General features: G+C 36.8%; 1 protein-coding gene across 2 annotated transcripts; it reads right to left on the reverse strand.

Annotated features, from left to right (window-relative positions):
• Positions 1-6,546: 6,546 nt before the first annotated feature.
• On the reverse strand, positions 6,547-120,128 carry LOC149791627 (electrogenic aspartate/glutamate antiporter SLC25A13, mitochondrial-like). 2 transcript variants are annotated; one of them, XM_089970183.1, is made up of 19 exons: positions 120,087-120,128; positions 119,903-119,971; positions 107,508-107,561; positions 105,711-105,853; positions 101,886-102,001; positions 95,819-95,958; positions 93,694-93,840; positions 90,325-90,466; positions 88,954-89,047; positions 79,071-79,103; positions 67,527-67,611; positions 65,733-65,826; positions 57,320-57,525; positions 54,677-54,757; positions 52,758-52,898; positions 44,434-44,572; positions 40,629-40,787; positions 30,903-30,993; positions 6,547-14,785 (listed from the first exon to the last, which is right to left on the reverse strand). In XM_089970183.1, exons 1-19 carry the CDS (start codon positions 120,102-120,104, stop codon positions 14,623-14,625), a joined length of 2,115 nt encoding a protein of 704 aa, XP_089826309.1. In that variant the 5' UTR covers positions 120,105-120,128; the 3' UTR covers positions 6,547-14,622. The 2 variants fall into 2 exon arrangements, with proteins under 2 accessions (XP_089826309.1, XP_089826310.1); XM_089970184.1 differs by lacking the exon at positions 79,071-79,103.
• Positions 120,129-144,179: the final 24,051 nt, after the last annotated feature.

Below are 144,179 nucleotides of genomic sequence, written 5' to 3' on the forward strand. Positions count from 1 at the left end.
GGCTGGCTGTAAGCATTATATCAACTTCACCAGTGCGTGCGAGGCGGGGGGGGGGGGGGGGGAGGACAAAGTGTAAGGAACAATAATTCTAATGGTTTCACATTGTAAATAATATTCTAGTTTTTGACTGATGATGTTAGATCGTTTTGACCACAAATAGCACATCATTCATTGTTATCTAGAGCGAGACGGACCCGCGGTGCATCCTTTTTTTTTTTTTTTTTTACAATTCATATTATACCGATAGACCCTATTAGGAACTGGGAATCTGCATAGATGTGCCAGATTTGGGAAAGGGACTGGATCGGTATCCCCACTTTCCTATAATCTCTTTTAAATTCCTTCGGATATGAGGACATCCATTTCCGGAAAATAAGCTGTCCTTCCTATTTAAGCTGCAAATGGCATCAAGTCCTTGTCGGCATGGCAGGGATGATGTTTCAGGTTATGGCCTGACATTATCTTATGTGGAGACAAAAAATAAGAAGGGGGGGGGGTAGGCTTCTACTCTCAAATACTATAGGAACGTTGAGAAGTGATCTAATCCTACTGATGCGTATGCTGCTATGGTCAGTTCCCTTGCTCCACATGAGGAGTTATGGGGTGTGCCCCCCCCCTCCGATTATGGAGACACTGAGTTGGAAAGCTGTGCATCCCGGAAGCAAGAGTTGGATGAAGACGTACTGCCAGTTTTTTTAGTGGACTCGAATAAGATCGCTAAAGAATGCAATGAAACGTCGCCTCCTACTCCTTTCAGGCCCCATGTCTCCTTCCATATGTCGACTCAGATGGTGGAGGATCATGAGAATTGTTCTTTTGTTAAGGAGGTGAACGAAGATTACTTTCTACCCTGGGATCTGTATCGCAAGCCCCCAGGCTGAGCAGAAAAACTCCTCGTCACATTGAAAAGGCCAATAGGGCTGCTGTATGCCCAGATCTCGTTTTTCTTCCACACATGTCTATGGTCAGGAAGCTTTCTAAAAGGTTTTGTAAGGATCAAGAGATTGATACATAGTATAAGGGGTGGTTAGTCACCCATCCACCATACTGAGAACACCAGTCTATTTTTTCTAGTTACAAGGCAAAATGCCCTGCCTGTCCCAATAAGCCTTTTCCCGTTTGATGCTGCGGCGTCACAGGTGGACGTCTCTATAGGGACCTCTGCCTGCCTTCCAGTTTAAGCACCGACGTGTTGAAATTTAAGGATTGGTAGCTCGTCATCAAAGCATTACATACAGAGTTTTTCTTGGCAGCCTCCTCCTCTCTTCGAGCTGTTGAGATCTGTATCATGCTCACTAATGTCTAAATGGAATCTCTCGTGTTTTGTCAAAGTCGCATCTTTGCTATGAATGATGAAGACGGGCTTCTTTGCCAAGTTAGAGCTTTAACGTTGTCTGGTTGCTTCTGACAGGAGAAGAATGGGTTGGATGTGGTTCCCCCTACCTATAAAGGGCTCAACTTGTATTCTTGTCTCCATCATCTCCAGATGGACAGATTATTGGTCTATCACAGATAGACCTTTCCGTCATGAGAACTAAGGCTCATTAATTGAGGGCTATTGCTTCTTCCTGAGATTAATTCCCTTCATTGGAGAAAGTTAAAAGAGCTACCTTCCGGTGGTTTCACACTAGCTTTCCTTCTTTTTATCTTAGATCTCTAGTGCACCAGATGCCATGTTTTTGATCCAGTTTTGATTAAGCTATGAATATAGGTTTATATTCTGGCAGTAGCTTACAGGCCAACTCGCGATTTTGTGAAGCCTCATGCGCGTCGCGGTGGAGATGATTAAGAAAATAGACCTTCCTCCATCTCTCCACGTGTCCTTACGGAGTTGTCGCGGAGGCTCGGGCATAATTCCTCTGCACACCACGCTTTCTCGCAAATTCGTCGCGGATGACCATCGTTGAGTGGACGTGGTGGGTATCAAAAGGGCGTGGTTACTGTGCATGACCCCTGCAAGCATACGAGAGAGAGAGAGAGAGAGAGAGAGAGAGAGAGAGAGAGAGAGCTAGCTAGCTAGCTAACATCTTTATCAGCTAATACTAAACTTTTCCTTGCTCTTATGAAGATAATGTAATAGACATAACGCCAGATCAAATTTAGACAATTTTAGCATAATGGCAATACATCGCAAACAGTACTAATACTACTGTAGATTTATTCAGTTAGAAAAGGTTGATCGACATCTTTTGCAATAAGTTAACGCCTTTACTTTATTCAAATACTTCTGAAAAAACTGCTGAACTTCTCTTTAACAAAGTAAATTTCTCCTACTGTTAAAATGAAAATGAATCCTCTGAGGTATAGCCAACTAAATTACAGACCCGGGTGGTTCAACATTTTGACTGAACTCAACAGCAATTTTGTGATGAGCAATCAAGTTGCCTACCCAACCAGGCGAATCTTCACACACTAAAAGGTATTATTCAGACTGTCATGGCTGGGATCATATCAGAATCAAATACCCACTGACCCATACAATTAATTCTTTGAAGAACTAGTTGCCAATGTCTTGGGATTTTCAGGCAGTGAATTTCACAAGTCAGACATAAGTAACGTCTAATCTTCCAGCGTTATAAAAATCAGTACCTCGCTACAAGTTATTGTGGGTGGCGAGTCCTACACAATTGGTCTCTAATGGAAAAATATCTGCTAAAGATTATTTGAAAGTAGCATCCATGAGATTTCGATACGTATTTTAGATAAAATGACAACAGCCAGTCAGTATGCTGGAATGCGCTGTCACTCTTAAGCACTAAAAGACGTTCCACTATCAATGAACGTGTTCCTGGTTTCCTTGCTGGGACCAATGCAAATGCAGGACCATTGCTTCCATTCAGTGGTCACATTTCCCACAGGTCTCAAAGTGGGTGGCGACCGATCCCATGACACATTAAAGGCAGACCTTGTTAAGCATGTGACATGGGGCAATGTAAAGATCTTTTCGAGTTGGGCAGCTGTTACTCCTCTACTGTTTCCAATGGAAATTCGGGGATTTAATCCAAAACTTTAAAAGCTATCATCACCCCAAAAGATGGATTCCACCTTATCAACCTCAGTGGTGGTTATACATGGGCAATGCTTTAAGTTTTTGTAACTGATGTCATTCAGTTTTGCCTCATTGCTGGAGAAGCCACCTTGTGTTAGGGCTTAAGAGCAATGCATACCCAATGGGACTGTAAGCCACTACGACCGTCTGGTCAGATCTTTGCCAGCGGCAAGTAAATAGAATACATGTAACTTAAAACATGCTTAACACTAAGCGATGGGGAAGCATGATGGAGCAGAAACTAAAATGAACAGTACCTGATGGTCCTCTCGCCATAGGTGAAATTTTAGTGGGTAAAATTCTGACAAAAAGTGCACGACACTGACAAAGAATAAGAAATGGAGGATGATTATATGAATGGGGTCGTTAATACTAACCAGTTAACATCAGAGTGGGATGAGGATGCAAACTGACATTGTCCACTGTAGCTACCTAAAGCAACCACTAACCTGTGAATTGGGGTGGGGTGGGGGTGTGTGATTGTAAATGAGTTGGCAGAAGAAAGAAAAAAACTCAAAATTGTTGCCACCCTCCTCTAGGTGGTTCAGGCTTGATATTTACTACATGTCACAACATGGTATCTGGCAAAACATTCTCAGTAGTAACCTTTCCTCAAGTATGTAGGATCCTCCATCATTTGATTGGTCAGAATAACAAGAAACCCTCTATTGGCAGAAAAGACTTTTCAGGAATTCAAGATAATTCTAGATTTTTGCCTTTTAACTGCAGAGTAGTGAAATCATTTTTATTTAGAACAAGCAATGCATCAAAAGTGGAAACCGCATGTTGATATAGCCTTCCATTCTGGAGAAGCGACATATAACAAGATTTTCAAAATGGATGTCATAATGGCCATATTCAGTATCAGACTGGCATCATTTCTATTTAGTATCATGGGGCCATCCATTTAGTACATATGCAAAAATCTGGCAAAGCTTGACCCCTCTACCAGTACACATGCATACTTTTTTTTACACACACCCCCCCCCACCTGTGTATGTACGCTTGAGGACCCTCCCATTCTGTAGAACTGCCTATATTTAAATCCACAGAGAATTGATCAGTGATTAATAATATTAACGTGTTTAATAAAATAGATGGTCCACCAATGTTGAATGTCTGGCTGCATAAAAGAAATAGCTGCATAACTTTCACAAGTTTGTCAAGTGTCCACTAAAATTCAAACGTCGACTGAACCGAGTCGAACAGGTTCCGTATTAGACTAATTATTATTGGTTTTATCCCCCCTCTCCTATGCATACGTACGTTATCAGTAGACCCCCCCCCCCATACGCAAGCATATGCATCTGGGTTAACCCCCCTCCCCCTCCATGCATACATATTAAATGGATGGTCCCCAACTAGACAGCATAAAAAGTAGTCTTTTGTTAAAACCACAATGTTAACATGACCAATAATCTTGATATAAGCTGCAATAGGATTTTCAAAATGCCCAATTTTGGCATTCATTTTAGCAATCAGTCTGGCACCATTTTCATTTAAGAACAACTTGACACATTTCAGTAAAACAAAACAACAACATTGACCATTCATTCATTAAGGAATAGTGATAATATGAATTTCAAGATGGCCACTGTGGCAGGCATACTGAATATCTGAATTGCACAATTAAGACCAACTAGACATCATATCATGATGATACAATCATCCATTAAAGAAGAGTGTTGATAATAATTTTCCAAGATGGACATCGGATTGGGACCATTTTCAATTAGCACCGACAAAACATCATAAGAAGTCTTTTGGTGAGATCTCCATGGCAAAATTACATTGAGAAGGAGTTGCAAGAATAAAATCTTCATTTGCAAACAACTCAAAATCATAAGATGTCTTTCCACTAAAACCTCATCTTGATTTGACTATTCGTCCAGGATAACAATAGTTTTAAGATGGACATCAGATCAACACCATTTTCTTTTAGGCTCAATTAGATATCTCAAGTATTTTGGTGAAAAACCCCATGCTGATATCACCATCCATTCAGGTGAAACAGCAATAAAAACATGTTCAGTATTGGAAGTCCTAGTGGCACCATTTTCATTTATGACAAACATACCAAGATAATGTTCCAGGCAGTTTAGAAGTAGCATTTACAAACTTGTGACAATAACGGATGGACATGAACAGCAGAACTATAAAAAAAACATATCATCAGCTGATATAAAACACACAGTTACTAAAACTGAAGAGCAGGCACACTGATTGGGACTCTTGGCAAGCATACTGAACACCATTACTGGGACTGAAGATATTAAGGAAACTGACATCGTCTTTAACATCACAACTATCTTATCAGTACACCATGGCAATTATCTAAAGATGCATGTCCATAGAGAAGCCAACGAAAGGAACAATGGCTTAAACTGCCACACATTATCATTTAACACATGATTTGCCCATGTTGAAGTAGAAAATAAAGATCAGATCAAAATTATCGACACCATAGATGTCAACATCTGCATTTGTATGGCAGTTTGCCAAAATGTGGGATCAATGGAATGCACAAGGCATTAATACTTTTGACTTACTAAAAAAGGTTAAAATTAATGTAATGCAAAATAAATATAGTAATATGCCATTAAAGGTTAAACAACAATTCCACAGACTATGGTGTTTCACCTGCCCTGCCCCCATGGCATACCACAAAATTTCCAAATAGAGGAAACAAGTAGGTTACTCTGATCTGATTTTGCTTGTGGCAGGCAGTATCCCTCAATATATATGCACTCATCAAGTTTCATCTTTGTACATACAACAGTAAGAAACTTAATGTAAAAAATTAATTAAGTCAGTGGAGTGTGAAAAATAGGTATTATGATCTTCTGTCTGCAATGTGCAGTACCCTTCCTGCTGAATCCACTCATCAAGTTTTATTATCATAAAGAAATTCCAACTGCAAACTGCACAGACCCAGATTTTCCATTTCTTAATGCACCTGAAGGTCTGGATCTGTGCAGTTTGTTAGGAGTAATCAGTAGAACAAACAGCATAGACCCTGATAAGCTGGCACATTATGCTATGCCGCATCAGGATCTTTGTTGCTTTCAGTTTTACTTGATTTATAAGTGAGTATATACGGTACATCATTGGCAACAAAGACAATGCTGTCAGGAAAGTAATATATATGTCTTGAATATGCTTTGTAGGTGATACAATTACTAGGTCACAGTTTAAGATATTCTACATGGGAAGAACATAAAAATATTCATTATTTTCTCAAGACCAATAATCAATGTTTATTCAGATTTATGTCTCAAATATTCTTTTTAAAAAAAACTTTGACATAGTTGTGGGTGCAAGGATAGGAGAAAAACATTGTTCCAAGTGTAACAAAAACATTCATTATTTTCTCAAGACCAATAATCAATGTTTATTCAGATTTATGTCTCAAATATTCTTTTTAAAAAACACTTTGACATAGATGTGGGTGCAAGGAGAGGAGAAAAACATTGTTCCAAGTGTAACAAAAACATTCATTATTTTCTCAAGACCAATAATCAATGTTTATTCAGATTTATGTCTCAAATATTCTTTTTAAAAAACACTTTGACATAGTTGTGGGTGCAAGGAGAGGAGAAAAACATTGTTCCAAGTGTAACAAAAACATAATCTGAATCACATATTGTCAAAAACAGGAATAATTCATTTATAATAAAGATATACAGGTCATGTATGTGTTCAGTACCCACTATTTTAGTAACATGTGTCATTTTAAGAATTTGATACCTTTCAATAGCGATTATTTGCATGATTTGGATCAACATACAATCTATGTTCCTTTAGAAGGTCATTATTTACAACCCCCAACAAACACATACAGCAAAACTCAATGTTACAGCATGTGAACAGTTTTGAAAGAAGTCAACCTAAAGGTGTGATCCAGTATAAACTGCATTGATTGCTGTACACTGTGATGTCACAATGAAAACTGCACATGTTGAAAAAACTGTACAGCCCTGTCTTGTGATAAGACACGACATGCTCTTTCCTTGACCTAGTTTAGTGCCTGGCCACCATTGTGAAAGTATATAGCGATCAATAATTTTCACCTTAAGGTTTCTTAATGGCAGCTAAGGTAGAGAGCATTCAAAAATAAGGTATGAATAGACTGGTTAGACTATGTTAGCATTAAATTTTAGAACAATAATTAATATTAAGATGAGTAAATGTGCATATGTGACCACATCAACATACACTTTAGTCTTGTACACTGTAAGCCATATTATCCTGTTTTCACAACAGGAGTTAATGATTAGTTTTGTATTTTAACCCTCATTTATTTATAAAGCACCCAGAGGGTTTCTATGACTTATCTGTCCTCACATTTCCTTTTCATATATGTATTTAAACTGAAGGAAATGTGTTGACAAAGCATTTTATATACCATAAAAATGTGAAATTGGGTCAGCTGTTTTGGCCATAATGGATATCAAATCAGAATGCTTTGATTTAAGGCTTACTATGTACCATAAGATGTGTTCCATTCAAAGCCCCATCCTGATGTGATTTGACAATCATGAGAGGAGTAGCGATAACATGGTTTTCAAGATGGTGGCTGTGGTGGCCGTACTGGATGTCCAGGTGCACCATTTTCATTTAGGATCAACTAGACAACATATAGTCTTCTAATGAAAATCGCATGCTGATATTACCACCTATTCAAGAGTGTAGCAGTAACAAGATTTCCCAGATGGCAGCCATGCTGAATGTTTGATCAGCACCATTGTCATTGAGAACCAACTGGACATCATAAGACATCTTGTAGTAAAAAGCCCATGTTGATATAAAAATCCATTCAGGACAAATAGCGATGACAAGAAATTTCAAGATGGCTGCTGTTGTGTGACCAAACTGACTGAATATCACCCTTTCCCTTAAGGACCAACAAGGCCTTGGGATGAACGTGTCGTATGTTTTATGGCAATCCTCCAAGTAGCTAAGAGGAGCAATAACAAACATGTGCTAAGAGACGGATAAACAAAAGACGATGGATGGCCATGAGCCATCCTAAAAGCTATTCTGGTCTATGACCAGTAGTGCTAATAAAAACAAAATGACCACAGTATGTGACAGCACTAAATTTTACCTGTTCCATATCCAGATAAAAAACAAGCAAGATACATCTTATTATAATCAAAGATTGCAGACAGATTTTTAATGACAACGTAAACCGAGCTCAGGCTATATGGATACTTTTTCCTGGTGAATAAGATAAACATTTAACAGATCCTTAATCTGAATAGTGTAATAAAATGAAGATATAATTTGAACAAAGAGGAGATTATTCTTAAGCTTGCTGCCAATAGTTGGTACGAACAACAAATATATAACAAGGATCATCATCTACTGCATTGATAGAAACGGTGTATAATTTCCTATAATATTCAAACAAAACATAAATGCATATTTCAAGTAACAAAATACATGTATACCAGAATCTCCAAAAAGCAAAACAAAAACAAAATTTGAAAAACAGAAAATGTAGTATTGAGAAGGACTGTTAATATATAAACATATACCATCACCCAAAAATAACAGTACATGAATCCAGATACTATCGCTTCTACAAGAATTCAAAAATAATCTTTTGTAATAACAATTTCTCACAATATTGCATTAAGAATTAATAGTACACTTCTGATTAATAGGAACCAAAAAAGTTTAATGTTTGATTTTTTTATGGCTGGGTTTATATCTTACCAAAAAATGAGGATTTTGTGGTTTTCTTCAAAATCACACATTTAAATACTCAATGACTATAAACTTTCTGTAGAAACCATAGGACCCTTCTCCAATCGATGAATTCAAGTACAACATCTTTTCACAAAATGATGAAAATTTATATTCATGAATAAGATCTATTTATTCTTGCGAAAGCGTATAAAATGCAAAACAAAATACTACATAACTCATTATACTCCGAGTGCAAGCAACACCTATACAGCTGGATCTATGCAGTTTTTAGGAGTAACCTGGAGAACAACCATTGATCCTAAACTGCCAGCATTTTATTTGCCAGAAGATCAAGGTCTATGTTGTTTGCAGCTGGACTTGACTTGCAGGTGAGTAAAGATGGTATCCCTGAAAGTTCTACATTAAGTTGGAGCCTCTAATCTTGCATGAGCAGTTCCACATACTGAGGAATGGGGACTGACAGCAGAACATCAGTGGTGAAATTAGCAAAAATATTTCCACTCCAGTAGCCAGACCCAACAAAATCACAATTATTCATTGCAATGAAATCATTTGGACTATTTTTTACATTAGTGAACAAATCCTGTCTCAAAAATTATAAACAGCTTCATCACTGTCTTTAGTTCTAATTCAACCAAGTTCAGTCTTGTATATTCAAAATCCTGATTATTCCCATGCTTAGTGATTTGTAACACCTTGTCCCAAACATATATAATTTATATACATATTCCATTACGCAAACTCTTTCATCTGAACCACTTGTGTCCAACGACAAGTTCAGAAACCATTCTCATATCCCACCCAAAATTTCAGAGAACCATTCTCATGTTCCAAAAGAATTAAAAGAACATCTCTCGTTTCTGATGAGAACCATTCTCATGTCTCACTCAAGAGACGAGTTCAGAGGATCATCCTCTATTGCAATCCATGATAATGTACATCTCAAAATCACTTCTAACAATGATTTTCATGTCCCAAAACAAATTCTGAAAATCAAGACTTCAATGTAAATTATGCATGATTTTCTACATGATGACATACTTGTCAGTACCATTTACTGGGAAATGTCCTCACTGTTTAATTTGTACAATATCTGAAACCTGCTAATAAATTGCAAACATCTTATAAAAGCATAACATAATCATTATCTTCAGAGACAGTTTTGTCTCAAGTGAATAAATTGCAAAAGTAACCTCAGAGTTATAATAACTTTAAAAAACACAACTTTGGAGACAGTTTTGTATCTAATGCCATATGCTGTCAAACTGTAGAGTGTACCTATACATAAGCTCTCATTTCTTTTCTAAAACTGTTACAATCTGCATTATGTCATTTGACATGAAATATACAAGAGGTTAAATTAAAAAATGTGGAAGTTACTATGGTTAGAAACAAGCAATATTTTTAAGCAGTAAAAGGTGAGATGGCATGCCACTGGCTTGGTGGTGGGACAATTTCCTGCCAGACAAAGCAAAAGAAAAAGCCAAAAGAGAAGTACCATCACCAATAATTTGTCATGCAAAGTAATCTTTCATCTTTATTACATACAAGGCAGGAAAGTCTTAAAAAAAACAAACAGAATATGCCAACAACTTAGTAGGATTCTTTCAATTTGGGCTTCAATTAAATGTGCATTTTGAGGGCACTGTCATGAATTGCTTTTCTTGCCACAACATTCTCAGAAATTATTGAAAAATATAAAGTGAATGCGTCTTTATATTCAACTGGTGATTTACTTAATTTCTCACATAATCATATCAAAGTACAGAAATTCATATTTTACAACAATAGTAACATTTTCCTGTTTGAATTTGCTGCATAACTTTCTCACAACATTTGACTGTAGCCTTGAAAATAAATAAATAATCCAAAAATGGGGCAACTTATTCCCATTACATGCATGGATTTTGCTTCCTTTCACCTGTATTTAATCCACACAAATCTATACAGCTTCGAAAAACAACAAACTTCACACTTATTTTTAATGATTTAACAGGAGTCTCATACAGGTATCACATACACAAAAACTGAAATAATTATACAAGCTAATGAATCAGCAAAAAAGAGATTACAAAGCATTTAGCAACAGCTACTGAGTAACAACTTTATAAAACACTCTTGAATACATCACCCTAAACTGAAATTAGTAAAAGTGTTGATATTTTATTAGGAGTGAATGCTGTTGTTGCTGGTGGTACAGTGACACTACCTTAATCAAGGTTAGGCCTACTATGACGGGGCTAGATTACAAACTTCAGGCCAAGTATTTCACCTTATCCACCATTATGAACCCTTCCATCATAGCCAATGACTAAAATTTTATAACATTACGTTATTGTTTCTTTCTTCCATAATGAGGCTGTAATCATCAAAATCAACATATCATTTAACATTATTGTAATATAATGTACAACCACATAAATTTTCATCACTTAATTAGTCTTAAAGTTATCGAGCTGAAGGGAAAGTGTTATGGAAATTTAAAAATAAAACAATGACCTTGACTTTCAAGCTATGACCCCTACAACCATTCCAATAAATAGAACACCTCATGGTTTTTCAATAAAATTCTATCTCAGAAATACTTGACTGGAGTGATACAGCATAAAAGTGGGGAAGATGGATGAAAACTCAGTCCCAAGCTAAAAGTACGCTAGGCAAAATAAAACCTTGTTAGATGCATCTTGATACCTTTAAGAATTCCTTCTGCACCAGTTTTCTTGCAAGTGCAGTGGTGGATGCTGTAGTACTTTCTATAATTTCACTATCACTTGCAGAAAAGTTTGTCTGCATTTCAATTCAGAAAACAACACTTCCTAAAGATGAGCTTTAAATGTATAAAATTTTCTTTCTTTATCGCCAATGGCTTGAAACCTACAGAATGCAAGTGTGTACAGACAGAAACAAAACTATTCTATGTCCACCACTTGTTTGCAAAAAAGCCAGGGACAAATAATTTGCAGTATAATTTTTCTATCCCATTGCTGGAATCTTTGGCTCCCATATGCATACCTACCTACTATAACATTGAAACCAATTATTTCTTCAACACTACCCTAGTCCTTTAAATATGTCAAAAGTATCATGATTTTAACTTCCATACAAAGAAACATAAACAGATAATGTTATGAAATTAAATATCATTCTCTGAAATCACATTTATTTTGTAGAATACCAATCTTCATAGATTTTGAGGCTACTACAAAGCATAAATACCCAAAAACTACTCCTTTTAATTTACCCCCCCCAGATATATACATATATATATATAAATCTGAATGAAAATGTAGCTTTTACTAAACCCCAAAAATTGCCGCCCCCCCCCCCCCAAACTGATGGATCATGAAAATGCCTCTGTAATAATTAGAGGTTACTGCAATAATGTTTTAAAAAATCTACCTCTAGGACTAATTAATAGCACCAGGAGAAAATGAATTTTCATCAGGGGCATATGAAAACTATGAAGCAAAATATTCCCAGGTGAAAAATATGAACTGAAGTATATCTACGCATGCAATAAAAGTATTTATCAGCAACCTGGAAACAATTTACATGCTAATTTAAATTTGAACTTCTTTTCATGATTGTTAACATTGCATGCAATGAACATGGCCTTATCTGTAATACATTAGAATGTTTAAAAAAAATTAGGAATAGTTCAATTTGTTTTCTTTAGACAAACACCTTGCAAATTTAATACAGGTTGTACTGCATGATCCAATAAATACTTTCTCAATCCCTGAAGATATCAGTTTGCTGAATCTGGACCATTATATGTTGAATTCAGGAAGCCCAGCCATTACTGCAATGATGAATCTGGGATACCATAAACTCATTAAGTCCAGGGACTACCACAGTGCTGCATCATGTCTATCATATGCTGAATTCAGAAACCACATGAGCTACCACTAGACTGAATGTGGGCTACCATATGTTTAATGCTGGAAGCTCAGGAGATAGAATACATTAATTCAGTTAAATCCAATGGTCTAGGTTATGACAATATTATTTCTTTTAAAAATAAAATTATCAAGAAAGCATTTTTTTCCCTCCGATAAAGCTTAATAGCTATGAATGATTCAAAACATGATGGATGTAAAATTTTACTGCCAATGGTTTCATATTAAAGAGCATTCTCTGCACAACAGAATTTATGCAGGGTAAAAAGACTCCTTTCCAGGTGACCTAACAACCATCTGATTTTAGAACTTGTAAGATCCTGCCGGTCTTTTTCTGAAGTTGTAGAAAATATTTATGGTACACAAAGACAAATAACAAGCAATGTCAAGAATTTTTCTTCAAACACTGCTAGACTTGCTGTTGCTTCATATTTTGTAAAATGCTCTCAAGACAAGCACAAAATCACTCTGGGAAGAAAAACAAAAGAAAATGGCAGCAAACAGACAAAACAAATTTTTGGAGTACTTCTGAATATTATCATAATTGGTAATTATTATGCTTGCTCAAGCAGACCCAAGATGAAATTACTCTACTGTTGTTTTTGTTTAAAAATATTTTTTAAAAAAAATAAAAAACAATTCCCATTTAGAAATGAATTATCAGACATTATTTACATTATTTCCCAAAATAATTGTTAGTATAAGTATCCATAAATTATAATTTCATCTGCAGTGTATGAAGAGTTTCCATGGATTATGGCACAAAAATGCCAGCCAGTTTGGAGAGAAATTTCTGAGTGCAGGGGTTTGTCCCAATAGGTAGTAAAAGCAAGAACACTACAAAGCACAAGTTGCAACCAGAATACCCCCATTTCTCACAATCAAAACATGGTGTAGTCCATCATATTTATCATGGAAAAATGCCAGTAACAGATTATTATCTATCAACTTTAGCTGGCCCTGATAAGATGATTTATATTCACTGTTATGATTATAATACTTGTTTATATAAAATACATGCATAGCCCTCATCTGCTTTGTTGCAAATGTGAGACTGGTAGTAGAATGGATACAACACCATGTGTATTTGCTTCTAAGTCAAGTCCAACTGCAAACTACACAGACCAGATCTGTTGCTGAATAATGTACAGGCTAATCTGGGAGTATTTTAGAAGAATAAACAACACAGACCCTGATGTGTCAGCACAATATGCAATGGTATATCAGGATACACGTTGTCTGCTGTTGGACTTGACTTACAAGTGAGAATATACAGTACACCAACTGAAGCTCTCTCCATTGGCAGATGCAAGTCACATTCCTCTTCATAAAGTTCAAGGTCAATTTGGGTAACAAAACAATATGCTAAATGGGTTTTTAATTCATGAAAAAATTATTTAAGAACAAAAAAAATCTAACAGTGCATGTTTAATTTACAGGAGACATACATTTTTATATGACATATATACTATCCACATTATTTCTGCATGCAGTTGTCAAAATTCCTTCTGAAAAGAGACTATTACCCTGAATGACCTCTGACCTTTGGAGATCTTCAATACATTAAAAGCAACATTGGTAAGCAAAGATTGATTCAAGTACTGACTCTTATCTGCCAGTATATGCTGTGATGGAAGATCTTGGTTTATGCTGTCTGCAGTTGGTAAATATGGATATCAAGATTTCACTTTCCCCAAACTTGGCCATATTTATAACTGCATATTGGAAGTAACCCTCAACATTTAGTGAATAACAGAAAAACACTCTTACAAAATTTATATCAAACTCTCCTTTTATAGTTTTCTACATAAACATCGTATAACAAAAGAATCAACAAAATCGCTGTTTTCCGGCAACAACGATGGCATCTTTTAAAAAATTTAGATCTCTTCAAAATGGGGGATTCTCAAAAATAAATAAAACTGAATTAAAAAAATTCTCAAGCTAAATTCCCTACTTTTAAGATTTAAGTGGATTTCCAAATTTCGGTAAACAAAGTCCAAATTTGGATTCGATGCCATCAAAAGTGGCTAGTGCCAGTCTGTAGCCACCAATATGGTCAGGATTGCGTGACAATTGTTCTTCTAAGTGCACAGACTTGGCCTCAGATCCTTCTGGTCGTCTGAAAATGAAATTTAAAAAAATAAAAATGTTATCAATAAATTAAAATAAACACAGGAAAACCAGCAGCAGCAGTATGACTTGATCACAAATTATAAATACTGTGGAACACTTTGTGGGTTTCATATTTCATGATTTGGGTAAAAAAATAAATATTCCTGGGTACCTTATCTTGTGGACCTATCATTTATACTCACCCCCAACAACAATGCATTTTTGTCAGTAAAAAATTAAACCAGGATTAATTTCCACACATTTGCAAGCAAACAGATGTTATGTAAATATAATTTGCATTGTTTGTTGGCTTTTCTCCACGATTATATGTTATGCATATCTGAATTTTGTAACTGACCTTAGTCCAAAACCAAATTAAGGGTATATCTGACCAGTGACATTTATTTTGTAAACAACATAATACATAGCAAATATTTTGTAAATGACCTTAATTTAGATCTCTTCAAAATGGGGGATTCTCAATAATAAATAAAACTGAATAAGAAAAATTCCTCAAGCTAAATTTACTACTTTTCAAGTCCAAATTTGGATAACATAATACATAGCTAATATTTTGTAACTGACCTTAGTCCAAACCAAGTTAATGGCCTATCTAACCAGTGACATTTATTTTGTAAACAACATAATACTTAACTAATATTTCTCTATAATTAAAGATTATATATTCAGATTATTAATGGATGTAAAAATGTTTATTTCGAACTGAATGCATAACCAGTCTTTGGTACAACTCGGCTGGGGTTGAAACCCATGGTCTCCTGCATCCAATGCAGATGCTCTAACCACTAGGCTACTGGAGCAGCCATTAGAATGGACACTGACTTACATCCTGGCTGTATTATGGTGTCTTCAATGTTGTTTACTTGAAAAATTACTCATTCCCACCTTTAGATCTGAGTGGAATCAGTTTTATTGTTGTGTTCAGATTTTAATTTGGCCGGATTTATTATCATTGGAATTACAAAGTGCTCATTAAACTAAATCAGTCAAGGACATTTTGGATTGTATTACTGTGGCACACCAAGACATTCACTATTGGAATTTACTTGGAATACCACTGGAATTCAATTTGGAACCCTATACATTTGTACTTGATAGAACGTTTAGGATTATTTGGGAATTAATTCACAATACTCTAAGTTCTTTTTAAATTTTCACTTTGTATTCTAGAGAAATCAATTTGTTGAATTTTATAAAACTTTCTTATTTTAGCTCTTTTCTGTTACTTAGTTTAAGACCATAGTCAAAACACAGGTTTAATACCTACTGCAGTAATTAAGTTGAGAATGCTAACATCTGGTGTAAATATGTATATCTTAAAAGAAAATATGACTTCTTTTTCCACATCTGTGTTAACACATTTAATACCACTAATGTGCAAACCCCAAGTGGCAGAGTTGTCTATAGTACTCACCATCTCATTTCTGAGAGTGTTTGAGTCTCGGGCTCGGCAAATGTAGATATATGAGAAAGCTTGCTAGCAGCTTCTTGTGGGTCAGTGTTTTTTTCTGGGGTTTTCCTGGGTTCTTCCTCCACCATTTATACTGGCTGCCATGTATAGCCTTGTGCTGAAAAATGGTGTTAAACCCTACAACCACTATTGTGATCTTAAGTAATTGGGAATGCATATGTTCTTAAAGATTGCTATTAAAACATAAAGCTTTCAACAATTAGGGTTTTGATAGTTGAACAAAGCAATCGCTGCCATATTTAACAGTTCTGTTGCAAGTGAATTTCAGCCAAAAATTAAAATCAAAATGTCACTGACACCGACAGATTAATGTATTAAACTCAAGAAAGCTGTGCAGCTGACAAGACAAGCTTGGCAGAATCAGCTGGTGGGAACCCCTTATATATGATTACTGTGACTTTCCATGCTCCACATTTGGGTCCAAAAACTTTGGGAGAAAGACGGTGCTATTTATGCACACATTGTTATTGCTGGTGTTGAACCAAAAGATTTGAGGATATCAAGTTAATTTTTTTAAGAAATTGCTGACTGATAAAAGACAATCATGCACCAGACTTGATTATATTTTGGATCAAATTGGGTGTCAGCTTGTGCCAGGCAGTGATTGGACAATGGAATCAAAGGAATATGAGTGGGTGACCATTTATGGCTTAGACAATAACAATAAAAGACAAACAACACTTTTTCTTTGCTATCACCAAATTCAGACATGCAGATTACTCTGCTGTTGTTTATTTTGCAGATGATGAAATGTGCTAAAATGTACTTATGTGAGATATGTGCTTTGGGAAATAAAGATGGATACAAACAGTAAGTAAATCTACATTTACAACTACACATCAAGTATAGTCTCATTATATATACCCGTTTGTTTGTACCCCTACCGATTTCAATAATGAAAACATTTAATGTGATAAAAAGTCCACAGAACTAAGTCAACTGAATCACCGATTTATAATTTTTAACCTGACTGTGACCAGAATGGCACTAATACTGGCATCCTCTTCACCTTTCATGCTTAACGGACTTTCCATGCTAACACAGCGTCATATTGCATACATTATGGGTTAGTTTATTTCCATCTGACAACATAATTACGTAGTTCATCCTATTCGGTAACTGCCATATAATTCTGTAAATTACCAGAACGTTGAGAGTTTGGAATTATATCCCTTGGCCTTTGCATACATGAACATAAAAATTAACTCGCTTGTTAAATCCACGTGAAAGGCAAATTTGTTGTTGTCATTCTATTCAACATTGTAAATATCGGAAGCAGACGACATATGTATGTGTCATGCATACACCCCTTTGCTGAAAATAAACTTGTCCAGGAACTGGAAATGGATCTCGAGCATGTCTGTCTATTATATTGAAAACTTCCGTTAAGCATGAAACGCACAGATGATGATGGTGTTAGGGCTACTCTACTCAGTCAGGTTAGAAATTATAAATCAATGAATGAATTGACTAAGTTACTTCCATTTTTTATCATATTAAAGTTTTTCATTATTGAAATCAGTAGTGGGGTACAAACAAACGGGGATGTACAGTCAGACTATAGAGTTATTAGAATCTTACAAGAGTTTTCATCTTTGCATTCAAGTTAAACTGTAATGAACCTGTTTCTGTGTTCCTCATCATGCATGTACTTATTCTAATGTAAATTTCACATTCTCAGCACTGTAGATAACCGTGGTATTAAAACAAAGAAAGAAATACATGATGTCTGTTGGCTTGTTTGATATTATCTTGGGACTTCATATTTAGCGGTTTAGCTCACCCATGAAAATTGTAACCCCACAAATTTGAAGTGTTTCACAGCATTTATCAAAGTGACCTAATTTTCACTAATGGCATATAAATACTCATCAAACATGTACAAGGTTTGTGATTCTAAAAGCAATAGTTACTTTGGGCTATTCCATTTAAACATACCACTACACCATGGACGGCAAAAAAAAAAACTTCCATGCATGGTCATCAATAAAAAATAATCACTTCTGTGCCATGTCATATCAAAAGAAAAATGCTTCCATCGGTGGTGCCTGTTTTTTTTTAACCCTTTACCTCATGCAAGCGCATTTGGATGCCTCTACTCCATTTGCATGGAAGTGCCTTTTGACACCTGCTGTAAACATGAGCCATTTTAAGCGTTCTTTTTTTTTTTGCGCCACCTTTGGAGGAAAACCCCTATTAGATACTACATTCATTTCTGTGAATGACCCTTACGTCAGATCACGTGGTCACTGTTTATGCTCTGGTCGAAATCTGCTATTTAAAGCAACTGGGTTGTATTCTCCAATCTCCAAAATGAAGGTCGCGGATTTCGTTCAGTACTTACCAAGTTTTCATGATTAGAATCACAACTATGAAAGCTTCAATAACTTAGGTAGAGGCACTGATTTTGATGTAGGCAGCAATTTGTTTTTATACATTATCAAATTCAGATGACTTAGTGATGTAGACGCAGACAAAAAAGTTGTAAATTTTGATTGGTCGCACGGCTGCACTGACTTGACGGTGAATGAGTTCTCTCAAGATTTTAAAGCACATAAAAAATTCTTCCATGAAAAATAATTACACAGCTATAATGATTGGACTTTACTCTTAAATTTTTCCATACATAATAGATGTGTACCAAAAATGTAAAATGGTTAAAATTGCTGTTAAACATAACATACACTACATTGCTAAACAGTTAACAGACAGGCCTATGTGTATGGAGTCAAATAGGGAACAGGTGTTCTATTTATAAGTGCACTGCACTGGGTAACTTTGCAACATGTGTACTGAAGGCCTAAAAAGCCATATACTCTATGAGGTAAAGGGTTAATAATATGTTTCTGTCATGCCACTGTTGTGTTTTTCTCTTCTGTCCCCCTCCTTTTAACAAAAATAACATCATTCCAGATTGCTCATCGTAATTCGCATAATTTCAGGTAAAAGAAATACAAAATTGGCAATTTCCGATGAATTGTAACAGAAATATGAAAACAATCGGAACGTGGATCTCCGAAAGTTTTCGGATGTAGCCATATACGGTATGGATGCTGCAGCTGAATATTTAGAACATGACTAAAAATGGTGAAAGAAAGACAATGCAACATGTGGTCCGTCGAAGATATGGGGATATGGCTGACTTCGGTCGGCCTGGAGTCAGCTGTGGCTAATTAAAGAGGTGAGAACTCGACCACAGACAGATACAAGGTTGAGACATTCTTCAGCCTCAGAATTAAGTTTGAAAATCGTAGATTTGAAACTCTGCAAACTTAAAACAGTCCCCTTCTCTTAGCTTCCATTTGATTGGTTAGAACTATTTTTATAACAAGCACGTGCTTCTGAAGGAGAAAAAAAAACATGACCTTGAAATAAACCGGATTACACACTTTCTCAAGCAACTTCACATAACCTTTTATGCTAAACTGCGCGTAGCATAATAAATTTTGTACTGATGTTTAGCTCAGGCATTCAACTTTGTATGCATACTAAAATTATGACATAATATTATACATTTATGAAATACCAGGCCATTTTCCCACGCTACAGCTCGATGTGGCCATGATCGTGCCCACTTAATATGCAAGTGCAACACACAGAATGGAATACTGTCTTCTCATTGGTTGACTGAAAATGAGGTACTGAACCCAGGGATAAACTGATGTTAAGATGACTATAACGGGGACAGTATTCCATTTTTTGCGTTGCACTAGCATATTAAATGGGCGCGATCATGGTCATGTCAAGCGACAGAGTGGGCAATTGGTCTGGCATTCCATAAATTTATAAATACTACGCAAAAGTTTATGCGTATGAAGTCGAATGCCTGAGCTAAACATCGGTACCAAATTTATTACACTATGCGCAGTTTAGCTAAAAATATCAGCGTCGATTCTTCAATAGTTAGCGTGAGAAGTCAGAAAATTGTCCTCCCTTGCAGTATTTTATACTGCATGTATGACTGATAATTAAAATGTAAGCAACTATGCACACCCCTTGACTCTTCGTAGAATGCACGCGATTCGGTCATACCAATTGTAACTACTCAACTATCTCCGTATCAACTAGGGAAAAGTGGCGAAGTGATCCGAATAGTTGCATTATACGACTTACGGAAGTTAGGCTTGTGTACATTTTTCACTTGTGGGTTTAATATTTACGACTGTGTGCCTGTTTTATCTGTTGATTGGTACTGTCTACAGACTCCCAATTTTTTTATTTAGTCACTTTATTACAAGCTTTGATTTGTACATATATAAAGTTTCTGTCCATTAGTACAGAATGAGAAAACTTCATGTGCATATAAATGAAATCTTGCTGTTTTTGTATATGCAGTTTTCTTTGCCCAAAGACCAGGGATAAAATGGGAGGGATATAAAATTAACTGGCTCATGACCCTAGGTGTTACTATGCCCAAACTTTTCTGTTGAGTTACTTTATCAAAAAACCTCATTTGTTGAGTTACTTTATAAAAAACCTCACCTTGTCACCATGGGAATGGGTTGAAAGAAAAATGTTTCAACTGATCTTCAGTAAATCGATCGATCAATCGATGTATCTATGTATGTATTTATCTATCTGAATGAAGTATTTACTTTCATCTTGAGATAAAATTGGAGGGACATCATCATATAGTTCTTGGTGATGAAAAGGTAAACGAAACTGAAAAGATTGATTTTTGCTCAACAAGTATATTTTTAAAGTGGTTGTCCAAGTTTCTAAAAAAAGTAAATATTAAGGCATTGTTAAAATCGTTGTATACTTGGTTCTTATTAAGCATATTGGCGTGCTCATTTTATCTCACCATTTGAACTCATAGTCAATATATTTCTGTGTAGATATGTTAGGATATTCACTCTGATCGACATGGAACAAACATTTTATTCAGAGTTTAACTAAAAGCAAAATTACAAAGCTCAAGATAATGTTATTTTGGAAACACTCCATTGAGCGTTTCCAAATATTAACCCTTATCCTATGGTATTTAGGTCTACACTAGGGGCAGAAGTCTTTGTACTCGCTTACAGCAGGTAAGGGTTAAATAAAGAATTGACAAGAGAGTTTATCGATACACCTGCTGCTATTTAAGCTAATTTTCACCTATTCATGGTGAAATTAACTGTAACAAAGGACTTGTCAATTTCAATGTACATTAACACAATTATGTCAGATGTACTCTTGTGTAGTGTTATGTGAACTGTGTAAATTTTTACCTTGAGTGTGGCCATGCAGAGTTAATCTCCTAGTTTATCTTCAAATTGATGGAAAGAAATGCAATATATCATTTAACAACATTGGTTTTCATATTATGGGATATATTCCCTCAGGATTTTACATTCTGGTAAAAAAAAAATTATGCCTAAAGTCACTCCAACTCCTGAGTTTGGAAATTGTATATGTAAATCTACAGGATTCAGTATTGGTGCTGGACATTCCTCCAACTGCACCCACCTGATATTTTGTATGTATGTATATATATATATTCAAACATATTTTTTTAAAAAAGAGATACGGATATATGTATATGCAAGGTTGTTTTCTTATTATTATTGGTGTACTTGTCTTAACACATTAACCCCTGGAGGTTTTTGTCATTTTCTCCTGAAATTCGAGTAGGAAACACATTTTGAAAGCTATTTCTGAACAGATCCGAAAAGCAAATTTTTAGTAAATTGTGTTTCTCCGAGAATACTTACCCGATCACATTAACGTTAGGGATATAAGCCTGCTACCTCTAGAATCCAGCCCTACTAAAAGACGAAAATTCATCTTTTCGGTCTATCTCATATAGACCAAAGGGTAATAACTCTTGCCCCTTACCTCCCCTTGCCACTGCCAGGTGTCACTAGTTTTTTAAGCTGAGCAATATATATTATACGAGGATGCTCGCATAGCGGGGTGGTTGGGAGGGTTTTTAAGTAATGTAATCGGGTAAGTATTCTCAGAGAAACACAATTTACTAAAAATTTGCTTTCTCCTTCAAATACGTTCCCCGATCACATTAATGTTAGGAGAATAAGTAATAGGAGGAGGGAATGCTGAGCATCCTACCTCCACCCCTGGTACCTTCTAGGGAATGATGGTTGGATTCCCCATTTGAATGATAACCCGTTCTCCTAATTTCATCAGCAACACAGCCTAGGGTCACGTGATATGTGACCCCTATATATGGTTAAAAAGATAGTTATTGAAATCTTCTTACCTACGAAATTTCACTGGCGAATCCAGCGAAGCTGATAGCTGTGCTGATAGTTTTAAATGGGTCTGGTGGTCATCTGGGCTGCCGACACCAGACCTACCAGATTCAAGGTTTGCCTCTGCGAAGCCAAATCTCTGAGATAAAAACTGGAGAAGGTTGACTCTGCATGCCAGCCTACAGCTTCTATTATATCTCGGATTGAAACATTGCGTTCGAATGCCAGGCTCGCCAAGATTGCTCTAATCTCATGAGCTGTAATCTTCATGAGGCGACTCTGATCTTGTGAAACCTCAGAGTACGCTGAGCGTATAACCCACTTCAGCCATGAAGCAAGGGCTTGAGGGGTGATATTCCGTTTACCACCTTTGACCAGAAGAAAGAGGCGCTTACGTGTGTCCCGACACGCCTCTGTGCGTTTTAAATAGTGCTTGAGTGCACGAACAGGATCTTGCATGGCTGCTGCTCTTGACTTATCTATGGAAGAGAGTGAGCGAATGATGATTCTTTGATTGCCAATGGATGGTAACTTATTTTTGGCTACAAAGCCTGGTTGCATCAGGAGGACCACTGAACCATCTGATCTGAACTGAAGAAAGTTCGGGTCACTGGAAAGGGCATGTTGCTCGCTCACCCTGCATGCTGAAGCTAAGGCTATCAAGAAACATGTTTTGTATGATAGTAGCTTTAACGAAGTGTGGGCTAAAGGTTCAAATTTGTCTGAACTGAACCATGTTAAAACCCAGGACAGATTCCATTTTGGAAACAGGGTGAGGGATTTTGGTCGATTGAAATCAAAATTGGCTAAAAGATCTGATAGATCTTTGTTATGCCCAATATCACATCACATCTACCATGATGGCGGAATGTGTCTGATATCATGGAGCGGTAGCCTTTGATAGTAATTGGGGCCAACTGTTTCTCCTCGAAAAGCCAGAGAAAAAAAAGTCGGCCAGTTGATGGATTGAGACACTCAAAGAGACGATGTTATTCATAATGCACCAGTCCCTGAAAACACGCCACTTTCCCTCGTAAGCCTTCAGAGTGGAGGGCCTTCTTGCTCTTGAGATTCTCTCCACAATCGAAGGTTTAAATTGTTTGCCTCGCAAGGCTGCCCGGACAAGAGCCAAGCGTAAAGAAGAAGACGGTCTGGGCAGGGGTGGAACATCTGTGACCGCGGTTGTTTGAGAAGATTTGGGCTGGTTGGAATCTTCCTGGATAGATCTATCGCTAGATCGAGTAGATCGGTGACCCACGACTTGTTCCATCTGAGAGGGGCAATCAGAATCATCCGACAGTTCTGACCCCTTAACCTCTGGATTATTTTCGGTAATAAAACTGTGGAAGGGTAGGCGAATGCCCACAACCCTCCCAGCTGATTGACAGAGCGTCCACGGCCCAAGCCTCTGGGTCTGGAACCGGAGAGACGAAGGTGGGCAACTTGCGATTCCACCTTGTCGCAAAAAGATCGATCATTGGATGCCCTCAAAGTGTGCAAATCCGAAGAAAGACTGATTGATGGAGTAACCATTCTATGTGAATGACTTGACCTTTCCTTGATAGAGTGTCGGCCAAGACATTGAGTCTGCCGGGAATGTGTCTGATTTGTACGTTGATGTGGAGGTTGTCGCACCAACTTAGAAACTGCCAGATCAGAATGCACAGGTCTGGTGATTTGGTGCCCCCTTGTTTGAGGAGGTAAGTCACCACCACAGAGTTGTCTGACATAATGAGGACAGTTTTTCCTGAGAGCTGTTCCTTCCAGAAATGAAAGGCATTGATGACAGCCCTCATTTCTAAAAGGTTGATGTGGAGAGGCCTCTCCCCTGGCTCCCACGTGCCGCTGACTGTAGTGAAGTCCGGCAACAGGTGGTCACCCCAACCATAGGTACTGGCGTCGGTACATACCGTTATCTCCGCTTGGGGAATCTCCAGAGGAATCCCCGTGGACAGCCGACCGGGGTTGTGCCACTGACGCAGGAACGATCGTATCTCGGGCGTGATCATTATTGTTTGATTGAGGGGACTTGAAAAGGGGCGCCATTGTGCCAGTAATGTCATTTGTAAGGGATGCATAAAAAGACGGCCAAGCGGGATCAAGTCCGCCACCACATTGAATAATCCGAGGAGTTGCAAGAATTCTCTCGCTGAAATCCATGTCCTGTTGGAAACGGACACGACGAGTTTGATGATCCAGATTACGCGAGTGCTAGGAAGCCGTACCAGATTCAGATCGGTGAGAAACTCCATACCCAGATGGACAAAATGCTGGGATGGACGGAGATCGGACTTTTTCCAGTTCACGAGAAAGCCTAGATGATCTAAAAGCGTTAAAAGATCGTTTCTGCCTTTGAGCAGAATAGAACTTACCATATGTTTCTGGAGGATGTCGTCCAAGTACACTGCCATCCCTGTAGACAAAGTCGAGCGGAACAGGGTGACGACGCAATCCATAACCTTGGTAAAAGCCCAAGGGCTGATGTTGAGGCCAAAGGGTAGGACCTGGAACTGATAAACCGCGTCGCGGTAAGCGAATCGGAGAAATTTCAGTGACGTGGGGTGGATAGGGACGTGAAAATATGCGTCGGTCATATCTAGACTGACGGCATACTCGTCCCGCCGGATGGAAAGACGGATTGATCTCACCGTTTCCATCTTGAATTTTGGTGGTAAAATGTATTGGTTGAGGCGACACAGGTCGATGATCGGCCTCAACTTGCTGTTTGCCTTCTGGATAAGAAACAGCCTGGAATAAAACCCCAGCGATTGCAGTTTTTTCACAATCTCCATCGCCCGTTTTTCTATGAGCGACCGTATCTCCTGTTGTAGAAAGGTATCCTTCTCCCGATCAGACGGTACGTCCGTGAAGAGAGGAGAGGAGGACAGGGGAGGGGGTTGGATAAATGAAATCCGAAGTCCTTCCGAAATGTCCTGGATCACCCAATTGTTCTGAGGAAAAAAGGTGGTCCAGTGGTCCTGAAATTGCAGGAGGTGGCCGCCCACAGGTAGGCTGTCCGCGGGTGGTGGAGAGGGTATGTCAATTTTTAGAGTTAGGAGGCTTGAAGACGGAGAAACTTTGTTTCTTACCGCCTCTGTATTGTTGCCTCCTAGCTTGGTTAGACTGTTGTCTCCTGGCATTGGGTTGGGATCTATACTGCACATTTGATTGTAAGGATCCCTTGTCCCTGGTCCGCCAATCATCCCTCCGCTGTGGCAGGGACTGATTTTTTTCTAAACCCCTGTGAGGGTTGGGCGGTGAGTTGGAGGGGCAGTTCCTGAGCTGCCTGCTTCCGAACTACTTCAATTTTTCCACCAAAGAGTAAAGGCGACCCAAACAGAGTCATCCATAAAGCCAGAGTATGATGGGGCTTGAGTGACGTGGACTGTAGACATGCGTCACGTCGTATCAGGTCTAAGTTGGCAGAAGCAGTCAACGCATTAGCCATGGAATGGTGAGCTGCCCTGTTAATAACTCTAGCAATCCGGGCCGTCGCTTCCCAAGCGTGGTCATTGTTGGATTTTTCTGTGAGTCGGAAAATGGCTAATGAAGCCAAGTCTAACATTGAAGACGTAGCGACTACGTTCCGGACTAGCTTTGACATGGCATGGAACACATTTTTGTCCACTTTGTAAAACAGTGGAGCGGACATGTGAACTGCTGCCATATTTTTGTCCAGGGCCGGAAGATCCGTACTGAAGGCATCTGAACGAGTTTTGTACCAGCGATACGAGAACGTCACTGGTACTTGGCTTTCTGAAAAGAACGCCTTAGCATTCCCTGGATCACCTATTCGTCCTGATAGACGATCAATGATCTCCTTAATTTTTGCCGACTGGGGAAGGAGCCAGAAGTATGGCGTCTCTTCCTCCCCATCAAGATCTACAGACGCCTTAACTTTGTAGTCTTGAGTGGGGGTAGGAGGTGGAGGGCATTCTGAAGTTGCCAACACCCTATAAATTTCTTCCACTGCCGCCTTGAAGCCAAACTCAGTCCGTTCCATGGTTGGATCTGTGTACGGCTGATTTGCAGGAGTTTCGTCACCCTCACTGTGTGCCGAGTCGAGTTCTGTAATAGCTTGCATTTCTGGATAGAGCATACCAAGTGGCATAGATGACGCGATTCCATCATCCTTAACACTGTCACTAACTCTCCCTTGTGGATAAGCCAATGAACATATGGACGGCTGGCCCTGCCGGCTGGTTTGTCTGGCTTGTGGTCGGTCTGAATGTTGGCGACGATCTGCTATCACCGGTACCGGCTGCTCCAATGGCCTGGCTGGATGGACAGATTTCTCACCAAAATCTCCGCCATAGTATTGGTATGTTGCCGGCGGTACAGCTTGATGGATGGATTTATCACTAAAATCCCCGTAAGTCATGTTTGGTCAGACCATTTTAGCAATAGGGTCCCCATGCTGGGACAGCTGGACGGCCAGTGACGTGAGGTTGTATAAAGAAATGGATCCGATGGATCTGGTAAAAACCCCATGCGTCCTGACTTACAGCCCAAAGGCCACGCTTGGACATGTGGGGGGGACTTATGCCCACTGGGCAGCCTAAAATTGGGGGAACATTCCCCCATAGACTCAGAAAAAGCTGTGGAAGCGAGCGAGGGAAATAAGGGTAATATCTGGCCTGATGTCAATAGCTGCGTCGTCGTTTCCGGGACCAAACGACGCATCTGTTCAAAGTTGGACTGTTGTACCCTGTCAACATTATTTTCCTCCATTGCCGCTGTTGTTACTGTGGCTGACGGTTGCAAAGGATAAACTTCAGGTGGAGGGGGGACCCCAACGTCCCCCACAAGGCTCGCCATGGAGGCTGTCTTCTGATGTATACTGAGGACATCAATGCTATCTTTCTTCGACTTCTTCCGTCTATCTCTCCCTTTTGCTGCCTTCTGGACTACATCCGCCCACATTTGCTCTGTCCAAGTATTACACACGCTGCATGGTACAGATGATGTACACTTGGTACATACAATACAAGAGTCATGGTTGTCTTCTTTTGCTTTGAACTTTTTGCATTTCATGCATTTGGTTGACATTTCTAATGAAACAACACAAGAAAGAAAACAAAGCACAAATTATCAATTCAGCATGTTATTAATTCGCTAATACCACAACCATTACTAACGGAGTAAGCGAAATTAGTCAGTGTCGCGTTAACTCTTAATTGACAACACGAGTTCCGCGATAGCGTGTGTAACATGGTCTTCAGTAAATGAAATCCGTAAGGGTGACAAGGTCACTCAATTTTGAAAATAAATGTTAAAATAATGTATACAACCTGTAGAAGAATGATTGTCCAACGCAATAAATGCAAATTTAACTTCGGATGGTCCAATTTAACGCTAAGATGGCTTGGATTGTTTGGAGGTATAATGTACGTGTTATCCGTACAAGCGAAGCTTAAAAACTAGTGACACCTGGCGGTGGCAAGGGGAGGTAAGGGGCAAGAGTTATTGCCCTTTAGTCTATATGAGATAGACCGAAAAGACGAATTTTTGTCTTTTAGTAGGGCTGGATTCGAGAGATAGCAGGCTTATATCCCTAACGTTAATGTGATCGGGGAACGTATTTGAAGGAGAAACACAAAATCCCAGGTGATCTTTCAATAACATACTGCCTAGTTGTGTTAGAAACATCACTTATCATTGGCTAAAAGCAAAAGGGTAAAAGTTGGAGTTCTTGTTTTTGGTGCTAAACGGTGCCATTATTTTTGTATCGAGACCACTCTTTATTCCAAATACCCATCTTATCCTACTTTTTGCAAGGGTTCATCTGTCTGTTTGCAGTTCATACCGGTCTGCCTTACATCTGAGACCAAAAGATCTAAAATCAGGACACAAAATCCAATTCCGATCATGGGCAAAATTTGGGTAGAAAAAAAAAATCGGGTCCAAAAAATGAGGTTTTTCTTTCTGCATTTTGTAGTGAAACTAGAAATTCCAGATTATTTGGTATCATTGTAGAGCTACATCTGTCTACCTTTCTATAATACCATACATTTTAGTGTATCATGCATGACCAAGACGCTACAGAGCTCGGCAGTAGGCTCCTACCTCCTGCCATGTTAACTCATAGCTAGAGGTTAATGTGTTAATTGTTCAACTATTAGGCCTGTCAGATTTCAACAATTTTCAGCCATAATGGTCTTGTTTGATCCACAGATGCATTTAGTTTAATAAACCAAAAACAATTCCATGGAACAGTTTTCATGTGGGAAAAAGAAACATCTTGAAAACAGTCTTTTTTCATTGCTTTTCACAAGGTCAACATATTTTATAGAAAAGAAAAAAAAACAAACACGAGTTTCACAGTGACTTGTAAATAATTGCCAAATTTTACCAACTAATAATTCGACATCTGAACTTTAAATGAAAAGGAACATTTATTTTAGACACCATTTACTGTCAGAATTTCAAGATATTATCATTTTAGAGGAACTATTTCAAAACTTGCACTTTTCTATGTGAGCCGGAAATGGACTGGTTCCCAGCATGTTGTTCTCATCTTATTACTCACTGTGGGTTTGCCATTGGCTGGCCAAATACAGTTTGGTACTCTCCATAAATAAATCACTGTCACTTGAATCTGCAGTGTGTTGTACGATAAAAGACCAATTCCAGCCAGTTAATGTAAACATTCATAGAAAAGTCATGAGTTTTGAAATATTTCCTCTAAAACAATGATATCTCTGCATTCTCACTGATTTGAAGACAGCAAATGGTGTCTAAATGTTTTACATGAGCTAAAGTTTAGATCTGAAATGATAAATTATTGAAAATTGGACAAATTATTCATAACTCACTGTGAAAAAAATGGTTTTTATGGTTTTATATGTCAACCTCATGAGAAACTACCATATTTCAAAATAGTATTCTTTGTCATGGGAAAACTGTTTTGTGGAATTGTTTTTGGTTTCAAACTACATACATCTGCGGATCCAACGAGTTCTGTGTGGTTGAAAATTGCAGACATTTTACAGGTGTAATAGTTGATAAACTAAGACAAGATACAACAATAATTAATGTTTTCTCTCTTTGACAACATGGAGCAATAAGGTTAAAAATATATTAAAAAAACACAAAGAGCTTAACTTTCTCTTTCTCATATATCAGGCCATATTTTGTTTTGATCATGAGGTGCAAGAAGAAAAATGTGATAGAATATATATGCATCCTTCTCTCTGTATCCCCCCCCCCCCCGCAAACCCCATGAAAAAACATTTTAGTAACAATGAAGCAATTTCCCTATTGCTGGTAATCTGAAATAGTATACATTTAATGTTCATGAAAATGGAAGTTTAATTCCATACAGCATCTTGAGTTTTATCCTATCTGTAACTGAATAATGTTCGGGTCAGCATCACCATATGTAGTCAAAAGTACATAATACATTTAAAAGACTTCATGTGAAACAAATAATTAGGTACTTTCAATTGCATTTAATGATCCTGACTGCAAAGGTTACAGATAAGATAAAATTCGAGATGCTGTGTGGAACGAAGGCAAAAACACAATCAGAGGTATTGATCTGGCCTTGTCTTATACTCAGCATCAACTTATACATGGATAAAGGATGGAAAATTTGCCAAATTTGCTGATTTGACTTATACTATGTATTGACTTACAGGCTGGCAAATACAGTAGGCAATTGCTGTACTTGTGACGTTCACTCCAATGTAAAAAGGTTGAGTGACCATCTGCATAATAAATAATCTTAGCATCATAATGACTCATTCTAAGTATGAACAAAGTCCTTCATGGGCCAAGACCTTAACAGATTTTCTAAGACTGTGGCCCTGACCTAAGTTCAATGGGTGAGCAAAGCTGTTGCAGAATAAGTTGTCATACTTTTCTAATGACCCAATAATGAACAAAATTCCTCCAGATGTTTAGGAAATATAAGCACAAGAGAAACAAAAACCTAAACCTCAAAAACAAATTTTTTGTGACCTTGACTATCAGAGAATGGATTATTTTAGCTCCATAATGGGGGCCCTGAGTGGCCGAGTGGTCTAAAGCGCTCTCCGATACGGATCACTGCCATCTCACCTCTGTCTGCGTGTGTTCGAGTCCAGGATTCGGCCAATGTGGGTATGTGAGAAAGCTTACAAGTAGCTTCTCGTGGGTCAGTGGTTCTTCCCAGGTTCTTCCTCCACCATTAATACTGGCCGCCATGTATAGCCTAACTTGTGCTGAAAAATGGCGTTAAACCCCACAACAACAACAACAATAAGCTCCACAATGATTCATTCCATGTATAAACAAAAGTCCATCATGGGGTTAAGAAACATAGGCAGATAAACAAATTTAATCAAAAACCTAAACAAACCATGATCCCTGCAGCAAGAAAGAAGTCGCTGCAATGTCATGCTTTCCCAACAATATGGGCCTGATAAAAATCCTATATCCATATTATATGAACTTACCTGCCACCAAAATCAACACGGAACAATCTCTGAAGTAATTCATAAGTGAGCAGTGTCACTCCAAACTGGGGAGAAGATCGAAAGACTCGAGCTGAAAAAAACAAACAAACAAACATTCAACTGATAATAATGTACTTGGACATGCAAAAACGAGTATTGTCTATCTTCTGGGAAAGTCTATCATCAAAATTTGACTGCACACAGGCTGATTTGTGCATCATTTACCATAGATCTTGGGATATACAAAGATCTCAATCTACATCATCTCAATTCACTTATCTGCAATAAATCTAAAATTTTCAGTGAAGAATAGTGATCTTGACAGTTTTCTGACAATTGTACACAAAGGTCTGCAATAATACTGTTTGCTGTCAGTAAACTGCATTAAGATGCCTACACATGCCAAATAGGGAACAATTTTTTACAGTCAGACATATTTCTTCAATATTACTTACCCAATCATAATACATTAGGAGTATAACCATTATTTAGCAAATCCAGCCCAGCCCAAGCTGTTTTTAGTGATAAAAGTGTTAAAAATTATTAGCCCACCTAGATGCAAGTCAGACAAGACTGAGCTCCTTTAAAAGGGACTGTTATTAAATACTGTCCATACTTCAGGTACAATTAAAACAGATGTGCACTGTGCATGGTTTTAAAATGCAACTGCGTATAATTTGGTAAACATCAATAAACATATTTTCCTCCAAAAATTGTTTTTTCTTCTTTAAATTAGTTACCAAATCAGAGTTCATTAGAATAGGTAAGAAATGGAGGGAGTTAACTCATCTTGTCCTGGAGAACGCCCAGTTTCTGATCTTGTATGTGCATGAAGCTTCAAACCTTGTAAGAAATGTGGGTCAGAGCCAGCAACTCATTATATTAAAGAATTGCCCCCATCCATTGTTAAGTGGCTGCAAAAATGTGAAAGCTGCTTGTTCAGCAAATTAGCCTGATCTGTGCTATGCTACAGGTCACACAAAGTCCAACTAATCCCTTTGGGATGAAAAATCTTTATGATACAATCTCTGCCTACCATTGTACAACCAGGATAAGATCAAAGAACAGTCAAGTTCGAATGCTATGCTTGTGGCAACTGCCCAAACCTCATGAGCCGATAAATGTAAGAAATTTAGTTGATTGTGGGTTAGCTCTTTCTAATCAAAACAAATAACCAGCCATATCCAGCTGTTATATAGTCCTTTCCTTCTCTCAATAGTAGGAGCCTTAATGGTTCAGTGGTTAGCATGCCAGTCTCACAACGAAAAAGTGTCAGTTCAATCCTACCTTCAGACCAGCCTGGGTCAGCTACTGTGGTGTGTCCTTGGGCAAGGCACTTTACTCCTACTGCCTCAGTACTAAATAACCTACTTGTGTTGATGTGCCATAAAGCACCAAAACCAACCAACCACCTGTCAGTAGTACAAATGAGATATCTGTCTCATAAGCTTGCTTCAAATCAGGTATCACTTCAAAGTCCTTATGGGGGTCTTGTAGATGCCCTTGAGACAAAGTGTCCACTCAGGGAAGAGGTTTCACAACAAAAATCTATCTGCCTATGAGCTGAAGCCTGTTCTTAACAATAAAAGCAGGAGCTTTTATTAGTGCAACTGAACCATAGTGTCAAAACTGCAGATAATTCAGATCAACTGACATGACGTGTATCTCACTAATGCTGCCTCCTGTTGGCTAGAATGTATAGGAAGCAGGTTTGTATGGCAGGTGAGTGTAATAAGTAATTAGGTAAAAAAAATACCCATGCATTCACCAAGTGAATGGTCAGTATCCAGGGAGTGGTACTGTTAAGCCTGGACTGAATTACTGCCATGGACAGTGATAAGATGTGACAGAGCTGGGGCTAGTACTTCAGCTTTTGTGTATTCTATGTGCAACTTACTGATGGTTTGGAAATGGTGTTGGGCATATGAAACTATATCATCACCATAACTGGTGCTAGAAAATGCCTGGCTTTTGGTCTGAGAATAGTGCTGCACATCCATGAGAGTAATCATAGCAAGTGACAGGTCCTGACATAGCTGGAACCAGTGACAGAGCTATTAGGCATGGGTCTGTAACTGACTGGAAGTTCGGTACTGGATAAAAACTGTTCCAATGCCAGTTACAGATTGCTTGGGTGGTAGAAAGGATACTGCTCACCATACATGGTCCCTATATGCATGAGGTAAGACCACGTTAGACTTTATATTGATTGCAGTCAATCTACTTCTGACGGCAAAGCCTAGTCAAGAAGGGGAAAGGCAATTCACTTTTCATGCAAGTGCTAGTCTCCATGATGCCAGGTAGGGGTATGAGGGGATACAGATCACTGTACCCAGTCCTTATAGGCATCTGTTTAAGCCATACCAGAGCCATGCACAATCTTCTAATGTCAATGGTCTAGGCAGGTCACAGTACCAAGCTGGAAAAATTCTATAGGTATCATTGAAAAAAATCTGTTCCATAATGTGGGCAATGGTGGAATGGTGGAGCTAGAGCTGTATAAAATGCCTATGATATAGCCTGCTTAGTTTCTTTTGGGACTTTCAACCTTCAAAGATTTTGTCAGTAAAAAGTTGTTTACCAAGGTAGAGGTGGTGGTAGCAATAGTGATGGCTATCATGTCTCCTTGATCGTGCATTTTCTTTCCTGTTCATTTGCCTGGGTACAATGTTTGGCACAGATGGTCACAAATACCTTTTTTGTCCATCATGCACAAATGTATGACCTGAACTGCACCTCAAACAAGAATAGGTGTTTGCAACCTGTGTATTTAACATCAATGGTGTTGACACCTGTAATTACACAGAAAGATGAGAAAGTTAGACAAATAAAGTTGTGAACTCCCCAACAGCTTGGAAAAGACAGAAATGTTTAGCTAGAGTCTTACCCTGTGTAAGAAAACAACTTAGAATTGAAACAAGCATTGAAGAGCACATGTGAAAAATGTTTTGCAAGGTCTCCAAATCAGCATGCATTCTAGCAGGAGTGGAAGCAGAAGCTTAAGTGCTGATGAGATTGAGTGCCAATCCCTTTTCTTATAGGTACATTAATCTTGTCTATCACCCAGGTGGGAAAATGAACTGTAGCATTTTTATTCCTAAAAAATCAACTTGAGAGAGCTGGATTTATATGGTGGTGGTCATACTCAATGATGTATTATGATTGGGTAATGTATTTGAAGAAGAAATGCTATAAAACAGGGGTACAATATTTGGGTACATACTGTATCATTGATTAATGTGCAAGATACTTGACTTTCATCTACTTGAAGATATGTGACTTTCAACTATGTAGAATGTATATGAATGCAAAACATATGACTTTCACCAAATTATGACTTTCAACTAATGCAGCTATGAGTCACTTCAATATAGCAACTAATGAACGATATATAACTTTCAACCAATGTAGAAGGCATATGACTTTCATCTACTGTAGAAGGTATATGACTTTCTACTAATGTTGAAGAAATATAATTTTCAACTAATGCAGAAGATCCATGACTTGTAATTAATGTAGAAGGTATATGACTTATTAAAGTTAGATGGTATATGACTCAACTAAAGTAGATGTGTGACTTTCAACTAATGTATAAGATTTTAAAGTAAATTATCTTTCTCCAAGAATACTTACCCCATCACATTACATTAGGGAATATTATCCTGCTACCTCATGAATCCACCCTTACTAAAAGACGAAAATCATCTTACTCTATTTCAATAGAGAAAGGGCAATAACTCATGCCAATTACCTCCCCTGGGAACCACCATATGTGCGTGTGTCTCTAGGATTTTGCTGAGTGAGATACTAACGTGGATGTTTGCATGGTGGGGTGGTTGGGAGGGTTTTTAAGTAGTGTGATTAGGTAATTATTCTTGAAGAATCATAATTTACTAAAAAATTTACTTTCTCTTTTGAACATGTTCCCCAATCACATTATGTTAGGAGAATAAGTAATAGGAGAGGGGGATGCTGAACATCCAACCTCAACCTCGGGTATCCTTCAAAGGAAGAATAGCTGGTTTTCCGATTTGAATGACAACCCATTCTTTAATTACATAAGCAATAAAGCCTGGGGTCACTTGACCTGCGACCCTATCATACAGTTAAGAAGATAAATACTGAAATCTTCTTACCTACAAAATTTCATTGCCGAATACAGCAACGCTAACAGGCTGTGTTGATTTTACTAGTTTGGTCTGGTGACCGTCTGTACTGCCGCCTTTGGACTTACCAGATTCAAGGTTTGTCTCTATGACGCTAAATCTTCATGAGGTGACTGATCTGGTGAGATGTCATAGTACACAAAGCGTACAACCCACTTCATCCACGAAGCAAGGGCTTTAGTTGTGATATCCTGTGTTCCGGCTCACAGGATGGGATAAGGCATTTGTGCATGCCACAACTTGTCTCTGTGAATTTCAAGTAGTGCTTGAGAATGCGAACAGGAACCTGCATGGCTGCTGTCTATAGAAGACAGTGAGTGAGTGACGACTCTTTGGTTACTGACAGATGGTAACCTATTTTGGACTACAGAGCCAGTTTGTGTCAGAAGAACCACCAAACCCTCCGATCTGAAGAAAGTTTGGGTTGACATAAAGGGCACGCAGCTCACTTACCCTGCATGTGGAAGCTAAAGCTATTGGGAAACACAACTTGTATGATAGTGATTTTAGCAAAGTGTGGGCTAGAGGTTCGAATCAAGCCATGTTTAAACCCAGGATTAGTTCTATATGAAAACAGAGTGAGGGATTTGGTTGAATGAGACCAAAAAGGTCTCAAAGATCTGATAGGTCTAGATCCTGCCCAAAATCATATCTGCCATAATGATCGAATGTGTCCAATATCATGGGGCAGTAGCCTTTGATAGAGATTGGGGGCAACTGTTATCCTCAAAGAGACAGATAAAAAAGTCAAGCAGACGAGGGATTGAGGCACACAGAGGGATGATGTTGCTGGTACGGCATCAATCTCTGAAAACTTTACACTTTCCCTCGTAAGCCTTAGAGTGGAGAGTCTTCTTGCTCTTGAGATTCTCTCCACAACTGAAGGTTTGAATTGTTTGCCTCGCAATTATTAGAGCTGAGCATGTAGAAGCAAATGGTCCCAGCAGGGATGGATCACTCATGACCATGGTTGCTGGAAAAGATTTGGGTTGGCCATAATCTTCTTGGGCATATCTATTGCTAAAACGAGTATATCGGTAACCCAGGATCTGAGATGGGCTATCAATCATCTTGCCATTCTTACCCTGTAACTTCTGGATTATTTTGTCACAGCACCATGGGATGGGAGGAAAATGCTCTCAACTCCTCCTTACAGGCCTGATGGCCATGCTCAGACATGCGGGGGATCTTATGCCCACCGACTTGCCTAAAATTTGGGAATACTTGCCAATGAGTCAGTATTGCCAACAATGAACACAAGATGTTCTTCCTTCACTTATTCTGTCTTTCCTTCCTTTCAATGCCAAATTGAATATGGCTTTGAATATGCATTTCAAACATTTAGTATACATTTCTCCTCAAACGACACAAGAAAACAAAGCATATATTAGCAAATCAGTATGTGAATAACTAACTAAAAGCACAGATTAACAAATCAGTACGGTAGCCCAGACTTCCTCTGACCATGTATTATATATGCTGCAATATTACAGGTTATGTATACTTAGCATAAACAAAACATGATTCATGTTCTGAAGTTGCATATATAGCATTTAAATGACATTCTGCTGAAATGACACAAGATGAGAAAGCAAAGCATATAATCAGTAATTCATCAAGTTACTAACTCGCTATTATAAAGCAATTCCCCGATACTAACAAAGGAATCAAAAAAGTCAGTGTCACATTCAAAACTTATAGACTATGCTTTGAACTTATGCATTTCAAGTATTTAGTAGACAGTTCTACTGAAACCACAAAGGGAAAAACAAGCATAAATTAGCAATGCAGCATGTTAATAACTCGCTAAACCAATTCCGTTCCAAATGGAGCAAGCAAAAAAAGTCAAAGTCATGCTAACTCATAATGATCTTGCAGAGGTCAATGATAGTGTGGTGTGATGTGGTCTAAAAGAACAAAGTCCTTAAAGGTGAAAAAATCACTCAAATTTGGCAGAAATTTTAAAAAGAATGTATACAACCTGTTGCAGAGAGATTAATCCACAAAATAAATCCAAAAAGAACATTGGACAAGTAAATTAGAACACAAAAATGGCATGGATTTTTGGATAAACCAGATCTGCCTACCCGTAGTCAGTCTCAGTAAGGCAGTTGATTTTTTCCATATGACTGACCAGTTTTCAGCAAGGATTAACAAAATATCAATAACTGCTATTGTAAATGGAAAAAATGTAATTAAAAGTTTCACGCATCGGCGATAAACATTATGTTCAACTGAAAAGTTTGTAAAGTATGTGTAGACTTTATTTACCACTAGTACAATTCCAAACCCTATGCAGCTCAATGGCTTGTTGCTTTCTCTCAACTTGACATAATTCTTGGAAATTCTTTTCCATTTCACATGACGATGGCAATCATATCTCCCATCACGAGACATACTCAAATTGGCATGTGATGTCCAATAAATGTAATTGTATACTTTCCAGCTTTTATTCAGAAGAATCTGAATACTCCTTTTTTTCCTTCTGTGTTGATTACTAACACTTTTCTAGAAGCTTATTTTCCCTTTCGTCTTAAACATGTATCGCTTTCTGGATGCCATTTTTAAAAATTCTATAATCACCAGTTTAATCATGCAGACACTTCACATGAACAAATAGGAGCAGTTTAAACCATCTGGGGTGCTGCTGTAAAGTTAGTCTGGTTCCCTGACTAATTTCACTAATTCTAAGATGAAACCCAGATGCAAATAAAACATGGATGAACCGATTATCCAGATATTTCGGCAACAATAATTTTTCCATAGTTTTTACTAGTATGCTGTAAGTCAGTATTTTAAGGGTAATTTTTGTAAGACTTGCGGCAAAATTGTAAGAGTTGGCAGGTCTGATAAACTGGTTGATATCCGGTACAACAGTGAAGATAAAACTAGTGAAACAGGTCGGTTTCAAAAGGAGGTAATGGGCAAGAGTTATTACCCTTTCTCTGTTGAAATAGACAGAAAAAGATAATTTTTGTCTTTAAGTAGGGCTGGATTCATCAGGTAGAAGACTAATATTCCCTAACGTAATGTGATTCAGGAATGTATTTGAAGAAATGTTACTTTCAACTAATGTAAAAGGTATACAGCTTTTAATAAATCTGGAAAATATCTGACTTTCTACTAATACTGAAGATATTCAAATAATACTGAAGATATGGTACTTTCAACTAATGTAGAAGGTATATGACTTTTAAATGATGTAGAAGATACCCAACTTTCAACTAATATAGACGACGTGACTTTCAACTAATGTAGAAGTATACGAGTTTCAACTAATGTAGAAACATAATGACATTCATCTAATGTAGAAGATACGTGACTTTCAACTAATCTAGAATATTAATGACTTTCAACCATACATGCCAACCCCTGGCGAGGAAAAGGTGTAATTCGAGTGGACAAAAAGAGTAATCCGAACAGAAAAAGAGTAATCCAAATATAACATGACAAAAATTCAATAAGCATATGTACAAAAATGATTTATTTATCCCTCTGGACTTTTAACATCAATTACTGCTTCAAGTTTTCATATATAACACTTTGAGCTTTGAAAAGCAACGGACTCTCATATTGCATTTCAAAACACTTTGTACCAGCTGAGATTATGAATGTTTTGCACACCAGTAGAGCACTAAGTGCTGGGTTACAGAGGCTGGATCTGAATTCAGTTTTATTTTTGTTAACAATACTGAACAATCTCTCACAGTCAGCATTAGAATAGTAAAGAACCAATATTCCTTTCATAACCTGACAAAGAAGAGGAAATTTATATCTTCCAGTTATTGGGTCTTTTAGCCGGGAAACAGGATTAGAAAAATCAACTCTGTCCACATGAAGTACATTGTCAGGCAGAGTGCCAACTTGATACTTCAGAGAGTTCTTCTAATTTATCAGCAACCTTTCATGCAGCATGGCACATCATATGACAAAGACAAACTGATATGTTAAATGATGGAGACATTTTTCAAAACATAGAATGCAACTCCTTTATGAATTTCAGTCATCAGTGATGAAGATCAACTGAAAAACACATACAGTACTGCCAACATATGTTTATTGAAAGCATTATCAAGCAAATAAAAAAATGTTTTTGCCAGTGGAATCTACTGTTAATTCTGGTAATGAAAGAAGAGCACTCTGACTTAGTCCTTTTCATTGCCAAAGTCTCTTACACAGACTGGGTACAACTTTTTGTCATCATAATTACTACTCCTGTCTGCTGCAATACTAAACGTCCCAATTTCCATGGCTTCTGCAAATTTTAGTGAAGTATCTTCTGCTAAATACCTAACAATATTAGATGATTTTGTTCTTGCACATGCATATTTTCTGCAATTTTTGAATCAGGAAACATCCTTTTGAACAAAAAACCAATGTAGTCTTCTACCACTAGGGGTAGTCCATATTCTATTAAGAACTCGGCAGATATGCCTCTGCATTTAAAATATTCATGTCCACAATTTAGTTCTGCTGTAAAAAAAAAAGTAGTTACCTTAGTACTGGAGTTAGTAAAACAAGTTAATTCAAGGTTTCTTTGTTTTACCACCATGACCAATGTTAAAATCTTTTCCACGCAGCCTGCAAGGGGCATGAAGCTGCCCTAGAATGGAACACTGTATTGTGTAATTCACATATTCATCTCTGAATCAGTTTTTCGTCTTTTCCTAATCCATCTGTGAAATTATTTGAAAAACATTTTTGCTCTAACATACAAATCAACTAGAATAAATCTGACTCGACTTTTAGCGCCAAATACCTACAGACTGGTTTTGTACCAGATATGAATTAGAACAAAGAATCTGCGAGCAAAGATTAACAGTTAGAAAACCAGTCTGTTCTCTCCTAACTGAGCCATACAGCTACTATAAATAGAAACCGAGGTCAAAAGTTTGAAAGTTGTTTCTTGGAAATAGGGCAGCTGCTATAAACAGAACATAATACTGTTAGGAAAGTGAATGCAAGTCTACGGACAAGTGTACTCTTATGTAGTAGTTACATAGAAGCCGTCTTTTCTACAATACGGTCTGTGGGATTAATGGGATGTTAATAAAAAAGAGAAAACAAATTAATTTTTTGTGGAGATGGATATAATGAAAATGCGTAATTCAAATACTTTTACGTGTAAGGTGTAATTAAGTGAAAAAAAGCGTAATGATTATGCCAAAAGCATAATGGTTGGCATGTATGCTTTCAACTAATGTAGAAGATATGCAACTTTCAACTAATATAGAAAATATGACTTTCAACTGATCTAGAAAGTATACGAGTTTCAACTAATGTAGAATATATATGACTTTCAAAACACTTTAATGGAATTGTACCATTGCTGGCAATGATGATAATGACAATATAGGAAATTTTATACCAAAAACATCTAATTCAGACCTGTCTATTTATTTCTTATTTTCTGCAGCTTCAATGAAATTTTCAATTAATAATTTCATCTTTGACTTACAAAATCTGTTTCTGTTTATTTCACTACATAAAAGCAATAGTCAGGTTAATGAGATCTGAAAACAAAATTGACAACTTACAACCCGAATATTCTGATACTAACCAGGGGCTCCCTTCCAGAAGGCCTTTCCCCCTTCCTCTTTCCAGATTTTTCTTGCGCAGTCTATCACCCCATTATAAGTGGTCTGGCCTTTACGTGCCTGCACCTGCAATCGTGTCTTGATGACATCAGCTGGTGTTGGAATGGCTGCTGCAGGAGCTCCTGCAGAAGATGGAAGATTTTGTAAAATGAATAATCTCACAAAACTACAAATATAACGTGGTCTTAGAAAGATACAAGATGCAAAAATCTGATGGAGTATAGTCTATGAAAAACTATCAGCAACAAAAAAATTGCTGTCATAAATTAGCCCAGACACTTATGTAAAATAAAGATCTCCAACACTTCTAGAAATGCTTGCATTTGAAAATACTGATGCTGCTTCAGGTGCTATAAATGCCTGTCTTAAAGACCACTGAAATTTAATTTAAAACAGAATTACTGTCATTAACAATACAAAATTTAAAATACAAGACTTATCCCGTAACTGCCAGATATGCCTGGTAAAACTACTGTGCATGTGTTTCATGTTGTCTTGTACAACCCACAACTGTCAAATGTGCCTGGTAAAACTACTGTGCATGTTCTTCATGTTGTCTTGTACAACCCAGAACTGTCAGATATGCCTGGCAAAACTACTGTGCATGCATTTCATGTCGTCTTGTACAACCCATAACTGTCAAATGTGCCTGGCAAAACTACTGTGCATGTATTTCATGTTGTCTTGTACAACCCATAACTGTCAAATGTGCCTGGTAAAACTACTGTGCATGTTCTTCATGTTGTCTTGTACAACCCAAAACTGTCAGATGTGCCTGGCAAAACTACTGTGCATGTATTTCATGTTGTCTTGTACAACCCATAATTGTCAGATGTGCCTGGTAAAACTACTGTGCATGTATTTCATGATGTCTTGTACAACCCATAACTATCAAATGTGCCTGGTAAAACTAATACACTTGTATTTCATATTTTATTGTGCAACCCAGAACTGTCTGGTGTGCTTTGCAAAACTACTACAGTAGAACGTTTACAAAGAAATAGAGATAAGGCCCTAAAAAATATGTGTTTCCTATTGCACTTGTTTTAAAATTAGGGTAGGTAGGTTATTTTTAAAAAAATACTATATATATATATATAATGTACTGAGCACTTCAAGTATTGGGTTAAACCAGCTCAATTAAGGGAATTTGTTTACTTTTTTTAATATTTTTTTACCTGTGGGAAAAAAGTGCAAAGGTAGCACATAAAAACAGGGATGGATGGCTGATCAGAAACATATTTTTTTGGCCTAGAGAGTTTTATTACTCTTTAAATGCGAATAATGTATTATTTATTTAATACAACATTTTGAATTGATAAATTAATCATTTTACATTATCTTCAGACTTAGAACTATTTTATCTGTCTGCCAGTATCTATTTGGTAAATGCAATATATATTCTGTTCTTTAAACTATGTTATGTTAGAGAATGAAGTCTGAATTATAACCACTTGTACAATTTTTGAACAAAATTTCCAATATTGTTCTTATTTATAAATTAAAATAAAATAATAAAAATAATATAAACAAAAAGCAAACATTTGTCACAATTTTTGATAATATGGTTAGTAAAAAAAAATAATGTTAGAATTAAATCTACATTTTTAGTAGTTTTTAATTTATATTAATGTCAATATCATACAAAATAACCTACAATTGATAAAAGTTCAGTTCTAGTGTAATAGTCATCTACAATTCTTACTGTACACAAACCACAATGGAAGCAAGAAAATCCGTAATACCCTTTAAACTTATTAATGAAAATATTAAATTTTTTAGAATTAAGACCTTTTGGATAAGTTGTAGCCAGACGTTGGATCCAGTATTTTCCTTTAACAGATGTTCCATCTCAAATTAACAATATCAATCGGTTGAAATGAAAAATCTTGTAATGTATGGAAACCATCAATGAAATGTGCAGTGATAAGAGATGAAAAAGACTGATCTATAAAGTTATTTATATCAAATCTATTTTTGTTCATAGATAATTGTTGACTGGTTTGTCCAATATATTGTATGCCTCAATTCTTACAGGTGATCCAATAAATAACATTTAATGTTGCACAATTTGTATCATAATGCCTGAAGTTTTCTTTCATTAGCCTCTTCACTGCGACAGAATACATAGCACCATCTTTGCTACCCATGAGAAGTTGATTTTTATGTAGTAGCATAGGGTAGCATGTCTGACCGGGTCATGCCAGTTATCTGAGAAGCTTGTTATGATAATTTTTTTAATTAAAAAAAAGAGTGGGGCTGTTGAAACCAGGCTATTCCTGTTTTTAACATTAAGCTTGCATAAGGCATGTATTGTAATAGCAGTCGTTGTTCTTGCTTTTCTGTGCATTTCGATCTTTCAAAAGCAAACTTACGTCTATTTTAGTGTGATCACTTGCTTGTCATATGACCCTGACCTTTAATAACAGCTGCTGGAACATGTTATTGAGCCAAAAGTAATAAATTTTGAAAACTGAATTGTAAAGCCTGCTATATGCCTTCTTCAGCAAAAGGGGTGAGTGATGGATTGTAGAAAGGTCTGTGCAATTACACTGTTTTAACTTCTAATGGAAAATTTTAATCTGGGGTTTGTAAATTATGATCTGAAGTCACAGGGGTGGGTGGGTGTGGGGCTTGTTGTTATTATTATGGTGTAAGGCACTGATATGGATAAAACTTCACAAAAAATGGCCAGGAAATAAGAAAACAAAAGTAGTCTGCAGAATTTATCGTTGTGTAAAAAATTCCAGATGAGTATCATGTGACCATTTACATCCAATCAAACTGTAGAAAATGTGGTCAAATAAAAAAATTGGAATTATTAGTATATAATGCACTAATGATGCTACAAAAATGAGACAATCATATTTCATTTTACAGTTTTTACACCTTAACTTATCTGTCTGCACTATCATATTTCTCTTGGATGCTTACATTACTGCAATTAAAGTTTTTATCATGTGCTCAAGTTAATTCCTGAAAAAATGAACATGTCTGAACATCTGGTTAACCTGAAATGAGTTGCATCATGGAATTTTTTGTTCTAGATCGGAAGCTCTCATTTATCTTTAGTGAACACTCATAAATCTACCAGAATTTACTATAATAAACACCCATTTTTCTTAAACACTTTTCTTTCCAACTTAAAAATCAATAATTAGATGAAAAACTATATATTTCATAAACTTTGTCTCTTCTGTCATTATTTAAACCTTAAAATAAATCTTACTCGACAGAAGGGTGACTTTAACCTAAAAAATCTGTCACACTAATGGCCATCATACACTGTATATTGCAATAAAGCAGACTACTTCAACCCCTGAATATTTTCACTTTCATCTTACATTGTTTTTTTTATCACCTTTTGCCATTGCTTGTGACCAAGAGAGACATGGATGGACATCACTAATGAAATGCAATAAGCATACTATTTTTTTAAAAAATTCCACCCAAAAGCAAGCCCAGGGTTAAGATTTGGGAGACACTGAACAAAAATATTGTAGACTTCATTCAATGTGCATCACTGAATATAATTTTCATCTGTCACTGTTATTTTTGTTACAAATGGTCATATCATTTTAAACTTCACTGCAGACTAAATACATGAAGGTATATGGCACAAAAAGAAATAAAAGTTTATTCTCTCCAAAATGAAAGGAGATTATTCAAAGGCAATGATTTCTAATCAATAATATAATGATACATTTGGATGTCTTACAACTAACATATTAGTACTGACATGGTCTACAAACTGCTGGCTCTACCCACCTGCACAAGTAGCTGCAACAAAAAGACTTCCAGGAGAGTTGTATCCATTCTCATCTGCAAACAGTTTCTTCATGTTAGCATAGGCCGGGAAGTAGATGGCAGAGAATGGAATATCTCTTAAGAAACAAGCTCGTGATCCCTGAATTTCAAAATCATAAATTCTTAAACAGATTTTATCACCAAAAAAACACAATCACAGTTTTAAAGGAAATAAAACTTGTATTTAGTATTACCTGAAAATGTAAAAATGATTACTGTCAGAATTCCAGTATTTAGTAACTGACAAAAGTCAAACTACAAAGTTCAGATCCAGACCAGTTATAATTTTATTTGTTCGTACAGTCTTACTGAATATACTCACTGCATAATGTGCCAGTACATCTGGGTCCATGCAGTTTGTCAGGACTAATTTGTTAAACAAACATACATCCCGATCTGCCAGTGCATTTTGTGATTGATAAGGCGAGTATATAAGACTATGAAATTAAGACTAAGAACAAATGTTAATTGTAACACAAAAGGTTTCTGATGTAATATGGTCCTGTAATGATGCCATAATGCACCATCAGTGATGAACAGTGTGACGGGTAATTTTACCTAATCTGCATTTCAGTTGCATTCCATTCTGCTAACATCTCATTTTTTTTTTGTCTCGGAATTGCATTCACCTTTTCCATTTATCACTTTCATTCATCATTTCCTTTTGGTATCGCTTGTTTGGAATGAAATTATTTACCCATAGTAAAAAGACAATGGCACAGCCTGTACGGACTGAAAAATTGTATGTCATGTCAAGAAACATATCCGAGATTATCATGCAAAAGGGATTTTCAACTGTTTAGCATAAGCTGAAATATTCAATTTTCACATTCATTCATAAAATTCATTCATGTCTTTTTTCTTCCTTAATCAGTCCTCATTCTGTGGTAAGCATTTGCACTCCAAATTTTCTTCAAAACTCATTCATATTTCATTTGTATTCACTGTGCATTTTGCCTGCACTCATTCTGCACTTTGTTCACATTTACTTTGCATTCCCCTTGTATTTCACACATAAAATCACCCATTTCAGGGTCTGTATGTATCATCACTTATATACTGACAGACACACCAGCTTGCATTTACTGCAAAGGTCCAGTCTTGGGCAATCTCATATATTGAATGTGTAACCAACAAAGAGGTCCACAACAGGGTCCAATGAGTTAATGGACCCTATGATGACCACTGTGAAAAAATGCAAACTGAAGTGGTATGGTCATGTCTCAAGAACATTTGGACTTGCAAAAACAATCTTGCATGGCACAGTGCGAGGGTGCAGAAGAAGAGGTGACATAAAAAGAGGTGGGAAGACAATATTAAAGAGTTGATAGCCATGGGGTTTGGAGATTCCCAAAGGGCAGCAGAGAACAGGGAAAGATTGAGAGAACTGGTTGTGAAGTCATCTATGGTTCTCCAATGACCTCTTGGGTATTGGAATTGATGATGACAATGATCAGTGAAAATTAATCTTCATCATTTTAAAATATCCTTTCTTCATGGAGTAAAACTAATCTAAATCATCAGTACTCAAAAATTATGACAGCCCAATGCTTGGGGCTCCTCTAATTTTGTAACAGGTCTGTCCTGTATTCTAAGTGAGGTACCTTTAGGACATGTTGAAAATTGTTTAAAATTTCCCTGAGAAAACTTAGATCGTGCTGATGAAATGTGTAAATGTATTTTCAAGATGCTGATGTAACTGCCATAACATGGCGCAATCTAAATCAGATCACCACTGTCCTACATAAAATTGAGATCTCATTTTAATCAGATTGAAGCATGGAGTGTCATGCTAAAATTATGATTTTGTACTCCTAAACCCCCTGGACAGGGTTGTGTTTTGAGAAAACACAATTTTCAGTAATCTTAAATTTTTTATTAAAAAAACCAGACCAAAATAAAGCAAACAAACACACCACTTTCAATATATGCATGTTACATGTAGCATGTATAAAAGGAAAACAGTCATGATTGGAGCTAAGTGGGAGGTTGTGGGTTCGAACCCCGGTCGAGTCATACCAAAGACTTACAAAAATGGTACTAACAGCTGCCTCGCTAGACGCTCAGCATTAAGAGCTAAGTGTTAGGACTGGTCGACCTGGTGTCAGGATAATGTGACTGGGTGGGACATCATGCTACATGTCTGCAGCATGATGCCCCAGTGCTAGACATCACTATAAACTACCACACTGCAGACATAGTAGCAATATGACTGAAAAATTGTTAAAGCTACGTTAAAAATCCTAATCACACACACACGATTGGAGCTGACGTAAAACTATCCCTTGGGCAGTTTAAGTACTGGCAATTAAAGGCGAAGAGATCAGGTATAAACCACCATTTCACACATTACTTAATTGGCCGACAACAGCTAGTGAGAAGTTTTTTGAACATTGCAGTGGTTGAGCCCACTGTGCTCATTTGCATAGATAGGATTAGGACGTGCAACAACTCATTGGTAAATCAAATATATGCTAGATAGGTGTACAAGAAGAAAAGTTATTACATATTATTGCCTTGAATGAGAATGTTTAAGCCATATGTATCATATTTGCGAACAGCAGCATTTCTTTTAAGTCAGATTTTACTGCATACATGGAATGTAAAGCATGATCATTTCAGTTGTCAGAATAGTGTTAAAGCGTAATTCATTTTTGAAGTTATTTTAGGAAGCAATTGGCTATCAGCAAAGCCAAACAAAAATAAATTTCAGAACTCTTGGTTGATGAAGTTTTGCTTTGTGAAGCATGCCAGTGTAGCAATGAACACTAATGACACTTGCATTACTTTCAAACCCCTTTGAACCCAATTGAATTTATTATCAAACTGTAGCTATTGAAATACTGTGACACTATATTAAAAAAGAGGAAATTTTGGGCATGTGTAAATTGGTGTCCACGCTTGTGGAATTTCAGTCAGGGCTTGTGAGCTATTTTAAGTCACCAGCTTGGGGCCTGTGTCTAAAAAAAAGAAATCTTTGAGCACTGATCCCAATACTTGTTTGCTACTACTGTAATGCTTTCCATTTCTGGGATGCTTAGTCCCAAGTCCAAGTTAAATATTCCCTCCTGCAATTGGAGGTCTATAACTGAAACAAACATGATCCCAGTCTGATTCCTTGTTCACACCCAACATATCAAATGTCCGACTCCGATTGAGACATCAGAGCAGGATGGCATGTCGGAATGATAATATCACATAATTAAAATTAGATTTTACCCTGTCCCCACAAAAAAAATTACATTTTATATTAGTAATACATTAACTGCTACCACAGCATTCGTGAATTTACTACTTAAGAAGGTGGCTGAAATTGGACACTCTGAATCATCACTTCACTACCGATGTACTCAAAACCCTCTCAATCAACCAGAATGGACATAGATATATAAAAGTAAAATATGGGAGAAAAAAATTAAAAGCAGAATACATAAAAGGATATGACTATTAGCAGAAAGCCAAGAGATGCCTAAATTTCTTGAACACCTGAAGAGACATGAGTATAATTACCGGCAGTTCAAGGGAGATAATGATATTTTTGATTGTCAGTATCAGATTGGTATTATGTTGCCTTTTCTATTCTAGACCTCCAATTAATAAAGTCCCTGAACTGAAGACTAACCCTAGGAAAAGATAGAGTAATGCAGTGTTACCAGATAGTGTATTACTGATATTATAATATAGTTTTTAAAAATTATGATTGGTACATAGGAACCTTTGATAAAACATATCACAAAATGAAAGGAAAGTATAATGCTAAATTGGAATGCTTTCTTATTTCAGGCAGTTACTTTGACTTTTTACACTAAAATTGATATGGGTTTTCGTTATACAACGTTAAAGCCATCTACCAAGTTTGATAAGTCTAGAGTTATGGCTTGGAAACCAAATTTCTTTTTATTTTAGTCAGTGACAGACTGTACTTTTTGGTTTTCGTTATACAACGTTAAAGCCATCTACCAAGTTTGATAAGTCTAGAGTTATGGCTTGGAAACCAAATTTCTTTTTATTTTAGTCAGTGACAGACTGTACTTTTTGATCCCAAAATTAATAGGGTTCTTCCAAACCACAAGTGCAAGCTATCCACAAACTATGGTAATATATAAGCGGTGAACAACTTGACTACTGTAAACAATGAGGATGCAGAAATAGTGTTGGAAACTACACCACTCTGGTGGCCTAGTGGTTAGAGCATCTGCCTTGGATGCGGGAGGTCGTGAGTTTGATCCCTGGCCAAGTCATACCAAATACTTACAAAAATGGTACTAACAGGTGCCTCCCTTGGCGCTCAGCATTAAGAGGTTAGTGTTAGGACTGGTTGGCCCGGTGTCAGGATAATGTGTCTGGGTGGGACATCATGCTACATGTCTGCGGCATGATGCCCCAGTGCTAGACATCAATATAAACTGCCACATTGCAGACATCGTAGCGATATGACTGAAAAATTGTTAAAGCTATGTTAAAATTCCAAATCACATCACACAACACGTCTTGGAAATTCAGGTTGTGTTTGGTTTTATATTTTTATAACTGAAAAAAAAGGACATATAGTTACTTATAATGGATTTCTATTATGTCTACTACACTGGAGAGTTTCAAGTACTTGTATTAAATTTACTTCCAAAAATAAGAAGAAGCAACATAATTATTTATTTTAAAATGTATCCACCAAAAGCTCTGTTAACAGTGTGATATTTAAAAAAAAAAAAAGTAAACACAAAGGTAAACTGGTATTCTGCAATACGCACATTCACATGGAAGCTGAGAGAAGGCAGACGTTTTAGTGGAACTGTTGAGTCTCTATCTGTATCTGTATGAAGGTAAGTAGTCCACAACATGCACGTTCCTAAGTGTCATCATAAACAAATTCTCGGACTTAATATTTTTAGAGTTACGCTTAATATATGAGGTCAACAAAAAAGACACCAAGCTGTCTAATTTGGTCATTGTAAGTACCCTGATATCATCTTTCTTGCAAGACAGGATATGTATGACTACAAGCACAATGACTCGAGTCCATGAATTCTTTGTTACATGGCATTCATATTTAACATCCCACTGCTTATTTGGGGACACATTTCAATATTCAATTTTGGCTTCTCTTTGGGATCTTATTTATTTATCACTGTAAACTAGGTAAACATTTATAAAATGGCTATGAATAAATCTTTTTGAAATTTTAAAATTAAAAACAGAATTTGAGAGTGGGATACTGTATTAACTGTCCATGACAATATTCGTTGTGTCCTATAATGCCGTTAGTATTCTTTTACTCAATGCTCCAAGTCACACGTGTAACCCTGACCAAATTGTTGAAAACAAATGACTAGATAGGTAGAATGAGTCGGAAAGCCACTTGGAAAATACATGTTCACTGTTTGTTGAGGAACTTTCCGATGGAATGTTGTTGATGTGGGATTAAAGCAGTGAGAACAAGATAGATATACAGTCGAACCCACTTATCTCGACCTCGGTTAATTCGCCAACCCTATTAAGTCGACGTTTTTGAAGTGGAACCGCCAAATTCTCTCTTTGTCTTAGCATTTTCTCATCGGTTATGTCGATTCTTTTATGTCGCCGAACCCTAATATCTCGAGCACAAAAGAGGGCCAAATTTGCCACTTAACGTCGGTTATCTCGATGCCCATGACCAATCGCCGGCTTTTGAAAATGTTAGTTATCGATGCCACTTCACCATCTCACTACCATATTTTCGCGTATATAAGACGCGTCTTATACAAAGTTTTACGTACCCCTCACCCAGGGTGCGTCTTATATTAGTGGGCGTCTTATCTAAGTATTTTTTAACACGAACAAACGGTACAGTGTGTGATATTGAAGGACGATTATTGCGGTCGATATTCACGTTTCACGATTTTCATTCCTAGTTGTAAAAACAATTGGGTAAGTGTTCAGTAATTACCACATGTACCAAGGAAAATGTTGATGCGCCAATACCTGCTCCATGATGAAAAGAAGGCACAGTACACCCCTTCCCTTCTAGATGCAATGAACTTCCTGAGATCAGCCTGGAATGGCGTGAAGAAGGAAACAATCTCAAACTGCTGGATGCACTGCGTCATTCAGGATATTTCCGATGATGAGTTTCAGGCACAGTGCCGTGCAACCGCAGAACAACTCGCGGAAGTGGCGGAAAAATCAAGCCTTACAGATGCTATCTTGGAAGAGGAGGCACAGGAGTTAGCCATCTCTGTCCAGGAATTCCGAGATTACATAGAAATCGACAAAGACGTCGTTACTGATGGCGTGATCACCGATGAAGACATTGTATCAAGTGTGCAGTCAGCACAGGCAAGCACATCTGCATGCGGCAATGACAAAGAAGATGAAGAAGATGCGGACGAAGATTTGGAACCAATTCCCTCAGCTGGTGAGGTGGTAGAAATGCTACAGAAAATTCGATGGTATGGTTCTTTTGTAGGAGATGAAACTGTTTTAGACAGCATAAATAATATTGAAGCATTTGTTTTCAAGCAGACTGTTAAAGGCAAAAAGCAACAAAGCATTATAGACTTTGTAAAGAAACCATAGTAACCGCGTGTACAATACTTTTCAGAGCTGTGTCAGAGTGAAATGACTCGCGAATTTAATTTTGACACTGGTTAGCTTTTTGTAAAAACGAACTACACCCCACACGTTTTTTGTGATTTTGTGAGCGATCTTTGTGTTTGCAATGTTGGAGAATATAATAAAGGTTTGTATCGAGAATCGATGGTGGTTTGTATTGTATACTGGTAAATCTCTGCTGTTAGTTGGTGCACATATGCCTTTTGTTGTTAGCAAACATGTATGTACATTTTTATAGCATGCCGATCGCTTCATCAAACAAATCATGGCAACGCTGTTGAGTAAAAAAACCTCCAAAAACACGTGCATGTACATTCTCATTCATTAACGCACATCATGTACATAAAGAAATTTCAAGCACATGTTAATATAATGCCGCCATATTGGTTTTCGTTTATCTCAATCATCGGTTATCTCGACGCTTTTTGGCAAACCCCTAGGCCGGCAACATAACCGGGTTCAACTGTAGCGCTATCTATGAGGTCAGTAAGTGTCATTTTCATTAGAACTAGCCGTAAGCTGCTACACTGCTTCACAAAGCACCATGATGATATGACTTCCAGAGAAGCAGTCATATAGTGATTTTCAAAACTGCCATCATGACAGCCATTTTGGAGACTATATCAGCATCATTTTAATATAACAATTATATAATGCAACAAAGAGATTATGTTTAAATTATCAGAAAAAAATTGTCAAATTTTGGAGGACAAATTGGCATCAACTTCCTATAGGACAATATACATATAATGATACAAATTTTAGCCTAAACAACAGGCTAATAGACCTTTCCATTAAAAAGAACTAGTGATAACAAGATTTTCAAGATGGCCAGGTTCCATCATGTTGGAGGCCGCATCAGCACCATTTTTATTAAGGACCAACAAGACACCATAAGAAATCTTTTAATGAAAACCCTTTGTCACTACAACTGTGTATATGTAACCATAAAAGATTTTCAGCATGTCCATCATACCAGCCAATAACTACACCAGACATATCTTCTTCAGTTATTACCAAAATAGAGATCATCCTTTTGGCAAAACCCGCAGGAAGTTATTGCCATTCATTTAGAAGTAGTGATAAAAATATATTGCAGGCCATGTTGGAGGACTGACACAATTTTATTTTAGGAGCTCCTAAACATTGTAAGAAGTCTTACTTTAAATCCAGTGTTGATAGGACAATTTATTCTAGAATACCAGTATTAATTTTTTTCAAAGATGGTTGCCATGCCAGCAATAATGGACATAACATCAACACCAATTCTATTTTGGAGAAACCAGACATAAGAAATAGTCTTTTAGTGAATACCCACACACATATGACCATCTGTTCAAGAGTAGCAAGAGAAGTAGCAAATGGACTTACCGGATGCATACAGCTTAAAGCACTACTTAGCAAACACAGATCAATAAAATAGGTTCATGTTAAAAAACATCACTTAAAAATTCACCATCCTTTCACTATAAATTAAAAAACTATGGTGACAACTGGAAGTGCTGACCAGAATTCCCATAAAAATGGTGAATTCGCAGTACATGAAAGCAAGCAAGCAAAATTCATCCAAAGTCTTAAATGACAGGAGAGTTATAACAGATATCACACTCTTTTACAGCTAGTATAATCTATAAGGGCATTTTCCAAGTTTACTGTTGTTTTTTTTTAATGTAGATACAGTATATGCGTAAATTTACCTTGTACAATCCCATAAATCCTAGGTCTTTAATGACACTTATTGCACTGACACGAGTCTTGCCTACAATTTCTCCTGCCACCTGCAGCCGAATCTTCACAATCTCCAGGGGATTTGTGAACATCACCTGTGAAGCACCTGCCTGTAACAAAAATAAAAAAGAAATTCATCACAGGAAATAATGGATCTGACAGGTGTGTTCATGAAATATCAAATTTATGATTTGTCAGGTCTTAAACAGCTTACATTGAAAGGTGGCAATGTATAGTATTGTTTTTCAATTAATGGACCTGGCAATGAGATGCACACTGCATTATTTTCACATGAAAGGCAACGAGATGCACCGTTTTATATTTACATGAAAGGACTTGGCAAGGAGTGGCACAATGAATTATTTTTACATCATCAAACTGGTTTTAATTGGTTTGTAAGGTTTCTTTCTTTCTCTCAGCTACTTGTATATAAAACGACAGATGCGGCTTGTTTTGAGTTTTCATCTTTGTTATGGCATGGCTAACGTTTTATATAGACTATAAAACACCTAAAACTAGTACTGGAAGTTTCTGCGAAGCCATAAGAGACTTGTATTCTGACTTGATAAATACTTAATTCAACTGCAACCCATGCAAGGTTATGACCTCACCTTATGTATAAGATGTACATTACAACCTGTGTGAAATGGCCTTCAGGCTTCTGTAAAAAAGTATAATGTAAACTCTACCAAGACAGGTACTAGGGAACTAGGTCACTGCTTCATCCAAGTAGAGTAGGCTGTTTGGTTTCAAGGGTAAAGAGGTAATTCCAACAAAGAATTACGTCATTTTCAAAAAGGCACAAGTGAAATAATTCATGCACAGAATGAAATATATGTTGATAACTATGGCTTTGTATTAATGCACAGCAAAATCAGTAGCAAGCTTGATTTGAATAATAAACTCTGCAACCCCATACATTTAAATGGTTCTGTTTCAAAGTCTGTATCAGCTGCCCCATAAACACCTTTGTGATATAGAATTTGCATCCGTCTCAAGAACACCTTAGTGATGTGAAGTTGGCATCTGCATTACTGACTTTAAAAAAATACAGAAAAGAAAAGAGAAAGCTGTTAAATACAGAGGTAATTAATAAAAAGACCCAATATGGAAATATACTGTCATTAACTTTCTGTGGTAAGGTTGGGGGAAGTTTGAGGGCAGTAATGGAATGCAGAATGGTCTACAACTGCTCCAGACACAAAAACATCAGAAAACAATTCACAAATCATTTAGAGTTCTGGTTAATTGATTAGAAAGTCTTTGTTGACTTTGATATGATCCTATTTTATGCCATATTCTTCATCAACCTGCTGTATTTACACATTGTACTTCCAAGCTAGCTTGAGTAACAATGAATAATAATGATGATATGAGCAATGTGACTATTCAGAAATCGGACACGTTTTTATTAACTTATGTGTTTGAAAAAAAACCGTGTCATATTTCTGAATAGTCACATTGCTCACATATTCTCTTATTTCTTCAGCTCGTCCATCAAACATAAGAGTAATTTTATGACATTACATCCGACTAATGTAACATTGTTTTTATGTCAGTAAAACAAGTGATTGAAATGTCAAATCATATCTTTTCATACTGAAGTTTGTAATAAAAAAAAGGGTGATAAGTGGAGAAAAATAAAAATGAAATGGTAAAGACAGAGATTGCATAAAAAACAGACATGCATAACTGAGAGTTTATACCAAACTGGAAAGAATACATATAGTATGATTCTGACAATTTATTAAAAGAAAAGGGTGGGGTGGGGCATGCAGAAAGTACACATTATACATCCCTGTAGTTGAGAAACTGGGCCTAAAGAATTTATCATCGTATGTACTAATACTTTGTAATAAATGCTGACTGCATTACAGCTAATACTTACACAACCTCCAGCTACACATTCAGCCCATAGTGCAATTGTGCCATCTTTATTCATAAACTTGTCTCGTACAAAGTCGTTGACCTTTAATACAGGATATAAAACATGTTTTAATGTGGATGGTTTATAAAACATGTTTTAATGTGGATGGTCATGTTTTTAAGGTAACAAATTTTGGTGAAGACTGTAAATCCGAAATTTTGCAGACTACAATTCTGATTAACATCTTATCCTATATATAGTATTCATTACTTTTTTATTTACTTTCTTAAAATTGATTTGCAAAAATTAAAAAAGTTGCTTTCCTAATGTTATACAATTAACCCTTATCTAAACATATAAAAACTAGTCTGAGGGATATCTTTATACCATTTACAGCTCTCTCACTGTAACATGGAAGTTGCGGTCCAGAGCCACTGACTGCATTATGTACCCAACAACGTTATTGTAAAAATAGCAGCAGGTAACGAACTGCAATATTCTGAGAACAGCATCATAACCAAACCACAGTATAGCAGGAATGATCCAAACTATTCTAAAAAGGTGTTTTGAAAAGAAAATAAATATATAAAACTACTATGCATAAGTCAGGAAACTCAGAATAATACAGTAAAATATGTTATGAGAGACCACCCCTTCTGCCAGTAAGAAACGGTCTCTTGACAGGTGGTCTCTCATAGCAGGTTTGTACAAAAAGACCAGTTTCAGATGTCCAGTTTCAGAACAATTTAAGGAAAAATACCCACAATCACTGTACATATATTCTATTCTTTAATAATAGTTCTTACTAAAATATTGTACGCATTCATCTGAAAACAAAATTATACAGCAATAAAGATATACTTCTATCATTAAACATGAAATAACATTTACATTTGAAGATCACATGTACATGTATTAGTATATGAAATCATTTCTAATTTACTCCTTTTCCTTTATAACATCACAAATTTATTTTTAACCAAGTTTAAACTGCTGTTTTGTGAATGGTCTGCTCTTGTTTCACTTCTTTCAGTTATAATAATTATTTCTCCAGTTTTAAAGTTTGTCTCTTTTTAGTTGGAGGTTCGTCCATTGTTACAAAAGTACTAGGTAATAACATTATTAGTTCTCATTTGTAATATTGAACGTAAAGGTGTTTTATTTAACAGAGCTTTGGGAAAATATGACAAACCTATCATGTGCATTGCTTTTCTTACAATTAATGAAATAAAAAGAAACAGTTATCTCAACACAAGTCAACCACTTAATTCCAAGAAGACATACAGGGATTAACACTATAAACAAACTGTGCAACCCGACTGCACCAGCCTGAGTAGATGACAGCTTGGTGATTGAGACATCACAACCCTTTAACACTATCAATCAAATCCTGCAAATGAGTCTCTCTTGCTGGCTTATTAGACAACCTTTTTCACCCACAGGCAATACAGATTAGCTCTAAAGACATACCTCATACGCGACTACTACCTTAACTTCAGCACTACAAAGGCAATTAGCGACGTACATTAGCCTGGTTTACGAATTGTAGCATTGGTTGCTGGAAGCCAGAATCCTTTTTATTTTGTTTGTTCATTTTATGTTTGTTTTTGATCAGAACAATCTTTTCTTATCAAGCGGTTGTTGTTACAAATGATTACATAAAGGTCAGCGCTATTTGTCTCTGTTCTCACTATACAGTCATTCATAGAGTTGGATACTGGGTCCTACTCATTACATATTGGCGGTAGCTATGATAAGGCTGGCAACCAGGCTAAGTGCTGGAATAATCTTTATGTACTTCAGAATGGTTTACAGTAGAAAATATAAAACATTATAATTATAACTACAAAATTTCAGATATCGGTAGCCAGCCAATTCCCATCCCCCTGTAGAATGGTATAAGCGGTCATTGTTACCGGAATGGAATAAAGGTCAATAGGGTTTTTTCCTGTTTTTTGCGAAGCAGTAGTTCATGGCAGTGTTGAAATGCATATTTTGCCAAAACATTGTGGTCAATGGTCACATTCAGCAGGTGGTTGCTCATGACTGAGTGTTTATATAATAAAACTGATCGGTGCATTACAATTGTGGTCAGAAATGACAGGTGGTCGCTCATAGCAGAGGTCACTCATAACAGGTTTTACTGTATTATTAATAGTTTCTTCAAGCACCATGTGAGTAACAATGTTAAAACAATATCCCTTTTGACTATTTGATGAAAGCATAAAAATTGGCATCATGCAAAGAGAAACTGTTAATATCATAATGTTTCTTTATGAATTGAAACCATTGCATCTCTCTTAATATTCATGATATTTGGATGAAATAAACAATAAAGTGCATTTTATAAGAAAATAAAGCTCTTATTGAAGTACATTTAATCTTAAAATGTTCATTTTATGCACAATAGAAGAGGACATTTTCTTGCATTGTGATCAAGCTATACAAATACTTATGTTGGCAGCAAATGGGGTACTCTGCTAATGCTGGCAGCAAATAGGATACTCTGCTTATGCTGGCAGCAAATTTGGATACTTTGCTAAAGGGAGCAACAAAATGGGATACTTTGCTGATGTTGGCAGCAAAATGTGATACTATCTATCTGCTAAAGTAAACAGACAAAAATAATTTAAAAAATTGACCAATTAGTTGGTCATTGAATACCGTGAGTTTTATGGCTTTTTCTGGGGCTACTCCCACCAATTGTGGGGCCAAACCTCTGTACAGGCCAAAAAATCCTTCATATCTGAGCACCTTCTTGAAGCAATCAAGGCTGTTTTTGTACCTCAACTCGCCGACAGTCCCAAGCCTCTGGTTTTGGAGACGTGTCTTAACAAGATCAATTGGGTAGACAGCAGTGGCACCAACGGCTGGAAATTATTGTCATTATTATTATTATTATTATTACAGTTAAAATCCCTATAAGACATATCATAAAAGTTTTGACACAGCATGGTCATGGTGAGGTTCCAAAAATTTTACAATAATTTACTACAAAGCATTAGTGCCAACATAAAGAAGATGTTTGATTTAATAATTTGACATGATGTGTTGTATTCCTGGAAAAAAATATCTTACCATTGTTTCTTGCTGACTTCTGAAAGAAGCTAGCTCTTTAAATGGATAACTGTTAATCTAACTAGTATTGTTAAACCATCAACAATAAAGCAGTCAAGTCAACTTTGTTGTTTGTGTTTGTCTTCAATGCATCCTGTGTACAAATGTTGCTTAATTCAGGGTTAACAAGATCCAACAGATGATTCCTCAGACATCTGGCATACTAAACCAAGAACTAAACAATGCACTGGTCTACTTGATGTTTCTCACCCGATTTACAAATCATTATAGGTTACTGCATTTGTATGGGAAAATATGAACGAATATTTCGGATGGATATACTGCATGACATTGGGAGTGCAGTATACAAATCCGACTAAACAAGTTCATATTTTCCCAGACAAATGCAGTAACCTTTTTATTATATGCTCATTTTCTTATTCTATGCAAGCCTTAATTATATAAACAAAAATACACTACAAGAAGCAAAGTAACTGAATTTATGCTGTATTCCAAACTAAATACACAAGCACAGATTCTTCAGTACACAACAACATTATTAATGCGCACATAACTCCACCCAGATAAGTTTGAACTTAGCTGTGCACTAGACATCACTTTAGAAAGAAAATGGCATTTTGGTCTACTTAAAATTGAAATTAAGAGTCATACTGTGAATGAATGAGCATTGCAACAACTTTTCCATTTGGCTGGAATGGATCGATTTTGGTGTCTTCGTCGATTCACAAAATTTTTGTGATTATGGCATGGATTTATCAATGTCAATTCTACGTGAAGTACATGTAATTTCAGCGGCGAAGGAGCAGCGTGTTGACATCTGCAAGTGTGTTTCTGTTCTGTCATTGAATGTTTGGAATCATTATGTGGGGAAAATATGAAGTCTTTCCATTGTAATTATCAAAAGGATGCTATGGAATATAATGTCCATTTCATTTTGAGTGCAGTAAGGAGGATGTAACTGCACTTGGAATGTAGTCGGAAGTACAGTACAATTTCGAAATGTGTGCTCAAGCTTTAGAACCCATGACATGGTTCATGTAATTCGGATTTGCAGAACTAAGAAAGTACATTTTGAGGAAATTCAGGATGTAAAACTGTAAGCATATTTTTTGCCATTCATATTACCAGCCACATTAATGCCTTGTCACTTGCATGTTATTTGTAGGGACCCAGCACTTTTATGACCTGTCTGGTGTCTATCGCTAGCCTAAATCCGAAACATTATATCAAAAAAGTTAACATGGAATATTGCAAACCAGCTGGTATGTGGCAGTCCATGAAGCATCTGCTTTAGTTCATTCAGAAACAAATTTAATAAACCAAACATTAAAGCGTCTATTACATGCAGGTTGAGTGAGTGCAATATGAAGGTGTGCAATAAAGCAAAATATTGCATGATTCTGACAATCTAAAGTTACTGGAAACAAAAATGAGCATAAAATTTACTACCAATTTAAAGGAAAACAACAGACTACCAATGCCTGCTGAAACAACTGTCCTATCACTGACTGAAACAAGTTTGTCACACAAAATGTCAGGAGCAGTTTTGGTCATTGCCACAAACATGTACCTTCCCCCTTTCACTATAATCCTTTTTATTTTCTGGTCAGAAATACAGACAGCAGTTCCAGACCATTGCATATACACAGATCTGTTGTCACTATAATGCTAAGTTGGTATGGAACAGAAACTTTTAAGTTTTGTGGGAGTTGAGTGATTTGTTATTATAATCTAAGGTGCCTGACTTTTCAGATCACTCACATCTCACCTCTATCCATGTGGGTTCGAGTCTCAGCTCAGCCAATCTGTGTATGTGACAAAGCTTGCCAGTAGTTTCCCCTGTCTTGGTGTTTCTTTCCAAGGTCTGAATAGATTTTGTTCTAAGTGGGCAAAAAGAACTAGTAGTCTGATATGTTGTTGGAACAGGTCAAGGCATTCTGGTGAAATGTATTCCTATGAAAAATGCAACAAGTTCTTTCCCCTGACTTGGAACAAATGCAAATGCAGTTTTCTATTTATTGCATGCTGCCTATTCAAAAGTTTTTGTTTTGCTATTCTGTTTGAACAGAATTCAAAACCTATTGGGATTAATACAAATTCAATCTGGTGCATTTCTGTAAGAACATTGACAAGCAGACATCACAGAGAACTCCTTAATAGTACTTGTCTGAATGTGTGATGAGGAAATTTATATTGAACATTCATGTCAAACAGTATTATCAACCATGAAAGAAAATAAATATGTAATAAAAATTAATCATTACACTCCGGTGCCATATTAAAAGTTCACAAAATGTCCACCAGTGAAAAATGAGTTCTAACACTAAAAATAATAATTAAAATAAGAAGTGTCCATTTGTACCTAAGATGTACCTTTTTCTCTTGGGTAAACTTCAGCTGGGAGAATTTAGGAAAGTTTTACTCAAGGAAACTCAGATTTAATGGACAACAGGAAATCCCCTTGAAAGTATGATTCTGAAAGTTCTCAAAAATTTTTTTTGCATCATTACAGTCTAGCAAGTGAGGAGGCCATAAGACTGTAGAACTTAGAACTCTCTTTTCCAATGGCAAGGATGCCAAGATACATGTTGTCCTGGAAGGTCCAGTCACTGTTATTAAAGTACTTGGCAACAAATGTCCATACATTATGATCCAGGACAACCACATACTTCTTAGAATTTATACCCTTCCTGGCACAAAGATTTCCATACCACGATAGCTCCAAAACATTCAACTGCATCGAATTGGGGTTCCTTTGTTTTGAAACACCAAAGTTTCATCATTTTTCACCAGACGTAAATTGTCAAGCCTTGGCCGAATACTGTGTTCTGCATTTAATCTGAAGAAAACCTTTGGTCCAGACATAATGTGCCCTCTCATGCATATGTGATCAACATCCTTTCCATCTTTTCGGCCTGTTTAGTGGAGTGATGGACATTTTATAATAGCCATGTTCATTCAACCAGCACTGGACTGTTTGATGTATGATTTCACTAGTGAAGAATTATTAGAAATGGTTAAGAATCTGCCCAAGACATTCTTTTATTCTTCATCACGACCTGCAACCAAAAATGGTCTGCGAGATTCAAAGATCTGAGCCATCTTCCATGCTAGTGTTTTTTCTCTTTCAAATCTGATACTTTTGCTTCTGAAACTTGTAATGGGTAAAATTACTGACATTCATTATTTTCTTAATTTATCCACCACTTTTCCTGATTCATTGAAATTATGATCAATTCTATCTGAGCATTTGTTAATTCTTTTACCCTGTTCTCCATTTTACCAGATAGCGATTAATGGTTGCTTATACAGCAATTATCTCCCTTTTAAGTACACAATATTACCAGTTACTCATTTAAGATGTTCCACATTGAGTGACTCTGAATTACACATTAAAATGTACCTATGTTTACTGGGACAGGAATAGAAGTAATCTTGTAAACTTTGAAGCTGCACCCCAGTGTGTGCAAATTTAAGGCCATGTCATTTTGCTGACATTGGCTAATTATAAAAACACTAGATTTATGCAGAACAAAAACTTGGTCAAGTTAACTTTTTGTGGAAACCGTGCCTGGCCTAAGAGGGACTATCTACTGAAACTTATGAATGTTGGTTCATTCTTTCATGAGTGATTCTGCAATAAATGGATGGGTACAGCAGGGCTGTAAAATTCATTGTCAAAATGTTTTGAATATCCTTTGAGTAAATATTCTTTAGTGATGTAAGTGTACCAACAAAAACTGGAATGGCCAAAGAATGTTGGGAATGACAGTCATACCTGTACAGACTTCATTCAATGGATTTAGTTTGAATATATAATATAGCATTGATGTTAAATTCTTGGGCGAATAAAACAGAATGCATGGTTCCCATGCTTTTCTAAAGATAAATTTCCAGGTCATTTCCAGGATGAAATTATTTTTTTCAAGGTTCACATATGACCATTACTGAATGGAATTAAAGAACATTTTAGATTGTAAAACATACATTTTCTAAACCTAAAGATGTTTCTCTTTCAAGACTCTCCAAAGTCAGAAAAGATGATCATTACAAAACCACAAAATGTATCACATGAAACAAGTTCGACTATATTCCAATAAATTGGCATATAAAGTCATTTCATTGTACAGAACAAAAATTCTAACTTTAAGCTGCTATGTGAGAACAACATAATGAACATAAATTAGTTTTGTTTTATTGCAAACCTTTAATTCTAAAGAATTCTACAGCATTACATATATGCATCTTATATAAAGTAAACATTTCCTATTACAGCATTTAAAAAACCCCCAATAAAAGCAAATAATTAGAATTCTGTCTTGTAACGAAAAGAGTTTAACCCTGAATTTATCTGTGCCAATAAAACCCAAACAAGATTTTTCAAACAACCTAATCTCCTTAAGATGATCTGGTTAAAAATCCATCATTTAAAAAACATTTTCAAAAGGGATGATTTAAATTTTGACAAAAGACCTTCAAAATTATGCAGTTGTATAAACAAGGACTGAATTTTCTGTAAAATCAACTTGTCTTCTTGTAATTCATTAAACCAGTCCCCAATCCTGTATTAACACAGGGGCTCATATTGTTTTTTAATATATAATACAAGGGATGACAGTTTCTCATTTCAGCTCTGAGATTCAACAATTTGGACAACAAATATGGCTTAAAACAAATAGCAGTCTGTTTTCTAATCCGGGTTTTCTCTGAATATTCCCATACCATTTTTCATATTTGGACATTTAGGTTGAGGTGTGGGGCCATTGCAATTGCATATAGAAAATTTGGAATTTGCCGCCACTGTGCGGTGGTGACATATGGTAGTCATTTACCAGCAGGTCTAGCAAATTTAAACTTATGTTATATCGACTTTTACCTGCATGAAATCGATAGGAAAATGATTTATTTTCTCCGAAATGGCAAGTATTATAATTGTTATGTCTTTAATTCGCTGACAGACTAGACGAAACAATGGCATATATGAAACCTGACCCGGTACTCTCCATTTCAATTACCAGTCACATGACTTCACAAATCTCAAACGATGACATCGGGAAGTCCAATAGTCACATGATATCAACAACTCCTTTTTTATGTTGTTGTACCGAAATTCAATTATATTAAATCAAAGTCATATACTTATTGTAAAAACCAGAAAATTCTCAACATATTTATTTCAAGAATGATGACAATAAGCTTACTGCTGTCGCAGCAATCTGGCCAGTCTGATTTATCAAGCAGAGAGCACTTGTCAACATGGTAGTCATGAGATACAAAACTCTGGATTGTTCTTGAATAAATATGGAGAATATTGTGCTCTTTTGATTTTGCATTTTTATTACAACCAGTATACAACTTTCATTTAATATTTTGTAATTTTAATTTTTTTCTCTACAACATTTGAAAATGTGGGTTGTTAGATTTGTCTAGTCGTGCGACTAGCAATGCAAATCGCAAGTACCTGGTTGCATTTTGTCAACGCTGTAGTTTTATCTTGTCTTGCAGCAGATTAAAAACATAACAATTTTAATACTCACAATTTCTGAGAAAATAAGTAATTTTCATATTGATTTCATGCATGTATCACTCGATCTAACAACGTTTAAGTTTGCTAGGCCATCCGGTAAGCGGATACGCTTTGCCACCACCAAGTTGGCCTCTTGTGATGCTAGACTGGTTTTCATACCTTTGATGTACGGAAAGATATGGATATTGAGCTGACTGAAAATAAAAGTCTACTAGATGAATCTAATCCAGTAAGCATTTGGATTGACTCGGCATATATGTTTATTGCAAGCACCCAAATAATCCATACTGCACCCTCCAAAAATATCCTGGTTATTCTGGTTAGAACTCGATAAATTTAACTAATGATCAATTTAGTTATGACTCAATTATGTGATTGTTTCAAGCATCAAGTGGTGGCAGAAAATTCCCTGTTTTTTCCTGACTTTCATCAATATTTGCGAAATTCAAGAACTTTTCACAGTAGGGAAAAAATTACAATTTCTCCCAACTTTTTCCCGATAGTGTGGGAACCCTGAGAATGATATAAAGCAAACATTCTGTTAATTCCATATGTGAGAGATTCAGCAGTAACTGAATGGGCACAACACGGTATTACACAAAGGTCACAGCAGGGCCGTAAGACTTTCTTGTTAACCCATGAGTAAAATGTCTTCAGCGATAAATGGAGCCCAACAAAAAAATGGGTTAGCCCACGAAAGTTGTCAGTGACAATGGTAACTGTGCACACTTCACTCACTGTGTTTAGTTTGAATATACCAAAAAATGCTGACATTACATTCTTGGTGAATAAAATGGAATGGAATAAACTGAATGGTTGGCTTTTCTTTATTAGAGAAAGCAACATCAACAGCAATGCCAATTCTAAGTCCAATGAACGCTTTTATAATTGATGCAGTGATGGTTGAGGTCAGGAAATATTTAACATGCTGTAACTCTTGCCAACCCAAAGCAAAACAAACAAAAAGAACTAGTTGCACATTATAGCAAAGTTGCATTAATAGCTTGACAACAGAACTATTAATATAAGCTGATCAATATCAGCATTTAGTCCTATCTAGATATGATACCTGGGTCACACTGTTGTGTATAAACTTAACCCAAGTATAAATTACTGTTGTTGGATCAAATTCAATAATTTTCTGAAAGAAAACATTATTATTGTGTACGCTTGATGGAAGCACATTACTTAAACTGAAGCAACAATAAATTAGGAACAGAATGAGACATCTTGCGGCACATATAATAACTGGCCATAATAATACTTACATCTTTATCATGATCAATGAGGGCTCTTGTAAATGCATTTACCCAAAAAATGACACCAGTAGATGGCCACATTAATATTCAGGGGAAAAAATGTCTAGTAGGGGTCGGGGGTCTGGACTTTTTCTGGACCCCTGTTCAATTATTATTATTCCTTTTCTATAAAGTGACTCAGTATATGGTGGGTATGGTCATATGTCCCATTTCATTACTTAACTGCATATATAGCATAACTCAGTAAAAGAAAACCTGATATATAAGGCAGTCAGTCCACTTTTGTAGCTTCCATGAATAGCATTACAGTATTGGAGTAATGTATTATTATTATTATTCTGAAAAAAAAACGTATGTAGATACTGACCAAGGAATTCTTTAGATTAAAGATGCAACATATATGTATTTGTTTTTCTATTTTTTACTGAAATTTACGCTATCTCTCTGAATTCCTTAAAATATATTTTCACAAATTTTCCATGAAAACCCTGCATAAATGCATTAATAATCAGGCAGATTAGTGCTAATGAAGAAAATGCTCAATTAGCAACATTGTTGTCTAAGTTCACATGAACTTGCTACTTCCATATTCTGGCAACAATACCAGAATTATTTAAAAAACAAATCATACCGTAAGATGATAAATTAGAGGCGATATCACGTTGTTGCTCCCTTTACCAATATCTATAAGCCCGTGACTGTTACCAGCATATTTACATTCACTTTTCTTCAACCAGTTTGTCGGACTATTTTCATATTTGAAAATCCATTAGAGACTATAATTGAGAAATCTTAAAATTCTGTGAGAATAACCTGGCTTGGAAAATCATTTATTTGTTAATCAATGTTACTGAAATTTGTGAAGAAACTAATACATGCAAACAGAATGTGTAGATTTCACCCAGTTCTCAACTTGTGAAAAATACAGCTTTATGCCTCATATTTGGTTGAAATCAATATGTCCTTTGAAAGTTATTTAGCAGAAATAAGATTTATGATGTAATGGGTGTATGAGAGGTCATATAGGACACAAGGCTTATGGCCTCACCATAATGCCAGAAACATATTAAAAAATGAGTCCAAGAAAAAAAATTAATAAATTCTTTTAACAACATTGCAATTTGTGACAATATGGACAGACATACATGGGCATTACTACATGCCATCTCCATACAATATAACAGGGATACATAAATCTGAAAAATAAACTAACCTCCAGCTATAGCACCAAGTCCAAATCTGTACGCGCTTTCTAAAACTTGTAATACAAAGGTCCTCTCCGTCCCGTGATGTAGACGTATATGTTCCTATAAAAAACATAATAATTTGTTTACATTCTTTTCTTTCACTGTGCTTTCAAATAAAATCAAGTTATATAAATCCAAGGTTTTAATGAGATGGTCTTCGAAAGACTTGTGAACCTGGAAAAACACATAAAACATGGATGGGTGGACATGTACCTCCTTAAATATCAGCACTAAATACTGAACCCTGGATGAACTGTAACTATTTGCAGTGGGTGCATTCCAAGGGGCCCTTCTGAGTAACATTTGCTGCAAAAAGCCATCACAGAAAAACTTGGGAAACAAACATTTAGGTATAGCTGGGTGTTCAGAGACCATGGCTATTTGAAAAGATGGCCTGGAATGCTTGAAATCTAACCCAAATATTGACTCGTCAATACAAATAACATCCCGGATAAACATACTGATATGGGCTATATAGAAAGATAGATGCACAGATGAAAAAGACAGATGGGCAGCTAAGATGAATACTACAAGGCTTCAGCATGTTGATGTGGGCCGAATGACATGCAAAGTGTGTTGCAACTGTGTAATGCAGACAAAAGCAATTTAATCAGAAGTACTTGAAATGTACCATATATACATGTTTTTTAAAGTCAGTATTCAAATGCAAATTGCAAAGACCCAAATCTGCCAGCACATTATATGACAGGTCTGGATCTTATTTATTTCCAGGTAGTTGGGTACGACTTTTAAGCAAATATATATGGATGGGTATACAAATAATTTTTTTTGGCCCAAGCCACAATTCAGTGTATATTCATACAATTTTCCTTTAATGTTTTTCATTCTTCTCCAACTACGCAAACACATTTTTTTTAAACCGTTACAATATACTGTTGATGGTTGATAATTCAGTTGCAATTATATTTCACAGTTTCATAAGTTTCGACAAACAACATTTTTTCAAACATGACTATCTTTTAGTACAAAGCCATACTAAGCATCCAATGGCACCTGTGGGTTAAAACCTCCCAGGCAAAACTCACAATCAACATCAGATCACAAACCAAACAGTGGCAAAGAAGGAAAAATACCACTATTATGTACTACAAAATAACAGTGCCCATGTATCTATGAAGCTGCAGTGCCTCTGTGGTTAGTGTACTGAACTTGTGGTGAAAAAAATACGGCTTCAAATCCTACCACCAGATCAGCCCAGGTCAGCTAGAGTGGTGTTTCCTTGGGCAAGCAACTTTACTCCAACTGCCATGCCACTAAATAACCTGTGTTGCTGTACTGTAAAACACCAAACAAGCCATATTTTTGCCTCCTTGAACTTTCGTTGATTTTTTCTTGCCAAAATTCCAGTCAATTATACTCATGTCAACTGGAAAATCAACATCTTTGCATCGATTATACCTCTTCTAATCGAAGTGCATAAATTTAACTAAAATATTATACTTTCAGTCATTTTCAAATATTTTTTAAATCAAAGCATGTTGAGGGATTTGAACCTGGAGGTCTTGCATATGGTGGCCATATTTTAGCACTACACCAATCAGTCAAGAAAATGGCGGGTTACATTTTTTTCTCCATGATGTTGTCAATATCTATTGAGTCTAGTGAAAAACCATCTTTTGTATTTCACTCCAGTGAATTATTTCTAGTGGAAAATCTACTAATTCATAAGCTAGTATCAAAAACCATACTTTCCATAATTGTCTGATATGCAGTAAAAAAATTTTTTTAAGACAACTCACCTCTGCTATTTGCATCTTTATGGAGAAAGGAGTTTCTCTGCCTTCCATGGGGGATAACTTCTCCAGATCTGCATATGTTATGCGACTACAAAGATAAAAAATCTTAGAATTTTTTTTTTCAACCAAAATATCTCTTTTAAAAACAAATATCAAGATTGTGTGCTTAAAGATGTCCGCATGATGACAAGACAGAATTTCAAGATAGCCATCAATGTGACCATTTCAGAGGTAAGATCAGCATCATTTACTTATAGAAACAAGGCCATACTGCATGAAGGAAGTGTTTTGTTAAAACAACACTATCTCATTCACAAGAAGTGGCTGCAAATAGATTTTTCCCAGTGCTTCATCTGGTGACCATTTTGAGAGTTTATATCAACATTATATTCACGAGGACCAACAGGTTCCCATAAAAGCTGGTAGCTGGTGATATTTTTACCACATATTTGTATAGAAATTGCTGCCAATGATTTCGGAATTTTGAAACAAGTTCTTTTTAAAATTGTTAAATTGATCACTATACTCCATGAGACATGATTCATCAATTAAGATTAATGTCACATTTTCCACAGACATACAAACGATAAAAATGACAATCAACGTGTCAAACATTATGCTTAGTCTGACCAAAATACAACAGATAAAGCACATGATTAACATATAAATAAATAAATAAATACGAAGCACATTCTGAGACAACACATATCTTACACATTTATTAACAGTGGTTGTGTTTAGATTCTTTGAGAAACAAATTTGTAACAACATATATGTAACATTTTCAGCACATATGCAGTATTATAAAGCGGGCCCTTCTGCCCAGGGCTTTGCTCACACCATTATACACAGACACTGTCAGCATATATACAGTATTATAAAGTGGGTCCTTCTGCCCAGGGCTTTGCTCACATTATTATACACAGACATTGTCAGCATATATGCAGTATTATAAAGCGGGCCCTTCTGCCCAGGGCTTTGCTCACACCATTATACACAGACATTGTCAGCATATATACAGTATTATAAAGTGGGTCCTTCTGCCCAGGGCTTTGCTCACACCATTATATACAGACATTTTCTTTTCCTACGTTAATCCTGGTTTGATTTCATCAAGTGATACAAAAAATGTGATTTTTTAATGTTTGGCAAAATATTGTTTTTGGTATGACAAGATGAAATATAACTGGTAAATAAGCAGGGAACAAAATCTCTTATACCAATTTTGCACCAGAATCAAACTTAAGAGGATTAAACTCAATCTTCGGCAAAATACCCAAGCCTCTTTTGGTAAATTTAACTCCGTTTCAGAGGCTGATCATATAAGTATCAGTGACTTAAGAAAGCACTAGGATTGTGATGACCTAATCTGTCATAGCAAATTACATTTGTAATGTTCTGTAAACCATTTCATCGTGTCTGACAACAAAGCAAGTCAGATTCAGCAATGCATCACGATGGCTTTAGCACTGTTGTCAAAGAAGTATGGGGAAATTAACTACATAGAGATGCGAATGACGTTGAATCAAATTTCTTCAGCAAAATGAGTTTCCATGTCTGAAATGTAATGCAGTTTCCATTTATTTGGTCTAGCTCAGAAAGTGCATTTTTGTTGCTGCAGATATAACTTCTGAGGTCACATATCAAATGTCGCATAGCATGATGACAAATCTTTTATTTTCATGTCAAAACATAAGATTTTTTTTTCACAAGTGAAAAAATAGGAACAAAAAAATAAAAGGTTTTAAAAATTGGCTGAGCAGCTTGTATGTGGTTCATTCATAGAATCTAATGGTTGATCATCAACACTCATAACAATTTAAAAACCCAATATAAAAAAACCCCATGCCACAGTGCTGTCAAATTTGGTCTAATTCTGTTTATTAATGTTTGCAAAATCATTAAAACATTTGTCTATTTCTAGTAATGGTGGCCATATTGAAGGGCAGATCATGAACACCCAAGTAAATCTGAAATGTCTTGAGGACAGAATGCTCCCTCATAGTTCATACAAAAATCTCAGGACCGAACTTAAGGACTTTTCAAGGGCCAATTATAATTTTTCCAGGGTTTACTGAAATAAATTTACCCACTTTTAAAGTCAAACTCTGAAACCCCTTTTAATTATCTTTGTCAAGACCAACTTCCAAGTTATAAAAATAAAGTCTTGAATATAAATATCAACATACACTGTAAAAGAAAGTTTGTGTGCTTACTACATATACTCACAAGCCAAGTCCAACTGCAAATTGCAAAGACCCAGATCTGCTGTCACATCATGCAATGGCAGATCTGGGTTTATGCAGTTTGTAGGAAGTAATCAACAGAACAAAGAACACAGACCCTGATCTGCTGGCACATTATGTAATGGCAGATCAGGTTCAATGCTGATAGCAACTGTAGTCAGCTTATGTGAGAATAAATGGCAAACTTTCCAGCTGTATATGTCAAATCACTGTATTTTATCTTCCAAGCTACATCTAGTTTCTACAGCTTAGTTCTTCTCGGATTCTGCCATTTTGATCTTTTTTTCCAGATCATTTCATTCCTGGGTTTTTTCTTTAGCACTTTTCCCCAAGACAGTATGACAAAATTTAAATCTGGTTGCCCTGAGGCTTTTGTCTTCTCCCTGACAGTATCACAGAATGTTAAATCTGGTTGCCCTGAGGCTTTTGTCTTCTCCCTAACAGTATCACAAAATGTTAAATCTGGCTGCCCTGAAGCTTTTGTCCTCTCCTTGACAGTATCACAAGATGTTAAATCTGGTTGCCCTGAGGCTTTTGTCTTCTCCCTGACAGTATCACAAGATGTAAAATCTGGTTGCCCTGAGGCTTTTGTCTTCTACCTGAGAGTATCACAAAATGTTAAATCTGGCTGCCCTGAGGTTTTTGTCCTCTCCATGAGGCTACAGCTTTAACTGATAGTTTGGGAAGGAGATCTCGTTCAAAGATGGGTTCTGAATCATTTAGGAAGGGGAGTGCAGATTTGTAGCTGATTGATATAAAAAGAAAATATCAATGATTGTTCGGAAGATTTGAAAGTGTTCTCCACTGATTGGTGCTTTTTACTTCTCAAACAAGAGGAAAGGTCATAGTTCTCCATTTTACCCAAATCTAATAATTTATTTTACAAAGCACACATTGCCATGGGCCTGTCCCCCTTGAACTATCTAATCCAAGAATATTTTGGATCCATGTTTCCTTTGTGATTGAACACATTTCCCCATCATTAAAGCAGATGATGAAAAATGATATCTGCCATGTTTCATCAGATATCTGTATCGACTGCTTTACCAACAGTAACACCTAAACTATACCTTGGGAAATTCAAGATAAACCCTATTACAGTCAGGTCACAAGTCAAGGGATAATACTGATGGTATCCCAATAAATATATCTTTGCTAGCCAAGGTTTAGATATATTAACCCTATATATACCTTGGTGTATCAAGCAGATATTTCTATGTTTCAGGTCTGTGAATATCACTGGATGCATCGGCAAGCGACTGCATCCAATCAAAATTAAGATGTTCAAATTTGAACACTGTTCCTACATGATCAAGACGAGGGGAGCACACAACTTGAACAGACTCATAAATAAGCAATTTTCCACTGCTGGTCCATGTTTGTACAAATACCTTTCCCTCAAAAAAACATGAAATGACTTCTCTCTGGTACGTAGCCATACTTTCGATTTTAACTTACAAAGTACTTTTTTAAAGTCAATTATCTCCAACATTTTTGGCAGATATACAATGCACCACTTTTACAGGCTATTGGTTAGTTGGTATTACATACTAATGGAGGCAACTCATGAAATCTAATAGATGTTGCTAGGACAAAGTATTAAAATACATGTTCAATCTGCCAAGGTGTAGATAGGGTTAACAAATCAAAACCTTGGCTAGTGAAGATGCAATAAATATGTGTGATAAAATGATGTATGAAAATGAATGATGATGCTGTTTTCCCCAAAAATAATTATAGAAGTATAAAAATTAAACACACAACAACAATACATCATATATTAAGGAAATTTAAAGGGTCTTAAAGGGCTATTAATACAAATTTAAGGGTTCCAAAAGGGCTGTTAATACAAATTTAAGGGTTCTTAAAGGGCTGTTAATACAAATTTAAGGGTTCTTAAAGGGCTGTTAATACAAATTTAATGGTTCTTAAAGGGCTGTTAATACAAATTTAAAGGTTCTTAAAGGGCTGTTAATACAAATTTAGAGGTTCTTAAAGGGCTGTTAATACGAAGTTAAGTGTCATGTTTACCCCGACCCAGAGTAGCCCAGTTTGAAACATGTATAATCAAGGCAATTCTGACGGGTCATTGTTTGATGTCGAACATTGCTGAAGGCTAGCACTAATCCGTTACGTAAGATTGTTGTGGCTAGAATTGACGGACCGGACATTGGAGTTGCAAAGTCACAGACAGCCAATTATCACCTAGGTGTCGAAATGTTTCCAAGATCAAAAGAATTGCCTGAAGAAGTGGGAGTGTCCTAACTTCTTTCCCCTGCAAACAGACAGACAGGTTGAACTGGCCGCTAAGACGATTGGACAGGGGCACAGCGCCACCCAATCAGAATCGAGATTGGGGGGGGGGAGACCTTGATTTGGGTAGAATGATATCCCTGCGTTTTCCGGCAAAAGTTAGTTCGCTGAAAGAAATTATCCAGAGAAGAGGTTAGCGTAACTCCGAATAGCCATTCGTTATTGGCGGGAAAAGCTTCAAAAGGTCAGTAGATATTTGTTCGGTCTTTGTGGAATGCGACTGCATTTTAATTGTAGGTCGTATGTATACTTTATTAGTACTAGAATCGTAGTACGAAGAATTACTTTGTTTTGTTAATATGTTTGCATATTTTGAAGAAATGAGTTGATATTTGTAAAGAATTATATAGCTTGCCAGCCGTCGTAAGAGTTAATATTGTAATTTACTATGTGGGTATTTTATAGTAGACTAACACATATGTTCATATGATTATAGATTTTGCCATTGTTGAATATTTGTAATGTACAGACATGCGTCTGATTTTGTCAGATTGTAGTACGATGAGATTAAATATATATGTGTATATACTGACGTGACGCAATGTATTGATGTCTGTATAACAATTCGCTGATACTGTGTTATTACGCCATTGTTTACCCTGCAAGAAGTGTGTGGGAATTTCGATGTGTATGCATGCGTGGCCGAAACAGTGACAGCTATCTGATGGTTAATTGTCGTTATAGTGTGAGGTAAGGTTCGATAAAACATTTGTTAACGCCTTGTGGTTTTCACAGGAAGCTTTGAGGGACAGACCAGTCAAAGTTTGGTCCCGTTGTCTCGGATAGAGAGACGGAGGAAAGGAGGGAAGAAGAGGGAGAAGTTGAAGTCTGGGAGCGGAATTGGAGGAGGAGATAATAGAGAGGGGAAGGAGAAGTTGAAGTCTGGAGCGAAGGAGGAGGAGATAGTAGAGAGGGAAACAGACAAAGGAGGAGTTAGAGGAACAGAAAGAAGGAAGAATCAGCGGGAAGAAATAGATGAGTAGATGCAAGGACAGGGGGAAAATCGAACTCACACTGTAAATCACGGGATGAATTAGGCTGTCACTTGGTCGAGGGAAAGACGAGTGATTGGAAGTTATCGTTTTTAAATTATCACATTTATTAAATTGTTATTGATTGAATTTCATCTTCGTGTTCTCTATAATTTAACCGTCGGCATTGCTGACTGGGGGCTCAGAGCTGTAAATCTACATCATCACTAATTTAACTTTCTAACCTAACGAGCCAGGGTGGAACTTTCAATTTAATTTAATTAAATTATATTGGGAGAACCCCACCCCAATACGACAGAACGCCACATTAAGGAATTTTTCAGGACCTGTGCAAATTGTGTCTTTGTAAAATTATGTTCAAACTGGTGAAGTAGTTTTTGAGACGTTGTACATAACAAATGTGAATGGGTGATGCACAACAGGCCATACCATAAGCTCCCATGGTCTTACAATGACCGAAGCTCTGTATTTCCAATGCATAAAACTAACTTCAACATGGGACATCCTAACCATAATTTCAGTATAAAATCTAAGTTTTGAACGTCACTTTAAACTACTGACACTGGACTGCTTAGTATGTTCATTTCAGAAGTCAATTTTAGCCATTTGCCCGCACTTGTAGCCAAAATCCATATGAAGGACATGTTGTTGTTGTTGTTGTAGAGTTTAACGCCATTTTTCAGCATAAGACGGGCTATACATGGCAGCCAGTATAAATGGTGGAGGAAGAACCAGGGAAAACCCCATGCAAAATAAAATTATTTTTATGTGTATTTTAAAATGGTGTTAACTGCAGACTGGTGCAGAATCAAATTTGATGTTTTTATAAAACACAAAATTTAAATGGCGTGCATATTTATAAGAACAAGTGATGGCTGACCTTTACTTAGTAGGAAATTCAAGATGTATCATGATTCTTACTATGTTTTTATTCCTAGACTATTCACCAATAATTGTAATTGCCATAGTATTTGTCTACCAACCCACCCATTTCCAGTTTCTTTTACACCAGACTTAAAAAAATAGAAAACAGAGCATCAACAATATAAAAATATATACCAAACCGTCATTTCATTCATCAGTTTATAATTTCTAACCTGAAGGGGGCTCCTAACATTTCATCTTCCTAATGTTACAAACCAAATAGCAGTTGTTGATGTAAACAACCAGAGAGACTGCTCACTCTCATATTCCAATTTCAAGAATATTCCATTTTCAGAAAAAGCTGTTGTCTGCATCTAATATTTGCAATGTTTATTTTTTTTATTTCATAAAGTTAACTGAACAAAGCAAAAAGGTGTGGAGGAGAAATGTGATGAAAGGGATTTTAACTCTAAAAGTGAAATTTAAGGAATTATTCAGAGCTTTTCAAAGATTGCAAACTGTATCAAATCTGCTGTTTAAAAAAAAATAGAATTGCCCAAGCAAATCTGCTGTTTTAAAAAATAAAGACTTGCCCAGTCAAATATGATGATAGTAAAGAAACTCCCATTTGGTTTGAAATGTGAACAAGATGACAGTTAGAGACCTCCTTTTGAAGATCAGGTTTAAAATGGTAAAGTAATGAATAAAATTACATTTTGTGCAGTTTTTTATATCACTGTTGCTTTCAACACCAGTATAAGGATACAAACTTGGGGGGTGTGTGTGGCAGCAATAGCTTGTCCAGTTATAGGTCTTGCACAATTATACTGCATACACTATATATATCAAATAAAATATTTCAAAGTAAAAATTACAGCATTTTTAAATGATTCTTCTCATACTTCAGATTTGTTGCCTGCTAAAGAATTTTATTAATCCAGTACTTAAAAGAAAATATATCCGTCTGAAAGGACCACCTTCAAAAATAATTGTATGCAAGGTACCAGAGGTGCCATTTTTAGCTTCTTTTTCACAAAACATCTATGTCCATGAGTTGAATAATGCCATGATAAAGTAGTATAGGAACATACATAACTGTCAAAGCATGGCAAAATTTAAAAAGCAACTGGCTTCATTTAAGCTTAGAGGCACACTAAAGACACACAAAAATACTTGCCACCATTTTTCAGACTCAAACTCTATGGGTGATTTAATTAATACCCTTTCACATATCCCTTTCCCATTGGACAAAAGTGATATCCTTTTCAAATACCAGAGAACCAGAAACAGATGGCAGTTTCATATCTTATCACTGGTTTCATAATACTCTGCATGATCCATTTTGCTGAATTAAGTCTTGAATCACTTATTACTAGGAACTTCTGGGGTTTTCCTCTACATCTTTGTATCCAAGCCCCAATGCACTGGCCTCTTCCTTGGACCAGCCAGCTCAATTTATCTCCTTTCCAAAACTGACACGGATTATAATGTGCATGCTATACTTCACTCACCTTGTGACTATTTCACTCGCTGATGTGTTTTATTTTTTTAAATTTCTTTTTTATGAAATTTTTCTGAAAGTTGCATTTGACCCAAAAGTGTTTGACAATATTCCATTTGGCCACAGCATTATCATACCTGACACATGTCAATCACGTATTTAAAGGATCACAAATATAATTATATTTGTCATATTCGCCATTAATTTGTGACAGATGCAACTGTTTTGTAAAAATAAAGAATATTTCTATATCATTAAAGTCATGACAAGATTCCTTGGGAAATTCTGTACATTCCTAATTGATGGAAACTACCTACGTACTGATATGGTGCAAAAGTACCCTGGTATGTACCACTGGAATAATACACTGTATTTAACTGGTATATGGCACACCTGTATTTTTTTTACCAGCATTATCAGTAAATCAACCATTAGGCTGATCTACTGATAATGTTGATAAAAACTAAACTATAAGGGTTATCTTATGTGCGCTACAACTGATTCTCATCAACTTTTACTTTGTTATTGAGATGCCACATACATAGATACATACATAAATACTTTTAGACTTTATATACAAATCTTAGTGAAATGTCCTCTTAATTCATTATACCCTGGAGATTTTTTTCATTTTGCCTGAAATGGAAGTGAGACATTTTTGGGGTTACATTTGAATACATTTAAATACATCTGCTTCCAAGAGATTTCTGTTTAGCCGGTTATTTAGTTAATTATGCTTTGGATTGGCTTTTTTGCCTGCACATGCGCAGAAGGGTAAAAACTGGACTTTGGCCAAAACATATAAAATCTGGACACAAACTCCAGTAATTTTTTGCAGGTCTCAAATTTACATTTTTCCTGCTCTATTTTGTAATGTGCACAGAAGTCTATAATATCTGGCATTATAATAAATGGTGTCAACATTACACAACTATGGTACAACCTCATGATGCATAAACTTGGTTAACGAGTTAAGCAGAGACGTAGAAATATATCATTTAATTCAACTGCATCACTGTCAGCCATGCACATTTTTGTTTATATATTTTCCAAGTTTTTAAACATTTAAAATGAGTTACTAAACTAACCTGTTTACACAAGTAAACATCACATAATTAGGTACGGGCCTGCTTCTGGGGGTCACCAGAAAACTACATTGCATTAGTTGTCATATCAATATGTCATATCTGTGACAAAAGCAACATTTTCTGACTGGAAATCCAATTTGTGAACTGATATTTCATTATATAGGATTTTACATTGTCCCAGAAATCCAGTTAGACTCAACAAGGCATAGAGAAATTCCACTTGAAAGTTATTCTACATCTGCTCAACATGAAAAGAATATTCTTGTAGTTTACCTCACCTACTCCTTATCCAATTGCCAGTAAAAATTACTTTATTTCCAAACCAGACAGGAAATTCAAATAAAGCAGCCTTCAAGCATAGTGGATGTGTGATGTGATTTTGATTTTTAACATAGCTTTAACAATTTTTCAGTCATATCGCTATGATGTCTTCAATGTGGCAGTTTATAGTGATGTCTAGCACTGGGGCATCATGCCGCAGACATGTAGCATGATGTCCCACCCAGTCACTTTATCCTGACACCAGGCTGACCAGTCCTAACACTAACCTCTTAATGCTGAATGCCAAGCGAGGCAGCTGTAAGTACCATTTTTGTAAGTCTCTCGTATGACTCGGCCGGGTATCGAACCCATGACCTCCCGCATCTGAGGCAGACGCTCTATCCACTAGGCCACCGGAGCGGTTCAAGCATAGTGGAGAGAAAACACTTGTTTGGAAATTTAAATCAGCCTTAAATTCCATCCATATAGTCACATACTCATTTAAAATGGAGGGAGAAATGTTTGATTTTAACAATAAATAAAGCAATTTAAAAAGCAGCCAATCCCTCCAAAGAAAACAGATAAAGCCAATTTCCAGAACTGCAGTAACCTCATTACTGTGACACTGCCTTGTGACCTAAAAATCATTATACACCCACTTCAAGTTTCATAGTCATCAATGCAGGCACTAGTAGGTACGGTTGATTTTAAAGATCAATGACCAAGACCTTTAGTCATGGTATAGGGTCTTCAGCTAAACTTATGCAGAAACCATTATTTTCCTATCAGACATAACTAGAGCTTGGTACTGCTGTATTTCTCAAGGTGTAGTGATATGTACCCCAGTATACTGCAATTATATTTGGGACCAACAATTCAATGTTCTGGGGCAGGGGCTAGACGCTTTTTTAATTCCATCTGTCAGAAACTGGAAAAAATATCCTGCTCAGATCTATAGCTAAATAACATTATATCGATGATATTACTAGGGAAAAAATGAATTACCATGAGATAAAAGAAAGAAAATTTCAGCTCAAAAGAAAATAACAGCCCCTTCCTCTCATCCTTCCCTTGATAATTAAATGACAATCACCTTGCAATAGATGAATTTACTATGTGCATGTTAACTGTTGTACAAGTTGCAATCTAAAATGTGTAACTACAGTGAGATGATTAAGTTTACTCTATAGCTGATACTGTGAAAGACATAGTGCTGATATTAAGAGCTAGACTACTGATATAATAGGCAGGCAAACTGAGTGGGATGCCAACACTAGGGCAAAATATTTATTAGCGAAGGCCAGTAAACATAAAACACACTTACTCTAAAAATGAAAAAACATTTAGTGGACTTAAGTATAGTTCAAAAAGAAATCAAAGTGGGCTCCTGAAAATCGTAAGATGAATCTCAGTCTCACGAAGGAGTACACATGCTTAACACATTCCTATATGCTACTTGGTTTACTCTTACTCAAAAAGACCTGTAAAGAACTGACTTAATGAAATACAGCAAAAACATGAAAATACGATTTCTGGTCAAGTCCAGATAATAGTTTGTCCAGGTTTTGTCTGGATCAGGTTTCAATGTTAGATTCAATGGAGTTGGTCAGTGAACCAGAGTAACTTCACAAGAGTATCTAAAGGCATTTTAATGTCATGTTTCTCATACAAAATATCGGTATGGTCATTTGTTGCAGCCAGACAAAAATGCAACAGAAAAAAAAATCCCACATAAATCAAAGCAAGAACTTGTGGCAAAAATAGCAACATCCTGATGCTTTTTTCTCTCAATTATCAATTCTTTATACCATTCTGATCATAACCACCCTTAGCTATATCCCCCTTTGGTAAACAGAAAATCGAAGACCGATTCACACTGCTATGCTATGCAAAGTTTCAAAGTTGCAGAAAAGGCTGCAAAACATGAAATGAACCAATTCCCTAATGGACAAGGTAATCTAGTCCAAGTCAAAGATAAAAATTATGATGCTTACTTGTGTTACTAAAAATAGATTCCACGGAACATGTTGTCACTTTAGTAACGATGAATGCACAACCCACTCATTCCGTCTATCAGATTTTAAAAATTACCCGAAAAGCTTTGACACACGACGTTCAAACTGACAAAAACAGCCACTTTTGGTAAAAGTGATGTCTATGTCTCTCTATACAATAAAGGGTCTAACAAAAAGTAAATTACAACAACCAGAGATATAAAATAAAATCACAAGACTACATTTTGGTGATGGAAGTATGCAAAGAACAAGTCAAGTCATAAATACCTGTTTCCTAGATGACCAGAAACTGCCCCATGCCTTGAGGGAAGGAAAATTAGATGCTAAATACAGAGTATTATTGGATTTGGGGACATTTATTAAGACAAACAGGAAAAAAGCAGCTAAATATGAATGCTCTCTTTTACTGGATGGTGGAAGTGGGTTTCACTTTCATGCTGTATATATAAAAATATTTGTAAGACTGTATTAAATTATGTTTCTCAATGTTCAGACTGTGTTTCAAACATTAATTTGATTTATTCCACTGACCTCTATGCTGATGATACTACACTACTGGAGTCAACTAAAACCAAAATTGAACTTAACAGACTTGACATATGGAGCAAGGAAAACTGTATGATTATAAATACAGAAAAAAAACTTCTAGTTACAACAAAACAAAAATGAGCAAGGCTGGGTAACAATGTTAACATGAAAATGATCTTTCAGGATAAAGTTCTTGGTGTTATTTGTAGAAAACAATCTAACTTGGTCTATTCAAGATAAATATATTTCAAAACGGTAACTTTTATCTTTGGCTTCAAAAAAAAAAAATCAAAACATTCATTCCTTTTCAGTACAGGGTCATCAGCCACATCTGGACTACAGTAACGTGATTTGGGGAAATGCCTCTAAATCAAACATAACAAATCTTGTAAGACTCCAAAAGAAGGCATGCGATTTAATTTTGGATAAATGTGTAGCCAATTTTCAGGATGCAAATAATTATATACAAATTTTAGCAATATATGAAAGAATATTCTTTAGAAAGACCAAATTCATGCTTCAAGTGTCCAGTAGAGCCATTCCTGTCTATCTATGCAATATCTTTCACCAAAGAGATGCTGACAGTACTCCAAATTTAAAGTGTGTTAGAAGTAAAAATGACGTTATACCAAAGCCAAAGAAGGAATTGTACAAAAAGAGCTTTCAATATACTGGTCCACTAGTATGAAACATTAAATGCAATAACATAAGGCAGGCTCCTAGCATTTCTCCTTTTCATAATCCAATGTTTTAAATGGACATAGTCTAAATACACCTGAACGTGTCTAAGTAATATAAAATACCTCCTGCTTTTCTCTGATTAGACATCTTTTTTTTATACAGATGTTACAAGTCTATGCTCTTAAAATAAGTAACAGAAAAGAGCGAAGACAACAAGCTTTGTCAAATTTAACAAATAATTTATTTCCCTAGAATACAAAGTGAAAAATGAGAAAAGAGAACTTACGGTATTGCAAATTAAATCCAAAAATACTGTAGTATCATCAATTTTCATGGGGGACCAATTTTCATGGTTTTCATTGTTGCCCCGAACCACAAATTTAAATCCCCAGCGAAAAATGAGCCATGTAGGATGATGCCCCCGCCACCCATTTCTAACAGTGTTTCATTCCAAGAGATTAACACAGCTACTAAGTATTTGATAAATCAAGGTCAATACTGTAATCTGGTAATTGCATATTAGCTTTTACATGTTTGTTTTATTTTTTATTTTAACCTTTTGAAACAAGAATTATAAATCATTTTATATTGTTTCAATGCACACGTTCAATAAGGTATCCAACTGCCATAATTTTACACTCACTGCCTTAAATCAATATGTGAGCTAAGTAAGGATAGAGAGAAAATAGAGAAAAAGCATAAGGTATTCAAACAATAGTAATATTGAAAATGAAAGAAAAAATAATACAAAATAACAGGATATAAAGTTTAATACTTATTCAAATCGATCCTTCATTCCAGTACAACTTTTGTTGCAACATTTGAATCCTTCTGAAAGCACATTTCATTTTGTCCATGCATTTTTAATCCAAAAGAACAACAATCCTGTAAAATACTATAACTATTTCTTGAAATACTAATGAAACACTATGTATATACACTAATTACAGCAAAGTATTAAAGCTCATACTTCACATATTTTTGGACAAACTACTGTATCAACATTGTGTCAATCAAGTCTCATGGCACTCACTAATGCTTCTTAGTTAATAATCCCCAAATTGCTGAATTAAACAAGTCCAGTTTCCTCAAAACCTCTGATAATTAGGTCCAATCTTTCACTCATTGTCGCATGAGCTGCAATTATCCATTCATTGGGAGAGGGGGGTATTAAGTTGAATTTTATCATTCTTAAGCCACTGTGTTAACGTCATGATCATCAAAAAGTACTAATGGTGCAACTTGATGGGCAATGGTTTAAGTAAGAGATCATTCATATGTACTTTAATAACCAATTGGCCTAGTGTTGTTGGCTGTGTTGGCTTCCTTTGATGCTGAGCATTCAAACGAAAACATGGCAATGTGATTAATCTTGACAGGTGTTTTATTTGTGCTCATAGAGCTGGAAGTATTGTTTTAGTTTGTTGGCTGCGTTGGCTTCGAATGATGTTATTTACTTGGTCAAAAACACATTGTAAGTATTGAACTTGCCAGGTCTTTAATTTGTGCTCATACAGGTGGTAGTATTGTTTTAAACATTAAAGTGGTCGCCGTTTGCATCAGCAGTTTTATTCTTTTGTATTCTTTATTTTAGGTATTTGCCGAGGTTAAACCATGAAATTAAACACCTACTAATATGCAAACTCTGACAGGCAAAACCAAGTACCCAAGAAAATGCCTTTAAAAAAAATACAAAACCAAGTATCCATGAAAATGCCTTTAAAAAAAATACAAAACCAAGAAAATTGAGCCCAATGAAAACAAATGATACTACAGTAATCCAAGAATTAAAGACATGAGTCCTGGTAATAAAAAGTCCTGAATACAACTCGGTTCAAGTCTTGAAGAGATTCAAAATTTAAGACGATGACATGTCTGTTATGGCCTGCAAAGTACTTACGTGTCAATAGTCTCTTGTTGAATCTAGGTTTGAATTCAGTATTAATTCCAGTTAATATCTTTATCAAAGATTTTTATCTGAGCACTTTTGTGTTTCCAGAGAAAATAATCACTTGAAGTCACTAATTTGAAGAAAATAAAATTCAGCCCAAACTGGTCAAAACATCATACAACTTAAAAGTGCTAGATGTTAAAGCATGACTGGTAAAATCCTCAGTCACAAGATAATCTAGTTTTCTGCTTGACCTCAGGTAACAATTATCATTTTCTAAAAACAGCCATTACCTAATGGAAAGTAACTTTCTAGAATGATCTAATGAGCCTTATTTATTTATAACCCAATAGGCTATAAAATTCACTTAGTAATCTCCAAAACCCTGACCCTGATCAACATATTTAAATCTTTTTGTTTACCTGAAAAATAATCCTGATAATAAGCTCATACACATAGAAAATAATGAAGCTATTATTAGACGTTTACATAAATGAAATAAAAACAGTCAATCAGGTCAAGCAGATATGAACTCAATTTTGGACAAGGTCAAGTCCAGCATACAATGTTACATTACAATAATATGTAATGAAAAAAATAAAAAATAAAACTAACAATTAAATTAAATATACATAACACAGAATAATTTTTAAATACATTTTACTTATTTTTATATGCTTAATGATGTTTGTGTATGTTCAGCTTGAACTCTGTTTGAAAATCCATAGAACTCAATTCTTTAGTTATGCCAAATTGTTGTCATATTGTGCTGTATATTCTGTATATAATGGAAGGCCTCAAGGTAGATTTGTTCATGTAACATTCTCTAACTAAAGCCGTACTACTGGTATTAATATTGTTTTTCTGCAATGGTTTCTATCATGCCACCTGAAGCATATATTTCCTGTAAGTGTTACCTAGGATATCATGCAACAAGCATTCAGCTGAATATAATGTATTGCAGCCAACTTTACAAATACCTAAACTTTAACATAAATATTCATGCTGATGACAATGTCATTCCTGTTGCAAATGGAGAAATTATCACTATTCCCATGCACATTTACTCAAGAAAGGAGATAATCCCAGTACATGACCAGTGCCAGATTAAGCTAGTGCGGGGCCTGTAGCATATGTCATAAAGGGGCCTTAAGTTTTTAAAATAACCAACATAAATATTAAAACACATACATTTTTAACTTGCACAGTAAAGTAACTGTATTTTTTCATTTGCTATACAGCCAGATAATATGACAATTATGTCTGACATTTCAGTCATAGTATTATTTACGTGTAGGTAATTGATAGCTTGAAAGCATTTAGCATGGGGCCCTTAGCATGTGCTATTTTTGCTACTAGGATAATCCGGCACTGTACATAACAAAGAAACAAAACACCAAATGAACCTGAATTGATCAAATGGATTACAGAGGTTGGGACATTTAACTTCTTACAACACTATCTTTATAGTGGGTTCAAGCCAACATAGACAGAGGCCATGAACAAAGTTGTAATATATTATTTTTGTAAAGTCAATGCAAGTTTTTCTTTGATATCCAGTACTTGTTGTCTGCAATGAACACACAAATGTATCTGCAGGTGTACTCATGCAGACACCGCACAACACGTTATTCTTCAGCTTTTGTTGCTTTCATGAGCTGCTTTCAAAAAAAAAATAGGTTTTACTATTTTTATCAATAGTGCCCATATCTTATCAGAGATAGGTATTATTTGCATAAATTTGAAAGGTTTTTATGCCTGGATCCTCTATGCCCAAATGGCTGATATTGGTTCAGTAGGTTTTTACAATTTGAAATTAACAAGTGTTGATGGGTGACAAAATAGATGTAGCACATATTACAAGCTCACCTGGGCATATGGCCTGGTGAGCTAACAATACTTGTTCTATAGTTTCAGCCTACACCCCTGGCCACTTGTACCCTCTGACTGATTTTAAAAGCGAAAGGCACCAAAGATATAAAAAATGCACAAAACTTACTTATTTTATTGACTGATTATTTCTAACTTGAATGCCACCAAATGGTTCCTAACAATGTCACCTCCACATTTCAAACCTAACAGAACTTCAACAGTAAGACAGCATCTATATTTGTGTAGCCAAGTATATGTTCTTCACACAACATGAGCGATACAGTTCACAGAGTTCCATGAGCTACAGATAATTCTGTAAATTTCTGTAACACTGAGTTGTAATGGCATATTTCTTCCTCTATTCAAATTTTGTTGGAACATTAGAATTACACTCTGCATACATTAGATGCAGATGACAGAATGTTTACCTTCTATGTATGTGTAGGTCCTAGATCAACCCCTTCAAAAAAAATGGACTCTTAAAGAATTCAGAAAATGAGTGAGCAGGTTCCTCATTGATAATGAAAACTTCTGTTTGGTTTGAAACATGAAGATGACAACAATGTGGACTGTTTGGTGATAATAGACATAGAAATTATAAATCAATGAATCAAATCAAAACCTTTTGCAATTTTCCTTGATACTTCTCGTTTTTTAAAATTAGTAAGGGGTACAAGGTAAAATATAAGGTAAGCTCAATTCTGCATAAAAATAAAAACTAGAGTAACTTCCATGACTTGCTATTGCAATTTCCCACACCCCATTTTATTACACAACCCACCCACCCTTACCTACCACCTCCTGAAAGTGATCCAGGAATTGCAACCAAAATCCATTAAATTTTATTACAAACAACCAGTCTCAGCCCTGACTACCACCTCCTGATAATGATCCCAGAACTGAAACCCAAAATCCATATTTTATAATAACTAATCCTTCCCAGCCCCACCTACCAGCTACGGAGAGTAATCCAGAGGCTGTATCCAAAAATCTATGCCATTTTATTACAAAATAATTCTTTCCAGCCACATCTTCTACATCCTGAGACTGATGCCGGGCTTTAACCCCAAAATCCATTCTATTTAATAATAAATAACCCTTCCCAGCCCCATCTACAACCTCCTGACAGTGATCCTGGGGCTGCATATTTTATTACAAATAACCCTTTTCAACCCCATCTACTACATTCTGACAGTAATCCTGTAACTGTAATCCAAAATCCATTATATTTAAAATAACCCTTATCAGCCCCATCTACCACATCCTGACAGTAATTCTGTAACTTTAATCCAAAAAAAATTCATTATATTTAAAATAACCCTTATCAGCCCCATCTAATACATCCTGACAGTAATCCTTAACTGTAATCCAAAGTCCATTATATTTAAAATAACCCTTATCAGCCCCATCCACCACATCCTGACAGAGATCCAGAGCCTGTAACTTAAAATTTATATTACAAATTATCCATCCTCAGCCCCATCTACCACCTCCTGACAGTGATCCTGGGGCTGTAACCCCAAATTCATTATATACTGTGTGACCTTGTGCTATGACTGCAAGAATGGCAGATTATATACCTATTCTATAATTAATATTCCTTTATGTAGGCACTGGTAGAATTTAGTTGAATTGGGAGATTTTACGTGTGCTTGTATGTGTGTGTGTCATTTGGATTTTTAACATTGCTTTAACTATATTTCAGTCATGTCACTATGATGTCTGCAGTGTGGCAGTTTATGGCGATGTCTAGCACTGGGGCATCATGGCATGGACATGCAGCATCTTGCCCCACCCAAGCACATTATCCTTACACCAGGCTGACTAGTTATAACACTAACCTCTTAATGTTGAGTGCCAAGTGAGGCAGCTGCTAGTATCATTTATTTTATAAGTCTTTAGTATGATTTGGCTGGGGTTCAAACCTGCGACCTACCACATCTGATGCAGACACTCTAACCACTTAGGCCACCGGATTATCTACTAATTGGTCTTGATGACGCTGACCTTTTACTGTAAGAATGTGGTACTTATGTATGATGCTTACAATTATATATTTTGATTATTATAGCATGAACAGAATTTGAGAATAAACTTAAAACACAAAATTTCACTAATCAGTGATGTATGAAATGTGGATTGCGACCTACTTTAGTGATGCTTGTCAATATACCCTCATCAAGTTTCATAATCCCAGCTATAATATGTATTATACTTGGTGCAAAAAACTGCATTAAATGAAAAAAACATGACAAAGAATGTACAACTGATACACAAAGTTAGCCCTTCAGACCATTCCCATTGAGATAGGCACTGTGAAACCCACTCTAAAATGTTGCCCAAGAAAGAATATTAAAATTCGTTGATGCTGTACTATTCTCTATGCAGATGCTGACATAGGAAATGGTACAATAACTCTCCATTACAAAGAAGATGTAAGCTAAATAACTAATAAATATGTCAGTTGTTGCAAAGCATTACAAAAATAATAAGCAGTTTTATGCAGATAGGCATCCGATGGACAACAAACAACAGGTCATCCACTAAACTCTTCTAATCTGTGATAAGTAGAAAAGTAAAAACAGGAAAACTAATTTGGATTTAGACAATGTGAAACCAGAAACAAGCTTAATGTTAAGTTAAAAATGCCTGTACTCCCATTTAGACCAAGATGTTAATCCCTAACTTAATATTACCAATTATGGTTACCATGTCTATTAAACTACATTATAAAACAACAAACTAATTTAGCTATCTCTGAAAATAACAAGTGTCTTTTTTGCAGAAAACAGATTCTGAAAACCTCACTCACCTATCATGGTTATGTCTAGTTGTGACCTCCTTTTGGAAAGAAATTTTTTGGTAGAGAGAGACTCAGTGAACACATATGCATAACACAAATTTGATCAGTGAGTAAATAATATTTAGAATACAAGATCTGAGAAAAGCAGACTTTACTCTGAATTTTGTTCTACTGTATACAATGTAATACATATTCAGGTGTAAAACAAATCAAGAGAATTTATATATTATTTTACACTTTAAAACAAATTTCCTACTTTTGAAAACTATCAGTAAGATCAAAATTCAAAGAAAATGGAGTGCACATAAATTCATTGTTGGATCCTATCTTCATACCTAGAATATGTTGTTAAAATGTTTCGTGTATACACCATTTCCCTCTCTTTCATTATCCCTGCAGAAACATTTTAAATCATTCACTATGTATGTGACATATTTTGCGTCATGTATTTTCTCACTTTTTCAGCACAAGATGATTCTCCAATCCTTGTGAAGCTGATGATGGGAATAAGAATCCTACCATTGGATCAGTCTTGGTATGTATTTCTGCATGGCACTTTACTCCAAATGCCTTGGCACTAAATTAACTACTTGTCTTGCTGCACTGTTAAACACCAAACAAAACTAAAGTTGTGACCAGATAAGTTAAAAACATCTTGCCAGTATATGCATGACCATATTGGAAGAATGAATGAAATTCCTTAGTGAAGAGCTCCAAACTGGAGCTAACTCTTCAGTACATTCACACAACAGAGACACTGTTTATAAAACTTTGGTGTTCACTTATTAGGATAAGCTTTAACCTTTTGAAATTTAAATTATGCATTTTTAAGTACATAGTTTGGGTATCACGTTTACTTCAGAGGTACTTCCTGGATTTCATCTAATGGGGAGATTTCCCACCATGTCACCAAAATAAAAGGGAAGGACATAGAAAAATGGGGGCAGGAGAGAAAGAGAGAGAGAGAAAACGGGCATAGTTACATATTTACCTAACACTTAAATATCTCTATTTTTTTGCTTCTCTTGGTTAGGGCTTGATCAAAATCTAAATCCTCAAAAGATGCCCCTCTAGTTGTATAAGCATGAATCTGTTGATTGTTTCTGAGCTTAATCTGTTCTTTATCAGTGTATGTATAATGCTGTGTGCTGAGAACCGCCTTTCAGTCTGCTGTCTGAAGGGACATGTGAATCAGTTACTTAGTCAGCATAAAGTGCTATGAAGTTTGGAGCACAAAATTCCTCACTAGTCAATTGTCTGAGAAAAGAAACGAAAACTGCAGTCTATTTTTAAATTGCCTGAATTATAGTCAAGCTTGGTATAGTCCATATTCGCACTTCGAAATACAGGTGACTTGCGTGTCATGTTTTTGATCCATCCTGCATGTACACCAGACTTGTATTCAACATTATTATTGGGCTCAATGGTATTTCTAGAAACATTTTCCCATTTATTTCTGATACATTTCAAAATATTCAAAATCATCATTATCGCTATCATCAGCCAGTATTTGCCAAATGAAACAATCATCTGACGATGAACCTTTCAACTCCAGCCATTTAGTTTTTTTATAGCTCACCTTTATTTTAAACACGCGTTTGCAAAACTTCCTTAATGAATGCAAAGTGAAAACTATGACAAGGTGCTTGTTTCATGGCACTATGCCAATCATATTTAGTTTCAAAACTGTTCATGTGAAGCTGCAGTAAATAGATGTGCGAACAGTTGCTTTCCTGAACTATGTCAAGACAAACCCTACAATACCTATGATGGCAGCAAAACTTACGTCTCATCAAGCACTCAGCTAAATAAATACTGGAGACTGCAAGAGTACATTGTGTATTTTTAGCTAATTTGCAGGAGTCCTCGTGCATCATGGCTTCTCAAGTACATGAGCTCATACAAGTTCTATGTGGTTTGTGTACTTATATGCTCTGGGAACATCTCCAGTACTTGCTTCTAAGTCAAATCCATCTGCGAACTGCACATACCTAGATGACATCACATGATGTGCCAGCAGATCTGGGTTTATGCAATTTGTTTGGATGAATCAGTAAAACAAACAACACAAAAACTACCATCACATTATGTGCTGTCAGATGAGGGTCTATTTGCAGCTAAATCCATTTTATATGAGAGTATATACAGTACTACATCAAATAAGGTGACTGCAGGGTTAATCCAGACATAACCTCCAAAGTGTTTCAGATTCTTATAATGCACATCAACACAGTATTAAAATCTGTTTTAAATCTGATTATTTCACCAGTTATTTATAATACTAGAAAAAATGAATCCCAATTGTTTCAATTAACAAAGCCTACAAGGTTTATGAAAATCTTATATCTCAATGTGGCACTCGAGTTGATAGTTACCCTGTTTGGTTGCGCAGACTGGCCATTTGGAACAAAATATCAATCTCCATGGGGGTGATTTGAGCAAATTCTTGTGCCTGGTACATCATTTCCTCTGAAGAAAAAAAAAGGACTTTGCTTTGAACAATTAGCACTGCAGTAAAAAAATAAAATCTTTAAAAAAATAAGTTTTTTAACTTACATTTCAGTTTGAACATTTTGTATAACTCATCCCCTCCAAGAATTGCATGCAACTTTCTTTCTCTGTTCACCCTATCACAACTAGCAAGAGGTAACTAGATACCTAACTTAATCATTAGCAAGTTATAAATTTTCAGCAATTCTAAAAAAAAACCTGCAGAAAGACAGTCACAGTGTATTCACAAATTGAAACTTTGGCAAAAAGATACTAGAATACGTACCCAAGTAATTTTTCTTTGCAAGGATTGCACACACACACACACACACACACACACAAAAGTGAATTCAAAGTCCAAAACGAGGGTCATTTGGGTGGCCCATACTATTTTCACAGGGAATTTAAGTAGTCACTGGCCTCATGGAACACATCAGTGAATGATATATTATAATGCGAACATAGAAAATTTAAAACCATGCTGAAAGTGGTCCATCTCTGAATTTCACAAAAATCAATCCATATTTTTAGTATATACCATATAACTGACTGAACTGTCTACTTCATCCCATGAATGTGAATTGTCCACATCTTAAATCTTTAAGAGTATAAGCCACTCTAACATTCTGGAGAGTAACACAGATTTTCCAGAAAAGAATTGTGATAAGAATTTTGTATTATTGGGGGAGAGGTTGTACTTTTCTGCAGCTTTCCAGGATCACATGTAGACAACATCAAATCTCAAGTCAATGTGCATACAATTCTATCAGACTTGCTATTTTCGGTTTTAGCCTTTTTGCTTCTAGACTCTTGTTTCTTGGCTTCTTTCTCAAAATATGTCTGTAAAAGCTCCCATAGTTCCATACTTTCACCAGAGACAATCATCTTGTTACAAAGAGTTGAATGAACTCAACCTACAACCAAAGTAACAGGTGGACAGGTGAACTGAATGAACAAATGAATGGAGATTGGAAACAGTATATGCCCATCCACATACAAATCTGGAAATGATGAATCATGCCATATATACTCACTTATATATCGAGTACAGATGCAAACTACACAGACCCAGACCTGCTGTCCCATTAATGCACTGTTTGATCTAGGTCTATTCAGTCTATTATGAGTAATCAGAAGAACAAACAAAGATAATAATCTGATGGCACATACTGTGACACCAGATCATGTCTACACTTTAGATTCATCTTATATGCGGGTACATATGGTAGTTTTGCAGTGATCTTACTGCAGATTACCTTTTGAGCATTCCTTTTTGTGGTCCCGTCCTGTTGCAGCCATGTAGATTTTCTTCACCAACTCCATGTTGTTGAAAAGGGAAATGAATGCAGTAAAATAGCCATAGCTGACCTGTTTGTGGTGCTCGCTGCTCATGACAACCTGACAATTTCCAAAGGAACAAAGATGAGATCAATGTTCAAAAATCTAAATTATAAAAAGGTCAACAATTTACCTGCATATATATATATAAAATACACAAATTTACCCGTACATAATGTCCATCTATCTGCAGAAATAGGGTTAAAAAAACAACTGTAATTTCAGTTGCTAAATTTGCTGGCAGATCAGGATCGATGCTTTTTAATGGAATTCAGGAGTAGAACAAATAGTGTAAACAATGATTTGTGAGAGCCTAATTAAGTGGCAACTGTGTTTTGATCTCCGACTTGTGGAAGTATTTTTTGCATTGTTACACTCAAGAGCAGAACTATTTGTATAATCGTGTTTTTTTATATCTTTTGTATCAAACCAAATAAATCGTTTGAAATAAATGGCATACAAATCCTACATGTGGTTACAGTCATATGCTTGGTCAGCTTATTTCAATTGACCAATATTTTTAATATGTAAGTAATATAATTAAACTGCTTAAATTATCCTGCTCATTCACAAATGTGATCAAAGATAGCAAGACAACCAAGCAAAATGAGTGAGTAATTGGTAGATAAAAAGCTTTGTTTCACAAATACATTTCATTATGGAGAAGCAAGTTCCAGAGTTTCAGTGAACTTAAAATTCCTGAATTGACACTATGAGATTTCTTCTATGATTACAAGTTTTGCTATTATTTCCTGAATTGGCACTAAGAGATTTCCTCTTTGATAACAAGTTTTGCTATCATTTGCAACAAAATCAGTGTCAATATTTTACTAATAGAACAACTGAAATAAAAAACACACTGAAATAAATGTCCCAAGTTTTAGAAAAAAACAATCTTGTCTTGTTGTGAATCAACAACAACCGAAAGCAATGATGTAATACACACTGTTTTTGCATACAAATGTTTGTTGTTGAAACTTCTTGGAGTAATGTTAATGATCTTTCTGAGGCTGGGTATTTTGAAAATAAAAGTAATTTATACAAAAAGTTATACAAATTCATTAGAAAAACTCTTTATTGACAATCATTCCAAAGGCAATTACAAAACTAGTATTCAGCCATTAAACAGATCCATCACCCCATCTCAGGTTTTCGTGGCATCCTGCTGGAATGGCATCCCCATTTTAATTAATTTGAGGTCTCTCAGTAACTTGCACCCTTGCTAATAGTGCATGGATTATTGAGGGAGAGTACTGCATGGAATCACTGGAAAGAACGAGATTGATATAGCAGTGGGATACATCATGGCCAACAAGGCAAGATGTACTCATATGCTATATCGAATAAAAGCGTGTTTCCACAATTCAGAATTTAACATTGATATAGTTCTGTATTTATTACAAACCCCATCTTTTAAGCTTCCAATTATTTTAAGCTACGCTGTGTGACAGATCAATAATGTGGAACTGATGGGGTACGTATTAAAAGAGCACTGGAAAACATTTCTACAGAAGGCATCATACTGCAGTTGGCCAAGATATTCAAGTCAATATGATGCTTTCTTAGAAATTTCTTCCACTGCTGTCAGCTTATATGTTATGAAAGAAACTGAAGTTAGTCAGTTTCTATTAAGAGGTGTTTCGCAATCAAATTATCTACTGGCTTAATAGCTGACTGACATCATTTATATAAATCTGGTCAAATTCTGTCATGTGGTATTTGAGAAGCTGTTTACCGGATCTTCCATTTTTTATTCATATAAGACCATCATGTAAGATGCTTTCTGTAAAATCTTTTCAATAGTCCATTGAGTGGTATTTGAGAAAAACTCATTTTAAGGGTTGTTAATATTTTAGTAACAGTGGCCATATGTGATAGTGTTGTCATAATCTGTAAAAACTTGAAATTCATCTATACCAGGATGCTTGATGTCAAATTTGCTCAATTACTCTTAAGCAGTTTTTACGAAGTCATTTAATGGTTTTCTATTTTTAGCGACAGTGTCTATATTATATGGCAGATCAGCATCATGCATCATTTTTGTTTTATTAAAGGGTTCCCCTTTTTGAGCAATGGCAACAAAATTTTGCTGTGGAATAACACCATCTGTATAAGCATGAAAGCTATTTATGTTGGATTGCTTGCTATCAAATTTTGGTCAAATTCTGTTCAGCATCTTTGAGAATAAGGTTAAAAGCTTTTTCTTCTTCTATTTTTGATAATGGCAGACATATTGGAGGACAGATTGGCATAATTAAATAAATGTGAAAGACTTTGTTGCCAGAATGCTCCCTGTAAAATCAGGATCAAAGTGGTCAAGCAGTTTTTTGAAAAGAACTTATAAATAACATTTGCATATGAACAACACACAATATATCAAGGACCCTGCCATAACCTCGAGTGGCCTTACAGCCAAGCCAGCTAAAAATAATGTGATTTTTCTCTCTTTCTCTAATTGCAGAGCTCTAGATAAAAGTCAAATTAAACGTATATTTACTCCCTATTTTGGAAGTCACCTGTATATTTGCTGCATATTTACTCCCTATTTTGGAAGTCATCTGTATATTTACTCCCTATTTAGGAAGTCATCTGCATATTTACTCCCTATTTTGGAAGTAATCTGCATATTTACTCCCTATTTTGAAGTCATCTGCATATTTACTCCATATTTTGGTAGTCATCTGCATGTTTACTCCCTATTCTGGAAGTCATCTGCATATTTACTCACTATTTTAAAACTTGTTTGCAAATGAAATGCATATATGCTGACTATTTTTGAACTTGCTTGCTTATTTTCATTCATTTGGATAGGAGGACAGTGTATAATAAAAACAACATAAACAAAACTTGGAGTCTTAATCAACTATACATTTAAGGTAGTCATTAACTTTTATAAATATCCTGAAAGGGCTTAGTGACAATGACCACCCTAGAGTACACTCAAGTACATGTCTCCTTCTGTTGACTGTTTTAACCAGTATCACAGAACCTCTCAGATAACATAGCTGATCAATCAAATGCAGTTGATTGTGCTTATTACTAAATATGCCAACAAAACTGGACTAAGTACTTAAAACTGAACTGTTTGGAATGTCTTGAATGCATTCAAAAGGTTTTAGTCAATTAATTTGCATAAATTACAGATTGGCAATCAGGACTGTCCCAATAACCATTCTGCAATGAACTACATATGAGAACAGGGAAACTTCATGAGGCCCCTACCTACCATGTCTTCTATCATAAAAGAAATCATTCCGAGTACAATACACCCGAAATTCCCTACTTACCGTAACTAAGTTATCACGGACAAATGGAGTAAGAAGATAACTTTTCAAGGAAATCAGTATTTCCTCAAAGTCTTTGGCAGAAATATATCCATTCTGCTTCTTGTCACGTGTTCGAAAGGCTTGTAGGGCATGCTCTTCATTAAAATCCTAAAAGCATAAAAACTTGTCATTCAATAAAAAAAATCTTATCTATCTTCTGGAATGACAAAAAATGTCTCCTTACCAGTAAATGACTAAAAATGTCTCCTTACCAGTAAATTTCACAAAAAATGTCTCCTTACCAGTAAATGACTAAAAATGTCTCCTTACCAGTAAATGGGGAAACCAGAAAATTTCACATGTGTAAGCTATAAACTCTGAATATTCTAGACTAATTGTAGACATAACTGTAGACAGGTACATATTTTAAAAAGCTTACAACAGGATTTGCAGTTTTGCTTTTGTTTTACAACTGCTCTTTCTTGCAGTTAATTCCTTTTCTGTTATAGCTGTCTTTAGGTGACCTAAAGATTGTCTTGGATGTACATCCTCAAAATCACCTGAACTACAGTAAATATCATAACAGCAAACAGCATTAGGGCAAAAGGAACAAATATATGTGGCAAAAACCACCTTGTCAACCAAACCCTTAGTTTCCTGCAGGGGAAATAACTCTAACAGGAGCTGCTCACAGGGACTGATGTTCTGCTGGCTAATTATGTTTCCCCAGGTATCCAAGATAACACTTTTATTTCTGTCCATTTATTCTTTTTCACTGCTGAGTATTGAAACTATCTGAATTTCTTGAGAAACTCCAACATAACAAAATATTTTAAACATGTATCTCAGTTAACATGTTCACAAGATACCAGCCTTTCAATCCAAACCGGAAATCTAGGATAGAAAATCAAACAACTTGTCTTGGGCAATTTGAAACCAAACAGATAAAGGACCATCTGTTCTGGAAAAGTAGTTATAACAAGATTTTTATTAGGGATATTGTGGTGATCATACTATAGATCTGATTTGTCACTTGGACCCAACTACAAATCATTGCTGAAAATTCCATGATACTATGACAGTAAATTTTGGAGATGTAGCAATAACAAGATTTGAAAGACAACAATAAGTGCCATGAAAATGGAGGTCTCATTAATACCATTTTCAGGCAGAACCATCTAGACATGATATCAAGAAATGGTTGTCTGTGTAACAACTTTTGCATTTAGGACCAAGTAGACACCAAAAGTCTTTTCATTAAAATGTCATGTTGATATAACCATCCAATTAGGAGTAGTAATAACATGATTTTCATAATGGCTGTCATGGTAACCATACTGGAAGCTAGATTGGCACTATTGTCATCCAAGAACAAAAAGACATTGTACAAAGTCATTTGCTGAGAACTCCATGTTGATACGGTTATCTATCAGGAGGAGAAAAGGCAAGAGAACTGCAGTATCAGTAAGGGGCTACATTTTCGTGAAAGAGCAACTAGAAACACAGGAAGTATTTTAGTGAAAACACCATGTCAAAATGACCATCTATTGGGGAAAAGTAGCAATTTTCAAGATGGCCATCACAGCAGCCATAACGGTGGTCCAAACAACACAATTTTTCAACTAGATCTTGGGATGAATGTGTGTACAAAGTTTCTTGGCAATCCTCCTAGTAGTTTACCAGGAGTAATGAAAACAAACTTGTGCAGATGGACAGACAACAGATGATGGATGAAAGACAACAAGCCATCACAAGTCAATGACCAGAAGAACCAATAATTACATTCCAAGCCAATAATCCTCTCATACACTCGGTTCTGATTATGAATCCTAAAAACGGGCTATAGTTTTTCTTGATCATTGCAATTTACTTCACTTTATTATAGCTCTTGACTGAACCAAATCTATTATAAAATGGTTTCCCAAAATTACATTTTTATTTACTTCGGAGTGTTGAAATATTCTCATCACACACACCTGTATAAAATGATCTCACACATATCACAGTTCACTCTGAATGCATCATTGAAAATCATTACTTCTGAAAGAGGAAGTGTATTTCCTGTAGTCTATAACCTTGATATATTTATCGGAAATTTACAATAAACCATGAAAATTTTAATCTGGCTAGAAGATAGACTACTTACATGTATGAGTTGTGTGAACTCTGCATAGGTCACTTTGCGTTCCTTGTTCTCCCCAAAATGCAGCTTGATAAAATCACACTTGAAGTTGAATGGTATACGTTGGTGGAGCGTAGTATGAGTGACTATGTCCTCAAATTCATCTGGAAGCAAAGTCAACAGTAAAATAGATAAACTTGAGTTTCAGTGTAAATGAAAATTTTATAACTTTATCAAATCAGACATTAAATAAACTAAATATGAGTTACATGGAGGGCAGTGTCTCTTTCCTCTGAACAGCATTATGATGTGGCCTTCGGAATAAATATGCAAGACAGGAAATCCAAGCAAATAGTAATACTGTAGCATGTTTGATGTAATAAAGATCAGACTTTCAAAAAACACAAAATTTTAACATCGTCAAAATTGACAATGTCATGGTCGAAACCAGAAAAGTGACACCTCTTATGAAGCTATTAATAGGCAAGACAAACCCCCACCCTTTATAGTGTGGAAAGAATTGTTGTGACTGCGTAATGCTATATGACCCAGACCTGCCAACCCTAACACGAACATTCTCAGTAAAGCACTTGATTTTTCCCCCAGTAAATCTGACCAGTTTTCAGTAGTGTAACAAAATATCACATACAGATATTGTAAAGTTAGGAAACATGAATTTAAAATGTTTGGTATTCGAAGCTGATGCAGTGAAGGTGTGTGTGTGTGTGATTTGGATTTTTAACATAGCTGTAAAAAAATTTCAGTCATATCACTACGATGTCTGCAGTGTGACAGTTTACAGTGATGTCTAGCACTGGGGTATCATGCCGCAGACATGTAGCACGATGTCCCACCCAGTCACATTATCCAGACACCAGGCCGACCAGTCCTAACACTAACCTCTTAATGCTGAGTGCCAAGCGAGGCAGCTGTTAGTACCATTTTTATAAGTCTTTGGTATGACTCATCCAGGAATCAAACCCACGACCTCTTGCATCTAAGGCGGATGATCTAACCACTAGGCCACTGGAGCTGTGAGATGCAGTGAAGGTATACATTACGTTCAACAGAAAAGTTTGTAAGGTACACATAAGCCTATTTAGCTCTAAAACATCAGCACAAACTTCAGTTCCAAACCCTATGCAGCTCAATGGTTTGTTGTTGTCTCTCAACTTCACATAAAAGTTATTTTTCCACTGCACACAAAGGCAATACTATCTCCCGCCCTGAGATATACTCTAATCAACAAGCAATGTCCAATAAACATAACCGTCTTCCTTCCTGCTTTTATTCATAACAATCTGAATATTCTTTTTTCTTCTGTACTAATTATTTACACTTTTTTGGAGGCCTATTTCCCTGTACAGCATGTGTCACTTGCTGGATGCCATTTTTTTTACATCTTCAGCATGTGTCATATGCTGGATGCCATTTTTTAAAACATCTTCAGCATGTGTCACTTGCTGGATACCATTTGTTTGGTACATCTTCAGCATGTGTCACTTGCTGGATGCCATTTTTTTGGTACATCTTCAGCATGTGTCACTTGCTGGATACCATTTTTTTGGTACATCTTCAGCATGTGTCACTTGCTGGATGCCATTTTTTTTTACATCTTCAGCATGTATCACTTGCTGGATGCCATTTTTTTGGTACATCTTTAGCATGTGTCACTTGCTGGATACCATTTTTTTGGCACATCTTCAGCATGTGTCACTTGCTGGATGCCATTTTTTTTTACATCTTCAGCATGTATCACTTGCTGGATGCCATTTTTTTTTTACATCTTCAGCATGTATCACTTGCTGGGTGCCATTTTTTTAAAATACAAATTGTATAAACAGTTTGATCATGCAGAGGCGTTACATAGGCTCGAATCATTACTCAATTTATCTGTCATACATGTACTATATATTATTTTATAGTACATGCATGACAGGTAATTGTAAGCAATGATAATATTACTACATAGTACTTGTATGACAGGTAAATTGTAAGCAACAATACAAGCCCATGTGCAAATTCCTAATTCTAAAATTCATGGCACACAATTGTGTGCAAAAAGCATAATGTACAGTGGAACCCCGCTATAACGCGCCCCGCCATAACGCGAATTCGGATATAACGCGGTCGTAGCATGGCTCCCGAAATTTCGTATATTCATTCACACATGGAGAAAAAAAATTTGGAGAAAAGTAAAAAAAAACAAAACAAAAAATTAACTTCATTTTGGGCATGAGATTAGTTGTGACTTTTAAAATAATATGATCGTGGCATGGTTCCTGATATTTGAAATTCATTTACGTGTATTTTTATCGGACCGTGAAAATATTTGTTTAACGTACGAGAAATAGTGTGTAAAACGTTTATTATAATTTGGTGGAAGAATTCGCGTATGACTTTTAATAATAAACGATCGGAACTTAACAATTTATCCTGGTTCTTTAAGTGATTTTGGAGAAGTGATCGTGTATGAATTCTAAAATAATACGATATATATAACGTACGAGAAATAGTGTGTACAACGCTTGGCTTCTGAAATTTATCAATTTGAACAGGTTGTGGTGAAGCTCCGTATTCTACTCTAGAAGAGAAAACTGGTTTCATTAGGTTTTTGAATTGTTAAGCCGAAGTAAACATTATCGGAAGTGTTACTTATTACGGATCCATGAGTAAAGCCAGTAAATCGTCTTTGTGATTGTCTTCCATGAATTCTGTATACAGTCGTTGCTCAAACAATAGCCGACATGGGCTTCTTATTTAACTGCAATCACAGCCAAGCAGCAGACAAAGTTGTGGTTGATACAAGAGTCGCACAATTTAATAAACATCAAAGGACGAAAGCCGCCAACATGTATGCTGTGCTTGGCGGTGTGATCAAACAACAAACAGTTGAAAGTAAATAATATCCACTTTATTATCTGTAAATTAAAAGGGTATGAAATTGTACATCCGTTCAGCTTAATTTTGTTTTATATAAAAAGTGATTCGTAACCATTGCAGGCCTTCATTACTTAGTTATTGAGCTTTATCTGTGTACGTTGTTTGCTTATATAAAAAAATATTTTACTGTTATGGAAAAGCAAGTTCAAAAACGCAAGTCGTTTTCTGCTAAAGAGAAACTGTATGCCCTAGATCAACTAAAGAAGGGCAAACAACAAACTCAGCTTGCCAGAGATCTAGGAATCAGCGAGTCCACTTTGCGAGGGTGGAAAACAGATGAAGGAAAGCTCCGTAGTCTACCCAACATTCTTGAAGAGGAAACTGGTTTACAGCGTAAAAGGGTTAAGTTAGCTAATGACAATGTCCTAGATTCAGCTTTGTACCAATTTTTTGTACAAGCTCGCTCAGAAGGTGTTCCAATTTCTGGCCCAATTCTGAAAGCCCAAGCAGAGAAATTTGATCGCCGTATCAATGGAGATGATTCCAAATTTAAGGCGAGTAATGGCTGGCTAGACAGATTCAAGAAAAGGCACGCTATCAGCCAAGTTCTTGTGTCTGGGGAAATCCGCTCCGCTGACAAAGAGGCTGCCAATTCCTACCCGACTGGGCTTAAAAAGTTGCTGGAGGACGGTTGCTACACAGCCGACCAAGTTTACAACTGCGATGAGACTGGTTAATGTTATAAAATGTTACCCGATCGCACCCTTGCAACCAAGACTGACAGTCACAAACGAGAAGGTTTCAAGAAGAGGAAGGACAGAGTGACTCTCTTATTTTGTGTTAACAAGTCTGGCAGCCACAAAGTCAGACCTCTGATGATTGGAAAATCGAAAGCTCCCAGATGTTTTCATCATGTAAATATGAAGGCACTTCCATTCCAGTACACTAACAGCAAGAATGCTTGGATGAATAGCTCCATATTTGACGACTGGTTTCACAAAACATTCGTTCCAGATGTTCGGGCTCATTTACGAAAACTCAATCTGGAGGAAAAAGCTCTCCTCCTGCTGGATAATTGCCCTGCCCACCCCCCAGCGGAAAATCTTGTCAGCAGTGATGGCAAGATCAAAGTTTCGTACCTCCCGAAAAACACTACGTCAGAAATCCAGCCACTTGACCAAGGCATAATTTCCGTATTTAAACAAAATTATCGCCGTGAAATGATAAAGGGAATGGTAGCAGATAATAACGCATCCGTCGACACATCATTGGCATTACTCAACTTAAAAGAAGTATTAATTTAGCAGTTTTCACATGTTTCTTTTGATGTTCACAAAATCTGAAATAAAAGTTATTTGCACGCTGAAATCATGCGTTGATTGTTAATTATTCTTGCAGTTGTCGCATATGATAAAATTTTAGCGGTTGAAATTTGTACGGACACCGTATGTAGACCCGGGAATAGCTGCATGCAATGACCGTACGATATCAGACGGCAAGTAAATGGTTTCAATATTTTGTTCATCCTATATTTTACACGACGAATTCAGACTATTACAAAATTATTGAATATTTTAAATCTGTACGATTTTCAATGAAATTACATCCATTATGGATGAACTGCATGCCACGACGGCACGGTAGCATACGGTGTTGATACACTTTTCATGATATAGCGATAGTCTGGTATTATCGGTCAATCTGTATTATCGTTCAAACAAATAAAAATTAGTAAATGTTTTTAATGCACAGTAATAACCTATAAATATAATAGCCTTCGATTATTTTGAATATATCTTAATTAATGCATTCCAGTTAATATTCATCTGATGATAAGCCGACTTTTGATCATTGTACATGTATACACGTATATGTTCTCGGAAAAAAAGTTAAATATTGTAAAACCCCGCATTAACGCGACCCCGCTTTTAACGCGATCCGATTTTATGGACCCCGATCATCGCGTTATAGCGGGGTTCCACTGTACATCAACGTTTGATGGCTAAATGCAAGGCCAATTTTTGGTGTACTCCAATCTATACTTCACTTTCTGTGGAATACATATCTCTTTCCTTACAGGTGAAAACACTGTAATTGTAGCGTAGCTTCTTTTCAAATGATATTAATCCAGAAGATGAAATGTCGAATGGTTAATAGTTAGTGGTATCGGCATTTACGCAGAAAAATATGAACTCATGCAAATTACGATGTATACTAATCATGAATGTCTCAAAAAATCCTACAGTCAAAAAAATCTGTCTTCATTTAGTGTTTGTTTAAAAAAAGTTACTGTTGCTATGAGTATGTACATGTGTCATTTAAAAACAAAATCAGTTAGGCCCCAGTTTTCTTCACATTTATAAAACTTTTGGTATAAATATAGATGATATACTTTACAATGCTGGCTACAGGGCAAACTGTAACAATTGGATATAGTTCTACTAACATCGCAACAAGCAATACAGGGCCATTATTGGCATCAGTGACCACTGATGCTATTTTGACTAGTATTTAACGGGATAAAAGTTATCTTATTCCCCATTTAAGCAGAGAACTGGGGAATTTTCGTGATGTTTTGCATGCACCATGAATCCATGAATCACTATCACAATTAAATGCAAATCTTCATCTGCACTAAATTAAAACTTGCAAAGCCAGTGCAAGTTACTGATAGCATAGCATGTGTATGATTATGCAAACAAAGGGACTCTGGGTACAATGTTTTTGGTATAACACAAAGCTAGTGCAACCTCTGAACAATCCTTGGTAATGATATGCAGTGGAAAGAAAGCAATAAAGAGGCATTATGCCTGAGGTAACAGAACAATGGAAATAAAACTCATTCAAGGTTTTGCTAATACAGTGCTGCATGCCAAATTTTGCTCAAGTCAAGTTAAGCTGTGGAAACAAAACTAAGGTGATAGGCAATATGGGGCCATAACTCCTTTAAATGATGACAGAAATGGTTGAAAAATCTAACAATTCTGAGGTCTTATCAATATAAAGACACATTTAAAGCTGGGTTATAATCAAACTATTTGCAGTCAAGTTGCAAAAAACAAACTGCTGACGCAAGTAAGATGGAAGAACAAAGTGATTACTACAATTTTTCAGCTTGTGGGGTCTTAATTAACCAATTCAACGGCACTTTTTTTCTCTTCATGGTGTATCATATATTACAAAACACCAAGCAAATTTTACTACCTACCACAAGTTATGAAACCATTTCCATTCCTGTCAAAAATCTGGAATGCCAAAGCATACATAGCATCAGGAAGGCAGAGAAGTGCTTCAAATGCCTGGAACTCCGTAAAGGAAATAAGTCTAAACAGAAAATATATATATAATTTAGGTAAATTATACAACAGCTCATAAGTAGCATGATTCAGTATTTTAAACACAATGTTGAATAAACAAAAAAATTCAGAGTAAAATATATTTCTTCAAAAATATCTATCCAATCATAACATTATAGGAGAACCTGGTACCTCCCAAATTCACGCCCTCAAAGCTAAAAAAAAAGAAGACTTAACCACATCTTCTGGTTTGTTTTAGCATTAAAAGTGCTAAAACTTCATATTCTACTTGCCAAGACTAAGTCAGACAAGAGTAATGTCCAGTTGGAGCGAATGACTTGAGGCCAACTCCCAATATTTATCAGTTACTACTAGACACTCTACCAAGGATATGCAGTGAAGACTCGGGAGCCTGTGCCAATAAACTCCAGATTTACGTGTATTCGACTTACCAACATCTCATGTTTATGCACATTAATATTAATATCCAAGCAGAAATAAAAATGGTATATGGGATTTTACCACCTCTTTCCAAGGCATCAGCATTATCTGTAAAAATCTGAAAGGTGTTTAAACTTAGAAACTTTCCATCAAACTCGATCAGTTTAGTTCAGCAGCTGCACCTTAGAGCAGACTGACATTATTTGTTTAAACTTAGAAGCTCTTCATGCCAACGTACTAGCTGCAATTTTTGCTCAAATTCTGTCAAGCATATCTGAAAGAAAAAGTCCTTAAAAAGATATTCCACATTTAGCCCTGGCAAAGTGGATAGTAATGTGTCATAATTTGTCAAATCTGAAAGCCATTATGACCAGAATGTGTTCTGTCAAATTTTGTCTATTTCTGCTTTCATTTAAAGTTCTGTTTATTTTTGGTAACAGTAGCCACATTTGATAGAAGATTCGCATCATAGCTGAAAGCCAACTATGCCAGAATATGTCACATTCTGTTCAGATTTTTTTTCAAGTGGTTGTTTAAAAACTTTAGTAAATTTGGTAATGTTAGCCATATACGACAGTGGATTTTTCTTTATTTTACTAAACTGAAAGATCTTGACACAATAGTGTTTGCTGTGAAATTTGGTCTAATTCTGTTAAAACAATAATAATATTTAGAAACAAATATAAGATAACATAAAGAGGACATCATAAACAAGAATGAAAATACCACAGAAACCTGTTAAGAACCTTTCATGATGGTAAAGTTTTAAACACTTCTGGGGAGATAATTTCAGTCAATTTCATTGTTGTTGTTGTTGTTGTAAGGTTTAACGCCATTTTTCAGCACATGATAGGCTATACAAGGCGGCCAGTATTAACGGTGGAAGAAGAACCTGGGAAATGCCCGGAAAGAACCACCGACCCTCGAGAAGCTACTGGCAAGCTTTCTCACATACCCACATTGGCCGAATCCGAGACTCAAACCCATGCAGACAGAGGTGAGATGGCAGTGATCCGTAACGGAAAGCGCTTTAGACCACTCAGCCACTCGGGGCCAGTCAATTTCATTAATAATCACCAACTTTGATGATGTCATAGAAGAGATAAGCATTTAAATTATTTTTAAATGATCTCTTAAAAAGGAAAGGTAATCTTGTTCCAAATGTGCACCATAAAGACCATATTATACATTGAGGTAGTTATTTGGATAAAATGAGCAGCACTGAATAATTTAATTAAAATGATGTTAAGTAAAATTTAAATTTCTTCACCTCTCATCATTATATCTAACTGACCTTATTCATATGTAACTATATGTGACTGAAATGATGTTAACTAAGTATAAATTGTAATTAAAGACATAGCTCATTATTTTCCAGAAACTTTAAATTCAAATTTTTGTCAAAACTGAACTAAAATTTCTATTTTCATCGGTAATTTAAATATTTACTTGTTCATCTTTGCAATTTTTTTTCCCTTCTGAAGATTAGAATTTATATTCTTGAAATGAATCTTATGCAATGTTCAAAATACTTTAAATTAGTATTCCTAATATGTGGTGTCATCAACATCCAGATAAGGTAGTACGTTGTGTGATGAGTTATCCCCGCAGCAAAAATCTTCAAGCGCTCTCAACTTTTACACTACCTGACACATTTTGAAAAAACTGTCACCACTGACATCCTTTTATAAATTGTTTATTTAATGTCAGTGTCACTTCAAGCAATTTCTGAGAAGTCATTTAACAGTTTCTATTTTTAGTAACAGCAGCCATATTTGACAGTGCATTTGTATCATTTAAACAAATTTGAAAGACATTCATGTCAGGATCCTATTCATCTAATTATGAGTGTTGATGGATGATGAGTAACATACACATAAGCTCATTTGCACTTTGATCCTCCTGTCCACTCATAATTTTGAGGGGCCTGTCGGAAGGAAAAGTGATTTTTAATACATGGTTGCCCAACCTCAAAAGTGGAACTGTATGTGAAATTGTATTTTAAAAAAATGTAAAAACTGTTTATCTTTAATAAATGGAGACAGGTCATAGATAATCAAATTTAGCATCATTTGAATTGGACAAGAATGAAAGTGGCATTAACGCAGATTTGATTTTAGTGTCACACATGTATAATTAAGATACTGTAAAAATGCAACATTTTCTGAAGAAAAAAGTATCCCTAACACTGTCTTAACTTTGTCCTATTTTCTTGGCATAGTGGCAGTTTTCAAGATAGTTAATTTTTTTAAATCATCTGATTTCAAAACAAAACTTGTATCATGAAACTCTAGATTACTAATTTTCAAAGTTTGGGTGAAATGATACAATTCTGGTAAACATCAAATAGTGGGAGAACCCTGCTCATGTGAAAGAGCTGAGTGACCGCTGCCCTCATATCAATACCCCTAGCTGGAGTATAATATGGAGTCTAGTGTGCTATTTTGTCACAAGTATCAATCAAAAGCATTCTTAGTAATGGGTTTGAAGGGCTGGTGTCAGAAAGAATCAGGACATTCACTCTGGTTGCATTCATATTCACTGTGTAGAGCAGGGGTGTCCTACCTTTTGACATGAGGGGCCACAGTGCATTTTTTTCACTTGAGGTCCATTTACAAACTTGACCAATGTTTTTTCATTTCCAGTTGGCACAAATTATGAAAGGTTGGCAGGCCAGATTCTGGCCTGCAGGCCATATGATGGACAACTCTAGTGTAGAGCATGAAAAGCTACAAGAAAAGCCAACATGTACAGAACTTGTCAAATCACTAGAAAACAGTAGATTAAGTTTAGGTTTTCATTCTTCAAAAATATAAGACGGATGACTAAAATTTCAAACAGACAAGTTAAAGTTCCAAGACAAGTACAGGGCAATGTGATCACATAAAAATATTCATCTTGAAAATGCTGAAGAGACTACAATGAAAGGTAAAAAAAAAACTTAATTAGTATGATCCCAAATAATGTTCACCATGAAAAAGTGAATAAAACAAAATCCAGACAAGTCACAAAATCTGAATTTATCTGGGGTTTGCAAAAAAAGAAGAAAAGATAAAAGTATAAAATTTCTATTAAAAAAGCATTAAAAAATGTCTGCTCCATTTAGAATGCTAAAGAATTTTTTTCCTTTTTAATTTTATTTAAATTGCATTCAATCATAACTTCATAATTTATGTGATAAAATTCATGACATAATAATGATGCAACCTCTGTGCTTGGAATGTGTCTAATATACAAGTAGTGCCCTTCATGAAACAAGAAGCTGTAGTACCAAATTTTGTTAAGACCCAACTTACTCATCTCTGCTAGTATCCACACTGTTTCCAAATAGCTTAAGTGTGTACTCATCAAAGTTATTCTTCTTCAAGAGTTGTAAATAATTGATGATCAGATCAGAGTAGGTCATGAATTTCTCTCCATTCACATCCTTGCTTGCATACTGAAATAGACAATATAACTATATATTACCAGATAACACCAGAATTATGTGGTACTCTCTCTGTATTTCAGTTTCTCAATCTCCTTTCCAACTGCCTATATCTGTCACCCACACTCTACTCAACCTCACTCAAACAGTGGCACTGGATCAAAAGTATAATATCCATGACAGCACTCAAAATATGAGGTGTCAGTGTGCACAAAGGAAGAAGGTTCTGGGGATGTATTCCAGTCAGAGGGGAACCCAAACTCTTGTAAGGAAACTGACCCCATATAAAGGAGAATTCAGATGATTAGATCCGACTCCTCTTGGTTGGGAGTTAATCCCTTACAAGTCAATGTCTTCCAAAAGAGTGACAAGTTCCCTGATGGAGATTTAATCCCTGACAAGTCAGCGTCTTTCTACAGAGTGACAACCTCCTTGATGTAGAGTTAATTCTTGACAAATCAGTGTCTTCCAAGAGAGTGACAAGTTTCTTGATGGAGATCTAATCCCTGACAAGCCAGTGTTTTCCAATAGAGGGACAAGTCCATTGGTTGGTAGTTAATATCTGACAAGTCAGTGTCTTCCAAAAGTGACTTGTCCCTCAATGGACACATCTGAGAACACTGTTCATCAAGCAGTTGTCAAAATAACTGGATGACGGAGACCTCTGAAGACTTTCTATGCACGGGAGGAAACAGATGATAAAAGAAAGTACCAGACTGCCTTCATAACTTGTGACTACACAAAACTGCAGAAATTTCATGTGAGCCGAAAGGATGCAAACATGAAGGTAGCCATCCTTGAGATCTATGGAGATCACCTAGTTGTTCATTCTGATATCATTTCCAACTCAGGCAGAGGTATCCATGTTGAAATGTTGTTCCAGAAGGAACTTGATTAATGGGAAAAGATAGAAAAGTTAAAAAAATCCCATTTTTCTGAAGACAGAAAGATCCAGGAATAAAATTGTAGACTTAGATATAACCTCAATATTGTGCCCATCTTCAGAACAGCATACACATCTTCCCTTAAGGACACCAGCTGGCACTGGTGGAACCAAATGCAGGTCCTGTAAGAGGTGGAGAGTTCCAGAAGAGAAGCTGGTAATCTTCCTTTCTTATTGAAAGGACCCATGACATATCTGTGAAGGTCAACCAAGTCTCTGAAAAGGGCCAGTCTGGTACCTGCCAGAGCAACAGGAAGTAGCTGACTTGACAGGAGAGTTGTGAACAGCTAAGGCCTACTGCTTCCTTCCTTCCAGAAGGTACAGAAAGGGTCTATAACCTGCCTGTTCTAATGAACTATGATGCCATGTGAAAGTTATGCACTGTGTCATGAGAGGAAAGGGAGATGTGGCTGATCCACAATCTCCACAAGGGTTCAATGGGACCAAAGAAATATGGGATGAGATTTTAACAGATGTCAAGATTTCCTTCCTTTCAATTAGGTGAATTATTCCACTGTGCTCAAAATTAATTTGTAGTTTTTAATAATGGCAACTTAATGACTAGATAAGCTACACTAACTGCTGTTCTATTTTCTTCTAAAAAAGCCAACCCACTGTACTGATATTTCAAAACTGTATGCTAATTTGCCTACAAAACTTCAAAAGACATGCAAGAATATTGTTTTCATAACTATTATATTGATGCCTGAAATAACATTTTACCTTCAAAAATATTTCCCTTAACTTCTCTTGGTCTCCTCTTTTGAATATCTCCATCTGGAATAAAAATTAAATATATTGTAAAGTGATGAGAAAATGCACATTAGGTTCAACCTTATCAGTAAGTAACATGATACAAGTCTTACCGTTTTCAGCACTTGTCTAGTAGAAATGCTGTTGTACTTTATATGTTAAACTAGAATTCTGTGTTTATAAAACATGTTCACCACACTTCTATATTTTGAAATCTATCCCAAGTTTGAGCCTCACGAGTAAGAACTGCCCTATTGTCAAATGTAATCTATGTGTGTGTATTTTTCTTTTCATGCCTAACAAACATGTACATGGTTATTTGCTAGGAATCTCGTTTTTTTTCAAAAGCCTGACCCAGGACTAAGTATCTGAGGCAGTAAGAACTGACCCTGGTGCCAATTTCAGCTGCATGTTTCTACTGATCTCTTAATGCCCAGTGAGTGTAATTGTGATTTTAATGGGTGGCATCTCAATAATTTGAAGATGTGACCCTGGGGATACATACCTTGTGGTAGGGATAGATGCTGGGGTTAATGCCATTTACATGAATAAATCAGTCTTTTTATGTCCATCAAATGTATAAATTCTTACAGAGTGGGGATATTGATAATTTCAATGTTATGACACAGGGATGGACTTTGGGAGTCTAGTGATGCTATCATGACAGGGTTCATACTGAACTCTGAATGATACATTCAAAGACTTTTCCCAAACTTTCAAAGACCACAAACTGAGATTTCCAAGACCTATTTTCTCTAACATTTTGTATACAGGTTATATGAGAAAACAACGAATGCAAAATACTACAACATTGTTTAATGACAAAATTCAAACTATAATTAATCTCCTAAAATTGCCTCATAATGATCTGGAAGATAGGTTAACATCCATTGTTATTTCAGAAATATGTAACTTATGCATCAGATTTAATATAAAATAAATTATCAGCACTGCTTTAAATGCATTATTATAGTTGCTGTTTTTTCTCTTCAATCATTTTTGAAAGAGAAGCCAATGATGTCATCTTTTTCTCTGCTCTTCTCCTAAGAGTGTTTGACTCTGTGACAAGTACAATGAGTCCTTTTAACCCTACTTCCTTTGCCTTCTGAACAGAGGAAGCATGTAGGCTGGCAATGTCAGCTTTAAGAGTCAGCCTTTGGCTTTAAGTTTTCCACTTCATCCATGGCTAACTCCCGTTTCTTTCCTTTTCTGATTTTCTCGTCATCCTTCTCCTCTGCTTTCTTCATATCCAGATAGGCATGGTACTTATGTCTTGCAGAGGAGGCATATGTCATCATTTCATTGCTAATGATGATTTCCAAAGGTCCACCTGCTTTTCTCATTGTGTCAATTATTGATTATACTTTGAGCTATGAGGGTTTCTTTTTGATGAAGTTCTCAACCGATACGTCTTTGTTGACAGAAAATCCTCTCGCAACGGTTGCCTGCCCATGTGACAACATTTTCTGGAGAACATCCCAAAGTTCAACATATTCATTTCTTTTGGAAAGGACAGAATAAAACACTTCATCAAGGTTGTCATCTGTTCTATTGAAGGATTTCAAGGGATGATTGTCCGATTGGATAACTTCATCCACTAATTTTCCATATACTGAGTCAATATTAAATCACATTGGGACTCTACTTCTCTTCCTGCCTCAAACATAATTCTGAGGACCCTACAGAGTTTTGCTTCTCCCTTTTCCTTATCTGACAATGTACAAAACAACTTTTCATTTATACGTTTTATCCTTTTTCAACCATTCCTTGTATTTCTCTTGTTCAAACCAGAAATTGTTTAAAAAGCAAAGACATAGCATTTTTAAACACCAGGTTAAATAAAAATGAAGACATAAATTGACTGAACAATTTTGGTTCCTCAAACGTGTGTTACTTTCATGCACTTTCTACATAAAGTGAGCACTTGTCCAATGAAACCGAAATTCAATTTGCTGGACAGTTTTGTAAAAAAAAACAATCGTGAATTAGTGTAATGAACATTTTGAATGGCCAAAGGTAATGGACTTGTCCAATCAAATTGAATGATTCATTAAAAAAAAAAAGCCAGGAAAACCGACTACACCCAAATCTAACAACCGAAGGCAATTTTATTTGTGATTATAATAATAAAAATGAGGACTATGTATAGCACCTAATCTTTAGAAGCTCTAGCACTTTACAACATTAGATAACAACTAAAAAACAGATAAAATGATATAATTACAAAAAACAAACACCATGAAATTAGAAAACAAAAAACGTGCTGAAAATAGTTATGGTGCTGACTTCTTTTGATGAAGGGTATAGATGGCTTGCTTTGATGAAGAGTGCATGTGTTATTGAAGTCGCCCCCAAAGCCAACTTTGGGTGGCCAAAGAAATGCTCATTTGTTATTGCTGCAGCAATGAAACTGACCGGGTCAAAAAAAAAAAAAAAAAGAAACCAGGAAAACTAGACTATACATTCCCATTTGTTTGTACCCCCACATCGATTTCAATAATGAAAACGTTTAATGTGATAAAAAGTGCACAGAACTAAGTCAATTTAATAACTGATTTATAATTTATATCCTGACTGACCAGAATGGCACTAATGCTGGCATCCCCTGCACCTTTCATGCTTAACAGACTTTCCATACTAACATGGCACCATATTGTGTACACTATGGGCTACTTTATTTCCACCAGACAACATAATGACGTAATTCATCCTATTCGGTAACTGCCGGATAATTCCGTAAATTACCATAACGTTGAGAGTTTGGAATTATATCTGTTTGCACACATGAACATAGAAATTAAACCGCCTGTTAAATCCATGTGAAAGGCAAATTTGTTGTTGTCATTCTTTTCCTTTTCCTTGATTCGACACTGTAAATATCAGAAGCAGGTAACAGGAACTGAAAATGGATCTCGAGCACATCCATCTATTATACTGAAAAACTTCCATTAAGCATGAAACCTGCAGACGATGACAGTGTTAGGGCCACTCTACTCAGTCAGGTTAGAAACTATAAATCAATGAATGAATTGACTAAGTTCCTTGCACTTTCATCACATTAAAGGTTTCCATTATTGAAATCAGTGGGTTTTTTTTTAAAACAAACGGGTTGGTATAGTCAGACTATACATCTGAATCTAACAACCTTGGACAATTTTATTTGTGATTATGGAAAGAAATAAAAAAAATTTGGATTATTTCAACTTTCAAAGACTTTTAAAGACCTAAGGGTAATCTACTTGATTTTCCCAAACTTTCAAGGCCTTGAAAATTCTACCGTATTTTCCCCAAATTATCAAAGTCCTTCAAAGACCGTACGAATCTTGCATGACCCTTAACCACAATAATGACACGTGTTACAATATCTACAAGTTACATATAAGCTATGATCCTAAGCAAAGTCATTCATTACAATATCTACAAGCAATGACCCAGGGAAAAGTCAATTACATACTCAAGATAATGCATCATGTTTGTGTATTTTATGCAAAAACTTTAGAAGTATCAGTGTTTCCTTTACCCTCATTTGTGCATCAGAGACCCCAACATTTTTCCTTTAACCCACAGTTCTGATACCAAGGTTGTTTTTTTTTAACTCAATCTGATCCCCACTTTTGGACCACATGAGAACTTTTCACTTAATTTTGCACCCCTGGAGGGAACACCAAGTACACAAATATTTTGAGTTTCAATTGAATGCAGCAACAAAAAACTTGAACACAATGGTAAATCAAGCATGACATGCAAGACAGGAACTCCTAGCATATCAGTGTATAATCTTTAGACAGTTTAATAGTATCGTAACATGTCAGTGTGTGTGTGTGTGTTTTGGATTTTTAACATAGCTTTAAAAATGTTTCAGTCATATAGCTACACTATCTGCAGTGTGGCAGTTTATAGTGATTTCTAGCACTGGGGCATAATGCTGCAGACTTGAAACATGATGTCCCACCCAGTCACATTATATTGACATCAGGTTGACCAGTCCTAACACTAACCTCTTAATGCTGAGCACCAAGCGAGGCAACTGCTAGTACCATTTTTATAAGTCTTTGGCATGACTTGGCCAAGGTTTGAACCTATGAACTCAAGCATCTGCGGCTGATGCTCTAACCACTATGCCATCTGAGCAGTCTCCTAACATTTCAGCTAAATGCTACATGGTAATGTATGATACATGTGACTTTCAGAAACTAACAAAAATTTCACAAGGGTGAACCAAGTTTTCTGCTTAACCGAGTACATCAGTGTATAATTTCTAGACCTATCATAACATTATCTTAAGAGCTAAATGCCATCACTGATGTAATAAAATTCATCATAATCAAAACTCATTTTAAATCTTCAAGTTTTCCAAACATTCTTTTTCCTGATTTTAAGTTGTCCATGTTACTTAATTCTGAAACACCATATTACTGCCACATTAATAGAGATAGTCCCCACATAGGTACTGTGTAAAATAAATATAAACAAAATGTAACACAATACATTAGTGGAATCTTGTCCTACAATATTCTTAATTTTATTGAACATAAATGTGATAGCTGCAATTAACTGCTAGGAGATTTAACAGGATGCCATTTTTTTCTTTTCACTACAGGCTATGAAACCAAATTATAGGTCTCACCAAATCAATAAACAACTTCTTAAAAAAAATTAAATTGATAGAATTTTTTACATTCATGGTCTGCAGTTTCATTGGGTTAATGGGGCCCCGAGTGGCCGAGTGGTCTAAAGTGCTCACCATTATGGATCACTGCCATCTCACATCTGTCTGCTGAGTTCAAGTCTCAGGCTTGGCTAACATGGGTACGTGAGAAAGCCTGCCAGTAGCTTCTCGTGGGTCAGTGGTTCTTCCAGAGTTCTTCCTCCACCAATTATACTGGCTGCCATGTATAGCCTATCTTGTGCTGAAAAATGGCGTTAAACCCTACAACAACAACATCATTGGGTTAATATTCTAAATTTGTGTAATTTAAATTATCATGTCATTTGTATCATACATGATGTTACGAAATACCTGATATAGCTTGCTTAGACCACCATAAATTCCAGTATTTGACGTGTTTTGCGTGCCATAGTATCTTGTAAATATACTTTTTCTTTGCATCCCGTGATGCCTTCATTGCTTGCGTGGCATATGTGTAATACATATTAACGTGCGCGACTATATATGTTACTTGGGGATCTTGACTGACACAGCCATTAGAAGGAAGTTCTTTATGTGTTTAGCTGTCGGGGCAGGATCGCCATTATGTCTTACTTAGTTTGAGCCAACGAGTTGGGTGAGTTATATTCTTTTTAATTAATGTTCAGTTTCGCAAAACACGTTCAATGTTGTATTATAAGTTTGCGTTGTTTTATTGTACTTGTAGTTTAATTCATCAAGAGTGTATGGCTTATGTAATTTGGTAGCAAGAGATGGTACGATTCGGATTATTAACAGGGATATGAACACATATGCAATACTCCTGTTGGTAGGTTATCTTGTCGCTATTATAACTAATATTGAAGACGTATTATGTATTAGAGTTTTAGTATATGATATTTCAATTTTTTGGTGTCACAGTTGTACGGAAGGAATATTTCAGGTGTGTTAGTATTAATCCATTTGAAATGCTCAGATATTTTAATCTAGATACACAGAAAGTCTATTTGGAAAGTTGTTTCTTTTCATATTCAGCTAAGTGTGGATAACTAGGCGTGGATTAGTAGTTGTGGATAACTAGGTATGAGTGTCTTGGTGTGGATAACTGTGCGGACTGACTAGGTGTAGCCAGAGGCTGCAGCCATAGTGATGAAAGACCGCCAGGAAAGTGCCAACATATATGTGCATGAAAAGTCTGGATGGTTGAAGTGACCGAGATGGGAAGCAGGTCAAAGGGCATATGAAATGTCAAGTAAACATTGGATATACATATAAGAAGGTCATAGTGTTTGACTAAGAGAAATGTCATTATAGTGTTTGACTATAAGAATTTCATTATAGTGTTTGACTATAAGGTCATAGTGTTTGACTAAGAGAATTTCATTATAGTGTTTGACTATAAGAATGCCATTAGTGTTTGACTATATAGGGAAAGGTCAGCATATTGGTTGACCATAAAGACAAAAAGCATGGTAGTGTTTAATTATCTGAGACAATGTTATAATTATTGGCATTTCAAATAATTATATCTGTTCTTCATCATGGTTTTCCATCGGATCCATATTATGTACCTTTGTATTTATTTTGATGTCATGTTACTTCATCATTAGTCTGAGAGAATAATACATCTTTTTAGTGTCACTTGCATATGTATTTGTTATTTTTGGTCTTTGTTACAGACCATAATGAGCATATGTCAACTTGTACTTTATAAAACTCGGGTGATGTCAGGTTACATAAAATTGGTAGACAGAATCACCAGAACTGAGGTAATCACCAGAATGGTCTTGAATTTCAACAATTATGCCCTTGCTTTGACACAATATTTAATTTTTGTATTACATTATATAATAGATCTAACCAATGACCCAGAAATAACTTGAAATTGTATTCATGACAGTCACTGGAAAATCAGTCTGCAATTTTCACATTGTAAAGAGCATGTTTAACATTTTCTTGAACCAATGACAACTGGTTATTAAAAAGGGTTATTAATCATAATGATACACATGTTGCATATCGTTATGATTAATTATTCATAGTCACGATATGATACATTGTCAATACACATAATGACTTGAAGGTCTTTTCATCTTTAGAAGATCTCTCTGTTGTAGGGTGATGACATTTTACACATGTTGACATTCTGTTTATACTTCCTGTATGCAAACCAGATTAAAAATATTCTGAAAAAGATACTTCCAAACAGACTACCTATTATGTGTCAGTGAATTTTATTCAACCTTTTTAAGCCATTTCAGGCTGCTCCATTTAAACTGGGGTTGACTGAAACAGTGAGTATGGAATCTGTGAGTACCGAGACACTAAGTACAAACTGGCACTTTTCGCAGGGAAGGAATCTGTGAGCACAGAAAAACAGTATATGTCACAAAACAGTGTACAGCAAATATGGAACCCAACTGCACTGCAATGCATGACATAGCGTGCAGGACTATAGACCATACTTTACTTCTAGCAGGTGATTTTGCTACCTTTGTAATAATTAAAGGAACTCAAGTAGAAGTATACTTTTATTAAAAAGAACACTGTATGGTTATATTACAAGACACAGATCATTACACCATAGGCTGACAGAAAATACACATCCAATAAATTTGTATCCAAATGTCATTTTGAATGAAGTGTCAGCATAAAAGAAATATAGGTGTAAAACTGATACAAAAATGTCATAATGTTAATTATCAGTAAGAGTCAAGTAACTGTTTTATAATGGCAATGTTGTTTATTATGCAGTTTTACATGTGCATGAGGAAAACATGTATTTTGGGATGCCATCTCTTGATGTGTCATTTGCGCTTAACACAGAACCTTTGGGGCCAATGACCAAAATGCAAGTCAGACTGACTGATGACTTGTTCAGTTCTTCCTAATGTATCTTCATTGCTATCTGTACTCAAGGTTTCAGTACTCAGGCATGTCCTACTTTGCAATCTGTATTGGATGCTTCCATATTCTGTTGTTTCCTGCCACTGTGTATGTGTCTGTGTATGTGTATGCGTGTGATCTGGGTTTTAAAAAATGTCATTTTGCTAAGATGTCTGCAGTGTGGCAGTTTATAGTGATGTCTAGCACTGGGGCATCATGCTGCAGACATGCCCCACCAAGTCACATTATCCTGACACCAGGCCAATCAACCCTAACACTAACCTCTTAATGCCGAGTGCCAAGTGAGGCAGCTGCAACTAACATTTATATAAGTCTTTGATTTGGCTGAAGTTTCCTGCCATTAAGAACTTGAGATCTATACTCTGGGGTTTCTTCACTCAATGATTCCTGCTCTGCATTTTCGTTGTACACAGGCTTTCCATGCTTGCTCTTTCAGTGTACCTCGATTACATGCAGGACTTCCTGGTTTTGCATTGCATGAATGCTTTTTAACATTTATTACCAATTTCCTGTCTTCATTTAAATTTGGAAGTCAGTATGGTATATTGTCAAAAAACAGAAGATATAATGCAATTTCCTTTTGCAATGAAAATCTTATCTAGAACAAGTCCATGTGTAGGATGGGAGACAACAACAGCCAAATCCTTCACACTGTACTTAATTCTGATACAAAACAACTGCCTTGGTCATCAACACTCATTTTGTGAGTGGCAAAGGAAATTATTGACAACAGCTGCTCTGCTTCTACAAATTAACAAGGTGACTAAAACTCCTATGGTTTGGAATCTACCCCATGCCAATTTTGTGCAAATGTTTTTTTTATATATATTATCTCATTGGTATGTTCAGTTGCTGATGATATATATTAGCATAAAAAAGCAGACATTCCAAACTTGTTCCCCATGTATAATTTAAGTACTTTATAGACCATTTTTGACCAAAGTTAATCTGTTGCCTTGTATGTTTCAATTAAGTGTGGATGCCAATCCTTCCATTATGTAAGGCATAGATTAAACTACATGTAGTTTTGACATGATTACTGTTTTATTCCGTACTTGAAAAAAATAATACAAATGAATCATAACTGAATGTAACATGTTTCATTGCGTCACACATTGGAACACCAGACCTCAGTGACACTTCACATGAAAGTGATTACTAAATGATCGGTGAAGCACTTGAACCATACAAGGGGAATCTGGATAACCATACAAGGGGAATCGGGATATATGATATCAGAAGCTGAGTATGCTGACAGGATAAAATATTCAGAATGAAATTGGTTGGTGTGTATGTATGTACAAGGTTTCCAACCATGCAAGTTAAGTAACCATGTTTGTTAACTGCAGAAGGTGAGTGGGTGTTTTCATTAGTTTTTCTTTGTTACTGACAGAAATAAATGCATGTGCCTGCTACAGATGTCTCAGGTAAATCCTCAGTTTAGAAAATAAAAAAGAAAATGGCAAATAATTTTTCATATTTTAATTCACTTTGTAATGATCCTTTACCTTTAGTATTGATGTGAAAAGTCTTGATACAATGATATATTTATTAATCATTTCAACCTAATTATTGACCCCTCCATGCTGAGTATCTGTGTATGTGATTTAATCAAGATTTCCTCAGAGTTTCTATCACAAATTGAATGATTAATTGTGATTTGTGTGCGTAGTCAGATGGTAGTAATCTTCACCTGATTTCAACAAATATAATTAGAAACTTGCATTTTATTTGTATATTGCCTGTATTCAAACTGATCAAGGAATGTGTCATAGAATCACTTATCTCTTTTAGTGCTGGCGGGACTGAGAAAATCCCATAGGCCAACATCCCAGACATTTTATTTTTAAAGTCAGGCAAGGAAAATTTTCTAAGTTCCTTGTCCTACTCAAGCGCTTATTTTCATGCCACAATAAGTTTATCTAACTCACTGTGATCATTCCTGCCCTTTGGGCATACTGTATGCCCCATACTACCTCTCAAACATAAATTACTCACCTTTTGATTTTAATCCAACAACTCTGTCCAATTAAATAAAACAACGCACTTTACCAACATTGGTGTCAATTCCATTTATGAACTGGTTATGTGGCAATGATGATTCAGAGGTTTAATTTTCATGCCTGATATTGCATTTGACGTAGTGAAACATTTATGCTAATTATGGAGCTGTCTCCGTTCATATTTAAAGGATAGTATGTATTTTATGATAAATGTAGAAGCAGTTGACAAGCAAAGTGATATTTACCATTATAAAATGAGTTTACCAAATTGGTTTTGCAAGGCAGTTAATAAAGTAAATAAGCAAGATTCAGAGAAACAAAACTGATGTGAAAATGGAGGGACAAAACATAAAATTGCCATGGAGTGTAAAGTAACTATTTCTGGAATGAAATAGAAGCCCGACTCTGGAAACAAAAGATGTCAAATAAGACACTACTATGAGACAGCTCCATCAGATGGCACCTTATCATGGCTTGATAAATATAAAAAAAATCAGGAATAAAATGAAACAGAGATAATGGTGGAGTGCCTTCATGAGTGGAAACAACTGCCAATGATCGTGGATTACATGTGAAACAGTGCTGAAGTTGCTAACTGGTCTCTTTTATAGGGATATGTCTTAAATGATCATAGGAGGGGATTGGCATCGTGCGAAATGGAATCATACAAATATTCTTTTTATTGCATACCAATGATAGTAATAATATAAATATACAAATGATATTTATTATAGTAAATCACGAAAATATTGCAATAATTTACATATTATCAACTTTTGATCACATTGCCTCAAATGGAAATAAATGTTATCTGGGATAAATAGGCAATTCATTGTATGAAAATAATTCATTACGTAAATGTGAATTAGTAGGTGTCATTTTTCACACTGACACTCACTTTCACATACATAATTCCATTCTGTATTATTAAATTCCATTTCATGTTATGGTTGTACATATTTTTAACAACTATAAAAAACTTGAAATCAAATAAATATTATTATCTATTCATAACTTAAGTAACTTAAAAGTAAGCAACAGTTAATTGTAAACGCTTCATTTCCAATGCCAATTTCTGTAGAACAAAATTAATATGCAACAGCATTAATGACAATAATTGCTTTTAACCTTCAACAACCAAGCAAAATAGTGCTAGCCTTAAGTCTAAAATGAAATAGCATTAAATAGTTGTAAAGCATAAAAAAGGTGTTGCTTCCACCATGGATTTACTTTTATGTAATGGGTTGTTTTTACACAATGAATATCATTTCTGCCCAAAATAACCTTTATTTTCATTTGAGGAAATATGATCAAAGCAAGTAAATGAATAAATCTTGATTATAATTAGAGCAATAGTTATATTTATGCTATCAATAATAAAAATTTATAATAAGAAGAATATTTTCATGATTCCATTTTGCATAAATCTGTTCCATTTCAAAAAATAAACTCCACTGCACATCTGAGACCTACTGCTTTTGTTATATGATGGACATGTCTGGGTCATAACAGTAATCTCAGGAACTTGTGTCACTATATCATTTATTTACTCCATTCTATTGCTTTTTTTCAACATTAAGCTTGTGTGTGCCAACATTAGCTACGATGTCGTAGCCTCAACTTGATTTGTTGTGGTTGAGGCTACGAACTGATCCCATATCATGTAATGGAGCAAAAATAATCGTCACTAAAGTCAGAAAAACAAACAGTGTAGAAATCAAATACCTAAGTATAATCATGTTGTGAAAGAAATTTGGCTTATTTTGAATGTATTAAGCCCTTACGTGATAAAATAAATTGGCATAGTTACTCTAACCTTATCCTGTCCGCCATGACAGATAACGCGAGACTCTCGCCGTGACCCCTTTTCTACGCAAGGCTTGCCAGACCATATTTTGGATATTCTACGCTATACAATTATCAATGAAGTGCGAATAATCGCTTCTTGGTGGAATTTCAAAGTTGCCGATAAACCGCATTTACTTTTAATGCGCAGAATTTCTGACCCAAACAGCGCCAAAATTTTACTACGAATTGTTTGCATTTCCAAAAAAGGCGCCAATGTCCTTATATATGGCACACAAACAAACGAGGCTGAGAATGGAAGTAATCATTACTTGTAATAACAAGGCGGACTATCTAAACAAAAATATTGGCTAAAAAAGGTAAACGAGATTTTACAACTATTTCTACAATGATTTTCGTTATATTCGGTATTAAATAAGAGGACTACTCAATTTATTGGATTACATGCAAGGAATATGTTTAAAGTGTTATTATTAGGCTAAAAGAGCGCCGGGTGTGAATCACACCCGGCTTGCTCCATTTACACGTATATGCTCATGTTAGTACCCTGTCCACGAGGTACGAGTAAGGGTACTAATATTAGTACTATGCCAACATGTGCTGGCCAATAAATAATAACAACAGTAATGTGCTAAACAGTGACTATCGCACGATAGTTTCAGTATCAAAGAACACCGAAAGGAAAACAACTAGGAAGGTTAAATCAATAAAATAAATTAAAAAAATCACTTGAACGACTTTATGGCTGAATAATACCGAATATTGCCGTTAGTTCCGGTTCATTTCGGTGATTCTATCCGCATACAATGTGCCACCCCACCCCACTCCCCGCACCGGGGGTAAACGGGGGGTAGAATACTAACTTGGCATAATATTCGTCAAGATCTTCAATCATATGTCATCAAAATTTATAATTTACATGCAAAATATTTACGCAAAGAGCTAATTATCACTACAATTAAGTCGAATCATGGTTTCAAAATATTGAATAAGACTCTAACCTTGCGCGCCTCGCACTCGACCTTCCACGGAATTGGCCATATCTTCGAGACTATTTCCAATCCACTGCTCTGAAAAATAAAATAATTTTTTAAAATCGTTAGTTGTTCGGATTCATGGTGGTTTGTATAAGAACCGAGCGTTAGTCACTTTGAAATTAAATACCATAAGTGAATAGCAACAGACCTGCTTGGACGCAGCCATCTTTCCTTATCACGTGAACGAAACAATTTGATTGGCTGTTGCTACAAAATGCTTTTTTTTTCCGGCATGTTTGATTTGGTGACCGTCCAAGAACGATGTATAAAAACTATATGAATAAATAAATGACAATAGCAGGAAGGAGTTATTAATCTTGGCGCGCACGTGTGTGCATTGTTGCTGTGGCTTTAACGTCGTTTTTCAGCACCCGATAGGCTATAGGCAGTGGCGGATTAAGGCTCACTGGTGCCCTAAGCACTGACAAATCTTGGTGTCCCCCTCCTTTCCACGTACACCTGGGAAGATAACCCTAGGGTGCACCATGATCAAGAAACATAACATTATGATCAATTTGCACTAGTTTTGTAAAAAAAATTTTTACAAATCTTCATTCGTTTTTTTTCTTTTCACCCTTTTCTCAACTTTGTGGTGCCCCCTTTGACCGTGGTGCCCTAAGCACGTGCTTACTCTGCTTAATGGTTAATACGCCCCTGGCTATAGGTGGCGGTAATGGAGAAAGAACCGGGAAAAACCACGGTAAAAAAATTCATCGATCCAAGGGAAACGATGGGCACTTTCAGACAAGCTTTGTCACATACTCACATTAGCCCGAGACTCGAACCCATGCGGACAGAGTTGAGATGGCAGTGATCAGTAAGGACAAGGAAAAATTAAGGTTCAAAACATCCATAGGTTTAAAAATGTTTGGTCGCTTAAACTGAGTAACATAAAGAAGCCAAACCAACACGTTTTGTAAAAATTCACCAAGAAACTTTATTTCAAACGAAGTGAAACTTTAAAAAGAACTTAAAATGTTGTGAATTAAATACAAAATAATCCTAAATGTTCTATCACAAAATTAAAAAGTACAGAATGTTCCGAATGAATTCAAAGAATATTGATTGTGATGATGTACCAACAGTCTTGGTGTATCATACTGATATAATCCAGACAGTCTTTGAATGTGACCTCAATTATCCCAAAGCAGTGTTTAAGTCAAAAAGTTAATGAGCGCTTTGTAATTCCAATAAATAATTTAGGTAAAGATTTCCTTTCAAATTATAAACGAACACAACTAAAAAAACTCTGATCATCGATTCCCAAAGACTGATTTTATGATAGGAATAAATAATTGCCCACCCAGTCTGTTACATACAGAATGTAACCCGACCTATGAGACAACAAAGTGCCCAGTATGTGGATCACTTTTCCATAAAACTCGTAAACAAGTTCTTTTCCAAAAAAATATCATATTAGTAAAATGGTCAGGTCTAGAACTTTGATTCAAGTTAACATCATGACACAAATCAAGTATATACTAGAACTCCCATAGCAAAAACAAGTTCCTGAACTGAAATCCAAAGTAAACAACCTATGTTATAACATTCAAACAAGACACAAATCTGGTTTCACTAAAACTCTATCATCAATCATGGACAAAGGTCAAGCACACAATATAGATGTTCATAACAATAGCGACAAATGTATTTTTTTACTGATAAATACTGTCATACTGACCAACACATATAATTGCTGATCAACACACATCATCACTGACCAACACAAGTTCTTATTGACTGAAACGCATCATTCCTGACTAATATGGATCCTTACCGACAAGCATTCGCACGCGCTTACAAACTCGTGTGTGTGTGTGTGTGTGTGTGTGTGTGTGTGTGTGTGTGTGTGTGTGTGTGTGAGTGTGTGTGTGTGTGAGTGTGTGTGTGTGGGTGGGTGGGTGCGTGCGTGTATGTGTGTGGAGAGAGCTACTTGGACTAATATCTATTCGTAAGGACAAACACCCACACATAGAAACACATGATGGAAAGCAGAGTCATGTGATGTTCTCTAACACTCATAATTATAATTCCGCACCCACCATTACCATCCAGTAGCCGCTATACAAGCAACACAGACGAAGGAAAGCGAGTTACGTGGTGATCGCTGACACATGTAAAAGATTGCAACACTTGCCCTTACGAAGACATTAGATGAATGAAGGTAGTGTATAGGTCATTGCCACTATTTATGACTCAATATCCACACGTGTAAACAAAATGGATGAGGGGAAAGTGGTGTTGTGCGATAGTTATGAATATATATAATTAAAATCCAATATCGGCTCGACCCAAATAAAATAGAGGTGGGAAGGGGATAGGTATGGGTCACTCGCGCCTACTTATGGACAAACAGACACGTATCCTTACTAATGAAACAATGTGTCATTCACACCAATATATGGACACACACTTAACATCCAACACCAAACATACAAACAAAACAGAGGAGGGAAAGGTGTTAGGGCGAGTGTCACGCACACGTGCTTTTGGACACACGCCGATCCCTATTAACCAAGAAACATACACCTTTTTACTAACAAACACACACTGTTAATAATAAACAAACTCACTTCATGTCATGCAAACAAACAAGTGTCCGGAGACAAGTTTTTGTTTGATGATGCATGCCTACAGGCATACGAAACAATCAATCAAATAGACCAAACGGGACGCGTGTGGGTGAGTACGCGGATAAGCACATACATACCTATACCCAAATACATTCCACACATGCATACATTCAGACTAGCCGCTCACGAAAATTGATTCACGTATGAAAATTGCTTGAAAAAATAGCATTTAAACAAAGTATTAAAAATAATTAATAGGAAAATCATAAAGAAATTAAAACCATTTAAGACTAAAAAATATTAAACTAAAAAAAAAATAAAAAGAAATGTGCAAAGTGTTGAAAATATTAAATACTGTTGCACTTTAACGTAAAAATTGCAAGTAATAAATATAAAAATGTCAGTTGTCAAAAACCCAATGAGCAGTTAAGTGTTAAAAAGTACAAACAATTACAAATTACACAATTTAAATATCAAAACGTAAAACTCTCTTCCCTCTGTTACGACTCTGTGATCATAAAATAAGTAACAAGAAAGAGCTAAAACCTACAAGTTTTGTATAATTGAAAATATAATTTATTTCCCTCAAATACAAAACGAAAAAGTCAAAATAACTTACAGCACGGTGATTGAAACACTAAAGCCCTAAAGAGTTATATCAAGTCCAAAAGTATCAAGTACTCCGAATGAGTTCCAATGGCATTCCGAGTGATGGGACAGAAATGTACTAATGTATCAACAGCACTGAAGAATCACTATAATATAATCCCTAAATGTCTTTAAAGGAATTCACAGTAATTCCGCGACAACTATTATATATCATAATGTCTTTTTATAATGAATGTTAGAGTACCATGGTTCCAGCGAATGATAATTAAATGAATCCCCTAAATATAATCGAATGTATTCCAAGACTGACCATACTACCACGTAATAATTCTCTTGTATATAAATAACTAAGTCGTAACGCAACTGAGAGACGCATACTCATTCCAGAATGATTTGAACTGGTAAACAAGGTCACATGCATCAGATTAGTTTTTTTTTTTTTTTTTTTTTTTAATAGAAAACCTGTGACCTGCAGTCAGATCACGTGATGTTTACTTGAATAACAGTTAAACTCTACATTCGAACCTTATGGATGAATCCAATTACTTGATACGTGACTCATATTACAGTACACAACCCATTCATAAAGTATGTTCGTATTTATAACATTATTAATAACACTTACAACTGTAATTGAATGCTAACATACATACAGTGGAACCCCGCTATAACGCGCCCCGCCATAACGCGAATTCGGATATAACGCGGTCGTAGCATGGCTCCCGAAATTTCGTATATTCATTCACACATGAAAAAAAAATTTGGAGAAAAGTAAAAAAAACAAAACAAGAAATTAACTTCATTTTGGGCATGAGATTAGTTGTGACTTTTAAAATAATATGATCGTGGCATGGTTCCTGAAATTTAAATTCATTTACGTGTATTTTTATCGGACTGTGAAAATATTTGTTTAACGTACGAGAAATAGTGTGTAAAACGTTTATTATAATTTGGTGGAAGAATTCGCGTATGACTTTTAATAATAAACGATCGGAACTTAACAATTTATCCAGGTTCTTTAAGTGATTTTGGAGAAGTGATCGTGTATGAATTCTAAAATAATACGATATATATAACGTACGAGAAATAGTGTGTACAACGCTTGGCTTCTGAAATTTATCAATTTGAACAGGTTGTGGTGAAGCTCCATATTCTACTCTAGAAGAGAAAACTGGTTTCATTAGGTTTTTGAATTGTTAAGCCGAAGTAAACATTATCGGAAGTGTTACTTATTACGGATCCATGAGTAAAGCCAGTAAATCGTCTTTGTGATTGTCTTCCATGAAATCTGTATACAGTCGTTGCTCAAACAATAGCCGACATGGGCTTCTTATTTAACTGCAATCACAGCCAAGCAGCAGACAAAGCTGTGGTTGATACAAGAGTCGCACAATTTAATAAACATCAAAGGACGAAAGCCGCCAACATGTGTGCTGTGCTTGGCGGTGTGATCAAACAACAAACAGTTGAAAGTAAATAATATCCAATACAGACACCGTATGTAGACCCGGGAATAGCTGCATGCAATGACCGTACGATATCAGACGGCAAGTAAATGGTTTCAATATTTTGTTCATCCTATATTTTACACGACGAATTCAGACTATTACAAAATTATTGAATATTTTAAATCTGTACGATTTTCAATGAAATTACATCCATTATGGATGAACTGCATGCCACGACGGCACGGTAGCATACGGTGTTGATACACTTTTCATGATATAGCGATAGTCTGGTATTATCGGTCAATCTGTATTATCGTTCAAACAAATAAAAATTAGTAAATGTTTTTAATGCACAGTAATAACCTATAAATATATTAACCATCGATTATTTTGAATATATCTTAATTAATGCATTCCAGTTAATATTCATCTGATGATAAGCCGACTTTTGATCATTGCACATGTATACACGTATATGTTCTCGGAAAAAAAGTTAAATATTGTAAAACCCCGCATTAACGCGACCCCGCTTTTAACGCGATCCGATTTTATGGACCCCGATCATCGCGTTGTAGCGGGGTTCCACTGTATATAGCTATACAGAACACATACCCTCATAAAGAAAAAGAGAGATTTATACAATAAAACGTTCTTTTGCATATTATTCAAACATAATATATAATTAATATTCCATAGGCATTTATCTCATGAATGAAACAACATATATACAGATTAATGTAATAAAATTCTTCTATACACGTGAAAGTGTGTTTGCAATCAAATTATATTTTTCATTGACGTGTCTGATATCGATATTGTATTCCTGCCAATCAAATAATCTCTGACCTTTGCTTTTCATCTTGTGAATGAAAGCTAGGGCATCGTGATAACTGAATATAGGAATCAGAGAAGGGAGCTGAAAAAACATACATTTTAAAGTGTTGCAATGCAAATATTAAAGCCAAACATTTTCTTTTTAATCGTGGAATAATTTCTCTTGCGCTTGTTCAATAGTTTTGAAAAAATATCGCACTGGATAATCAACATCATTATTCTCTTCATGTATCAATACTCCGCCAACTCTACATTGCTTGCATCAACTGACATTTTAGATGATTGATTGAAATTTGGAGCTGAAAGAACTGGTGCACTCTTTAGTATGACTTTAACTTATCAAAACCTCTTGACATTTGTCAGAACAATAAAACCTGGTTTTCTTACTTAACAATTGGTCAAGAGTTCAGCAATAATGGAAAACTTAGTGCAAAATGTTCACAGTGTCCAGCCATACCCTCCAAAACGCATCGGTTGCTTCTTACTGATAGTCACATTGAATTCAGATAGCCCCAACCTTAACTCTTATGGTTTAACTTGACCGTGTCCAACAAAACGTCTTGAAATGCAACACAAGCTCGGCAAAGGCATCTTTACATACATTATTTGTCACATTTGCATCAGTGAATTGACCAAAGAACTTCTTAATGGTTTCCTAGTGGCCTTACCAGGTAATGGTGTAGAATATGACGTCATAAATTTCGCTGTTATCTATACAGATGTTATTTATGATAAGTACTAAAATTAACAACACCAACACGTAAAATGTGTGACTGATTTCGCTTTATTGGATCTTCAGACTGACTTCAAACTGAATTATATATTGTTACGTCATTAAATACTTATAGCTGACTGCGTTTGTATGAAAAAATATGAACGAGTTTTTCGAATGGAAATACTGCACGATCGTGGGACTGCAGTATATCCATCCGACAAAACGAGTTCACATTTTCCCATACAAATGCAGTAACAGTTTTATTATATGCCCATTTCCTTATTCTACCTAAGGATTAATTATATAAATATAAATATTCCAAACTAAATACACAAGCGCAGATTCATCAGTACACAACAACATTATTACTGCGCACATAACTCCGCCCAGATAAATTTTAACTTAGTCGCCCGCTAGACATAACTTTCGAAAGAAAATGACGTTGTTTTGGTCTACTTAAAATTAAAATTCGGAGTCTTATATTGAATGAATGCGCATTGCAACAACTTTTCCATTTGATCTGGAATGAATAGATTTTGGTATTTTTGTCGATTCTACGAGATTCTACGAAATTTCGTGATTATGCACTGGATTTATCTGTGCTAATTCTACATGGAGTACATCGGATGTCAGCAGCGTGTTGACATCTGCAAGTGTGTTTCTGTTCTGTCATTGAATGTTTGAAATCATAATGTGGGGAAAAAATGCAATTATCAAACAGACGCTATGGAATATAAAGTTTATTTCATTTTGAGTACAGTAAACAGGATGTAATTGTACTGGGAATATAGTCAAAATTACAGTATAATTTCGAAATGTGTAACCAAGCTTCATGACATAGCTCATGTAATTCGGATTTGCAGAACTAAGAAAATACATTTTGAGGAAATTCAGGATATAAAACTAAGTATATTTTTTGCCATTCTTATTACCAGCTAAAGAAGACAGCTTATGCATTGTCACTTGCATGTTATTTGTAGAGACCCGTCAATTGTATTAAATCTGCATCTCTCGCTAGCGTAAATCCGAAACATTGTAGCAAGAAAGTTAACGCAGAATGTGGCAAAACTGCTAGTGGCAGTCCAAGAAATATTTGCTTTTGTTCATTCAGAAACAAATTTAATCAACCAAAACGTAGAGCGCATACTACGTGAGTGTACATGATTTGTTTACAAAGTAGTTTCTAATACACTATCAATAGGTATGCGCAAGCACGGAGGGGATAACTCTAATATGCTTTTGAAAATTAATTTTAAGCACAGATATCAGAACAAGTCTTTTTTGCACCATACCCTATGTTAAAGTGATAACGTCTTGCATGGACGTATTGGTATTTATGTTAAGGAAATAAAAACCAAATCTTACGCATCAGACATTGTTTAATTTTAAGGCGCATTTTAAGGCGAGTAAGGGCAATACGAGGTATTTATATTTTATCCTGTTATTCGGCCAAATACGCTTTCTACACATAGATTTATAGAAAGAGCAACGATTTTACTATTTTTAAGATTTTTTTTTAAAAACCATTTAGCTGATGCGCTTTGCGTGAAATTAAGTCCTTAATTAAGTGGGTCAGACATGTAATCCAAACCGGAATATGTATTGCAAGCATGACGGAGGTAGTAACGGTATTTAGTGATGTCATTCTCAAGGCGCGAAAATGTTCCAATGCAAATTTATATCAACTTTTTGCCACAAATCAGCACACCATATGGCATATTCATAACTTTTCAAACACATCATACGCAGTTTTAATAGGACTAATCACCGGCTTACGAAATGGACTGCTACTTTGGCGATTTTCAACGCCAAACTACATTGTTGTGAATACGACTTAACCCTTCGCCATCGTGCTGAAGTGTGGTTATGTATAGCGTCAATTTTTAATTGTTACTCATTGTTTAGCAACATATATCGGTGGAATTGAAACAATGCATAGTAACGCGCATCTTGGATTTTTATTCACCCGGATTGTGCTAACATTTTGGAGTAAATCAAAGCTATGTAAATCCTAATGCACAATCAACGGCCATTTTCTCCAATTACCGTACGTAGAAATAAAAATTGGAATACATGTTTTACATGTCTTTTTTTTATTTACTCGTACAAATTCATTAACAACTTAGCATTTGTTTAATTTATGCTTCCAGTTTTTTTTAAATACTTTTGCAAATTCCAGGTTGTTGAGTGAAAACTGTTGATCCCAAAAGTTGAAAATTTTGACGGCTAGTTATTTTCAGATTTCAATTTCTGAACAGCTCCTGGCGAAATATCTTAGGGTTTATGAGGAAAAAATATAAATATGTAATAATGAGAGCATGATAAATCCAAAGAAGTCAAGGTTATAGCTTGAAAACACGTTTTTCAAAATATCTTGCTCATAGATACAGTATTGACCACACGTGAGTGGAATATGAAGTGAACTAGAGTGCAATATCGTAAAATACTGAACGATTCTGACAATGTAAACTTAAAGGAGAAAAAAATGAGCATATAATAAATTCTGCTTCTGAACGATCAATGATATTAACAATTTGACATGAAAAGATGATTTCATTGCTTAGAATCGTTATCATACGTTCTTGTTATTATCTTAAATGAATAATTGGCGTGGAAAAATGCATATACAGTATGGATAAGTGACACTTAAATACATAAAAATACATAACTCTTTATCATAACGATACAATAATCTCTACTGATAACCATATTGGAACTTTATGAATAAATAGAGAGAAACAGTTTTATATATATATATATATATATATATATATATATATATATATATATATATATATATATATATATATATATATATATATATATATATATATATATATATATATATATATAAGTAGTGAAAGGGGTCACTTTACGGACAATGGGAATTAGCATTACAGGGACCCCTGGGTCACTTTACGGACAATGGAAATTTAACATGGCGAAAAATCGTGGGTCACTTTACGGACAAGGGGAATTAACATGGGAATAAATCGTGGGTCACTCTACGGACAAGGGGAATTTAACATGGGGAATAGAGTTTGGGCTTGTTTAGGGACAAGGGGAATTTAACATGGGATTTTTTTTTTTTAAATTTAAAAATTTAAAAAAAGGGGTAGGCAATTCAAAGGCTATCTCTTTTCGAGAAATATGGCTGGCCCTGAAAAGGGCCTTTGGTTTATGTTAATATGCCCTTAACATAAAGGGCATTTGCGACATCTTCTTGTCCTCAAACTTCGTCTTACAGCAGGGCCATACATCAGAGTCCTCTTGAGGCAACCTTGTCTCTCTATATAGACTCTTCTTATCCACAGGCTGCTGTTGGTCCTGTAGACAACGGTCCACTTGGATCGGACATACATGAGCATGTCCGTCCTGAACATCATTGTTGACACAAGGGTTGAAGATTCAACGTCGGTCCACATGTTGAGGCTCCGAGAATAGGTGAATCAATGCAGTGAACTGCACTTATTTATAGGGACAGAAAGGATTGAAACGGATTGAGTTCATTCACCAATCCGAACACGCGTTACAGAATTCAGTCAGCCCGCATCCAATCCGAAGAGAGCAGTCTGTGACGTCACGTAGTCAATATAGATTCGCTAGCGCTTGTGTGCAGTCAATCTATGCGACAGTGATTCAACATGACGGAAACTCAGAAAACGATTCATTGGGGTGCACCAGCAGGGGAGACCGCCCAAGGGAACCCGGACTTACTTTCAGAAGAGGTGAATTGGGATTTTGTGGATTTTCTCTCCTCGCAAGAATTTGTTCCGGAACCTTCGTTACCTTCTTCATTACCGCAAGTGGAGAATTTTAGACAGAGACAGAAAGAAGAATTGGAGAAATTTATACAACGACAAAAGGAAGCGGAACAGGCTTTTCTCCTACAGCAACAGCAACAAGAAGAAGAGGTAAGAAAAAAACAACAGCAAGAAGAAGTAGCAGCAAAGAAACAAGAGGGTGAAAATCAAACGGTCACGGTACTGTTGGACATTTTAGCGGAGTTAAGAAGTCTGAAACAAATGTATCAGACTTCTTTATCACGACCGAAGAGAATACGACCTTCCCGAGCCAAACACGTCAACCCTGTGACTAAGCCTACCGTACCACCCTTAGTGATTTCAACCCAATCATTATCATCATTACGCAGTCCAGAAGTAGGCCTTGGCCGTGGCAAAGGCTTAAGGCAGTTAAAATTGATTGCTTAAACTCACCCCTGCACCATAAAGAAAAAAGGCCCTTTTCAGGGCCACCCACATTTCTCGAAAAGAAATACAATTTCAATTTGCCAATAACTCAAAAAAAAAAAAAAAATAACTCACCCATTTTACCCTTATAGTACGTGTCTGTGTATGAGTGCGTGAGTGTAGCTTCTTATTTTAAAATCAAAACTCAAAGACTCTTACCTTATATCATTCATTTATTCTTTTCTCCATTTTTTACAATCCAATTCACAATTCACAACACAACACTTTAATCAAAAGTTCATTGATTTCTTCTTTTCTCCTTGTTTAGTCTCTCTGTTTTTTGAATTTCTTCACCTTCACACTCTTTTCCTCTTCTTCCTCCTCGCTTTCTTCCCTTCTTCTTTTTTTCTCCTGTTTCTTTTTCTTCACCTGTCTTCTTTCTTCCTCAGAAGAATCCCTCTCTTCCTCTGAAGAATCCCTCTCTTCTTCTGAAGAATTCCTCTTTTCTTCTGACTCCTCTTGTTTCTTTTTTGGGCAATCTGGAGACCAATGTCCTTTTTCTTGACAATAATAACAGGTATCTTGACTTTTGTCTTTTTTATCCCCTGTTTTTTTTTCTTTTTTGACGGTCTGGACACTCTGAAGACCAATGCCCTTTCTTCTGACAGATATAGCAAGTATCTTGACTTTTATCTCTAAAGGAAGGAGAGTAGTCCGTAGGCTGGTCTGAAGAGAATTTTCTAATGACCCCTCGCAAAGCTCTGACGAAACGTTCCATCTGGTTAGTCTCTTCCATCGTTGTGCTCGGCTTGAGAGTGAAATGAATAGTGAAAGGACAAGACACACACCCTTTTATATACGCTGGTCTGCTATGACTATAAAGTAGTTTATGGTGTTTGAACTTGAGTCATTTGACTTTTTGCTTTCAAGATGAAACGATCCCATTCATTCGAGAAGAAAGAAGAAGAAGAAAGTAAGAGGCAGAAACGTGATCTATCGCCTCGTACCAGGGCTGAAATCTTGGCACAAATTCATGCTAGTGATTTTGAAGAGGACATGAGTGAACCAGAATCCCAACCCTCTAAACCAAGTTCACCACCCTTAGTCAACCCTGAAAAGTACTATTCCATTCGAGAGACGGAAAAGCGCTCCTCTAGAAAATTTAGAACTACGGCTTACAAATACACGGTGAAGTTTAAAGATTTCAAGGCTGAAGTGCCGTTAGAGAAAGCAGAAGTGTTCATCACCGAGGTGTGGGATTCTTTGCTCACTGCACTCAAGCGACAATGTCAACCCAAAGAAGACGATCGCTTGAGACTTTCCATACAACACGACGGTTTGAAATCCCCTGTTTGGATCGAGTTTAGCACCCCTGCAGAATTGACTGCTTCCAAAGTCATGGACAAGATTCAACACGTACAACAATCTAATGATCAGTTTGACATCACCGATGGTAAAGCCACACTGGACATGACCCACGTCTCTCCTCCTCAAGGGACAGGACGCAAAAAGATGTTATTGGTGGACGACCTTCGCAACACCAAAAAGAGTCTCGTCCGAATTAACAACCCTCATGACCAGATGTGTTTAGCCCGTGCCATCGTGGTGGGACGAACCTATGCCAACAAGAACGACACGGTAGAATGGAAAAGAACCTGGGACACTATTCAACGTTCCGACCGAGCCAAACAACGAAACGAAGCAGAACTCCTGTTACAACAAGCCGGACTGCCCAAAGACACACCCTGTGGCATTCCTGAGATGCAAAAATTGCAAGATGCCCTAGCTCCACGCTACACCTTGAAAGTGCACCCTCAAGAAGTGCGCGGACCTCTGTTGTTTCGAGGCCAAGATTTTAAGGACGGAAAATACATTCACCTTTATCATCACGATGACCATTTCGATACGATTACCAGTATCACTGGATTCCTGAGATATGTTTATTATTGTGAGAAATGTGACTATGGTTATAATAATCGAGAGCAACACAAACATTGTGGATGGAAATGCTCAGGATGTTTGGCCTCTCCACCCTGTCTGAGCGAAGAACCAGTGCCTTGTTCCACTTGTCTGCGCACGTTTGTCAGCCCTACCTGTTACCAACAACATTTGAAGACGCAAGGTTCACAGAAGAAATGCGCTTGTCAACTCCTGAGATTGTGCCCTACGTGTGGACAAGGCATACGTACCAATAATACCAAGGCACACGTATGTTCAGGAAAGAAAAAATGTCACATTTGTCACCACATCGTGGACTTGGAACACGAATGTTACGTGCAAAAATACCAATCCCCACCAGAGAAAGAGGACGGTCACAAGAAGAAAGGCAATTTCATCTTTTTCGATTTCGAATGCATGCAAGAGACTGGCATTCACATTCCTAATTTCTGCGTGGCTCATCGAGCGTGCGAGAAGTGCATTCAAGAACCTATCTTCAGTCATTGCCCTCACTGTAGCAAGATTCCCGGAGGGCGTGAAAAAATCTTTCGGGGACCAAACACGTTAGCCGATTTTGCCCAATGGGTCTTAGACCCCGTCGACAAGACGTGGAGCCAAGAGGACATCGAACGTTACGGAGATTGTCATCGCCATGCCACAGTGATGGCTCACAATTTCTCCGGATACGATGGACAGTTTCTTCTCAGATACTATACGGAACAAGGTACCGAGCGTCCTAAAGTGACTTTAAACGGAGCCAAAATCATTTTCATGCAAGTGGGACAAGTGCAGTTTAAAGATTCGATGAGCTACTTGGCCATGCCTTTGAGCCGAATGCCTAAAACGTTTGGAATGACAGAAATGGCTAAAGGGTACTTTCCACACTTTTTCAATACGGAAGCCAATCAACACGCCGTTCTACCCCATTTGCCTGAGGCTCACTATTACGACCCCGACAACATGCGTACCGAACAACGAGAAGCTTTCTACGCTTGGTACCAGATTCACGCCTCGGACCCTTTCGACTTTCAGGAAGAAATGCTAAAGTATTGTCGTTCCGACGTGGACATTTTACGGCGTTGCTGTGGAAAATTTCGAGAACTGTTCATGGAACACGGAGGGGTGGATCCTTTGAAAGAAGCTTGCACCATTGCCAAAGCGTGTTCCCTAGTGTATCGACAACGATTCATGCCTGAAAACACCGTGGCTGTCATCAGCCCTCAAACGACCCACTTTGTCAAACGTCAATACTCGGTCAAAGCCCTACGTTGGTTACATTACTTGTGCGACAAGGAAGACAAGTGGATTCAACATGCCCGCAACGGAGGGGGCGAAAAGACCATCGGAACGTATTCGGTCGATGGCTGGGACTTAGAAAACCCCAAGATCGTGTACGAGTTTAACGGTTGCTTATTTCACGGATGTCCCGTCTGTTACCCTGACCGTGGCACTAAAAATCAGTTTTTGCAACGAACCATGGAAGACTTGTACCAGGACACTTGTCAGCGGCGCCTAAAGTTAGAACAGGAAGGATACCAAGTGGTGGAAATGTGGGAACACGAGTACGATCACCGTATGAAAACCGATCCCGAGTTTAAATGCCTCGTGGAAAGTTACCAGTTCATGGACCCGCTGAACCCGAGGGATAGTTTGTACGGAGGAAGGACCAATGCCACCTGTTTGCTGTACCAAGCCGACGAAGAGAAAGGAGAAGAAATCAAATACTTGGACGTGTGTTCGCTGTATCCCTACGTGTGCAAATATTGTCGCTTTCCTGTAGGGCACCCGCAATTGCAGACGGAACACATCGACCTGAAAAACATTCGACAATACGAAGGCTTGATCAAGTGTAAAGTTTTGCCTCCCACGAACCTATACCATCCCGTCTTACCTCACCATTGTCAAGGCAAACTGATGTTTCCCTTGTGCCGTACTTGTGCCGAAACGTGCAACCAAGACCAACCTTGTCAGCACAGCCAGGAAGAACGTGCCTTGACGGGAACCTGGGTCAGCGTAGAATTGTTCAAAGCTCTGGACATGGGATACCAACTGTTAGAAGTGTACGAAATTTGCCACTTTCCCAAGACACAACAATACCACAAGGGTGACCCTACTCAGAAAGGCATTTTCGCAGACTACGTGGATGCCTTTTTGAAACTGAAGCAAGAAGCCAGCGGCTATCCGTCCTGGTGTCACACTCCCGAAGACCAAGTACAATTCAAAGAGAAATACTACGAACAAGAAGGCATCACTTTAGACCACATCGAAAAAAACGAAGGCAGGCGATCGTTTGCCAAAGTGATGTTAAATTGCTTGTGGGGTAAAATGGCACAACGACCGTGTTTACCCAAGACGGAATATTTGACAGAACCTTCCCGCTACTTCCAGATGATTCACGACAAAACCAAATACATGAAACACGTGGACGTCGTTCGAGAGAATTTAATCTTGGTCAATTACGAAGAAGATCTGGACTTTGTACAAGACGACCCTTTTGGAAATGTCATCATTGCGGCTTACGTGACAGCCCATGCTCGCTTAAAATTGTACGAAGCTTTAGAACTAACTGTTAGAAGAACGCGTCCTGTACTTTGACACGGACAGTTGCATTTACATCCATCACCCGATTCAACATCACCCTAACATCGAAGGAGACCGTTTAGGAGCCTGGACAGACGAGCATCCCGACGACAAGATTCTAAGTTTCGTCAGTGGCGGTCCCAAAAATTACGGCTACGAATACCGGGACAAACAGGGAGAAGTGCACACAACGTGCAAAGTGAAAGGACTGACTCTGAATTATCGTACCAGTCGAGTGGTCAACTTTGGGGTATTGAAAGAAGCCTTGCAATCGGGAGAGGATCGAAACTTTAAAGTGACCACCTATCAACCGAACAAGATTGTACGTTTACCCACTCACCACATCGTCAGTCGACCGTTGGAAAAAGTCTATCAAATCGTGTACCAGAAGCGAGTGCGACTTCCCAATCATTTCACCTTACCGTACGGTCACGTCGGTATTGGTCTGTATATAAAAAGGAATCCTAGGCAAGATCGATAGTTCATTGGGACTACCAAGACCGAGGGAACAAGATGAATACTTTGAAAGAGACATCGTTCCAGTTTGGGGATTGTAAAAAAGTTGTATCTTCCTCTAGTGTGACTAATACTGGATGGATAAGACCCAGGCATTGCGACGGAAAATGTCCGGAAGGAAACTGCGATCGTCCATGTGGTTACCATTGTAATTGCGTAACGGAGTTTGCAGACGAGTGCGATTGTGAGCCTTGCGATGTGTACGATGCTGTACGTTGTGACCTGAGCGATGCCGTAAAGCATCATGGGAACTTTGTTCTCACTGCCCCTGTCATGGAAAGTGATGCTGTGCGTGTCAAACCTGAGGGATGTGAAAGCGATGCCGCTCGTCCTCTTAGACATTTTACCGGGTTTAAAAGGGAATGTCGACCTTCACGTTTACCTCCCTACGGATGTCATCCAGCCCTGAGCAAACTCCTGTTCCTGTCACCCAACCCTCATCGAAACGAACCTGTGAAAGACGAATATTCGTTCCCTGTGCGTTTGTCGGAATACTGCGACTTTGAAAATCGTCTTCAATCGTTCAAAGGAAAATGGCCAAAGTATCTGGGAGGACCGACCCCCGAAGAATTAGCCAGAGCCGGATTTTTCTACTTGGGCGAAGGAGATAAAGTCAAGTGCTTCAGTTGCGGTGTGTCACTTCACCACTGGGAACCGCAAGATTCGGCCTACGTAGAACATGCTCGATGGTCACCGAATTGTCATTACTTACCCTTAGTGGGACCGAGACATTGAAGTAACTTCTTACCATAATAATCTGTTCATGGATACTTTACAACAGAACATTTGTGCTTTGCCTGTGGAGTTGAGAGAACGCATTTACCGAGAGCTGGTCAAAATACAAGTGAAACGTAAAGAACAATTGCATCCGTTACGTCACCGGTGTTTGAACCACTGGTACCTTCAGGCTATACAAGGACTGATTGAGTTGAAAGTGTTCCATTGGACAGACATTGATCAACGACCTCCTGGTTATAAAAAGGAATGGTTTTGGTATGGACGATTCTATCTACTACATTGTAAACGTACTGCATCGAATTCCAGAGGAAGAGTTAACGAATTACCAACATCTTTCACGCAATGTCAACTTGGTGAAAGAGGAAACTTCTGAACGAATTGTAATGTGTAGATTAGTGGTGAAACGATTTAGATTCGACAATGAATTAAAACCATGTTTGTGCAAACAGTACATTTCTTGTGTCAGACCAAAGAGGATTTAGTATGACCTATTCATGGATACTTTGCTAGAGAACATTCGTGCTTTGCCTGTGGAGTTGAGAGAACGCATTTACCGAGAGCTGGTCAAAATACAAGTCAAACGTAAAGAACAATTGCATCCGATACGTCACCAGATCTTTAACCACTAGTACCTGATGGGTATAAGAGAACTGATTCGTCAGAAATTCTTTCAATGGTCAGACATTGTTCAAAACTTTGAGGTCGCTAATGATCGACATGTTCATGATTATGGTTACTTCGAGATTCACCTAGTGCAACGCATTGAGGAAGACAAGTTAAAGGATTACAAACATATTTTACGTGGAATCTGCTTAGCGGAAGATGAAACACCTAAACGAACTCTGACGTTTCGGTTACAGTATGCAAGATTTAGATTCCCTACTGGAGAACGAAGATCTCTGGCTAGAAAGTACGTGTATTGCATCCAAAAAAAAGAGAATATAAAAACAGGCTGCCATGCCACGGTTTATGTCACATGTCATCCAACAGATTCCGTGGAAGGAACTCAATGACCATATTCAAACCGTGGATCATTACCATCGATTATTACAAGAACTGTATCCATTCAATTTGGGACGACAAGTGGTGTGTGTCTTAGTGACTTGTTTTCTGGGATTTCGTTTACCAGCCGATTCTTTGTGGACTCTTTACGATCAGTACTTACCACCTCCATGGCCTTAAATGGTCACGAAAAACTCCTTTTGCTCAAAGCCTTGCGGTTTCATCTGGATACTTCTCGACCTCAACAGGAAAAAAAGATTCGTCAACTTTTAGCTACCCAAGACGTGTATGACGATGTGTGTGTAGCTTGTGACTTACACCCTCATTGGACAGATGTTCGTGACTGGAAAAAGGGGGGGTTTTGAGGCTTGGACCCAAGAAGTGGCCCAGTATGCACAAGAGTTGTTCAAGGAAAAAAGTTACTTTTCAACCTGTGCTAGTGACGGTGCCAGAAGAACCCGTCACCGAGAACAACCACTCGCTTCAGGACAGGACTGTCATGGACATTCCTGAAAGGTCATTCCGGGAGGACACTTGTGTGACAATACCTCATGTAGAGACTGTAAGAACATTACACACTGTCCCTAGGACATCTTGGTTACCCAAAACATGTTGTACAGACACTTGTTTATATTCCACTTTGATCGCTTTGCTGTGTTTTATATTCCTGTACATCACTATTTGGGTTGTATGTATTTTTGTCTTTCGTGTTCATATTTGAAACATTCAATAAACGTGTTCTGAAAAAGTATATAAACTCTTGTCTTGTTTGTTTTTCGTGTCACAAGTGACATTCCTTACACCATGGCTACCTCTGCTGTCTCTGCTCCCTCTTCCTCTACTGTCAAAGTCATCGACGAACACTTAGATCGTGCCAGTTGGGAGGCTTTGTATCTTCGCCATCCCTTTAACATGCTCATTGCTGGACCTAGCGGTTCTGGCAAAACCGAATTCGTCAAACGTTTGATCGAACATAAACATCATTTGATCGATCGGCCCCCTCAACGGATCGTGTGGTGTTACAAAGAGTGGCAATCGGCGTACAGCCTCTTGCGAGAAAGTCAAGGCGATTCCATCGTGTTTGTGGAAGGCATTCCTAAAGAAGACGACGGCATCGTCTCTGACTCCCGTCAAACCCATTTGGTCATTTTCGACGACATGTTAGGAGAAGACGAAGAAGAAATTAAATTGTGGTTCACGCGCAAAGGGCATCACCGTAATGCCAGTGTCGTTTACATCACCCAAAATTTGTTTCAACAAAGTAAAGCCCATCGCACCATCAGTCTCAATGCGCATTACATGGTCTTGTTTAAAAGCCCTCGAGATAAATCGCAAGTGCAAGTCTTAGCCAAACAGTTAGGAACGCCTTGGCTGACTCAGGCGTACGACGATGTCACTCAAACGCCACACGCCTATTTACTCGTCGATTTGAAACCTACGACCCCCGAGGATTTGCGATTTCGTACCCACTTGTTTCACCACTGGTGCCAAGACGGAGGGCCTGTCCTGTACACGTCTCCGTCCTCGACTTCATTTCACTCCTCCCATGAAAAAAATCTATAAAAACCTCAGACCCTTTTTCGTCTGTCTCACACAGTGTGAACATGACGTCCCTTCAGTCGCATCTTCCCGTCAAATTGATTCGTGCCTTGTATGGCATCAGTCGAGAAAAAGATCCACAAACACGAGCCCGTGTCTTAGAAGCTAGTCTCAAAGAAGTCTTACGATGGTTCACGGTGACGGCACGTCAATTACTCCAAGGAATCATTCAGATTCCTCATCAAACCCAACGCTTTTTCGATCGAAACAAAGTCGCTTTGGTCCAACTGGCCGATCCCCGCATCGACACTCAAACCAAAAAACAAATCATTTTGAAACCTGGAGGGAGCGGTACTCTAGGAGGGGTCATCATTCGCTCACTCTTAAGATGGGATCCTAATGCCCCCAAAGTTATCCCCAAGACAAAAGTCCAACGAAGCCCTAAGAAGAAAAAGAAAAAGACCAAGTCCCCAAGAAGAATAACTTCTCCAGTGGCAGGACCCTCCTCTTACCAGACACCACCACCATCACCCCGGAAAAAGAAAAGAAGCCCCCAGAAAAAGAAACAGAGAAAAAGTCCCCAGAAAAAGAAAAGTCCACAGAAGAAGAAAACTAGTCGCAAGAGAGGCACTTCGGCCAGGACGCAACCTTACACTCGCAAGCCACGACCTGCCACAGCGTCTCCGGCAGCCTCACGTTTGTCCACTTCTCCGTTGATGTCACCAGGAACTGAAGAGTACTTGGAGACGTTGATCACACCAAGAACATCTCCGTTGATAACCCCCAAAAGAACTTCCCCAGTGGCAGGACCTTCCAATTTAGCGGCAGTGGCTGCTGCTCACAAAGTACCTTCTCCCAAAATCAAAGTCCATGAAAGATCGGGCATGTTACAAAGTTTACTGGATTTGTCCAAGCAAGAACTTACTCGATTTAGTCCGTTACGTACCCCTGCACGACGTGTCATGCCTGTCCTCAAACTGATAAAACGTAAAGACAATCAGTGGCGACGCGTTCCAGTATAAAAAAGGCCTGTGACCGAGTAGGGTATCAGTGTTTTTAGGTGCTCCTAAAGACTCAAAGATGTCACCCTCCAGAAACCCCCAAGGAAAGAAAAGGAAAGGACTACCACCACGTTTAGCCAAACATGGGGACCTGTTATCTGTCCTGTCCAAAGCTTCTCCACCCCTACGAAAAAAACTCATTCAAACGGCCTCCAAAGAGGTCATCGATACCGTGTGCGAATGTTGTTTGAACGTTTTGAAAGGCACGATCCCTTTGTCCAAACACCAGAAACAATGCTTAGGCAAACATCGTCACGTTCTTCGGAAAATGGTTCAAAAGAAAATTCCCATTCGTCAAAAAAAGAAGATGTTGGTCCAACGTGGAGGCATTTTACCTCTCTTGTTAGGCCCCATACTGAAAGGAGTCTTGGGAACCATGTTGGGAGGACTGGTGGGAGCAAGATAAAAAGGCCTTCGGAAGTCCCAAGATCTCAGAATTGACCCCTGACAACCCCATGGAAGGACGAAAACTAGCTTTAGTGCCTTACAAACGATGGATGGAATACCATCGGTGGCAAGAACAACGCACCCCGCATTTACCTCCCAATCCCAATTTGAGCGAGATGTCCCAGTTACAACACGAATTGCAATCCTTGATGGATCGCCAAGATTTGTCCGAAACAGAAAAATCGCAAAAGTACGGTCAACTCTTGCAACGACTACAACTCTTTCACCAGAAAGCTTTAGACGAAACAGCTCTACCCACTTTGAAAGATTTTAAGACCTTGATGAAAAGTCCAGCACCATCACCAGTACCAGTACCCGTGACCAAGACAGAAAAAGGAAAAGAAGAAGAAGAAGAAGGGTTTCAAACTCCACCAGAAAAAGTACGCAAGTTAACAACACCACCTACCTCCAGAATTGGATGGATTAAAAAGATGATGGCCACCCCTTCTTCCTCACAAGAGAAAAAGAAGGTGAAGACAGAAGTGAAGACAGAAGTGAAACAAGAACCGATATCCCCCGCTCAGACATCCTCCTCCTCTTCGACACCTATTGCTGGCCGCACACGCAAAGCCTTGCAATCCAAGAAAATACCCCAAGAGAAAAAGAGTAGCCTCTTCCAAGAGTGGGTACCTTATTAACACACAAACTCAAAAAAAATGCAAAAAGTCTTAGCCAGCATTTACTACGATCCCTCGCATCCTGCAGGTTACGCAGGAGTTCAAAAATTGTATCGTGCTGCCAAAACGCGACTGAAAAGTCTCCGTTTACCTCAAGTGCAACGATGGTTACAAGAACAAGCTACCTACACTTTGCACAAACCCATTCGACGCAAGTTTGCCAGAAGTCGCACCCGAGTGGAAGGCATCGATCATCAATGGCAAGCCGATTTAGCCGATGTCTCTCATTTGGCCAGCTACAATCGTGGTTACAAATATTTGTTTTGTGTCATCGACGTCTTTTCCAAATCTGCCTGGGTCGTACCCTTGACTTCCAAATCGAGCAGCGAGTTAGTGCGAGCCCTGCAACGGGTGTTGAAACAAAGCGGTCGTCGCCCTCTTCGATGGCAAACGGACAAAGGCACCGAATTTCTGAACCAAGCTTTCCAAAAAGAATTAAAGAAACGTGACATTCATTTTTTTACCACCGAGAATCCCGAAACCAAAGCCAGCATCGTGGAACGTTTTCAACGCACTTTGAAAGAACGCATGTGGAAATATTTTACGCATCACCACACTCTGAAGTACATCGACATCTTACCGCACCTGGTGCAAGCGTACAACCAATCTTACCATCGAAGCATCGGACGTGCCCCGCAAGACGTGACTCCCGACAACGAAGTGCTGGTGTTCGAGCGTCTGTTTGGTACGTCCCCGACGAGGGCTGTCCCCAAGAAAAGTGGAGAGTTGACCATAGGAGATTGGGTGCGCATTGGCAAAACCAAACGCACTTTCGACAAAGGTTACTTACCTAACTGGACGACCGAATTGTTTCGCGTCACTGGACGAGTGCATGGCCGTCATCCTACCGTCTATAAATTGGAAGACATGAACGGAGAAGTGCTCAAAGGAACGTTTTATTTGCCCGAGTTACAACGTGTCACCAAAAAAGAAGACGACGTGTACGACATCGAAAGCATTCTCGAACGCAGAACCCGTAAAGTGGGCAAACGACGTGTCAAAGAAGTCAAAGTACGTTGGAAAGGATATCCACCCAGTTTCGATTCTTGGATCGACGCTTCGCAAGTCATCGACTATAAAAAGAAGAAGTGACCATCATGCCCTTTCACACATCAGACGCAGCTACGTCGACCACTCCTTCTTCCCCTAGTTCTTCTGTGCAAGATTTACAAAAACAACCCTTGTGGGTGTGGTGCGGAGAACGTGTGCCTAAAACGCAAATCGTCTTTTTCTGCCAAATCTTCGTGGTGTATTGTGTCATCGGGGCAGCCATTACCAATTTGAGTTTGCAACAAGGAGACAAACAATTGTGGACCATTTTATTGAGCAGTTGCATCGGTTACCTGCTTCCCAATCCCTCCCTGAAATTCTCCTCGAACGGGAACGTTGTGTCCAGTGCCAGTGCCAGTCACCACTCCAACAACAACCACAACCAGAACCCCATTTTAGGCGGAGACACACCTCTGACATCCACTAATATTCCCTCGGACAGCCACAGAACTCTGGAATTATGAGTCACCAAAATCAATTTTACTTAACCTTACCCAGTGACAGTTCCATGGAGGTGTTTCCCCACAACACGTTGTGCTGTTACACGGCCAAATTACCTCAAGCCATCCCCTTAGATCACGAAGCCCATTGGGAAGTGGCTATAGTGGAAATGATTCACCCAACCCAAGTCCACAATGTCATTCCCAATCAAAATTATTTTAAGGTAGAAGTTCATGACAAACAATTGCAAGATGAGTTGGATAAGATTGGCACATATAGCAATAAAACCTATGATGACAAAACTAAAACGTGGACCTACAACTTGTCCATTCTCCCAGGCTATTATTTCAGTGGTCATCATTTGGTCAGCGCCATAGCCTCCAAGTTTAATGGCGTGTTCCATAAAGCTTTGGGGAATGTCCAAAAAAGTGTCACCCTGGAATACCACAAAATAGCTCGTCGCTTTCTGATGAAATTTTCTGAGGGGTCCAAAAAATTCATGTCTTTCTTATTTTGTCCTGAATTGTTTGACATATTGGGCGGTGACATGGAGATGAGGAAGATAGGAGAACAAAAAAAAATCCCCCGAATTACCAGTCATTTATGACAACGACTCTTTTGCCAAGTATTTTCGTTTCCCGGTAGAACTGAACCAAGGACTGAATTTGATCTTCGTGTACTCCGATGTGGTGGAATACAACGTGGTGGGACACACCTCCGTGCCGTTACTGCGTGTCATTCCTTTCAAAGTGGATTCTGCCACAAACGCTGACGAGGAAGGTGGAAACACTTATCACGTCCACCGCGAATTTGTCCATCCTCACTATTTACCTGTCAGCAAGTCGTATTTGGACACGGTCAACATTACTATAAAAGGAGATTTGGGACAAAATATTCCATTCACCAAAGGAAAAGTCACGGTGAAACTCCATTTTCGAAAACGGTTCTCTCACGACTCGTAAGTAAGTCATGTATCCAGTGTACCAAGGGGTGGCTCGACAACGAGGACACGGTTTAGGAGACATGTTAAAATCGGCCTTTCGTTCGGTGGCCCCGGTGTTGAAACCGATGGTGACACGCGGATTGCACGCCTTGAAAGATGCGGCACTGACGCAAGGCAAAGAATTTCTCCAAAATGTCATCATCGACAAACAAAACCCTAAAGAAGCCTTCATGAGGGCAGGCAAAAATGTCTTGCTGCAAACGGGCAAAGACATTTTGGGCCGACGAGAGACACCTATAAATGCCCTGCACGCTACCGAGTCTGGCATTCAGCAAGGACAAGGCAGAAAGAGACGACGAATAAGAAAACACCCTTTCACCAGACTTCAAGCTAGAAAGGCCAAGAAAAGAAGAACCGTTCGAGACTTAGACGTTTTCGATTATTGAAACACAGAACAAAATGATGCACCGAGAGTCTTGCGCTTGTTCCAAGACGGAACTGGATCTGTTTGCCATGCCCCCCACCATGATGACCATGCAAGAATCCCAATGGGTGGAATTTCATCCCGTCTCCTCATTGACCGATTCCGCTCCCATCGAGTTTGAAATCAAAGGACAGCCCGAAGATTACATCGATCTGAATAGCAGTTACTTGTACTTAAAAGTCCAAGTTCTAAAAAAAGATGATAAAGGAGTAGAAGACGATGACGATATAGCTCCCGTCAACAATTTCATGCATTCCTTGTTCAGCTCAGTGGATTTGTACTTGAATAACAAACTGGTCAGCAGCAGCATGGATACTTACCCTTACCGTGCCTACCTGGAAAATCTCTTGACGTACGGAACAGATGCCAAGACAAGTCATCTCAATGCCTGTGTGCTGTGGGTAGATGACACACCGGACAAGTTCGACACAATAGATACAAGCAATGAAGGCTTTG

Source organism: Sinohyriopsis cumingii, chromosome 9, assembly GCF_028554795.1.
Source record: "Sinohyriopsis cumingii isolate HCF-2022 chromosome 9, ASM2855479v2, whole genome shotgun sequence".
In the NCBI taxonomy this organism is placed as follows: Eukaryota; Metazoa; Mollusca; class Bivalvia; order Unionida; family Unionidae; genus Sinohyriopsis; species Sinohyriopsis cumingii.

Bases quoted from the DNA above. Each gene is read 5' to 3' on its own strand.
- LOC149791627 (XM_089970183.1), bottom strand. The intron at 52,899-54,676 runs GTAAGTATTAGC...TTTTTGTTACAG, and splicing joins AATGTGTAGCTGGAGGTTGT to GCAGGTGCTTCACAGGTGAT. The intron at 40,788-44,433 runs GTGGGTAGAGCC...CATCTTCTGCAG, and splicing joins TGTTGCAGCTACTTGTGCAG to GAGCTCCTGCAGCAGCCATT.